We start from the raw sequence: 144,179 nt of genomic DNA, 5'->3' as shown, positions 1-144,179 counted from the left end.
GTACGTTCAGATATACCACTGATAAAACTTCTCATATATATTCCTCTTGAGAGTAGATACGTACATTTGGTTTTGCATCATGCTGATGGACAGATGTAAGTTAAAACATACACTGTCCATCAATACCAACAGGATTTATGTTACTGACAAAAGACCAACAATTCACACAGTTCATGCTAATCCAAGTCCAGTAATATCAAACTATTTATTTTCCTCTGGATTTGTACATGGATGAGAGTGAAATCGATAAACCTTTCTTGAACTTCTTTGCCTTGACGTCACAGAGCAAGCTGGGCTCTTCTCCACTAAGCACTAGTTTATACTCTTGGCAAAGGTTATCTTCTCCTCTCTGCTCCCTAGAAGGCCAGTTTTTTAGTGGCTACTAATTTGTGACCAGTTTCTTCCAAAGAGGGAATTATCTTGATGCATGCAGAGACAGGGAAGCAGTGGAAGAACGTACTTCTCCCCAGGCTTTAAGACTGGAAAGAGAATTGGGAGATCTGATGTAAATTTCTTCCTTTTTCTACCCAGCGGGCCTGAAACTCTTCAGAGTTACTCAGAAACATTGTCTGTGAAAACTCTGGAAAGTAAACCCCCTTTATTCTATCAGACAAGGCTCCCATCTGTCTATGAAGAATAGAATCATAGAATAGTTAGGGTTGGAAAGGACCTTAAGATCATCAAGTTCCAAACCCCCTGCCATGGGCAGGGACACCTCCCACTAAACCATGTCACTCAAAGCTCTGTCCAACCTGGCCTTGAACACTGCCAGGGATGGAGCATTCACAACCCCTGGGCAACCCATTCCAGTGCCTCACCACCCTTACAGTAAAGAACTTCTTCCTCACATCTAACCTGATCTTCCCCTGTTTAAGTTTTAACCCGTTACCCCTTGTCCTATCACTACAGTCCCTAATGAAGAGTCCCTCCCCAGCATCCCTATAGGCCCCCTTCAGATACTGGAAGGCTGCTATGAGGTCTCCATGCAGCCTTCTCTTCTCCAGACTGAACAGCCCCAACTTCCTCAGCCTGTCTTCATACAGGAGGTGCTCCAGTCCCCTGATCATCCTCGTGGCCCTCCTCTGGACTTGTTCCAACAGTTCCATGTCCTTTTTATGTTGAGGACACCAGAACTGCACACAATACTCCAGGTGAGGTCTCACAAGAGCAGAGTAGAGGGGCAGGATCACCTACTTCGACCTGCTGGTCACGCTCCTTTTGATGCAGCCCAGGATACGGTTGGCTTTCTGGGCTGTGAGCGCACACTGAATCCGGCTCATGTTCATTTTCTCATCAACCAACACCCCCAAGTCCTTTTCTGCAGGGCTGCTCTGAATCTCTTCTCTGCCCAACCTGTAGCTGTGCCTGGGATTGCTCTGACCCAGGTGTTGGAGGACTAGGGATAGTCCTCTAAAATAACAATGTCATAGTATAGTATATAAATATGACATTTATTCTATTATGAACACTGTAACATTTCATTTTTTATTCTACAATTAATTCCACTGATGGAGTGGAAATTCTGTTTGCTGTCTTTTTCCTGTGCTTCTAACTAACACTGATTCAATGGTAAGTCCATTTAAGGTATGTACATAGGCTCAGGCAGAGTGGCAAGGGAAAAAAAATTATTTGCCTATAACAGTGATATATGTTTTGAGGTGGTGTTGGTGTCCTGGATCTTCTGTTTCAGGGAATGAAAGGGGAGACTCTAGTAATGTCTTTGGTGAGAAGCTGAAATGCTATGTTGTTGCAAAAATGACAAGGCAACCACTATATACCTCAGCTTTCCACCGGAGACTGCAGAGAGGGATGTGATGAGGACTGTTCTTTTGCACAGGACTTACATATGAAGTCACATGGGGTCACAGGACATGGGAGTTTCTTACTCATTTAAGATGCCAGAAGATCTGCAGGCAGACTTGCAGCACGAAGGATGTCATTCCTGAGGCCACACCTCACCTGTGACCTGCCTACTAGGAATCACTATAGGTTTTAAATATCTCAACATAATTGGGGCAGAAAACTGGAAAAGAAATAAGGGTTAAGGTGTGTAAATGGCCGAATGTGAAAGTCCAGGGCATTTTAAAGATAAGTAGGTTTGTAATGACCTTAAACTTTAATGAAATAGACTGAGCATTTAATGAAATGCAGACAGCACAACAGCCTGCATGAGAAATTCAGCCTTCTTTGTGAAAAGGAGAGGTTTTTTTCTTTATTAGTGATAAGTTCTTAATGATTTTTGAAAGAGTGATAATACTTCAACTGTATTCAGAAACTGTAAAAATCAGTGTTTTAACCAAGGACTGTATGACGTTGAAATGTGCCTGGATTTCTCATTAACCACTTGCAGATTTTGGTTCTAATCCTAATAGGGGCACAACAGTCCTTTGACTGCAACCTTACTGCCATATAGCTCTGTTTCTTGCACAGAAAAATAAAGATTCTTACAGTTCTGAAAAGCATGTGCCAAAAGCTCTAGAGACCTTTTTCTGTGTGAGAGGCTGCACTAGATAACCATATCCGAGCTAGCAGTTGTGGAACAGTGCAGCGACTCTCAGGTTGTAAGCTGACCAGATGAAGAATTGCCAGTTTATTCTAAGGAAATTTGAATCAACAAAACATAATCGTTTCTGTTGATTTTGGGTAGCGTGTCTTAGATTTGAAGAGCTGAGAGGGGAAAGAAGATAATACTTTATCATTTTACATGCACATGTGTAGATTTTAATGTTCTGTGCTTCCTTGAGAAGAATCCCATGGTGCCAATTAACCTAACTTATTCCAAAACAATTCTCTGTTTGGAAAGAATAATTTTCATTGTGGGTGTTCCATGAAATTGTATGCCTCATACCCTGTTATTACTGAGATGTGTGCAGTGCAGTTGAGAATGCCAGTTTCTTTTCCATGCACTGTATAGATTATAGCTGTATCCCACACACAGTGCTAGATAATCCCTACTTTAATTTTGTTATGTGTACAAATCCTTTCTGGACATTTAGCGGTTTTAAAAATGTAAAAATCTATCATCTTCTGAAACTGCATTTGTTAAAACCAAAAGCTGAATTTAGAAGTGATCAAAACCAATGAATAACATGGTAATTATCTAATTAAAAGGAAATTATTGCGTTTGCTGAAATATAACAGGCAGATCATGATATCCAACACAAAATGGCAAAGAAGGAATAAAGTTACACAGAAAATTCCATGGTTTTTAGCCAACACAGTTTCAACCACATATTTTTCTTTAATCGGAGGAGATTTAACAGTCCACTAAGGCTCCAGGATTCATCAGCCCTTTAAGCTTTTGGACACCTCAACATCTGTAATGAGGTCCTAGAATACTTCAGGGAAGCCATGAAGTACTAGAGCTCTCAAAAACAGTACCGCGTCCTTGACACTTCTATGCTCTTTCCTGTCCATCACAGCTATGTGATTTCCTTTGGTGTTATATCCCTTGTACTATGCCATACAGAAAATAGGTTGTGTCTTTGTCTTGAAAGAGATGAAAAATTTAATAATATACATACTTTCATAGTTAATACAGCCCAACTGCTATTCCTATATATACCTCCCCCAGATACCACAGAACAATTTTCCCCTATATCCTCTTACACACGTTTTCTCACAAGCTCTTAAGTCCTATTCCTTAGACAGGATCAGCAAGTTGGATTGAGGGAGGAACACTTCCTCCAACAGAGTACAGCTATACTATCATGTTTTCCACCCATTTTATTCCCTTTGCAGTTAAAATTGAACAAATGATCTGTCCCTAATTTAATGGTTTATATATAATTTTAGCTTTAAAAAGCAGTCAGAACTAATTTTTCCCATTACCAAAAAAAACCCAAACTCCAAAAAGATGAAACCACTTAGTAGCTGACACTTACTTTTGTTCACTGTCAGTGTCTGCCTGCATTCTCATATTGCTGGAATTTTTAAAGAAATTATTCCATAAATCTCAATAAAGTAATATTCCCTCTTAGATTTAATTTGGAAAATTGAATATACAATCTGTGGGAGAGAGGTCTGCAAAATACTTTCAGCCATTTGTTTTTAATTTACAGCAGATACTTTTTAAAACCTTGATCTATCTTCACTGGCATTGAATTGCAGTCCCTACAGCTGAATTGCAACAACTTAATTTATGTAATGATCATTATTTTTATGCTAACTGAATGCCTTGCAAAGAAATAAAAGAGGGAGTAAATCACCAAAAAATTTTATATTTTGGAGATCCCTAAATATTCTGTGAATTTCTATCAGTGAAATTCTCAATCACTGAAACAGCCTAGAGACAACGTACCAGAAGTGCTAGTAGATGACTGGATCTGAATGACACTGTAGCATGAAGAAGATATTTTTTTATATATATATCAAGATACATAAGAAAAATCCTTACTTAAACTTGAAGTATCTGTATCATTTTTTGGAAGTCTGATCAGTTTTCCTGGGGAACTACATTAGAAAGAAATTAGCTCTCTCCAAAAGCAGAGAACATTAGGGAACTGCACAGCAGAAACTAACTTCTGTGAGGTTTTAACCCCCTCTGTTAGGTTGCCCCTCTTGAGACAAATAAAAAACTATTCCACAGAAACTATCTGTGCTTCCCCAAAGGCCTGTGGGGCTGGGAAGGCCACAGATAAATTGGATCAAACTCTGTTTACATATGCTTGGTAAAAAAATGTGCAATTAATTACTTAATTTAAAAGTAATTTCAGTTCTTGAAGCAGCAGCATTCGAAACTATGTTTTTGCTATAGTTTAATTTTGCCACTTGCAACGTTTTTCCCTTCTTGTAGATACATTCTCCTTACAAATTATATGAGCCTTTTAATAAATTCACTTTTGAAACAGTATGTTAAATATGTGGCAAAAGTAAAAGATCAAAAGGAACATAGTTTAATACAATTCATGTAATCCTTTATTTTGTATAAAATTTATATACATTTTATCAAGTGTGTATTATAATATTTCACTATCTGCATATATATTTCAGCTTCCAGGAGTACATATTCTAAGGAAAAAACAGTGGCAAATTACTAAGGGAAATGAAATTAATTAGCTACTTACTAAGTAGTAACTTTTGAAATAACTTCATATGAATGGTCAAAAAAAAAGATCCCTGAAACAAAATGCATGAAAGAAACTAGTACTCTACTCTCGATCTGAGCACTGCTAAAATTAGCTTTTAATAAGGTCTGAGAATTCCTACCTGGGTTCAATAAAACAAAAATGTACCTTCAACAACCAGTGAGCAATTTAGAAGGTGAAATGAAATATAATGAACTAGACTCCTTAGTACTGATTTTGATTTCTTTGCTTATTTTAAGTGCTGTAATTCATCAAAACACCAATTACAGATGTTTTCATAGAAAGTGAAGCGAATATCTTACTTGTGTTTGATGTACTAGATATGCAGTGAAGGAGAGGATTTTGAAAAAGAACAGCTTCAAAAATGAAGCACTGGATTTCAGAACAGACTCTGCAGTGTGCCAGTTTGGTTAGAAATGTGTATTATCACTTAGCAGTAACCAGTGATAAAATACAAAGTGCAAAGGGTACTGCTCATACTACAGTATCACACTGTCTGGAGTGTGTAGAGAAGCTCCTGAGGCCGAACTGCCTAAAACTTACATTACTTCCACTATGTTTGCTTCTTTTCTGCTTTAATTCTGCCCATTTGCAAAAAGGTAGAATAGTGTTTTCTTAATGCTGTCCTCAACCACACAATACTTCATTTGACCAAAACCTAGTGGAATTAGGAGTGTGTAACTGACGAAAGGTCTGAGTCCATGCGACTCTGTGTTTCAGTTTTAGCAGTGTGAAACTTTATCATCTTACTTTTGAGACTAAGCATACACTGTGTTGTTCTAATTGCATGGGCTTTTTGCAAAGAACTTTGTACTGAATTCAGCCAAGTTACAGGGTTTCCAAGATCATGGTCTTGGCTCAGGATAAATGGAGCCAATGAGCTAAACAAATTCCTGCTTTCTTGGTTCTTATAGTACTAGAAAAATGGAAAGAGCAGAATACTTCCACTGCTTTATACAAGTGAAACAATCCTGGAAACTGCAAAAATATAAGTTAACTGTGTTTATGTCAACAAGAACTATTTCAGAAATTATTTCTAGTGTTCTTTCAAAACGTGAACCACAAATTGTAATATTACTGAAGCAAACATTTCCCATTTGACAAATTTAGACTTGAGAGTAGTCACTTTGGGATTTAAGAGAATAAAGAAATTTAGTCTAGTACAGACAAATATTAGTGTTCTTACAACATGTAATAGCAATAGCTGTCTTGCATTATGCTGAACGAGGATATGTGTATATTTGTTTCAACTTCTGTTACTGAGAATGCTTTTCTAATGAGCTAGATTTTAAAATTGGGATTGAAATAAATGAGTAATGGAAAAAAAAAAAAAGGAAAGGGACTTCTAATCAGGAAAACAGTGTAAATTCTTTCAAAGTCATGTTTATAAATTCAGAGAAGCAGTGGATCTAATTCAAAGACAGACCATATTTTAACCTGCTTTTCAAAACTAGTATATAGTTCTTTACTACAGTTTGTTTACACTTGAATCTTAGCCTAACAACAACTGCTTATTTGAGATACGTGCCTGTACATTATAAGGTGCTTTCATTTGTAAAATGTCACTGTTTCTATTTACTACAGGTCACAAAGTCATTAATTAACAGCTTGGTTTCAGTTTGGTTTTTTTTATATAACATAAGGAACCAGCTGCTGTTTCAATGGGCTTAGGCGCTCAAGCCATGGGAGAGCCAGTAATTTGCATTTGCTCATTTTAAATAACTGTAGGATATTTAACCTGCAGGAATTCATGGTGCACAAACATGAATTTCAACGCAGTCAAGAGTAAGATGTGTAACTGACCTCCCAAACATACAGTTTGATTCATGCACATAGAAGGAATATTTGAATTTAGAAAGCTCCATGTGGTTTCACTGACAATTAAGCTCTTTAGACTCTAGGCACTCTTAAAAGTGCATTGAATAAAAAGGTACTTCCTGGTAACTTTTTCATGTATGTCACAGGCACATATTTTTAAGCCCTCTCAGTATAACACTGGAATAGCGTGTGGTCACTAGAGACAATCATTTGTTTCAAGATTTCTGGACTACTGAAAGGGAGAATCTAGTCTTGACACAGGTCTTGAGTGAAATTTATGAGTTGATTCAGGAAGTTAACGTGGTTGAGCCACTAAATAAAAGTGACCATAATATAATGAAGTTCAACATCCTCCCATGGGATCCTACCATGAGGTAATAATATTACAGTACTTTTCAAAAAAGGAAGATTTTTATATTGAGGAAGTTCAAAATAGCCTGAAGGGGAAAGTTAGGAAATTAAAATACCTGTGGAAGCAGCATGGAGGTTCTTTAAAGGTACCTTATTAGACTCAGAGAAAGTATGTATAAACTGGAACAATTAGGAATCAAGAAGGTGAGAAATATAGCAAAGTACGAGGGAATGTTCAGGTCCCCAAAATTAATAATCCTATAATAAAATGGAAATCCAACTCAAGTGACACTAATAGAGCAGAATATAAATTCAGAACAGCAGAATAACGGTTATATCCTGCCATTGTTTCACAGGCAAAGTAAGTAGGAGTTTCCCATAAACATTTATGGTAGAACAACATTCTGAGGTTTGAGAGGAAATTTAAAGGACAAATAGGGAAAAATACAAAGAAAATTTTAATTCATTGTGATAAAAGATGTACTTCCTCAAGCTAGGTGATGGCCTTTGTCAGAGGCCAGTCAGCTAGACCAGTAGAGTATAAAAGGAAAAGATAACCGCTTGCTTTCTTTGCATAAGAGAGACTGGCGGGTGTTTAACATCTTCCATTTCTTCAGCTGTAGGCTGAGAAAAAAAGAGGAAGAATAAATAATGGAAAGCACCAGCATAAATTGCCCTAAAAATAAGTGCTCTAAAGGAATTGAAAATTGGAATAATTGAGAAAATGAAGTTGCACTATTTATTTTTACAAATTTGAACTATTATCTGTGAGCCTGCCTATAAAAGGGCTCTGAAGCTCATCTTGCAAATTACAGGCTACTTAGAAAAATTCTAGGTGAGAAAAATAGAGAATTGTAAAATTAGGTCAAAAAAGCATCTTGTGTTAAGTGTTAATTTGCTGCCACAAACAGAATTCTGACAAAGAATAAGTAGGATAAGGGAGAAAAAATAGCTCTATACCAGTGACTCTGGTACACTGCTAAATTAGGAGGTAAAAATTCAATAGATGAAATAAATAACTAGTATCTTGAAAATAATTTTAAAATCTGTAATCTAGTATCGCTTCCAGAATCAGCTGTTACTTTGAAGAGTTCGTGATAACTATTTGGCAGAATTTGCTGGCAATACAAAGTATTTGTATATTGGTAAGAAGTTTAGAGAAATTTTCCAAATCTAGGCAATGAAATGGCACACTAAATTCCAAATAATATACCACAGGAAGAATCTTTAAACACACCAAGAGCTCTCACCTTAGTCTAGTCTGTCCTGAAAAATACTTAAGAAGCATCAGCAACAACTCAGAGTAGCTATTCGACTATAAAAAAAGCAGGTATTATGCAGTATCCAAAAGAGGGTTTGGAGAACAAACACTGTCACTGTATAACCCAGCAGCATCCTCAGAAGTTCAGCCAGGTACAATTAGGTTAAATTATGTTGAAAAGGGTTTTTGTTTGGCATCTAAAAATATATTTAATTTGGAAAAAATAAGATCTAGCAGAAATAGGTGAAGTACGAAATTTCAGAGAAGGCAATATTGCCTTTTCAGTCTCCTGTTTCCTTTGCTGAAAAAGTTTAATAAATTGAATTGTCACACATAAAAGGAATGACATTTGGGCAACATAATCACTTGTGTGTTACATGCTGCTGTTTTGATAGTTTTGATTCAACACCAGTTAATGAAAGATTTGCCCGTAGCATTCCTACTATTATAATTTATTATACAATTGTTCACAAAAATCACAGCAGCCATGTAGTTTTCCTGATGGGGAATTGGATCATATGTCAATAAAACTGGGTGCAGGCAGGTCCTAGCTCTGCTGGTGGCGTAGTCTGTACAGCTATCTCCTTTAATCTTTCATTCAGATTCCTTGTCCAGAAATATCCTAATGTTAATGTTTGTTTCTTTATTTTCTGTGTGAAGCAGAATGAGACATCTCAAAATTGTGTTTTATCTGAAACTCTGAATATGATGCTGAGCTAGGTGACTTGGAACTTATTAGGTTGTCAGACTCACATGTAAAGTCTTCTTTATATCAGGGCTTGGATGCTACAGTAAGCATTTCCAACAGTGACTAAGGGTTGTCAAGATATACTTCTAGAGGCAGTTATAAAACTGCAAAATATTGGATAAATATACAATAAGACAGATGAAAATCAGAGAAGCAGCTCCAAAGGCACATATAAGGTCAATGATGCCTGCTCATGAACAGGCCTGCTGTGTTACTGTGTGTAATTAGATATTGTTTGGTAAAAGAGACTCACTGCTCTATATAAATGATTAGGCAAGTTATTCAGGGTATGAAAGTTACAGATTATAGTCCTTGCCATTAAACAAGTGCAGAATTCCCCTTTTGATTTGAAGGAAACTGATATTTGGAAACCTTCTCAGGTCAAGACGAGAAATTACAGTGAAAAAAAAAAAAAATCCCAAACAGAAAAAGAAAATGAGAGAAAGTCCACAACAACAAAACAAATAGCTTGATAGGTTAAGCCTTTGTATGGGATGTGTGAACTGATTTTTTACTGATCAGAATTTTCCAGCAATAACTGCCACAGAAATGTTTTGCCAAAAATCTTAGGCTTGCATTACTGATGCAGTTCTCAATATGTTGCGATGCCACTTGTTGAACAAGCTCTCAAAGCTTTCTCTTCTGGCTGGGCAACCCCTACTCTCTTGGGCTCTCCACACAGGGCAAATGCTCCAGCACCCAACCACCACTCACTGAACTCACTCTAGTGTATCACTATTATTCTGGGACTCAGGAGCCTGTAAAAATATGCAGTATTCTAGATGTAGCCCTGTGAGTGCAGAGTAAAGGGAGGATGATCACTTGCTTCACTGCCTGTGCTCTTGTTCATACAGCCCAGTATGGCGTTGGTCTTCCCTGCTGCCAGAGCATGCTGCTGGCTCATGTTCAGATTGCTGTCTACCAAAGTCCCTTTCAGCAGAGCTGTCCCCCAGCCAGTCAATCCCCTGTTTGTATTGTTGCAAATGTAGTAAGGTTTTAAAAAGAAAAGTGCAGTAATCTATGTCTGTAGTTCTGATCATTCCTGCAGGTATCCAGCCAGCGGAAGTTCTCCAACTCAATGAAGATCAAGTTTTCTTATTAAAACCTTAATCTAGAGAGCACCTTCCCCGAGATAGCTTTCTTACCCTTCTGTCCCTCTTCACACCATAAAACCCATCCAGTTGCTTTAATCACTGTACGGTACAGAGCTTCATACCAGGCTGGCTCCTCTCTCTCGTAAGCATTTTTAAAATTTCTCAAAAAACAATATTCAGATGAGATTTGCCGGTGTACAGACCTGCACAGCACCTCAGAAATAACAGATGCTGTCACTCTTGAATTCATGTCAGTGAACCGCACAAGTGCATAGAAGGGTGTGAAGGGTGCCTCACTACTAACAGCATTTCCACTGAAGAGCATCTTTTAAGGGGCTGATTTTCAGAACCCTTAATCATGGCTGTAACCAGATACTTAGACTTGAATATTTATTATATACATAAGGCATTAAATACTTATTGTGATATATAGCTTGGGTTAGGATGTTATTTTTAAGTAAGCCATATAAAATGCCTTCAATCCTGTCCATTCAGACACTTATAAGGCAGACTCCAAAACTGTGAAATTGGCTTAAAAGCCATGTGCTTTAAAAAGCCATTTAGAAATGGGACTGGAAATTCACTGCCTCCTTACTTTTTACCTTGATTTATGTTCTCAGACTTCTTCCTGCAATCATGAAGTCTAAAAATTTCAAATTAAAAAGCTGAAAACCTACTGCAATGTTTTATTCTACTAATTTCAGCCTTCAATACACCTCTTTACTTTGCAAGGCTTGTAATATAATTGCAAACATTGGCTACGCAATATAATAAGATGTGTACGCACAGCCATGTAGCTGAAAATCCCACAACATAATGAAATATTAGTTGTAATTAACAAGAGACTGGATTGCTAGGGTTCTGTGGCATGTCTTCAAATGTCTGAGTCCACATTCCTTCCATACAGTCAGCTCTGACGAAGTTTGTGAGTCCTTCGTGCAGTGAGACTGTGGGAAGAGCCCATATGAGCAGAGAATAGGGGAACCTGCTGGTTTTCTGGAGAGTATCTGCTTTGTTTTAATATTCATATGAGAAAGGGCAATCTTCGTATTACACTTAGTTCATTTCATGTGTCCCTGAGAGACATGAAATAGAGATTTTCCTCTATCAGTTCCAAGAATTGCAGGGAAACATTTGTGAGTTTATGAATTTTTAGAGGAAGTCAATTTACCACTTTTTAAATACGTCTAAGCAGTTATACTTGTATACTCAGATCTAACAAATTGTGTATAGCCTGTCACTTTTTTCAGTAGTTATTGTTCTTTTTCTCCTAAGGGGATATGGTTTTTGTGGCTCAGCGAGGCTCTGCTAATTATTACATACCTCATATTTCTAGAGAAATTATGTTTATGTTAGCCATTTTTCTTTCAGGAAATGTTCAATTCAGTACTTAAGTAGAGATTGTAAATGGGTGAATTCCTTATTCTTTTTTTTTTAGGGGAAGGAAGGTAATAGAAAATGTTGGCATTTATCAAGGAATAATGAATCACTGTATCACAAGATTCTGACAACTCTAGTCATTTTTTCCACTTCGAATTTGAGTAACTGTCACATCTAGCTATATCTAATCAAATTCAGAAGTTACCATGTGTAAATAAAAACACCGTTTAAAGCAGATGCCTAAGCCTTACAACAACAACAAAATCAGGAATAATGAATAATAATTACTTAAATTTCAAGCTTATATTAAGTAATACAATGTATTACCGAAAAGTTATCAGGGAGTTTAGGATTAAATTAGTCCAAATCATCTGTGTACTGCATATCCTTGAAATATTACTAGAAATTTAAAATGTAATTCCAGTTGATAATTTCATTAAAAATTAACTCAATCAGTACACATTTGCTTAGATCAAAAGTATGTTAAGATCAAAGATACTGAGAGGCCAGTCATGCTGTGGAACAGAACAGCACAGATGGCTTGGAGAAGGCAATGGGGATTATGTCTCCCCACGTTTTCTCCTGCTCCTTTACTCTTTTCTGGGAGTGGAGAGATGGCTCAGATATCATTGGCCTACATCTGGGAAAGGACAGGGTGGACAAGAGACAGAAAAAGCAAGACTGTGTATTCCACAAGGGGAACAAGACTTGTTTCATGTTAAATACAACTTTCTCATCTTCTACCTATGTTACTAGCATATGATACTGCATAATACTGTGATAACATTGTGGTACTGACTTACCTCCTGTCACTAAGAAACAGCAATAATGAAATTAAATTGCCATTTAAAAATTGCAGAAAACTTCAGAATGAAAAGAAGGAAGATGACAGGCAGTGGTTGGCCATTCTACATTCACAAATTATTACCTAATAGACAATAATCTAATTAATGTAAATATAAGACTAAGATTTTAAAATGTGAGCTAGTGCTTGTGGTCAGTCTGAGACTGGCTTTGAGGAAATACCGATTGCTCTTTCTGTGATTCCTATACACTTTTTAGCTGTTCTAAGTTAAACCTTAAAAACAAGGAATAATTTTTAGAATTGCCCTTTTTAGAAATGCCCTTTAATCTCAAAGCAGAAGCAACAAAAACTGAGTCCATGGCTACTCTGAAACATTTTTTTATAGTTTAAGTGATTCTAAGAAGCCTTTGCAGGTCAAACTATGATAAATGTGCATATGTGACATGGAAGGAAATAGTGTTTCCTGAATAAAAGAGTTATTATGATGCTTATTTCTTTTTAAAGAGAGCATCACTGAAATTCATGCTGCTTTTTTTTTTTTCGTATGTGCATTCCAACTGAGGACTGAAGCTTCGGTTCTTACAGATGATCATGTTTTGTCCAACTGCTACTGCTGTGCTATTATTCCTCACCTGTTTAGGGTGGTTTTGTTCTGTACTATTCTCTTTTGTTTTGTTTCAAACAAGTTACAAAGATAGATTAACTTCAGAGAGATTTTCTTGATGGCATCCATTCCACCCAGGAGGTGTTCTCTCTAACAAATGGGAAACATCACTAAGTTTAACCCAAAGTCTGAGCAATGGAAAGCTACATAGATGACGTCAGACATTACAAATATTATTTGTACTTGCTAGTTTACTTCAAGGGAAATTATGAGAATGACATCATAATGATGACTGACTAATTTTTATTAGTGTTTTCTCTCTGAAACTCTAGACTTAGAGTTACAAAGAAAAACAGCTTTTAAAATGCTGTACCTGTTATTCTTTTCTAACACTTTGTGATTTTCTTATTTGTAAAATATATTAATATTTTAAAAGACCATAGGTGCTCTCAGCTCTTGTTCTAGTCATTTGACATGTCTTTAATTTTTGTTCAAAAGAAAAGAAAGAAAAAAATGTATTATTTAATGCTCATAAAAGATAGGAAATGATCACATCTTTTAAATTAATTGCTGCTTGGGTTGGCCTATGAACCTATAAACTCTGCTGGAATAGTTGTAGCCAAATTTCTTTACAACAGTTTCGTACTATGGGAATGAATTATGCTGATGAAGGGGTGATGACCAGCCTAGGAATCGCAATACATTTCTTCAGTCAGCAAAAGCAAATCACAGGGTACCACAACTTTAGAAACACCTAAAATCCACAGAACCAGTATAACTCTAGTTTACAGCAAAAAAAAAAAACGCAGTAATCCAGGCAAGCACAAGTACTTTTTGCAAAGATCTGTTGGGTAATTTTGCTGAAGACATCTTACTAAGAAGTACTGTATCAGCTCTAGCTCTGAAGGGCCGCTCAGGCACTGTGTGTTGTCTTCAGAGCTGGAGAAAGCAGTAGCCAAGGAAACCAACAGCATCTCCCACAGCAAAGCAAGAAACATTTTTCAAGCCCAGACAAAGAGGATCCATACAGGAATACTGTGAGAGTCATCAAGGGTCTGGATATGATCACTGAAGTCAGTAGAGATTCTCTAACCAAAACCTGGTGGGTGACACAGCAATCCAGAGGTGGAATTCTTGTGGAGAATTTCCCTCCCACCAGACTGCATTCTTGGGTTCTTTACTGAGGACAAAATTAGGCCACAATACCAGGTAGAAACAAATTCCCATAATGATGTTAGTATCTTTCAACAAATGCTATTGTCCCATTGTTCCATTCAGCACTGTGTTTTGAGGGACTACCGACTGCTCTTTCTGTGTATACACTTTTTAGTGGTTCTAAGTTAAACCTTAAAACCAAGGAGTAACTTTTAGAAATGTCCTTTAATGCTTAACATCTCAAAGCAGAAGCAACAAAAAATGAGTCCATGCCTATTCTGAAACATTTTTAAATTGTCATAAGGTGTGCTCAAAAGCAATACAATTATCAAAGTTTTTATGGTTGAGCATGTTCATAGGTGTTTCCTGTACTAGGATCTTTGTTTATCCATGAAGACCTTTTCTAATGAGAAATTAATATTTATGGTGTCAAAGTGCTTACACTTATTAGGGTACTCAAATATTGTGCCTTAATGGAGCCTTGGTATTCATGCATTATTTTAATATGGAAAGTTCAGGGATGAATTTTAGCATCAATATTACTGCCAGACAGCATTACAGCCAGCTCTGACTCCTGGCATAAAATGATGCATTTGCGATCTCAACTCCCATGTAAATATACATAAGTATATGGATTAAGTGAGCAACAGCAAGGTTGCAACTCCTATGGCTGAGTTCAAACCCTACTGGTAAAGCAGTTCTAATGATTTGAGAAATTACCCCCTCTCTGTCTTTTTTTGTCAACCTCTTGCCTCAGCTAAGGCTGAATAACTGTGTAACTGCTGAACTTCATTTCAGTGCAGAGTAAATGAAGTTCAGCATAAAACTAAGAGGTGGTATCTTCATATAATGCTACAAACTTTTACTTCCAGAGAATCCAACAACATCTTGGGTAAATGACATATATTTGAGTTCAGAGATATCTGGAAACAAGAGGTCTAGATAGTATCAATGGCATCATTCATCTCAACACTTGAGAGAAAGTTAGTTCTGAGACTGATTTGCAGAGCTCTTCTGAAGAGAATTATACCACCATGGAATAGGCCTATGCAACAAAGAATGCTCTCCCCTAATCAACTCCATTTGCAAATGATTTTCAAGATAAAAATGAACAAATGATAGATAATGAACAGCTAGTCATTACATCACACATACCACATCAATTAATAGATTTATTAAACCTTGTTTATATATTAGTTATATTAGAACATACTATTTTATCAAGAATTCAAAGGGATCAGACTTTAATTTGTTGTTTTAGTATACTATACCTTTAAATAGTTGACATATAAGTTATATAAATAGAAACACTATAAATCTCTTAAAAAATGTACCATAAATTTTTTATGTATGACCTTTAAGTAACAGCAGTCTGTTGCATAACTCTGCAGGGGAAGTCACATGGTGGAAACCTCATATTTCCTTAAATTTATGGTTGTTTCTTGGTGGTCTAAAAGACTTGCTTTTTTTTTTTTTTTTTAATTCCCTTTCAAAGTTGTAATCTTAGTAAATTGTTTAATGTTTGGTCTAATGCAGGTCAATGTAAGTTCTTATTTAGATTTATAATAGGAAATATATAATGTCAGATACCAATGAAGCCTAGCTAATAAAGTCAAGGATACCAGTGTTATGTTTCATTATAATGATGTGAAGATAATGCCTTTAGCTGCATAACCACCACATTAGCTACAGACAGTAAAAAAATCTTTATGAAATCTCAGGGTCATATTCATTAAGAGAGAAGTCTCCATTCTTTTCAGTAATTTCCTCTCCCCCCCTCAATCAGAAGCATTTTTGATTGATAAATTCCCTTATCACCATTGTGTTAGATCTCATTAACTGACTCCAAAAGTCGTGTAAACTCTGAAGTGGAGAGAACTGGCTGCTTCATGGAATCCTGTTCTGCACTAGAAAAAAATAAAAAAATAAAAAAATCAGTGGATTTTGGGCAGGTGCCTAAATACTTGCTGAATTAGGGCCTTATGAAACAAAATTTTATAATAAAGTAATTATCATTGCCATTACTTAGAGGAAATTTTACTCTTTCCTACTCCAAAGGAGTTTGGTTTATACTCAGAATATTGTTATCAGCATCAACAGAGAAAGTCTGCTTCAAGTTAAAACATGCAAGTGAAGATAAGCTGCACAAACAAGAAGAAATTATTAGTGGTTTTCCACCTCCACCAAAATCCTCAGGATCCGAAACAGGAATTTACAACGCTTGGCAGAATAAAAATGAAACCCCACTCAGAAATGTCAATATTTAAAATACGTAGTACAACCATAATTTAATGAGTTCTTTAAAAAACACCAGCACATACATGAAATGCACATTTTTCAAACCCCTTTTTCCCCAACACTATAATTGAACGTTGTAGGCATAGCAATATTAACTTATTTTATACTATAAATTCATCTAGGTAGTTCAAACACCATTTATTTAAACCTTCAGATATGCAAATCAAGCATGTGTGCACTGTTTATATCTTCTCATGTTCCACTTTTGGGACTACAAAAAGAATTAAATTTGATGAGAATTTAAAGTCCAAGGACAAGGAAATCTGTGTTCACATAAATGCTGGATGCATGTGCATGTTTATATGTCTGTGTAGTGAGTACCTGCATAACACAAGTGTATAAACAGCTTGGAACATTTTAGCCTTTCACAGTCATAAATTCTCACCTGAAAAGCAGCTGTGCATGTTCCACAGTAGATGCAAATGAAAGCTGTGCTTTTTGTGTACAGCCTAGCAAAGGGTGGACTAATATAACACAGTTCCATAATGAAGCTGAAACAGGTACTAATAATTGATTTTCAAAGAGCAAGGAATGGATTTACCATCAAATCATATATTCATGGTCTATTAGCTATCAAGCACAGAACTCAACTTTGACGATCTGCTCAAACTTGCAGTTACAATGGGCTCTGCAATGGGCTGCTATTCATACCTCTAGCCTGTCTGCTTCCTCAGATAGCCCATGTCAACCTGAATGTAATCCATCAAAGATATGCAGCGGTGTGCCATCACTGCATTAATAATATTTGATTCAATAGACTTTGATCAAAAAATCTCAGGTGCTATGCAAATTCAATGCCTACTAAAAAAGAAAGGAAAATAAAAGAATCAAAATGGTCACTTTAATTTTCCATTTTTTTTTTTTGCATTGTGCCTTACAGGTAAGTACTAAAACAATTAATACATGTTAAATAAATGTCTCCAGCAGTGTTTAGCAGTGATAAAAACAATCCTGTTCAGGTATGTCAAAAATCTGCTGAAAAACAAATGAAGACCAAGATATAATAACAGATAGTTTATTGTCATTGTACGAGCATGGCTCAGTTAAGGAACAGTTAATTTGTATAATGAGTGTCTTTGAACATGGAAAAGGGTTAATCCATGATTTTGACAGGCATGAAAGACCAGCAAACCTTTTATCTTCTCAGTAATTTTCTTCAAAAAGAGCATTTCGAGCCTGAACTTAGAGAAGGGACGATAGTACTAAAAGCTCATCTTGAGAAGTCAAATGTGCACCAAAAAGAGAACCTCAAACTTTTTCCTGTCCATGCAAGGCATTCATTAGCCTCACAAATAACAGGAAAATCAGTACTGCTGGGGCTTTTACAAGTAGATGAGGGTGTCAAGGGAGAGGCAAAAATCCATCCCGCAGGCAGCGAGTCTCAGGAACCTCAGAATGCTGGCAATGGCTTCATTAGAAACCAGAGAGCCTTCCTATGCCAAGAACAGACACTAAAATCCCAGACAGTTAATGCAAGAACAGGATAGAGAGGAGTGAGAATATTCTGAGATTTTGAAAACATACTCTCACCAAGTGTGGACTGAGAGGTTCTCAGGAAGGGCCAAATGAAATATTCCATTTCAGTGTTGACATTCTTTTAACTAAAATTAATTCCTAAACTGAAAACAACTCAGTGAAATAATCAAAATTCCAAGTTTTACAAATATTGGAAATGGATGTTTCAACAATTTCAAAACCATTTCACTTTTTCCCAAAAATACAACATGGGTCCCAAGCAAACCTCCTGGGGAACGTGGTGGCTTAGACCAATCGTCATTTTCAAGTACTGTCTTTATTCAGAAAGCTCCTGGCTATTTATACAAATGAAGTTTTTCATAGTGATTTACTGGTTGTCTTAGGACAGCTGAATTCTGGAGTTCTCAGTCTGCATCAGCTATTGACGCACACAAACATATTCCTCTAATTATTCCATATGCATGCAATGCCTCACCCTATTTCATTTTTATAACTGTGCATGCTTAACACATTCCTTCTTTGCAATGTCCAAAACTATCTTTGCATTCTCAACAAGAAACATATTTCTCATTCACACATCTTGGGCCAAACGCAGATGGTATTAGTTTCCTACAAGGGTATTTCCTGTATGTCTGAATTGTCAACACGGCTGTGGATTGCCATCATTCTCCTCTTATATACAGATTCTAGTCATGAAGAGCAAACCGTATATCCTCCACCACCCTGGTTTTTCCACTTGGCACATTTCATAAAAATATTCATGCCTCTCTTCAAATTATTAATATTTTTTCACTATTTCAGTTGGGAGGTAAAAACAGGATCTATACGAGTGATCCACAAAAATGCTTGATTATTTTAGCTTCCTCTGGTGTTTGCAAAGTGTCTTGTGGAAAAAAATGTATTCCTCTGGATCTATTTTCCCCTTGTTTTCAGGTAGCTGGCAAGTTATGTATATTTTCAAAGACTTACTGAAAGAACTCAAATTATTTGATTACTTGAGTCCATATTTGAAATCAAAGCTGTTGCTTACCTGCAGCAGTGCAGGTAAACTGCACACCAGCCTTTCTGCCCTCAGGCTACACAGCTTGAGGTTAATGGAACTCGTAAAGTATCAGGGAGAAAAAAGCTTGGGCAGTATCAGAGAATTCAAACGCTTTTCCCGGCTCCCATTCAGTGCTTTTTCAGAAATGTGAGGGTGCAGTGCTTAAATGTATTTCTGACCCAGGTACACACATGACAGACATGCTCAGATTTTGTGGAAAAAAAAATGCCAATATAGAATTTTCTGTTGTTTTTTCTTGCTACCTTCGTATCAGGGCTCCAACAAGTACAATCCTTATATTTCAAACAGCTTGATTTTGGATAACAAATATGCTTCCAATGCTCATGCTGACATGTGGAAGCTTAAAACTCAGTAGTTGGACCTCTAAATTGATTTTCTGTTCGTATTTGTGTCAGTAAGACAAGACTCTACTTTTTGGAACAACTGAATGGACAAAGAGCATAGGTAGAAACAATTTCAATATTGGAGTAAATTGACGACATAGTTCTAGCCTTCATCGAGTAGACCTGTTGTATGTCTACTGGTAAAATGTTGAAGAATACTTACAGAGCTTCTAAGAACACAAATTCTGACTTTGCCTATTATTACATTTAGCATAGTCATCTACTGAAAAATCCAGCCCCATATGCAACCAGCATTTGCTTTAAAGATATGACACATCATTATAAAAATTATGCTGAATGCTTATGCTAAATATAGGCTGATATATGCCTCTCCAAGCATCCAGATTTTAGGGTCTGAAAGTTCTTCAGATATTAGGGAACAGAATAGCATTTACTTTATCTTTAAAATTTGCACACACATTCTTTGGCAACTGAAAAATGGTGACGTGGTCCCATCTTTTTGTGCCTGCTGGCAAGCCTCACACTCTACGTGGTGCCTCTGCCTTCAGGAAACAATCCCAGACAAGATGATAGGTGGAATATAAGCATCAATAACAGTTAACCTTTCATACACTTCCTGTCTCTGTCTTGTGTTTTTGTGTCATATGAACTTCTATCCTTTAAATTGTGTCCTACTCCCCTAACAAAAACTATTCACATAATATGATTTTCCTGTTTCTTAAAGTAAGAAGAAAAGACAATTTGAAATATCTTGCAGAAAAAACTTTAGAACCTTTGCTAAGTACTTTCAGAGCTTTCAGAGTACTTTTTAATGACTAAAGCTAGAAATCTGATAAAGAAATAACTTTCTGTGGACTGCCTTTATGTTTTACAGTGAAGATTAGCATCATTTTGATAAGCCACTAAACTCACTCAAAACAGTGACAGAGGCAGGCTCATAAAGCCCACAGTTTAATGTAGGTTATGTTGCAAATATGACTGATAACCCATTAGCACATAAACAACAGTAAAGACACGAGGACCAATCTAAGAGGAAATCTGTAGCTTTTTTCCTTCAAGCTGGTTAAGGTTTGCTGCTTTCTCCCCCCACCCCATAGTATTTAAATACATACATAGTTCATGTGAATGTTAACATTCCCCTTGCAACCAGAAAAAGCAAGTATCTGCTTTAATAGACAGCAGTTCACTAGTGAGAGCCAAAGGAGAAAGGCAGAATTGTTTGTAAGACAGAGTAATGTCATCAGGGCATCTTTCCATTTCCATCTCTCTTTTTTGAAACTAGTTATTTTTTAATGCCTACAATTAGACAGATCAACATTTCTGGTTTTAATTTAATGCAAAGAGTATGATAATTACTGCTATTCTGTTCTGAATTATATCCCTAAATTTCCATATAAAGTGGTCACGTTAAAACAGCATGAATTTGTTTTCGATTATTGGAGTACAGAATTTGTTGTAGGTTGGTTCATTTTACATAAGCACTGTCAAATTTGGTATGTGTCACCATACATGCTCTTTTATTTCCCTCTCACCACAAAAAAAAAAGCCCATCTTACAGCTCATTTTAAAGTGCTGTACACTCTTTTGTGGACATGTATGAGAAGTCTTAATTTAGCAGCCCAGGAAGATCTTTACACCATAGTAAAATTTTTATTTTTCCATAGCATATTTTTGTCTTTAGCAATGACAAAAGCAGCAGTGATTGGCTGAAAAGTCATGCCATAGAAAAGCAACTTATATATTGAGTTATAATTTGTAAACTATTTTGACAACTATCTTCCATTAGATCTGTATTTTAACAAAAAAAGAAAAAAATTATGAAACTTGCTACTGAAAAATCAAGATAAGTTTTATATACATAGTTAAGGAATGAGAGCATGAGAAAAACAGAGTAGATGTCTGAGAGGACCACAGTCAAGTTAGAACATTGGTAGAACAGTAAATCACTAGTAAGACTTATTTGTGGGTTTTAGTGTGTTTATGGAAAAATAATGTTAGATAGCATTAAATTAGAGTGAGTTTTAAAAAAATCATTCTTTATTGGAAGAGGTGAAGTCATGGTTTCGGTGAATGAAAAAGGTATTTTTAGTCTTTCGTCATCATGTCATGTATTTCTGAATGTTAATGTAATGTAGTCTGTTTTCTTTGGAGCATCATCTGAGCCAATTTTATTGGGCTGCCCACTGAAAGAGAGTTGTAAAATTTGCCTTTATCACAGAAGTGGCATGGAAAGGTGAGTAAAGCTTAAAAGCAACAGAAAGGAGAAGAAAAAATACAAGGGTCATCAGGTCTATTCTTCCTATTAATGAAAGGTTTCCACGGTCAGTAAATTTCTTAACACTTACTGCATTCTCATTCACTTGAAGGAAGCTTTCGTCCTTTCCTAGAAGGCAAAATTCTACCACACAACAGACCTCAAACCAACGCAGCTGAAAAGCTGTCAGGGGAAGGTAATCTATAGTGGAAGAATGCTGAGGAGAAAAAGTATAGGAGAGCAGATAAATAAATAAATACATACATAGTTACATACCAGAAAGTGGAGGCATGCCAGGGAAATAAGAAGGAGCATGCTTATTTTTTACCTTCCCTTAGTGGCCTCCGCTGGTGAACCACTCACTGAATTGCTGGTGGAATGTAAAGCTTCCTTGAAAATAAATCCAGCTGGGGACAGAGGTGGAATCACCACCTGTGTTCCCAGAGGATAAATGCTGCTTATAGCTCAAGAGGCCTCTGTGGTGCAGGAAAGTGTGTAATTCACACCTTCTTGAGCCAGTTTTACTGAATGCAATAATCATCTGGTCTTTATTTGAATCTCCCTCTTCCGGGACTGATTTCCACTGTCTTCTGTTATTCCAATTCTCCTAAAGTAGTGCAGTACATAAAGTTTCTCAGTCCAGATGCAGACCTCACATGGGCTCATGGCCACCTCCTTGCAAGCACACTCGCAGTCGTATGTCACACTGCCCAAAACCTCTCAATTATTGGCTGGCTCTTGGCAGTCTCAGGGCTTTTAGCCACTTTTAGCCAATAATTGGGAGAGTTGTGAAAGCAGGATTCATGTCTTACTAGGAGAGTGTGATGGAGGCAAGCTGTGGGTTTATGTTGGGTTGGTATCTGCATTTATAAGTTTCATATACTTTCTTTAGGAGGACGGGAAGAAAGAATTGTATTATCAGGGGACGAGGATTGTCATTTGGATTAAACTAAAGACTTGCCCAGCAGAACAGCAAAATCTGGAGTTGAGGAATTAAAAAATAAGTACAGAGGACTAGGACTAGAAGTGAAAGGTCCTGCATTTAGTGACTGGTATCTTCAAAGGACTATGAAGGTAAGGAAAAGAAAAAAAACTTATCAACGCCATGTCAAAATTTGTCTTTGCTGCAACAGTACTAAGAAGAAAGAAAGAACTAGGCTTTAAGTTCCAGTTCTGTCCTTAGATCTCAAAGCATTTTTATTTGTTTCGATTCAAATTATGACCACTTCAGAGTTCTTTTGCTAGAAAACTGTGCTGCATAAGAAATGTGTGTGTATGATTCCTGTGAATAGGTGCTCTGACTTTTCCCCAAGTGCAGAGAAGGCCCATTCGAAATCCATGCAGAACTGGTCTTATGACTTCTTACTACCCTTTTTTTACCACCTTCTTGCTACCTTTTGATAGGTCTGACTTTGGACCCACTGAGCACTAAAGGAGTGGGACATTATTACTTTATTGTGAGTTCAGTTCTGTTAAAAAAAAAAAAGAGGATTTAAATATCACTGCAAACATCAGAACAGGCAACTGGTGATGGCTGCTCTTTGTCCATCAATGGTTTTCAGCCAAATGCTGCCCTGCACCTAACAACAAAACCCACTTCTAACTTCAGTAGGATTTGTGCTTAAATTCCAAGAGTATGGCCCTCAAATATTTTTCCTGTATAAATTTAACTATAAAGCATTCCTGTATCTAAACTTATTTTTAAATCAAGTATTAAAATGGTGCATTTGTTAAAATACTGTAAGTAAAAAATATTGAAAAAGTAAAAAAAACCAACCAAAAAACCTCTTTAGATAACTGCAAAGCCCATTATAAATGAAGACAAAAAAAGGAAGTTTTGCAGCACACAGGAAAAAGGAAATGCTTTGGAGATATGGTCTCGTATGTATAATATGCTGAGCCATGACATCAGAGCAGTTATTTTTCCCTAAGGTAAATGTCTTATATTACAAATTCTTCCCTTTCCAGAGGCCTCAGGCCGCACAGATGTTCAGATAACAAAGCACTTGAGTTCTCAACACCTAAGAGGTCTCTAGGAGTTCTATTTCTATATTGTGCCTAGAGCCCAATCAATTTCTGGTTTTCTTTCTGTATTTGTTATCCTCTTTTACCTGTCAGAAGCATCTCCCTCTTGTGTTTCTCAAAACAGTTGACGCAGCTTTAAAAGCTGAGGTGTGCCCTTGCAGCAGACCTTTTGCTCGCTTCTACTTCTGCTGTAGTCAAGTTTCTATCCTGTGCTGGGGCCAAATTTCTAAAACATGTCCATTAAGCAATCAGTTCCTGCTGAGAAAAATACCTGACATTGATCTTCAGCCTGACAGTAAGATCCGATAAAGGAAGGTTCAAATAAGCACAGATTCTGTTGGGATCTCCTGATCAGAAATCCCTTTCTGAAGAGTTCATATGGTACTGGCTGATAAGAGATTTTAGATGTTCCATGACCTCTTCCCCCATGTTTTTTTACAAATAAAATTCCTTAAGATCAAATACAGGGTAATGCATATTAGTTACGGTATTTATTACATAGGAAATAAACTGAATTAAGGGGGATCATAACTACCTCAACAAGTTACCCAGCATTTGCTCTGTAATAATAGATGAAAACAAATTACACAAAGACATTACATTAGAGTTAATATTTTAAGTCACAAATGACCACTGAGCATACATAATTTAAGCACAGCCCCTTTTAATAAGGTTGCTACTAATTTCCAACATGAGAGTGGGGTAGTCCAGATGAAAAAGCTGTTAAGTATAAATACCACTCTTTTATATAAGTGAGTGAATTGTAAAATCAATTTTAAAGGAAAACTCAGAATCTGCTACCTATACTGTTTACTATTAAGCCACACAGTAATGGAAATAAACGGTCATGTCTGGTTTTGCTTACTAAATTTAATCGTTAAGTTTACGTAATTAAGGGTCATGCTTACAATATAATCGATTTTAAATGAAATAGTTAACAATACCAGTTAACACATTCCCGTGTATTTCTCTATACTTACCATAGGAAGTAATACATATATTGACATAATGAAATGGCATCATATCTTAAAAATAACTGCAGCAAATGTTTCTGTATTATAGAAAAAGTATCATACCTTGATAATATAATACTTGTGTATATATCAGAAAATTCAGACATCAGAGATATACCAGAGTGCATTTGGAAACATATAGCTAGAAAGTAAGCCCACTTCTAAGGAATGCTTATGTGAAAATAGCACCTTTCTATAAAAATCCAGTATTCACTTGCAACAATTATTCTTCTTAATGTTAGTCAAAATACAAAGGGGATCATGTGCAGTTATTTCACATTTTCACAGGTGTAAATATATTATGACAGAAATTACAATACAAAAAGAAATGTCAAAAACATACTTCAGTTGAAAACACTTACTGGTGTAATGTACTTTCAGAACTGACATAATGTACCTAACCAACCATTTAAAAGTAAAGTAACACTTTAATGCATACAATTAATCTTTACCTGGGTTTATACTTAAGATAATACAATTCTGATCAAATTATTTTCATGCTTGTGGTCCTAAACTAGACCAAACTGTTTTTTAAAGGAATGATTTTTACAGAACTCCATAGCTGAAGCTTATAATCTGGCCCAAGGAAAAGCAGTTTTGAAAAAAAGTGTAAAACTTGCAATTACTATGAGTAGAAGATGAGTGTTCACCTAAGGAGCTGCATAGGCAGACACAGAAAGTGTGAGCTTCCAGGTTTAGTTATGACAGAGACTTCATATTGGCCCTAGACCAGAGTATATTTAGATTATTAATTATCATTTCCACCAACTATCCCAATGGAATGCAAAGTTTTGTCTCATTCTTCTTGCCCATCTTTATTTAACTGACAAGCATTAATGGTTATTCCATTAAATAGTGAAGAATACAAGCTACTATGTCATCTATAGGCTGTTGGTGCTGGTCTCATCTTCTTAGTGCTAGTCTCATCTTCAGGGAAACTTAAGAAGAAAAGGATGCAATGGATGTCAAATTATTAAGCTGACAAGAAAAAGATGCAGATACGTGACACATAGTATCTACAAGACAATACTGTAAAGCGTGGGATGCTGGTTTCACAGTAGACATCAAAAGTCTGTTGATTAACAAAAAAGAAAGTGAGGGTCATTCTATATAGAAAATGGGAAATTTTGAGATTAGGCACATAATTATTCAGTTTGACAGTACCAAAATGAATGTTTGTAAGGGATTTTGTTGGATAGCTCTCAATTTACCCCACACCATATGAGAAAACAGTACAGAAAACTATATACTTTCTGGCACCATAGAGATAATTTCAAAAGCTATGGAAGTTATGGCAGTGATCTAGTTGGAAGCAAGAGGTTTGCCAGTTAGTGATAAAGCTGAAAGTACACATGAACAATTATTTTCCAAAACAAGAAAAATAACTGTGGAAAAATTCAGCTGGATTTCCAGTTGACTGTAAGCCAGCTAATGGCTGGATGCTGCACTGATTTCAATATGTTAGAGGGGTATTTCCAAAGTTTTTATTAAATGCATGAGTAAATAGACTTTTAGAACACAATGTGTCTGGCTTACTTTGAAAAACAGAAAGCAGCCTGACTTTTCAGGAAGCAATAGATATATTCCACAAACAAAGAAAGTAATATATCGCAGTCTAATGGAATCATGCAAGGCAGCAATTAGTAGAAATAATGGCCTGATCCTCTGAATACAACTTGCCATACTTACTACCTTGCAGGTCCCGTGTTTCATTCGTCAAATTCTTGCTTCATGTGTACTTCATTAAAAGCTCTTAATTTAATTTTCACCTGTTTATGCTTTCAACAACTTCAATTTCACACTGAGAGTGCTCCCATGACATCAAATGCTAAATAAAATCTTCAGCTTAGTAACAGAAAGATCTTTTCTCACTAATACTTTCAATAACTCACCTTGAATAGCAGGCCTAGTGTGACTCATAGACATTCCTGGGATCTTAAATGAGTTGAACTCATCTCTCAGGAGAAGCAATAGGACTGTCTTTGTCTGGGCACAACAGATAGAATCATTCATCAGGAATCTTTGTAATATGCCTTACTTTTCCCAAAGCAACTAATCTGCCTCCCTTTGCCTCAGACTTTATCAGAGCAACTTGGTCAAAACTCTTAGAAACTCATACAATAGTATCTACAATCAGTTCAGACTCAGCTGCAGAATTATTTTTGGCTCGTAAAGGAGAAAGAGCTAGATTACCAGTCCCTTCATCCATGATGACTGCAACTGATTTGGCAGCTCTAACTAGACTTTCAAAACTAACCTCTCTGATAACCTCCTGAAACTAAATTTTTCTAGCAAACAAACTAGCAAATTTGGCTGCCTCTAAATGAGCAGGATCCAGATTTCATTGTACAAATATCTTTGTATGGAAATCTCTTGACCTATTTACATCTCCATTTCTGACTCAGATTTCTGTTTGGTGGTTGTGATTAAAAAGGAAATATGGCAATCGTTTTGTATTAAGATAAATTAAACTGTGCACTTTCCCAAGTAGGCCTTTTGTGGGATATCTTTCAACAGGAAGACGGGCCCATCCATCACTTGGAATTGCAAATGCATTTTAAAAGCTTCATTCTCTCTTATAATTTAAAATTTCGTAAATGGTTATCATGGGTGTGGTTAGAGTGGCAAAATGCTGTCTCCTTATGAGAGCTGAGCTGAAGCACTTGAATCTACAAGAGTTGCTAGTTCTGAAAGACTGGCAAACCCTGAGTTAAACTCCAAAACAACTATCAGCTTGTGAATAATCACATATATCACTGAATTGCTAACTATGTATTCTGTTTATTTCTGTGCCTCAGCTTCTCTCCCCTGTATTACCTCAAAAGCATCAAATGAATCGAAGTTTTATTCTTCATTTATACAAATACAATTTTAGGCATAGTAATATTACATACATTTTTAGATGCCAAAGAGAAAATTGCCTTCTATTTCAGTACATGGGGTATTTGCATTGTCACAGTACATTACATGGATTTGATGCTTAACATATAACTGTACTAATCTTTGTGGCAAACATAATAACAAAAGAAAGTTGTTTGGAGATTTTTCTATTTTTGTTTTAAAAAATAACAAAAACCTTTCCATTGAAAGACCACATGTAAAACTTCGGTTTCTCTGCACAGAGACCAAGGCTGCTTATTACCTACAGTATACTAGCTATGATGAACAGACCACCATAGTTGTGACAACTGATGTTGCTGCCTCCAGGGTAAAACAAAGGTTTACATATTACACAAGCAATTTAACTGTTTTCTAAACATATTGCCAAGACAGTGGGAGTTGGCAGCCAGCACTGTGTTTTAGGTTTTGGATACTTGGATTAGAAGTGACTGCTGATTATAGACCTTTTTATTTGTCTTCTACGAATTACAAGCAACCTAGTAACCCAGTAAAGAATCCTTTGCAGCACTTAAACTTGTCTTCATGGCTTCCCAAAGATTACATACACAAATCACCTCACAAAAGTGGCGTAAGAGACTTGTGCATAGATAACTACATAAGACAATTGTCTTGTTCTAACTCTTAAAGACTTCCCCAAAGTGAAATGTTTTATAATCCTTTTTGTGCAGTAGTCAGGAAAGAAATGAAAGAGTTTGGGCAAAGATTATCCACAAGAAAGAAACTTTTTTTTTTGGGTTCCAGCTGAAACACAATAAAGAACATAATTAACTTCACAATTCTTTGTGTTTTTCATTTGACTGCAGGGAGGAGATGAAAGAGGACTGTTAAGCCTTGCATTCCATCCCAATTACAAGAAAAATGGAAAGCTGTATGTGTCTTATACCACCAACCAAGAACGGTGGGCTATTGGACCTCATGACCACATCCTTAGGGTCGTAGAATACACAGTATCCAGGTATCATTAGAAGTCTAAAATTCGGTAGTTTTGTATTTTTTAGCAACCTTTTCATTTTAGTATTTCCCATTGTTACAATAAATTATCAGCTTTACAATGTGTATTTACTTGTACACTCACAGAAAAATTATTGCTGCTTTTATTTCAAACAGTAGCTTTGGAATGCCAGTATGTACACAAGTTTATTCTTTTTAAGATCTTGTTGTTATTCTGTCATTTTTAAATTATAGTTATTCCTACTTATTGTGAATAGGCAGCAAAATATTTTTCTGTGAATGCTGGAAAGATGAAAATTCTCAGAAAGAACTGTTTGACATTTTTTCACCAAGTTACAACATCCACATCTTAAAGTATAACTTGAATGACTTGAGCTTATTTTTAGGAAGAACAATGATGATAGTAAACTATGATAACTTTGATAATCTTTCTATTGCAGGAAAAATCCACACCAAGTTGATATGAGAACAGCAAGAGTGTTTTTAGAAGTAGCAGAACTACATCGAAAACACCTAGGAGGACAGCTTCTGTTTGGCCCAGATGGTTTCCTATATATTTTTCTTGGAGATGGCATGATCACTCTAGATGATATGGAAGAGATGGATGGTTTAAGGTACAAAAACTACCAATGGACAGACTTCTATATTGTCTTTAGGTTTTGCACATTATTTGGGGTAGGAAGCAAAAGTGATCAGCAGTTGTCAGGGCAAATCCTACTCCCGCTTCCTTCACTACACAATCATACTATTTTCAGTGCCTGAGTTAGTAAACTGCTGATTTTCAGAACAGTCTTACTGCTTAAATACATTTCCTTGTAGTTGTGTGCTATCAACCCATCTAATTGCATCTATAGTATTTAGATGCAATTGCATTTAAGCACAGATTAGTCTTCTTTTTTCCAAATTCTTATTCTATGAACAAGACACCTTTATTGAGAAAACATTCTAAAAACATGCCTACAGACATACCAGTCAATAACAACATACCACTCACAAAAATGGCTAGAAAACATATGAAGAAATCCTACTTTGATTCTACCTCTACAATTTGCTCAACCTGCTTTTTCCCTCTGTTTTATTGTGCTCTGTTAGAGTTGGAACATTTGCCTTAATTTAGAGAAAGTGCAGTACTAGGCCTTTACAGACTTAAAAGGAGTTGCTATGCTCAAAGGCCTTTTTGGCTCAGCAGAATAGCAGGTACTCCGGCCCTTTGCAGTGAGAATGACCAGAGAGCAATTCTAATATTTGACTTTCAATTAATGTACAGCAAGGGTAGACTGAAACATATTCATAATGAAGAAAGAGAACAAAATCAATTTAAGTACAACATCTTTTGATGCTTGTAAATAGAGTTTTGACACTCTTCTTCTATGTTTCTGTCCTTTTCCCTCCATTACAATCATGAATGTAAGGCAAATCATATTAACTCTGTCCTGTTTCATGTAACAGTAAATACCAACATCTCCATTTAACCAGTACCATTAGTTTCTTGTTGTTTGTTGGGGCTTTTTTGTTTGTGTTTTTTTCTGTTTAGTTGTTTTTTTTTAATTCATGCATAATTAATCTTTGTATTGTACTGTGACTACAAATCATTGAATTCAAGAGTAGTATTCAAAGTGTTAGCAAAAAGCATTATGTAACTTTACAGTTATTATGCCCATAATCACTCCAGAGGATAAACAATGTAGAAGAGTTAACAGCCTTATATTTGAAGCCATAAAACAACAATAATGTATGGAAATTTGCTCTTGTTATCAACATTGCTTCCCAACAGCATGGTCAGAGGCATTCTAGTATGCACTTAACAGTGCAACATACTGGCCGCACTGAATCTTTGACAGGTTCTGCTACTACTTTTTGGACTTGCATGTACCATAAAACCAATCTATATGTGATTATTCAGCAAAGTGAGTGGTTTATTTTGCTGGTGCGCTGTAGTATTACATGGATTACATCTATTAGTAAAATACTTTTTAAGAAAACAATTACTTTATCCTTTTCTCAGTGATTTTACAGGTTCTGTATTGCGCCTCGATGTAAATACTGATCTGTGCAATGTCCCTTACTCCATACCACGGAGCAACCCACATTTTAATAGCACAAACCAACCTCCTGAGATTTTTGCACATGGACTTCACAATCCAGGCAGGTAAGTAAGTCAAAGTTAAACCAAATTACTCTGGAGCAGATACTGTTTTCAACCAGGAATCTTTTATAGAGTAGGTAACAAAATTTTAATACTAAATGCTCTTGTGAACTTTTTAAAACTTCCACTCCTTCACCTTCACACATACATCACAGTCAGAAACAAATGTACATTGGGAAAGGAGAAGGAGAGGAGTGTGCACAACTATTACAAGTCAAGACTGAAGTGACAGAAACAAAGCACAGGATTTTTGTTTTAAACATATAATAAAATTATTACCTTTATGAAAGAAGAAAACTTAGAGCAGAGAGTTGGTAAAGCACAGCTGAGATGGGAATCCTGATTGAGAAAAGAAGACATGCAGAAAATAAATGAGAACATCTGGTGATATCTAAACAATAACAAGGAGGAGAACAATGCTTTAACTAAACAACACATAATTCAGCAAATTAGGTGGGTGGTAGTACTGAAGTGACATTTAAAGTCATAGTCTGAAAAAATTCAGAAAGTCAAGTTGTTCAGATAAGAAGTTTTATTGTCAGACTTCTTTAACAGTCCAATGTAAATCAGCTCATTTAGCTTAGTTAAAGCACTATCCATTTCAGGTGCTCTTCAGCAGAGTATGTTTTATCACTAGGAAAAAACAGTTTTACTTCACATTACATAAAAAATGGTGCAGGGATGGGAAAGGTATGTTACCTCTTGTATACAAATCTGATGCAGTTCTCAGATATTTTGGCTCAGTATGAATTAGGTCCCTCAAGTGAGAAAGCACCACAAAGAAACAATAATCTTTCAAAATGTGATGTCATACTATTGATACAGAATTATACATTATAAACTCACCTATCTCATAAATTTTCTTATATTTTTTGTTTTACAGATGTGCTGTGGACCGCCACCCAACAGATGTAAACATCAATTTAACAATACTTTGCTCAGATTCAAATGGAAAGAACAGATCTTCAGCAAGAATCTTACAAATAATAAAGGGTAAAGACTATGGTAAGTTCCGTCCAGGGTAAAGCTGGGAAGAGACAGTCTCTGTGCCCATGGAATCATAAATAAAAAGCAGAAGGAAACTGATAAAGGACTGTATATCCAGGATAGGTAGCTTCCAGCATAGACAGGATAGGTAATGTAAAAAAAACTTATGAAAAGTATGGTACAAGCAGATAACAATGCAAGACAAAACAAAATCTAAATGACTCAAATTTTCCTTGTTGGGGTAGAATATAATGTAAATAAGACTTAAGAAATATGTCAGCTGCTAGTCTGTCAAAGATCTCACTGTTGCTTCCTATGATGGCTCATAAAGAAGATTTTGGAATATCGGGAATTGGTGAAAATGTGTTCTCAGCCATTCACAAATAACCTTTTAAGATACAGAATGGAAACCTCATGTAGTGCACTTCCTATAATGGAAAAAGTGAGCTAGACAACAACAGATCATAACCAAACAGGGCAATGATTGAGCTCTGTTTAAAAATGACAACCTTAGAAAAATGTACGATGCTGCTACTTCATAATGAATGACTCATTTAGATTACATTGCAAAAAGATAAACATACTCAATTAGGGACTTAAAATTTTAAAGTGTTACATGTTCTCTCTGACTCGATATCATTGTCAGTCACAATTTTAGTTTAATGTTTAACTCTTGATACTCGTTAAGATTGCTTGCTCAGGCAATCCAGGTGACAGTTACTCTGAGCTATTTACATCCCTAGTCCTCCCACCTGTACTTTACTTAAAAGCAGTTGTGCTGGCTAGTACAATAGTACACAATAGTGTAATGCAATTGTTCTACTTTACTTGTTGAATGTATTTTCTGTTCATTTTATAAAAGCCAAACCAAACAGTAATATTTGGTAAACCACTGCTCCAGTGGAATTTTGACGGCATCTTTATTGCAGAGTAAACTAAGCAATAGTCTGTCTATCCAAAACAGCTTGCCAGTATTAATACTAGGCTCTGGGTCAATTGCTTCAATAGAAAGAACTCATTATCCTTTTCTCCCACATAAAATTTCAGCACTTACTCTTGTAGAATAATCAGAGAAATTCATCTATCAAAGACTTGCAGATAGCCCTCCAACTAAAAGAAGTTCCTATAAAACAAAAAGGTCTATTGGCTATGACTTTAACTTAAAATTATGCAGTTAGCAAGTCAAGTTGAGCCTACTTTTGCCCTAAGCAGTATTTGATTGCATGAATAGGAACATTCCCAGTGAAACTTCCTTAGAGACATTATTTGGTATGACTAAACTTTGAAGTTTTGTAAGAAAAAAGAAAAGGAAAAGAAAAAGAAAATGTGTAGGAACTAGCAACTACAACAGCAGCATAAAATAGAATCATAGAATAGTTAGGGTTGGAAAGGACCTTAAGATCATCTAGTTCCAGCCCCCCTGCCATAGGCAGGGACACCTCACACTAAACCATGTCACTCAAAGCTCTGTCCAACCTGGCCTTGAACACTGCCAGGGATGGAGCATACGCAACTTCCCTGGGCAACCCATTCCAGTGCCTCACCACCCTTACAGTAAAGAACTTCTTCCTTACATCCAATCTAAACTTCCCCTGTTTAAGTTTTAACCCGTTACTCCTTGTCCTATCACTACAATCCCTAAGGAATACTCCATCCCCAGTATCCCTATAGCCCCCCTTCAGATACTGGAAGGCTGCCATGAGGTCTCCACGCAGCCTTCTCTTGATGGTCATAGATTACCATGAGAAGCTATGGCCAGCAATACTAGTGTTTTATGGAATGTAACACGCATACCGTGTTTGAAACTGATTTTGAAAGAGTTTTTCAAACCACTGAAAGGCTTTGAAAACAAATTGTGCTGAAAGTCACTGGAATTTCTGCTCTCAGATACTATAAGGACTTTACAGTGAAGGGGGTTTAACTGTATTCCTGAAGTTCCAAAGATCCATTATGCTGACTGTATTGACATATAAAGTTAACAGTTAAAACTTAAAGTTAACAGTAGTAATTACATCAGCTTCAATGAAAGTCCGACCTAATCCTTATATAGTTTTATTCCCCCAGCCTGTGCACACGGAAGAAAGCAATTACAGCCTCTACTATCTATATCCCTAACCGCTCGTTTCACAAACAGCCTTTGTTGTAATTTTCTGATTTTTTTTTCATGTTTCATTTGCAGCAAAACACACTGAATTTTGAAGAACATTTAAATGGAATTAATCGGGTTTTTTTAAGTAATAACATGTTCATAAATGTGAATCAAAATATGATTCTGCATATGATCTAATGCTACGGTAGTTCCTTTTTAGAAAGTGAGCCTTCACTTTTAGAATTCAAACCATTCAGCAGTGGATCCTTGGTTGGTGGATTTGTCTATCGAGGCTGCCAGTCTGAAAGACTCTATGGAAGTTATGTATTTGGAGACCGCAATGGGTAGGTTTCTTATAACGCACTTTTAAACAAAAATACGTATAAAGTATATTTAGTTATTGAGCTTCCTGTATAAAGGAACACCAACGGTATTGTATACTGTGTCACTTTGCCAGTTTAGTGATATGACAGTGCAGATTAAAGTCTAGATTTGGAAATAAAATAGTACAGTAACCTAATGAATGGTGACATAGGTAACATATCTGATCCTTGGAAAAAAGCACAAACACACATCACAGCACTCTTAAGATTTCAGTTCTAGAAACACTTAGATGCATCATTTACATTGTGATGGGAATAAATGTTAACTGTGGAATAGTTTCCCAAACAGGTCTAACTGTTAAGACATTGAAAACTTTTGGGTGTTATGGAAACATCACAGATGGAGCAAAGCAAACAGGTGTAGTTTTCCCATGCCAAATAGCTCAGTACTCACAAATAGCTATATAGGGTTGCTTGAACCCAATTTTGTAATGTTTGAATGACAGGAAGGGAAATGCTGTGCTTTTTAAGCATCTGAAAAACAACAGGCAGGAAATCATAAGGTGATGAACCACACAGATGTATCTATGGAGCTACTTGCAGCAAGTGTTTACTTTTTTATCTGGACCTTGAAAACTCTCTATTCAAAATGTAATATAACAGTATGCTTTATGTGTTTTTGAATATAGAAATTTTTTAACACTGCAACAGAGTCCGGCAACCAAACAGTGGCAAGAGAAACCCCTCTGTCTTGGCAACACTGGTTCATGTAGAGGTTTCTTTTCAGGCCCTGTCTTGGGATTTGGTGAAGATGAATCAGGTAAATAAAATAAATAATAAAAAAGTGTTGTTAAATCATGAGCTTTATTGGTAATGCCTGCTAAACCATTCAAAAACTTACTCAAAAGCATAGTCAGTGTCTGAAATGAAGGAATCTAAAGGCTATTTTTCCTTTGACAAAAATGTCTATGCTGCTTTCAGCTACACCTTAGCAGCCTTGTAAGAAGAACCAAGAAGAGAATGGGTTGTTGGAAGGGGCAAAGGTCCTTACTGTCTCTCACATCCTGTGAAATGTGTTCCTCACTATGACACAATGTGTCACATACTGGCTTTTATTCTCAACATTACAGATTTAAGAGGCAAAGATACTGCATAAGCAGACCGATCCCCCTCTTGTCCCTTCCTAATTTTATTTTTTTAACCAATTCTATAAGTATGAAACAAAACACATTCATGATAAAATGTTTCTCACATTTTAGTATCAATTTGGGAAAGTGCTATTTTGAATTTCCAAATAGCAAGATTCTGTTGTATATTTCAGTGATGAGTGTTTCTTCTGAAGTTGTTTTTAATCTCATCTTGCAAATACAGCTGGAGCACAAAAGTCTTGTATTTGACATCTTAGGAAAGAGCTAATTTATTGCACTGATTTCTTTAACAGGTGAGATTTACATATTATCAAGCAGTAAAAGTATGACACAGCCTCACAGCGGGAAACTCTACAAGATCATCGACCCAAAAAGGTGAGCATCACTAAAATTAGTCTTTCCTTCAACAGGTTAGAAAACAAAATGTAAATGTAGTTCTTTACATGTAGCTGAATTATGCAACACTATGCAATTCAGTAAGAAAGGAAATTCTCAATGCAGGAGGCTTCCTAAAAGCAAATGCACCATCATCAGCAAGCAGAACTGATTCACTAAAAGTAATCACTGTCTCATAGAAAGTGAATGTCAGAAGAACAGAGGTGTAACCAACACTAACTTCTGGAAATTTTCACTCTTCATCAATATCCTAAATGCTGCCCACTTTTCCACCTAGATTCCCATTTTTTGCATGCTTTCATAGAAAAGTAGACATATTTAATGTGGAACCATGTGGACCTGCACAGGTAAAACATGCTCCTGGTAGTTCTGAAGCAATTGACTTGTAGGTACCACAGAGGCTAAGCAGCATCAATGAAAAGCAGATGCTAGAATTCTCCCCAGCACTACTACTTCCTTACCTGCCATTGTGGTAGGACAGCGCACAATGGGAGCTGGCTCAAAAGGTTAGTACTGGCTGACAATACCTACTCTGTGTACTGAAAAGCTACTACAGAAAATAATTTCACAGTACTAGACAGCAGAGAAGCCATCCCCAGGCAGTGCTAGTCTCACTTCCTCAGTTTCAGTCTTGCCACAGGGACATTGCTAAGGGACAAATCCCAAACATCTCTTCAGTTGTATAGGAGATACCACCGGTGGAGAATAATACAGAGAACTGAATCCTCAGTTGGTGTGAACTGTCACTGCTTACAAGTTTTCAGCATCTTTCCATATCCCTGCATTTGCCTGTCTTTCCCTGGGAAGGTTTGGAGCACCAAGGAACGAAACCTTCTTCTCTTGGACTGTGTGCCAAAAATATATTAAATTCTTTAACAGTTCTTAAAGCACCATTTCCAAAAGGCTTATAAATCCCACTCAAGTAACTTATGAGACATGGAGTTAATATGATCAGCTTAACTATTTAGACTAATTTATTAGCTGTAAAATGAAGATAAATGAAAATTATCAAACCAGACTTTCTGAGATATGATCTTTGCAGAGCAGTTGGAGCTACTAAAATATTAGGGGATCTGGAAAGACTGCAAAAAGCCAGTTTCCAACATGACCCAGGGGCCCCAGCACCAATAAGAGCAGATGACTAGTAGATACTCACTTTCACTGGAGAAATACCATTTTCTTCCTGGTGGATCTTGCTGTTCTATCAGACCAATTCTGTAGCATGTAAAGGTACCACATCCATCCTGCAAAAGCATCAGAAATTAACACAAAATGAAGTGGCCAACAGAAATGAAGTTTGTCATATTAGTTACTTTGACCTTATCATACCCTGAAAAAGCAATTGCCTGTTTGTGCAGCATCTATGTCAGCACGTTCTCCCATTAGCATCAGATAGAGTTAGACTCACATTTTTGGGTTTGCTATTGACTGCTTCAGAGAGGAATCTATTTTCCTGTAAGAATTTAAATTCTAAAAATTGTTATTGGGACAAGTAAATAATAAATATGTGAAACAGGATGCACACTGTATTATAAGTTACAGTAGAGTTTCAGTGTTCTATAATTATACTATCCCAAACCTACAGCAAGTCATTTGGAAGCAGATGTTACTTGCAGGTTAGTGCAGTCTGTCAGTCAAGGTCAGTACGTGTGTTTTACTTATGCTTTCTGGTATTAAAAACATTTTTTTCGAACAAAACTTGCCATTCTGTCTGGGATTGTTTATTCTGTTGGTGTATGGTTTTAAGTGAATTTTACACCCTAAATCCACTATTAGTATCTAATTACATGGGGCTGCCTTGTTTGACCTCGGCTTTTTGTTCTTGTTACCTCTTCCAGTAGGGTGGTCTTCAGCTGACATACCTGAAAGGCGAGACCTCCCATTGCTGAGCTCACGGTTGGCTCTTTTCATGCATGAAAAAGGGTCGAGACTCTGTTCGGCTACTGGTGAAAGTAACCAGAAAACTATAAAATACTTCGGTAAATTGGCACACAGTTGAAATTAAACAGACTGTGGCAAAGGGACATAGGTTTTGGTAACACTTTTTAGAAACATGAGATAATTATCATTCAGGCAAAGTTTTGAGTTTTGTTGTTTTTCAATCTCACACCAGTGCAGGCTTTTAAAAGACAGATAGCTACTTCCACAAAAGAGCATTGCAGCTCTATTAACCATTTAATGCTAATTTCACATTGCACATGTAAACAATTTTAAAATTCCATGGCATTGGCAAATGTTCATGTAATGCTTTGTTAACAAAATATTGTTAATCATGCACTGATATTTTTTGCATACTAATATTGTTGCTCCTTCATGTCTTCCTCATGGTATGTGCCATACAAATATATCAAATTCAGGTATAAACCCTAGTAAGCTCTCTAGAACACAAAATAAAGATGATAGAAGTGGGATCTGAGTATCAGGTATAAATAAAGTCATCAAGATACTGATTTGTCACATCTTAGAAATTCATTGCTTGCTAAGAAAACCCTTCACATGTAACAAAAATGAAGTGTTAAGCTGAAGTGATATATAACAAATTGATAAATATGATCAACACAGAGGTTCTGAATCCTTCCATCATCAAGGCAGTTTGAAACATAGAATTAAAGTTACCACAGGAAACTTTTGTTCAGGTCTTCCAAATACTTAATGTCAATAACTGAATAGCTTCCCCTCAAAAGCACAGAATTAAATAATCCTTCTCATTTTAACAAGGTTCTTAAAATAATACATTAGTACTTTGGAGTTTTTAGACAATGAATCGATGGATCAGAAACATGAAAGTTAAATTGTATGTTAAAACCAAATATGTGAGGTGCTGCAAAATACACATTTACTGTTACCAAAATCAGGTAGAGTGAAGAGGATAGGTAATAGTATAGTTGGCTTTGAGATTGGAGAAGATGCGAGAAACCCTAAGAATTACAAACACTTAAGACCAGGTTTAGGTAAATTAGTTAAACTAGCAGACAAAAGAAGAATTTCTTAAGTTAAAACTGTGTCTCTGAAAAATATATCTATTCTTTGATGATTATAAAAAAAGTTATCACAAGTAAACTGCTTTCCAGGGTTAGGAACTCATGAAAAAACACAGGGAGAAAGACTTATGTACTTCTCACCTAAAAGACACGGCTGCTCATGTCCTGAAGATCAGTGAAAATCCTAGCACTTTAGAAATTGTCTTTGTGACCAAAAAAGAAAACCTTTTTATTTTCTATATTTCTACTTTCTGGTTTATGATTTTTCTATCTGGCTTTCTGTTTCTACAAATACATAATAGTATAAATCAAAAACACATTGGTGAATGCATAGGAAAAATAGCTAGGTAAACAGTGGTGTAGAAAATGTGTATAGGTCCAAATATTACAGTTAGTCAATAACGGAGAAAACAGAAGATGAACTCATTAGAAAACAAAACCTTGACGAGAGGAGAAAATCAGCTGTCGACAGTATTAAAAATGAGTATTTAAATAAGAAAGATCTGTTGATAGGTTCATATCAGCTGTACGTCAACCATTATTACCAGCTGTTCTTTAAAAACCATAGATGAGGACAGACCAAGAAGTAAGAAAATAAACTTTGGAAGGTGGCAGAACAGCCATAATATGGCTTTGTGAGCCTTCTTTTAGAATACTTATACTATGATCACTTTTATCTCCAGGCAAATTCTAGAAAAAATTAAAGAATCAGAGAAGAGTATTCAAACTGATGGACAATACAAAAGATTTCCATTTAACACCTGAAACTTAGAAAAGTTTATAGTGCTGTATAGTTTTGTGAAGTTTTAAGTGTTTGCCACTGTTGATACAGTGATTCCAAAGGGAATAATACTTTTGCTTGGGATGGCTCACCGGAGGAAGCAGGTGATTTTTATGAAAGAGGGCAGATCTTAAGTGTCCTTGCACACTTAAGATTTCCTCTTCCTCTCCTTCTAACACCTTACAGGTCTGGATTTCAGTATTTTTCATATCATCAGCCAGAATAGCTGCTTTCCGTTGGATTGAAACTTGAACTTGATCCAAACCACCTCACTCCTCTTTCATGCCCCCCCCCCCACCCAAGAGTATGTAATTCCACTTATCATCCTTTCCATCATCACCTTCTGGGATTTCCCCTATCACAGAGTATTTCCAGAGAGACTGATTTCAGACACTAAGGGACAGTATCTAGGTCATACCTCATTTTGATATTGTTTGGGCTCTTTACAAAAACACTGGTGGCTTTATTTTTTAGTATGAATCTAGAGTGTTTGATGGTATGATAAGAAGAATAGCATTTATGAAAGCGTAGCCCTCTTCAAGGCTTTCATTACTATGGAAATGGAAACACAGAAACATACAGTATTAGACTAATCTGCATCAAGATACTCAGGTCTGATGGGTTATGGATACACTCTGAAGCTACTACTGGAAACTCTCTGTAGAGTGAGCCAATTTTGTTGGTGAATGCTCTCACCAACCCAGGTGGGCCATATGATTTCTTTCTGTTCAGAAAGTTACTATCCCTTAAGTCATTTGAGGGAATGGAAAGCCAGAATTAATGTCTAATGATGTTTACTTTAGCCGGAGCATGCAAAATTCTTATCTCATTTACCTACCCACATGCAGTTACTATTCCCATAAGAGACACTAAAGAGAAATTAGAGCTTTTTGCGAATACCAGTCTAGAGAGTTTCACTTTACAGAAGTACTTCACAAAAACTCCTTTGTAACCACAATGGAAAAACCTAAGGATTTTTTTCAATCACATCCCAGCTCACTGACTGTAAAAGTTTTTGTTTTGGTTTGGGATTTTTTTTTCCTCCCTTTTTTTTTTCAGTCTTTCTATCATTGGCTATTAAGGAGTTCTCACTTTTTATCACTTTATAAGGAAAAAACAGCTCAGTTTATCTTTTGCTTATTTTCTGGAGCCTGCAGGAAGCCTCTGCCATCCTAAAGAAAGTCACACATAATAGAGCAGCTTTAGCCCAGTAAGCCAGTCTTTCCCAATTCATCAGTCAAAGTGTTATGCAAGTGGCCCCCTAAATTGATAAATTCCCACAGTGCCTGTTGACCCAGCTGCCAAGTGTTCATGCAGCAGGTGTTGTTTTCATGACCACCCTGACAGTAATACAAACTGTTTAGCAGTTGCATTGACCTCTTAGCTATTAACATTGATACAGGCTTCACTAGGGACTAGTTTTCAAACATGACAGAATTTCTTAAGACTAGAGGTCATGAACAAGTATACCATATAAGAATAAATTTGATATGCTGCTGAGTTTAAATCTTAAAAGCCATGAGTTTTTTCCACATTATTCCCATGAACTAAATCTGGAGACAAGTAACGAGCTTTTGGCATCTCTCCCAGGACTAAAGGTATACTTTTTAATTTTAGAAGCTGTACCTGAAGAGATGCTATATTTATTCTATGACAAGTAGTAAATTTAGTCTGTGACAAGTAGTGAAACAAAATTATTTTTTCTTGACATTTTCCCTTATAAAGGAAAAACCCAAACAATTAGTGCACAAATTTTGGTGGTATACTTAAGCATCATTCTTACACCTAATATCCTGTGAGCAGTTAATGGAAGCATAACATTCTTTCCTTATATTTTTATCACAATCAGGATTTCTATGGCCATGTCCCTTCTTTGATTGTGAACATCCAGGAGTTTTGTTTGGGTTTTTCTCACTTTACTGGAAGAAAAGGAGATTTTTGATATTGTGTCAAAGGCACGAAGGAGGAATTGTTTTCAGTACCATTGTATTACAGCTGAATTTGACCCTCCATTTGCATTGATTTATGTATGTCTGAGTTACAGGCAAGCACATATAGCAACTGAATCACTGTGTGCATTTAGTGGAACTGTGAAGAGATGCACTAAGGAAAAGCATGAAATCCTAAGCAGTTCCAGCGTGAGTTTCAATCTATTAAAGCATGTTCGACTTTTATGTGCTTCTAAACTAGCCTTAGAAGCTACTTTCTTACACTAGCTACAGTAATGCAGCAAAAAATATTTTACACATCCTACAGCCAAGAATTCCCAGCTCACTGCACTCATCAGCAAAGGGACCCAGCGAGGGCCCCAGCCCCCAGTACAACTTCTCCTCCGTGTTCCATACATTTAGAGTTGTTATACAGTTTCATGAAAGCATGTTTTAACAAGCAAGATATACTGTACTGTACTGTATATATGAACAGCTCTTTAAGATAACTAGAATTGTACAGACCGTATAAATAGTCATTATCAGCTACATTTTTGGCTGACTTTCTGCGGACCAAGTAGTGCTTACTGTAAGAGTAATCAAGCTGTACCCTTTTGAGTTTTATAGATTGAGGGAGACAAGAAAAAAAATTCTCTCCAGCCCACAACGTGGCTCCATCTATTCCCCTCCATTTTCCACAAGTGAAGCAGTAGTTATATAAACAAAACCATAGGTTTGTCTAAGTGCTGGAAAGATCAGATCCCAACAGTCAGTTTGAAGACTTATATTATCTTTGTGAGATTCAGTTCAACTTATGCCAAGCTTGAAAATTTCCACCCCTTTAAAACCTTAGGAATGCAAAGTGCAAGTATTGTGGGGCAAAGACTTTCTCTTGATACATATTGGTACCATAACAACATTCAAATCCTGAAAGAGAAGTGTGGCTTTTCCCATAGTACAACCAAGGAAAGCCAGTAATTCTTCTCACACACAAGGACTCTGCTGCAGCTGCATTTGTATTCCTCTTTTCCTAAGGCACTCTGCCAACCAGAATTTTTTCCATCTTTGTATCTACTCCACCCCCACCATTAACAAATATTGTCTGAGGATGATTAGAGCAGATTATTGATTGATGGTAGAATAAAAAGGGCAAAGTTATATTCACAAGTACCAAGAGCACTAGAAAACTTCAAATCATGAAAATGACCAGCCATGCTTGGCTGGATACAAAAAGTATTATTTCTACCTCCTTACTTAAATACAAATAATAAAAGAACCATATATTCCAACACTGTCATAGATAAATACTATACCACTATTCATAAAATAAATTATTATCTTCACAAATAAAATATCTGTGTGACTTATGAGGTCATTCTTTGCTAAAGATATGCCACTGGAGCTCTCTTCCAAGAGATGTTTCAGGAGCCTGAGGTTATGCTTCTTGCTAAACACAGTACTGTACTTGTTTTTGAGCAAGAAAAAGGCCCCTATTTAAAATAACTTGAAAGAAATGGGCTTTAACAGAGACAGATGAAGAAAGAATGTTGTCTCCTATGCAGTTGGCTATAAAGAAATCACTTCAAATTTAAATTTTTCTTTTTTTTTCCAGAGGTAGGAATGACAAGAATCTGAAAAAGGCTCCACTGAAAATCATATCATTTTATAGAACTGTTTCCCAAAGAGTACTGCCTGTGAATCTCACAATTTTTAAGTGTAGGAACTTTCTTAACCATTACTATAGAAATGGAATTTCTTACAGGTTAAAAACCTAATGCATTATATTTAAGACAGCTATGGAAATATGTAAACATGAAACCTGAAAGGGTTTCAAATATTGCTGCATGAAAGGTGTCAAAATGTTTCAAGGCCCTTAAATAATACAGGACCAGAAGTCTGATTTTCAGAAATGCTTTTGAAATTTTGCTACACTAAAGATGCATCTACACATTATTTCTGTCCTTAACATCTTTGGGGAACCAGATATTCTGTATGGATGTTTAAATAGTCATGGTAGCAATTAAGACTGAGCAGAGAAAGTGCTACAGTGAAGCAAACTAGTGAACCTGTACTCTACTACTGTGTTTCAGAGACAAATGCAAGAAACCGTGTAATGTACCATTAACAAGCTGCATGCCAAAATGGGTGGGTGGGGGAGAATATAAACCCAGTCAGCTAGTTAGGGACTTCTATATCATTAGGTATGAGCACTTATTTTTCTTTAAAATTTTTTTTATTCTATCTAATATTACTTTGAATGTCCCCATTGTGCATAGAAAAATCTTTGTAAAACCCTACTAGAACATGGGCTTCATTGGTATCTTAGAAGCCATGAGTTCAACTAGTCATTTTTTTCCCCTCAATTTCTTATGATGTTGAAACGTCAAGAATGCCCAATTTCCCTTGTCTTTTTCTGTCGCTGTTTTCCGCACCTCCATCATACCCCGTCTTCAGATTTCAAAGACTATGCTTTTCTCCCCATAGGATTATCAGTCTAGGATTTTAATATTTGACAGGATAATCAGTGCATCAGCTGCTGTATCACCTATTTGCATATAATTGGGGGTTTAATACTGATGTCAGCATAATGAACAATGTTATTTTCTATTCTATTTCTATCTCATACAATTTTGCTTTGGTTTGTTCAGATTCTAGCTGGACACTTAGCCATGGCTTCTCTGAACTCTCCACAAAACTTGTAAAATCTTCATCCTGCAAATTTCAAGCTTAGGAATGTATGGCAGTAGTTCAGATTATCTGCTTGAGAATAAAAAAATTTTTTATTTGTCACTAATTAACTTCATTTACAATGATGCTTCCATTCACTTACTTGTTTAGATCTCTGAGGAGATCCTGATGTTCTTTTCAAAACTTACTCCTGTGCAATCAAACCTACAGCAGAGACAAAACATGGTACCTCTACCATAAGCCTATAGCCTTGTGATGATCCTATCAGTCTCTAGCTGCTGAACTCAGACAGCAAATAAGTGGCCAATATGGTGATATACAGCTAAATTAAAAACAAAAAAAACCCAAACAATTAACATCTAAAATGCATTGGAAGTCTTATCAACAGTTAGAGCATGCTTAGGTTAAAACACTTAAGTGTTTTACACACTTAACACTACAGAAGGAACACTACAGTTGCTTCTTTGTTAAGGAAGATAATGTTGTGCTTTTGCAAATAAAAAAGGCTAGATATCCAAAATATTTTGTAGACATTGACAGAAAAAATTTGCATTATGTACGACTTGATACCAAGAAGCCCAGGAAAAAACAGTATCAGAAATATTTTGTCAACTGAACTACAATTTCCTTCATACATGCATTTCACAGAAGCACTCGCAGAATGGTTGAGGCTGGAAGGGACCTCTGGGGGGGTACCTCGCCCAACACCCTGTGCTCAAGCAGGACCACCTAGAGCCAGTTGTTCAGGACCATGTCCAGACAGTTTCTGAATATCTCCAAGGATGGAGACTCCACAACCTCTCTGGGCAACTTGTGCCAGTAGTGAAAGAGTCTTCCCTGATGTTCAGATGCTTCAGTAAGCATCCAGAATGCATAATACAAATATGATTTCATGACAATATGGAAATTAAATATCTGCTGTGTCAAACTGAATTCATAGAGGCAATACGTTTGCAAAATTATTATGCATGCCATAATGTGTGACATAAAACTTGCTGTTCAGATTACTCTTCCCAGGATACAAACAGAAACATAAATCAGCAAGAAAAGCAAAAAGACACCATCAGATTCTGGACTGAATTATATGACTATTTGTGCTCGCTGAAGAAATCGCACACAATCAGTAGAATTTAGCATGTCTAATAATGATATTATCCAGAGATATATGCTGCCTGTGATTAGGTCTTCAGGAAGTTTGTTTGCCAGGTTTATGCTTTTAAGAATTCTCAAGGACTATTATCTCATCTTGTAGACCTTGAAGGCAGTTATACGAAAGAACAGAAAATCACACTGTATTGTTCTTTAATGTAACATGTTATGCCTACATTTCCTGGTGTTTCTGAGAAAAAAAGCAATCCTCTTAGAACTGATTTCTCCCACTGATAGTACAATAAAAGAGACTCAGGCCTGTAATAACAACCCCAAAGCCTTTCTTATTGACCCCAACTTTTAACTGTTTGGTTCATTTTATTTTTTTTTCAGGCCTTTAGTCCCTGAAGAATGCAAAAGAACAGCTCAGCCTGCACAGATACTGACATCTGAATGCTCAAGGCATTGTCGGAACGGGCACTGCACTCCCACAGGAAAATGCTGCTGCAATCAAGGCTGGGAAGGAGAATTCTGCAGAACTGGTGCGTATACAGATTCACAGCAATAAGTGAAAAAAAACCATGATATGTTATAAATTGCTTTTAATTATTTGCTGAGAGAAATTTTCAATGTATGTCACTGACCATCAGTTCTAAGGCAATGACAAAGACGTACTGATCTCATGAGTTGTAGGAGAACTGTAAGTTTGGATGAGTGCAACTGTTAAAACATTTAATGCAGCGTGAACCATTACAGAATGCAATTAATAGCATAAATATGACAGACAAAAGTATTATTTTTTTCACAAGAATGTACAATGAAAGGAAATGCAATCAATACATGTTTCCTATTTGGACACTAAGCTTTCACCTGCAATATTATCATTGTCAGTGGCATATAGGAGTCCCTTGTCAGGAAAGATGACAAATCAGACCTTCAGGTCACTATTGTATATTTTGCACTTTGCTAAGGTAATGTAAATACTTTAGTTTTGGTACATCCTTACTTCTGATACTACAGAATAAAATTGCTCTAGTTTGTTAACTAGAATTATGTGTAGAAGTTATCACAAAGCAGCTAATAACCAGAACATTACTGTAATCTATTATTAATCACAGTGCTTTTATTAAGTCCTATCTTGTTGCCATAGTGTAACTTTTAAAAGTCACTTACTTGAAAAAGTGACTGTAATCAAACTAGGTGTTGGATATGACACCGAAGGGGTGAGATGAATGAACATGCGGTGCCAAAGCTGTCATATCACTGTCTCACAGAGGCTGTGGTTATGTCTGAGCTGTATAATTCTGGCCTATGCAGGTCTTCCAGAGCAAGCCTGGGTACCAGAAGTTGCTATTAGTGCACTAGTGCAGTCTTCTGACTGAACATGTTTGCCTAGTGAGTTTATGCCGATGCCTATACAAATAGATAAGGTTAACATACTGGCAGTAGAACTCAAGTGTAAAAGAATCACAGAGTAAGACAAAGCAAGGTTCATATGATGGACCAGGAATAATTCAGGTTGGAAGGGCACTCAGGAGAACGCTGCTGAAGCAGGATCAGCTACGTGGTCCTTATAGCCTGGAGTGTAAATTTCAGCAGTCTCCTGGTTTCTAGTGATGATCAGGAGTGACTTTGGAATTAAATTAAATGAAATTAATTAAATCACTCATGATATATCATACTGGCAAGATTCATGAGTTGACCATCATGCAACCATGCAACAAAAGCAATGGATGAGTTAATCTGATCAAATAGTGCAACTTCGGTTGTCCTCACTTGTCAGTCAGAGGTTTCCTCCATTTAGAGAATGAGGCTCATTCTACAGCCCTGGTTCAAGTGGAACTTAAAAGTAAAAAAGATCTCCAGTGTGACCATAAATGGGTCTTGAATAATCTAGCTTGTTTAAAAAATTACAGCTCTGTGATAGATGATTTAATAAACGCAATGTACAAGAAAGCTACAGAAAATACATAGACTGTATCCCACACAACACTTACAGGGATGGGGCAGCCACATCTTCTCTGAGCAACTTGTCCCAGTGTTTCACCACCCTCACAGTAAAGAATTTCTTCCTAATGTCTAATCTCAAAAAAAACCTCTAAAATCTAAAATCTCTAAAAAAATCTCTAAAAATACTCTGGTTCTTTTCTTCCTAAAAGAAATTCAGTTCTGTTCCACACATAAGTGATTCAAGAGCCAAAGGAATGTACCTCTGTGGTCAGTTGTAGTCTGCTCTGCAAAGGACAGCATGTAGTGCAGAACTCTCTGTGTGTACAAAGGAGCTGACCTGAGATTTAGTACTTGTTAGACTGGAGATGGTCAGGTACTAAAGCGTCTCAGAAACTTCAGGGCTTTTTGTGCTGCTAGCATAAGAAATGGTATAAGTTATACAACCACTGTTTAAAGATCTAGATGTGCTGCATGTCCTTTTTTTAAATAACATCTGGAGCCCAAAGTCTTTTGAGTTGGATCTTCCATACACTCCAAAATGAAGCATGAATAGAGGAATTGGACTTTTTCAAAAATCTATTTGAGCTTCACAGTCTGTCCTGGGTGACGTCCTCTCAGACATACAAAATTACTTCCTCCCCCTAATATTCTAAGCTTAAAAAAATAATGTTTTCAAAGATGGTAATATTTCATCCTTTTCAGCCTGTTTTTAATTTATGTGCTTTATCACTTTAAATTTAGAAAGGCATTAATGAATGTGTACTGTATACTTTTGGTTTGTGATGCTCTAAACAAACTAGAAAATCACTGTTTTTTACCCACAGCAAAATGTGACCCAGCCTGTCGACATGGAGGTGTCTGTGTAAGGCCTAATAAATGCTTATGTAAAAAAGGCTATCTCGGCCCCCAGTGTGAACAAGTGGATAGAAACATCCGAAGAGTGACAAGGGCAGGTATTCTTGATCAGATCCTAGACATGACATCCTATTTGCTGGATCTAACCAGCTATATTGTATAGTTTCTGGGACTATTTGGAAACTACACTTTCAACGGGCATTTGTTTTGAATCCTGTCATTTTTAAAAGACTCTTGTCCTGCAACAAAAACCAGTGATTTGATTTACTTTATTAATTTAAGTATAATATCCACAAATGTGCAGGTAAATTCTTTGTGTGTGTGTCAGTATTTCTGTACGTCTCCCCAGACGTACCGACTGCCAATATGCACACACATACACAGGCACGCACTATCACAAATGCGGTTTTATGGCTAGTGGAATTTTTTTTAATATTTATTTCTTCATGAGAAATAGTTTACGAAGTAATTCCACTGTAAATCACATTTCTGTCAAGGGACTTTTCGTGGTGTCTTAATGGATTCTTTGACATCCCAGAAATCTCATGTCTGTACCTATGTGATTATGGCGGTGAGAGAGCAGTTTTCAAACATCGGTGTATAAGCTGCTGCTTAATAAAATCCAGTTGTAATGGTTTCTAAGGTGAACTGAACTCCATCATGAGACAATATTTGAGAACTCCTTAATGCATTCCTATCGAGGCAATTCATTGTAAGACTGTAACCTTCACCTTCATCAATGTAACTCTATTACAGAATGTTATGCATTTCTTTATCTAGCATAGATGCAAAAATCTGGTTATCGCAGCTTAATATCAAGATTGTTTCAAGTGTTTAATAATTAAATTATATTCGCATATTTCAAAACCAGTCATCCTAGAAGGTCTGCTTTTTATCACATATTTTATTTAACAATGGGCACTGGGTTCATGTTACATATTTATATTATTTTATTTTATTTTTATAATATAGACATCACCTAGATGAGACAGCTTTACCATATCCTGTAAAATACTAAAGTTACATTTTTCACCAACTTAATTGGAAAGACGGGGAAAGAAAGAGCAATCACACTCTTTAATGTGTTGCGGATCTAATCTAGAAATGTATCCTTGTGTCAACTTGTACTCATTTACGACGGATGGAAAAAAACAACTGCCAACCAATCATAATAAAATTCCAGCTTATGTTAAAAGTGCTCATAAAGCGATTCCCACCATAACTGGACAGGCCAGACTATACATGAGTAGACTGCTGCCGATTTCACGTTGAATGAAACATCCCTGGATGAGAGCTCACATAAGCACGTGTTGGCTGTGTAAGATGTCACTTGTACAAAACGTATAATGATTCTCACCAAATGCAATTTTAAATGTAAATGTTACTTGAAGAGCTAGTGTGAAATTGAGTCTTTGTAAATGTATCAATAATTACAGGCACATGCTATAGTCAGGTTTTCTAAATTATTCCCAGACTAAGTAGATGTATCTTCAGAACTGATGCCCTCTTTATCTACAGCTGTAGGGCATTACTGGCAGTCTCTTTGCTCACTACTTACCTACTGACAGATTTTCTTTGCACTACCTGGCTGTTACAAAATCTTGCCTACGAAAAGAAAGCAGAGTAGCCCCAGTGTGCACATCCTATGGTTCTTATAAGCAGCTGCTCATTTGTCAATGATTTACAACACTTTAGGCAATAAGATCTAAAAGGCTTTAGCCATATTACTCTCCACTAGTAAAGTTACCTCTCTAGAACAGTGACATGCCATGCATTTTCCTTTCTAGTTGTCAGTCTTCATTTAGCACATTTTAAATCTTAAAGTACAGCATAACAGAAAGTTACATTTCCCTGTCTTAGGCATTCCAGCTCAGAGGAACAGAAAATTACATTTGCCTTCCATATATGTTTGCCTGGGTTTTGAGTGACCTCATGCCAAGTGGAAATTGGTTGAGAAATCTTGGTTAAGGGCTCAGTGAACAATGGCCTGCATTAAAAAGTGCATGCATAATTTTGCACAATGTAGATTCAACTGACAGTCCATTGAAAGACATCTTGGGATTAAATGAGCATGAAGACCAAATTGCCCTCTCACCCCAGAAAAGGGTGGTCCCTTATAGTCACACGAACACTTCATTGGCTAAGCAGTGTGACCAATCTTAAAATGAACCCCGCAGTAGCATCTGTAGGTTAATAGCAGCTCTTTGTCTCCGCTGCTTTCTGCCTTCAGTCTTTTCCCTGAATTCCATCACAAAAAGTTTTACAATTAAAAAATGTCCTGACAACCATTTTTGTAAATTGACCTTAGCATCTAATCTTTCCTTATTCAATGTGGGTGACAAAAATGTGAACTTCTCATGAATGAGCCAGCTGTCTAAATCTGTCACATGGCACAGTTTTATTACACTCTTCATAACCGGCAAAGCAAGAAAGTCACTGAAGTATTTTAGCAACATTTAAATATCTGACAGAGATAATATCTTTAACACTTTCTTTAATGAAATACATTTTAAAATAAATCCAACTTTACCTCCACTGTGACGCATTATTTTCAAAAGCTGGGGAGATGTGGATGTGATAGTTCTTTTCTCACTGGTTAGCTCCTAGAGACTTGAAAAGATCCCCAGGAATATATATGCCATAGTCATGTAGAGAAGGGATACCCATGATGTTATAGCTTTGACCTTAATAATAAAGACAATTTAGTTTACTAGTGAAATCAGAAAATAGAACTCCAGTAAAAGCTAAGAATTAAAACCATGTGTCATTTAAATCAATGGGAAAACACTTGTATCAGCTGCACTCAGAAAATAGCTTTTAAGCAAAATACTTCCATTTATTAAAAAAAAAAAAAAAAAAAGAGTTTATGTTTGAGTCATTCCACCAAAGCTTCAAACCTAAGAAGTAATCTAAGTGAAGATTAGAGGGAGAGGGGAGACAGATAGTTTGTGGAAAGTGTTTTGCTTCATTTTTAAATCATCTTTTATATCATGTGAAAGCAAGCCTCTGCAGTAAGCCCACATGAGTACATAGGAAGTCCCAGTGGAAAAGAAGTATTCTCAAAAAAAAAGACACAAAAACTCCTAGCTGCTTATTTATCAAAAGAAATTACACTATTAAAAAGAGCGAGCAAACCCCAGGCCCAGCCACCCAAGATGCTGATATAAAAAGGGCAACTGCAGTAATTGCCCTGAGAATTGGCATACAAAACAAAAAAAAAAAGGGTCTGTAGAAAGCCTGTTGCCAGTTAGGTCATTCTGCAGCCATTCTCACACAACCTCCGAGAGCGTCCCAGAATAAAATTGAGCTTATAAATGAAACTAGATAAATGAGGCAATTAGATAAGGGCCTCCAGAAGGGACTTTATGTATGTGTTCGAGTTGTCTCTGTCTCTGTCTCTCTCTCCCCTAATCTTTTATTCCATTCATTTCTTCCTTTATTCAGAAATACTGCCTCTCTGTTCCCAACACATTGTACATTTCAAGCATTCTTTGAGGCTTTTTACTGTTAAAAGAGAACAAACATACCTGTTGCAAGAAACATAACTCTATTCCTGATGCCTGCTAGTTTTCAACTCTCATTTTATTATTCTGGGACATAAAACCTTCATCTTTCTAAGTGCCACTGATCAGAAAGAAGGCATACTATTCAAATATAAGAAATGTTTTTACTAAATAAATAAGTAGGGAAACAAAAAGATGTTATGTAAAATCAGCTCCAAATTGTTTCACTCCATTTCAGAAAAACAGTAAACTCATTTTTCTGATGCGTCCAGTAAGAAATATTAACTCAAACTGCTCCCCTCGAGGAAATAAGTCCCTTCCGTTAACAGTCAGGGACACAGACACAAGCCCTTTGTACCTTTAAATCCTCACAGGTTATTACATTTCATGCAAACAAAGTCCAAGTTAGGTATAAATAACTGTATTGCCAACATGACACCTCTGTTTATCGCCTTCTTTCATTCACTTCCCCACATTTTGGTTTTGCAGCTCCTTCCTTTCTAAAACCATAGCAAATGTCTATAATCCCTGGTTGCTGCAGGTGATGCTTATTAATTTTGAAACTGCCTAATAGACTTGGGCATCAAATAGGCTTCCCAGCAGGCTGAGGTTTTTCTCTCTTGATCATTCCACAGAGCTTTGTTATTTTATAGTGACTTCTAAGACTGTATCTTAGTGTGGACATTTACAGATCAGGAGTTTACAGCCTCAAGCAGCTCTGCCTCAGGATGTTAAGCTCAGACTAAAGCTGAAGGAAGAGAGAAAGCACTTGGTCACTATACAGTCACTATGCTCATCAGAAAGTTATCAATTTCCATCCAATAATCAGATGTCTGAAGCAAAAAGCAGAACAATATTCCTAGGATGATAAAATATTGCTTTTCAGTATATACTTTCTCTAATTTAGGGTTAGAAACAAGGACATTTCAGGTATATATATATGCAAAATGGAAATTCTGAAAACACTTATGAACAAGCAATTTTCCACAGGTGTAAAGTCCCATTAAGGTAAAAATAAACATTCATACATGTAATTTTACTTGCATCCATGAAACAGACAGTTATAAGATTCAAGCCATAAGGAAAAAACAAATCCAAGGACATCCTGCTCTGCTTGTTTTTCCTTAATTATGCAAATCCTTTAAAAGACATTAATGCATTTTAATTTACTATCCTGATACACAGATATACTAAATTTAACTGTGTATCAGCTTAATTAGGAATTATACCATTTGATCTTCTGTCCAATTTAAAAAAGTGAACTTTGTCTCAGAAAAAACAAAATGAAGTCATGAAGTAAATAAAAACTAAGTTTTCCCATTTACAGTATTAAAATTGACCAACATCTTATTTTTGTCATTAAAAAAACAAAAAAAACAAACAAAAAAAACCCCCACAAATATAAGAATCTCACCAAAAGAGTAACCAAAGCTTTATATTTATTCTAACCCAAACTTGCAGAAAGTATGTACTAAATAATCTGGATTCTGGCTACAAAAAAAACTGATAAACATTTCCATAAGTAGTTTCAGGGCAGATGTTGTAGAAACATTGAGAAAAGTTAAGCCTGTTTCGCTAGAATGTTCATTGTTTTCAACAGCAGAGTAATTCAGTGGAATAAGACACGCGTACTTTTTAGGGTATAGGTGTGAGACAGCAGAAGCCACCTGAAAGCTTAGTACAGGATTACTTTAATCTTTGAGGGCCTGACTCCAAGTCCATTGATGTCAACTGAAATCTCCTCTTGACTTCATTAGTTATAGGATTAAGTCCTTAAAAGATATCCACTTAGTTGGCAGAAGACCTCAGCTTCAGACATCAGTGCACACATGACCTCTCTGTGTCTGCATCTGTGTTCATTAGACATGCCAAGGGTTTCTGGAATAAGAGTGCAGATTCAGCCCTGCATAAAGCCTTACTGAGTATATCCTACTTAAAGATGTACAGAGCATATCCAATCCTCTTGGGTTGCCTTATAATACTGCCAGCAGTTATACAAGGGGTGTATTAACTCAGCCAGGCTTCTTGATACTTGTTCAATATTGAGGAATTAGCTTACATTTTTCTCTTTTGCACATCTATATGCTTATTTCAAATATGTAAGCATATGCCACTAAGCAGTAATTACAATACCAAGTCAGTTGTCCCATTTTCTGAAATAGCCATAGTAAGATGGCACCCAAAGTTGCCCCCAGAAATGCTCACAAGCATTCACAGAAGGGTTCCCTCAACTGTTCTGAGTCCAGTATCACAAAGGCTGATTTCAGCAGCTAGGCACATTTTCAAAACATTTCTTCCTGTATTTAATAAGGATTGTGTAACATTTCAATCAAGACTATCCTAATCCAAAAACGTTGTTGTCACCCTTCCTAACAAGACTAGTAAGACTGAAAGCGACAAGACTCCTCAGTAATAAAATGACAGGCAAAAGTAATTATGGTGTGGGACATGAGCAAGCATTCTATAGACCCATATTAGGCAAAGGGGTATCTGCTTGCCTTTGCACTCATTGATTTCAGTTATGACTCTGCACACAGAATTTGTTGTGCTATAAAATGCACAACATCGAATCTTAGGACAGCAATTAATTCTGCATAGACTTCAACTGGGCAGACTGATTAATCAGATGCTATGACTAATGCCTTATCTGGGAAAAGACAAACATTACTATTTTATAGCACTGCACAAGCAGTTCAACTGACCGACGCATCAACCTTTTTCCTTCAGTTCACTCATGAGTTTATTAATAATTACTAATTTGGTCTATGCATTAGCAAAGGACTATCATGCTGTGCCATAACCCAAAGAAAACTCCCATGGGCTTTCATAAAAAAATTTTTCTTGACATTACACTGATTTAAAAGCCAAGTGACACACCTGCCTACCAGAGCTCTCAGTACTGAAAACACATCACTCAAGTGATCATTTGACACTATAGGAATTCACCAGAAAATAATATTCTGTGTTATACACATTTAATGTATGTCATTACCTGTTGCCTACTGTACCCACACAATCCAAAATGTCAGAAAGAATGTGCACAAACAGCAAGCTGCATTCTTGGAGGAGAGTTTTAGTTCCACTGATAAACAACTTTCCATCTGTTATAAGTAATCAATAGGGTCCCATGTATCCTGTATAGTTAAGTTCCTTTTACACTCTGTGAGATTTTCCCATTTATTTTCATTTTGCAACAAAAGCAAAAGCAAAAAGGGAAAAAAAATACTGAAATTCCCAGGAAATTCAAGAAAGAAGGCACCAGCTAAAGCATGTGAATATGTAGTGGCTGTGCTCACAATATTCTTGGGTGAAAAAAAGGCAAAGAGCTGGCTGTTTTGGAAGAGGGTTTTTTGTGGTTTTGTTGGGTTTTTTTAATGTAGGATGTATTTTGCTGTAGGACAAAAAGGTGGTTTGCATCACAAGGCAGTAACAAAGATGTCTTACTTTCTGAATGTTCCTAGGAGGAGCAGCTAAAAGGAAAATGTTCTAGGCAGAGTCACAACTGGTGAACAGAATTAACTTAATTCCTATCAAGATATACTGAGATCAGAAACCATCTGGTATTAAGTCACCAGATGTATCTTGTTGTGATCTTCATTAATACCAGAAGCAGTAACCCTACTCTGTGAATTATCCAGAAATGCTATTAGCTGTTGCCCACAAAATATACTGCAGAATTAAAACTTTTTCCCTTTTGAGAAATTTGAGAATTCCCCTTTGAGAACAATTAGATTGTAATGGGAGCCAAGCAGAAAAGGAAAAGGAAACAACGGAATTCTCTCACTTAAGAACATTACTGTTGTGATATTCCTCTGATCAATAATTTTATGTTATAGTAGCTGTCACGTACTGTATGTACATTTGAAATGTCAGGAAATAGCTTAGAAAATATTATTCAAACTATGTTTAAGTATCTTCTATAACCTGTATTATACTACTAAGCATATACAGACACCAATCTAGCAGAGCACTGGAGCACACAAGTAATTTTAAGCATATGAGCCTCACTGAAATCATGTGCTTAATGTTATTAATATAAGTGCTTTCCTAGTTTGAGACCTTACAAGTCTTCGCAAGTCTACCTACGTAGACTACACATGCTACATGTGTATTTCTTTCTAGGGAGACATGGCTGAAGTTCACAATGAGAGAATTCAGTTAAGGCCTGTCACAAATTCTATATAACCTGAAGTAATTGCATCTTTGTGCCTCCACTTTCCATCTGAAAATTAGTGAAGTCAATCCTTGTAAAACGCTTTGAGATCTTCAAATGAAAAGTGCTATAAAAACTACAAATTATTATTATATTATTGAAGACCATGTATGTATACACACTATTATGTAATATATAATATATGTATAATGCATATAAATTCTAACAAATGTATTTGTGTAATATCTGAACATGGAACAGTTGTACCTGGAAGTGATAAATGCATAGAGTTGGATTTATTGTTAATCTGTGGATTTAATGATTTTTTTAGACAAAAGGATGTTTAAGTGTATAATTGCTTTTCTTAATTTAATATATTTATGTAAATGCATGCCTGAAGTTCTGGATAGATAGCTATTCTGTGTCCCTTAAGCTAATAAAATATATTAAACTTTATCTTGCTATAGAAGGTTCACCTGCTGCTTTAATTTTTTTTAAATGTTTTTGTTATGACTAAATTCATAATTTAAAAATCATGACATTTTAATCGGCTCTTTGATCTTTGCAGTCAAAGCAAAAAGCCAACATTTCGTATGTTCTTTAAAATGTACACTAGTTTTATTTATATAAATTCTAAGATGCTTTCATAAAATGTGACTGAACACTGCTATTATTTTTGGAACGGGAAGTTCGGAATGGGGTTTCCTGTTTGCTTCTGGATAAGTGAGAGTGAAAATTAAGATCTCCATATTGAAAAGATACCTGGTTCATAGCAAGCAATACAGGACTGCACTACAGCTTGAACAAGGGAATTTCATATACAGGCATTTCAAGTATAAATATCTAAATATCTATCTAGTGAGTCACCCAGGGCTTGTCACTCACCCCCATGCCTTAGAACTTCCTCAACCAAGAAGAGTAATTGTGGTGGGTGACACCCTTCTGAGGGGAACAGAAGGGCCCATTTGTTGACCAGATCCATCCCACAGGGAAGTCTGCTGCCTACCTGGGGCTCAGATTAGAGATGTTAAAAGGAAACTCTCTGATCTGGTGCAGCCCTCTGACTACTACCCGCTGCTGGTTTTTCAGGTTGGCAGTGATGAAATTATTACAAGGAGGGCAAGGGCAGTGAAGAGAGACTTCAGGGCCCTGGGACGGCTGGTTAGAGGGTCTGGAGCGCAAGTGGTGTTTGCCTCCATACCTGTTACAAGCAAGGGTGAAGAGATAAATAGGAAGAGTCTGCAGATTAATGTATGGCTATGTGACTGGTGCCAAGGGGAGGGTTTTGGGTTTTTCAATCATGGGCTGCTATATGAGACACCTGGTTTGCTGGTGGCAGGTGGGATACACCAGTCCCAGAGGGGGAAAAGGTTTTTGGGGCAGGAGTTAGCAGGGCTCATTGATAGGGCTTTAAACTAGATATGAAGGGGGAAGGGGAGAGAACTGGGCCTGTTAGGGACAAGCCCAAGAGAAACATGCTAGGGCTTGAAGAATGGCAGACTAGGGAGGACTCTCAATCTATTGTTTCATTTGAGGGAAAGGATAGTTGTTTAGACCCTGTCCCGCAGGGGAAAAAGGGTACCAGCGCAAGAGTTAGCAGAGCTCACTCACAGAGCTTTAGGTTAGGTTCAAAGCGCGATGGGGTTGTAGCAGGGTTTGAACTAGTGGGGCATTGTTCTAGTATTAATGAAGACCAGAAGGCCTCCCGCCTCCCAGGGGTGTCACTAGCATGCTCTGCTCGCTCCCTGAAATGCCTGTACACCAATGCACGCAGCATGGGGAATAAACAGGAGTTAGAAGTCTGTGCGCGGTCTAAAGGTTATGATCTGGTGGCAATTACAGCTCACATGACTGGAATGTGGTCATGGATGGCTATGTCCTTTTTAGGAAAGATAGGTCAGCAAAGTGAGGTGGTGGAGTTGCTCTTTATGTGAGAGAGAGACTAGAATGTATTGAGTTCTGTCCAGGGGCAGATGAGGAGCAAGTGGAAAGTCTGTGGGTGTGAATTAAGGGACAGGCTGGTATGGGTGATACAGTTGTGGGGGTCTATTATAGGCCTCCTGATCAGGACGAAGGAGTTGATGAGGCTTTCTACAAGCAACTGAAAGCAGCCTCATGACTACATGCCTTGGTCCTCATGGGGGATTTTAACTACCCTGATATTTGCTGGGAGACTTACATAGCCACAGTCTATGAGGTTCCTCCAGTGCATTGATGATAACTTCTTAATACAAATGGTGGACAAACCAACTAGGAGAGGAGCACTGCTGGATCTGGTACTCACCAACAAGGAGGGTCTGGTTGAAGTGGTGATGGTCAATGGCAGCCTTGGCTGCAGTGAGCATGAGATGGTGGAGTTTAGGATCCTGTGTGGGAGGAACAGAATACCTAGCAAGGCCACAGTTCTGGATTTCCGAAGGGCCAACTTTGGCCTCTTCAATTGCTAGGGGAAGTCTCATGGGAAAGGGTACTAGGTGGTAAAGGGGCTCAAGATAGTTGGTCAGCATTCAAGGACCACCTCTTCCAAGATCAGGACCAGAGTGTCCCAATGGGTAGGAAGTCAAGTAGGGGAGCCAGGAGACCAGCATAGTTAAACAAGGAACTGCTGGGCAAACTCATGTGGAAAAAGAGAATCTATGGATTATGGAAGGAGGGGCTGGCCATTTGGGAGGAATATAGGACAGTTGTTAGAGGATGTAGGGAGGCAATTAGGACAGCTAAGGCCTCCTTGGAACGTAATCTTGCAAGTCGGGTTAAGGACAATAGAAAGGGCTTCTTCAAATACATAGCGGATAAAACTAACACAAGAGACAATACAGGCCCACTGCTGAATGAGGTGGGTGCCCTGGAGACAGAGGATATAAAGAAGGCAGAGGTGTTGAATGCCTTCTTTGCCTCTGTCTTTACTCCTGCAGACTCTCCCTGGGGGACCCAGATTCCTATAGGCCCGGAAGGAGTCAGAATAAAGGAGGAGTTTGCTTTGGTAGATGAGGATTGGGTTAGGGATCAGTTAAGTAATCTGGACATCTATAAATTGATGGGTCCGGATAGAATACACCCACGGGTGCTGAGGGAGCTGGTGGAGGTCATTGCTGAGCTACTCTCCATCATCTTTGGTAAGTCGTGGGAAACAGGTGAGGTGCCTGAGGATTGGAGGATGGCAAATGTCATGCCGGTCTATAAGAAGGGCAAGAAGGAGGACCCGGGTAAGTATAGACCGGTCAGCCTTACCTCCATCCCTGGAAAGGTGATGGAACAACTTATTCTTGACACCATCTCTAGACATATCAAGGATGAGGGGGTCATTAAGAGCAGCAACAAGGTTTTACCAAGGGGAAGTCATGTTTCACCAACCTGATAGCCTTCTATGAGGAAGTAACTAGGTGGATGGATGATGGTAGAGCGGTAGATGTGGTTTTTCTTGATTTCAGTAAGGCATTTAATACTGTCTCCCACAGCATCCTCATAGATAAGGAAGTGTGGGCTTGATGATCAGGTAGTGAGGTGGATCAAGAATTGGATGAAAGGAAGGCAGAGAGTTGTGGTCAATGGGGCAGAATCTAGCTGGAGGTCTGTGACCAGTGGAGTCCCTCAGGGGTCGGTGCTGGGACCAGTGCTGTTTAATATTTTCATCAACGACCTGGATGAGGGAACCGAGTGTACCCTCAGCAAGTTCACTGATGATACTAAACTGGGAGCAGTGGCTGACACACCAGAGGGCTGCGTTGCCATTCAGTGAGACCTGGACAGGCTGGAGAGTTGGGCGGAGAGGAACTTGATGAAATTCAACAAGGGCAAGTGGAGAGTCCTGCATCTGGGGAAGAACAACCCCATGTACCAGTACAGGCTGGGGGCTGACCTGCTGGACAGTAGTGATGGGGGAAGGGACCTGGGGTTCCTGGTGGATAGGAGGATGACCATGAGCCAGCAACGTGCCGTTGTGGCCAAGAAGGCCAATGGAATCCTAGGGTGCATTAGAAAGGGTGTGGTTAGTAGGTCAAGAGAGGCTCTCCTCCCCCTCTACTCTGCCTTGGTGAGGCCACACCTGGATTATTGTGTCCAGTTCTGGGCCCCTCAGTTCAAGAAGGACAGGGAATTGCTTGAAAGAGTCCAACGCAGAGCTACAAAGATGATTAAGGGAGTGGAACATCTCCCTTATGAGGAGAGGCTGAGGGAGCTGCGTCTCTTTAGCTTGGAGGAGACTGAGGAGTGACCTCATCAATGTTTACAAATATGTAAAGGGTGAGTGTCATGACGATGGCGCTAGGTTTTTTTCAGTGATGTCCAGTGATAGGACAAGGGGCAATGGGTGTAAACTGGAGCACAGGAGGTTCCATGTGAACATCAGGAAAAATTTCTTTACTGTGAGAGTGACAGAGCACTGGAACGGGTTGCCCAGGGGGGTTGTGGAATCTCCTATGTTGGAGATATTCAAGGTCCGCCTGGACAAGTTTCTGTGTGATGTACTCTACGTTACCCTGCTCTTGCAGGGGGGTTGGACTAGATGATCTTTTGAGGTCCCTTCCAACCCTTGGGATTCTGTGATTCCGTGAAACTGCTTGAGGAATCAGTTTGATAGCAATGGGAAAAACATTGGGGGTCATTTCTTTGGTTTATTTAATATCTTCAGAGAAGCATGTCATCAAATCAACATATGTTAAATTCAGATGTACATTTGCCAGTGATTTAAATAAGGGCCATTAAAAAAGGATGTAGCATGGAATTCTTTCCATTTCTCCCCATCTTAAGTAACAAGGTTCTGTTCCATGGAAATCAACACCTAGCCATATACATGGGAGCAGGGCCAACTCAATATATCAACTCACTATGGATTTTAATACAAAAGAGCATTTAATCATGATACATAAATGCAAATGACACTTGCAGCTTCCATCTGTGAGAGTAAAAACGAGTTTGGACAGGGAGCCCTAAAGAGCCAAGGGCTTCTTCACACACTAAGTTTACCTTAGTGGTTTTGAAATGCTGTTGAATTAGTCTTACACATTTAACTAAAGTGTTTAGCCTGTCCTGTGTTTATTTTTTAGACTAAAGAATGAAGAATCACTGATGCTACAATATTAATGCTATCTCTACGTTTCAGATCTAAGCCAAAATAATCTTGAAATTTTCGTGAAATTGTTTTTCCATTTTTCAGCTAGTTATACCATTAGTGATATGGGCTGGTGGCCAGACAGATAACTAGGATCCAAGGAAAATTTGAACTTCACCCAAATTGAACATATGTAGAAAGTGTATTTTACTTTGCTTTTCAATAAATACAGCAATCACAGGAATGTTCTTTTAAATACATTTCCTTTAAAATTCTCATTTGAGGAAGGGCTCAGAAAACAACTTGAAGGGCAAGAAAACAACTTGAACAGCAAATAAAATGAAGACATCAATGAGGACTGTTTTAATTTTTTAGTGAGACCTATATATTCACGAAAGTAGAAGCTCTGTGAGGTATAGTACATAATTACAATAAATACAGTGCAGCATGTGGCTCTGATGACACTATGAGTCATTGAGTATGTTCTTGTAATTTATTAAATTATGAAAACCCACTGACATATTTATAAGCCTTGGAATTAACAGCTACCTTTCATTTATTTTACAACACGTAAGACATGAATTTCACTTAAAGTATTATATATGCTCAGCTGTGTACAGCAAGACTGTAATTCTACCTAAAGCATCTAATGGCATCCTAAACCTGAGGAGCCAAATTCTGCACTGTCTTTAGTTTAATCAGAGGAGGTACCCTTGGCCTCTTGAATGAGGCTTGTGTGGTTTGTCCGAGCCATCATAACTTTCAAAAGGAATTCAAAGATTAAATGCACAATTCTGGAGCATTTTATTTTAGTATTATACTTACTTAGCTTCAGCATCTAACCACCTTTTCTGGAATATATACTTCAAATAAGCTTCTGTCCTTTTATTGCTTTTTCTATTTCCATGTATAGCTATTGTTTAAGTCTTTTGTTCTTTATTTGTATAGAGATGCTGTGTCTCCATTCTATTGCACTGAATTTACTACATATTTACAAGTTTTAAACAAGATTGACTATGGCATAAGTGTTTTTCTATTTTATCAAAAACACTAAGAAAGGGATCAGCCTCTGGTTTAACTCTAAATTAAAAATGCACCACAAGTTAAGTAGAGTAGAATCTTTTAAACGCCAAAGAATCATTTTGGTCTGTATGGCTGTATTTATTTATTTTGAGGGAAAGGATTGGTTTGAGTCATATTCAATGACATGTCTACGGATGACATACATCTCTGGCAGAATTGGACAAAGTGGGACATAGCTTTGGTTTTGAAAAACCTCACTGAACAGTGGCTTTTTTGTTTGCTTGGTCTGAGGTGGCTTCTGGGTTTTTTTAGTTTGCTGGGGTTTTTTAGCGTTTGGGTTGTTGCTTTTTTTTTCTCCTTCAAAGCTAGGATTCCTGGATTTTGCCTGAATTCCAAGCTTTTGGCCTGAAACAGTTGAATGAATGGTTATTATACTGGTTCAGCATTCAATATTTAAAATCTATCATTTATTCCTTAGGCTATTGCCTCATTCCTCTCCAACTGTTGCTTACCTTACATTAGTACAAATTCACTGATATCAGTGCTGTTGGGAGGTGAATTAGGTTGTGTTAAGCAAATGCTTTTCCTTCTCACTTATTTTGTATCACTTTAAATAAATTACACTCAGAAGTGTTTGTCAAATTCTACAATGAAACCAGTGTCATACTAGCAGAGTTTACTCCAGTCACATGCACAGTATTTACATGCTTCACCTTTCATTATGTACATTTGATTACTCAGAGATGGACTGACTGAGGGTGGGAATGGAGGAGTAATGTGCTGGTCCTCCATTAGACCAAGGGGGATATTCTCCCTTCAGTATTAGAAAATTGAAGTTCAGTAATACATATGCGAGCTATTTTCACTTCATGGAAGAGGAACATATGTGTGAATCAAAAGGCTGCATTTGGTACAGGAGTTTTATAAAGAAGAGATCCAAACCCTCATGCAGTGTAATTAGTGCTTTCCTGGTCAGATGAATAGAACAGGTGCAGATAAAGCTTTCAGGTCTTTAAACTACACCAGCCCAAATAAATTACAGCTATGGAGCATGTTTAGCAATTTCAAGCGAACATTAGAAATGCAATGCCCATGGTGCAGATAAAGTGCTTATGAAAAAGGTATATGCAACATCTGTACTGGCACAGAACGCCTGTTCTAAAGTAATAGCTGCAAAATGCCTCCTATAAAGCATAAGACTGTTAGTACAGCTGCAGCTTTTAATAGCTATTGAATTTCTTGATCAGGGGGGCAGATCCCAAGCAAGGGAAATGGGCAAGTGAAACTATAAACTGCTATTTTACACCTATGAATGTAATATCAAATAAACATGGTTGAACCCACTTTTATTTTTTCAAGAAATTTATCCCTAGAGAGCTTCATGCTAGATCTTACCTAGCAAGCCATCAAAAGGCACTTATGTCAGCCTAACCCTGAGCTCTCCAAGATGTCTAACTGTACAGACTACATATACCTGTTGCTTATTATAACTGTAACAGAATCCTGCAGTTACACACATGCGCGTAATACCTCATGCATCATTTGTGTGCTTATTCAAAGCTATTTGGTTCTAGATCAATGCAAACAAGGAATGAAAAGGTACACAATGGATCAGGCAGTTTTTAAGATGGTTATGCAAGAGAAAAATTATAGTGAACTGACTGAATTGCAGAGACTTGAGTATGGGTAACTGGATCCAACCAGTGAACTAATTACCATGTTAGCTCATTAAAATTATTCCAAAGAATACAGCTTTCTGATTTTCTGAGTTTTCTTCTTTAAATACCTTAGTAGTAAGATGAATGCGTGTCTAAGAGGCCCCCTGTGAATTACTAGAGTCATATTTACTTTGCATTTCCAATTACAGCTTTTTGTCTATGCCAGAACTTCTATGGTATTATCAGATATTCAGTATGCAGATAAACTGCTGCTTAAATATTTTCTAAACTTATTATTGTCTTGCAAATTCTTCACTTCCTTCATTAGCCTGGAAATGAAAATACATCACATAATACTCAGGTAGCAGTGACTGCCGAGACTGCAGTTCGACCTGCTACGGAATACACCTGAAATTACCCCAGACAGAACACTCTGAACATCCTTCCTTTAATGTCTGTCATACACAGATTGGACTGGAATTTTTTGTTTTCTTCAAGAACACTTTTTCTTCCAAGAACGTAGCAGGTTCAAAATACACGGTGTTGATGTCTACCCAAAGTACATCCTAGCTATGTAAAACTTTTCCAAGTCACAAACAACAATCCCACCTATCCAGTACTTTCCAGTACTACTTAAATTTCCTGCCACCTTAACTCACTACGTACCTTTTAATCTGGCTAGAATTTTTTCTGGCTGGCATACATCCTCAGAATTATCTGAAGAATATGGAGATAGATATTTATCTCCTAAAAGCAATCCAGGATAAGACATAGGACTGCCAAAGCTTACTTGAGAGCTTGGAGAATCCTGAAAAGTTAGTCATAGTCAGATCCTCAATTAACTTCGTGGGTGGTGGTGCCAGTGTAATGGTAAGAACACTATTACGATTCAGAAAAAGGTGGATCTAACTCTTCTGGTTACTTCCCAAGGAAATGCTTTGACTGCAGTCCTCCTAGTTAAATCCAAGCTATGATACAACCAGAAATGATAAAAATCAGTGGGTCCAAAGAAGAGAAAAAAGAACAGAGTCACAATCTTCTGGCCTAGAAAGACCACTTCAAAGTGGGAAGACCCACTAAATTAGCTCTGCCTAGCAATTTAGTAATACACACTCCAGGAATCAGGACCCAGTGCTCCAGTTTTCCTCCTTCCGTGTGAGTCAGACTACCTTGTCTGCCTCTATGCCATGCTTTTCCGACTGCTCCATTTTCATCAGGCAGCACTGAGAATGCCTCCTGCACTTCTTCACTTACCCCTCACTGTGGCAGAGCACCTCTGAAATCTCCAGGAAGTTTTATAAAATAATTTAGGAACAAGATTCAAAGTATTTCTTCAGATGGAATAATCACAGATTTTTTTAATTGGTTCTATTCTACAAATGATAGAATCCTCAGTTCATGTCACAGGCATTGATTTTACAAGGAAGAGAAGACTAAACAGAAGAAGCACAAAGCTATCACACAAATTGCTAAGAAAACAGCCCCAACATGAAAATTACCACCCGAGAACTTTTTTCTTTTAGGTTTTGGGTTGGTTTTTTTTAACAAAATCCACCTGCCAAAAAAGATCACAGAGTAAATCCAGATCTGTTGATGTCCACAGGAGCTCTGCCTGTGATTTCAGTGGTGCCAGCCGATCAACCCCCAGAGAGATTAAAGTCTGATGAAGTTTAAGACAGTCTTTTGGAAGGCAAGTTCAGGCAGCAGTGGGCTTCAGTGAAACATGTACCTACCATTGTGAGTGTCAAGCTTCACCTCCCTGACAAATGAATAACCCTATGAAAAGCTCAAAACAAAACATTCGTCAGATTATGACATTGAGACATTAAAACCCACAAGATTCAGTGAATCCTTTCATAAAATCATAGAATGGTTTGGGTTGGAAGGAATCTTAAAGATCATCTAGCGCCAATCCCCCTGCCATGGGCAGGGGCACCTAGACCAGGTTGCTCAACACCACATCCAACCTGGCATGCATCTTCTGAAAAAGTAACAGGAAGTGATGAAGTGTTTGTGCCTTACAAAAGTAAATTAATGAGAAGACATGTCTTTGCTGAAGTTTTTGGTGATTACTAAGCTGTACAGAAATCTGGAAGATAGCTTTTAGTCAGCTTGAGTGTGAGCAGCAATCTAGTAGCGGCATCAGGAAGTCTAGGGAAGCAAAGAAACATCTCGGTTTTCTTTGAAACAGGCTTTTCAGAGCCTGTGAAGCTCTGCATGACCATTTTTAACTGCAACCAGTTTCCTCAAGTGCTTACTGACATTTCACTCAGAAATCTGTTCTATGTGCTGCAGTCACTATTAACTGCAGTACAGTCACAGCCGAAGACTCATCTTCACTATCAGTACTGGCTCAAGTAAAACCTTCCACAGGTCAGAAAATGATTACTCAAATTAACAGGGATTAACAAAGAATTAACATTAAACCTTTTATAAAGAGTGAACCCACACAAATCAGATTCCTTCCTCTGCCTATTTTGAAGCTAGATGTTCAGAAAGAGCTTTCTAGTAATTATCTGTAATGGTATTATTAGCACATTTATTAAATACACTACAGCAATACCTCACTTGAATCCTGCTGGATCAACATATTAAGTCTAAGAATGTATCTGCAGAAGGTACTCAAATCTATCAAAAATTCTTCAAATCAATAGAGATGGAAACCTGTGGGAGGTGCTTTCCAAATCAAAAGGTGACATCACACGTTGCAGAAGATGACACCTACAACATCCCTTTCAAGTGGCCATTATTACATCACAGGTATGAAATGGAAGAGTATATGACAGGAACTTTTTGTATCATAAAAAAATAAGTATCAGACTGATTTTTTCCATTTGGTTTATTAAGGAATGACCATAAGAATTTCCAAGCAATATTCAGGAGAATATTTTAACAACAGGAATGGAATAAAACTCCGAGAAAAGAAAATAGAACATGATTTTTAAAATCATTTGCACACAAAACTGATGTTTCAACAACCTTGAAAGTCTGGCTTTTATTTCCTGATCCTGCAAAATGCTCTAATTGCCAGCTTTAGAAGTATAAGCAGTTGGAATGTACACATAGCATCTGCTTATGGATTTAAAAGTTTCACATACATATAATTTTCAGAATCACATCTTAGCAACAGAAAGCTTCTTTTCACTCATGATTTCCTAGTGTGATATGGTAATCCCTCCAGTGTTCAAGATAAGAGATGGAACTTTAAAAGTTAGTACAAAGTGTGTTTACATTTTTTTAGACTTACTGGTTGCTTACAGTAATTTTTTCTTCCTCTTTCTTGATTAGTATGCATCCGAATGCCTCAGCAGCCCAAACATAAATGTTAATAAATAAGCTAAAATCTGAGAATCTCAGGAGTAGTGAAGTGCATGCTTTCACCTCTCCTCCTTTTAAAAGTGTCAAATACTTCCTGACATGCTTAGGTCCATGGAAACGGAACATATTTTCTCATTACGTTAATTAATGGGTCTGCTTGGGTGGTATAATTCAGTATAAATTTCCTTTAGTATTCTGTCATACCTAAAAAGGATCTTATTTTTGTGATGTCTTTAAGTTTTTATGACTACTACTCTGTTTAGTCTGTGTGTAATGCTTCTTCTGAAACCTAATGTCCTAGAAAATCTGCAGGTTTTTCTCAAAACTGGCACACTCTCTAGTTCATAGTCATTTCTTTTTCTTGCCTTCTTAGAACTCCATGCAAGTCCTTAAGGTGTAGCTCATGGCTCAGGGAATTTATGATTACATTGTCAATGTAAACTAAAGCACTGCGATATATTAAAACTGACACGACGCTGTTCATTAATCTCTGAAATATGGCCAGGTGTGATGTAATGAAGAGAGGTTTCCATCTCTGAGAAGCCGAACACAGCTCCTAGCTCAGCTTGATGGTGGCTTTCTATACCTCATCTGCGAGAAGGACTGCCTGGGTGGGGACTCTCACAGGGAGCGTAATTCCAGAAAAATGTGGTTTGGGGAAAATGAGACAGGGTAATCCCTTGCCATGCCAAGGTTTCTCAAACAGCTCAGCTTCTGCTTTCCTTTCATTTCCAGGTTAGAACACTAACTTGGTCATGCTGCTGTGAACCACAACTTCCCAAGGAAATAGTTTGATGGGCTGAAGGTACATTTTTATGTATGAAAGAGAGGAGCACTTTAAGTACTGGAGTCTCAACACGTGGAGAAAGCAACAGCAGGCTCAGAATACAGAAAAGCAAGTACTGCAATTTACACGTGTTACATCTTGATGGAAACAAAGCTTTAATTTTGTTGTGACAGTTTTGTTGTTAGTTTTTTAAATAGCTGTACTGTTTCAACACAAAAAAAAAGGTCAAAATCAGAAGAGATCAAATATAAAGAAAAGCTCAACATTTCCACATCATTAACTCAAACTTCAAAATAAACTAATAAATGTTATTGCTAATTTTACTTCATTAACAGTGTGTGGGGGATACTGGATGCAAATATTCTGGTATTTTGCTTGCAGAAGTGATTTAGAGAAAACAATAATTAAGCAGATACTGATGAACAGACCCAGAAAGTGAATTGTGCTTTTAACAAGAAACCAGATTCTCAGAATTCTATTCATCCATTAGATTAGAAATTTCTCTTATTGGCTATATTATCTGCCAGAACTAAGTTTGAATATGATGCCAAATAGGTATTGCACTGATCTGTTGGTTGATTATCTTTAACTATGTATCCCTTATTTAACTACATTAATTGAATTAAATGTATAAAAATTATTAAATTACTTCAAATACTAAGCTTGAGGATATCTTGAGTATTACTTTGAACTCATCCATAAATAGACCAAAAAAATGGTGATGTACATCAAATAAAACATCCCTTAAATAAAAATTCACTCAGCAATAGTCAAGGTAGTGTTGAGACTTCCTGACTTAATGTTACATTCTTCCCCTAAGTTAACATTACATCCATTCTGGAACAGTTCCTCAACAGTATGGCCATTAAGACTACCCTGTCTCTCTTCTATTGCTCCCTTGTACTTGGCTATCAAAAAAGCTCTGGGCCAACTTTGATATTCTGAAATCAAATATTCACACTCATAATTTGTACCTTTATATTACCCTCCACCCACCATTGCAGATAACTTTGAGAGGGGTAATTAATTCTCTGCATATATAATACATATTAGTTATATCTTAGAGAAAAGGAACTGAAAAGAAAGCTGGCACAGCAAATTTGAACCTGATTTTCAGTGCTGAGTGTTCTAGCCTCTGAAAACATGCCATTTCTGTTACTGGAAGATTATGAATACAGATTCTGAATCACAACCTCTAAGCCTGAAAAATATACACTAAAATGGTACTCAACAGATAGAGAAAAAAACCATGATTGGCATTATCCAGTAACATTTTCTTTCTCTGTGTTATTTTAATAATTACTCTATGTTCAAGTATATATACTCACAGATAGATTTTGTGGTACAACCCCTCTTTATCTGAAAATAACCCATTTTCTCTGCAGAAACTTGTCCCACTCCACTCTGCAGGTTCCCCAGAGCACAGCTGCATGACTTACGGAAAAAAGGTCTGAGGTATTTTTTAATTTGTGCTTGTACACCTCAGTAATCTTCACAATAAGTTTAATATGAAACCTCAGGTGAACCAGAAGGCTTTTCTAAACATCTGTGGAAGTTTGTGATATCTATGTCCACAAACTATTTGCCTGTTAAAATATCCAAAACCTGTCATAGTCTTAAAAAAAACTAGCTTCTACTGAAACAGAATCCTTCTCTAAACAGTGGGACGTTAACCTGTTTCATTCTATCTGCTTCTATTCTTTGATTTTTATCTTTTAATATTAATATTGTGAAGACCACCCAACAGTTAACCTGTTTAACAAAACTTACTCCCAGTTATCTGATTAACAATTGCAGTGAGGTATAACTTCCTTAAAAAATGCATGCATTTTAAGGCAATTATTTAATTACATTCTTATATCATGGATCATGATATTTGACTTTTTAAGATAAATACAACAAAACAGTGGATATCAGCTCATGCTTAAGATGGTGTGACACTTTGGCACTGAGATTGAGTTCAAAAAGATACTTAATACCCAGAAGTTCCATTCAGATTAATTTGTAAATAGTAATCCACAAATTTCTTGCCTTTAGAAGTAGTTAAAAAAAATCATCCTCATTTCTAAAATCTGAAAACTTCACTTGATGTGATGAAAACAATAATTCCTATGCCATATACAAGATTTACTGAATTATCTAAACCTGAAGGAGTACAAGAGGACTATTCGTGGTAGACTTGGTAGTGTTACGTTAATGGTTGAACCTAAGCGCCTTTTTCAACCTAAACGATTCTATGATTCTGTTTTTAGAAGTTCTGAGGGGAAAAAAAAAAAACAAGAACAAGCATTGTACCTCTTTACCCTAGATTGCGCATGCTACCCATTCAACAAATTCCAAATGAAGAAAAGCTAAAATGGAGCACTGCTAAAATTCTGTGGAGCCGCAGAAGTTTGTAAAGAAAAGGGGGTTCACACTGAAGATCAGCTATTAAAATAGCTGGCATTTTAATTTGGATAGTGCCCTACAGTCTAAAGAGTACAAGAACATTCTAAATGTATTACTGCTCTGAAAATGAAGCCTCCATTGCACAGGAGGAAAGAAAAGATTATAACATTTGCTCCCAGAACAAAATTTACGACTTGTAAAAGCATGCAACACATGCTATACATCGATTAAAGAAAAGATTTTTCCATACAATTTTATAGATGTATTGACACCACCATGTCACCAAGTCTCCTAACACGTGCCACCTAGTGGAGCGTATCAGTAAGTTCTATAATGTAGAAGGAATCAGCTCGGTACCAGTGTAGGCTTTGTCACCTAGTAAAGTCTTCTACTAACCTTCCAGCTCTCATCTGGAAGAATAGCTTTACATTTACCATTTCTCACACTGCATATCACCCATTCTCCTTAGCCCACCCTGAAAACTTGGCTTTGCTTAAGATTTAGACTTCTAAAATACCTAATACTCATGACTAAAAACATGACCCTAAACCAAAACCAAAAGTAATTGAGCACAGAAAATGTGTAAACATGTAAAATTAAATGCAGCATTTTCTCTGCTCTCTAGCTAAGAATGGAATCTTATGAGATGTTATTCCAATATAGATATCATTGATTTCTGCCACCACCCCCAACCAACAGCAGTGTACAATTGAAAAAAAAGTTATCCACTGCTAAGCAACAAGACAGACACACACATAACTCACACGCCTTTGGAAACAGCCAGGAAAACTAATCTGGCGAGTGAAAAAGAGAGACAAGACCAAATAACATCCAATTTCAGCTCTCTAAAAAGAGTAACTTCCGAGTATAAAGTCTACTTCAATATGCAATTTACCAATGGACTACTCTATTTTTCACAAAACAAAACCCCCAGCATTTCAGATAGTACTAGCTAATCACCCCTATAAATCTATATCGCAAACCAAATCAAATTCACCTTTCATCAAAAATAACTGTTTTTTTTTCCCTTGAATTTTAATATCATATCACATGGATTCTTTTAATCTCATAATTTCAAAGTGGGATTTTTTTATAAAGTGTAATTGTATTAAATTATAGGAATAGACCAGTATAGAGGGCATATAGGAATAAACAAAAATTACGTGACCCCAAAATATGCAAATTATGAGCTGTATACAATACATGTAAGATGTTCATAGATCCTAAAAGACTCTGAAAGTTGTTGTGAGTCCTTACCTCTTTAATACTTGCAGCAGAACAAAAGGGTACTAAAATTAACTGATGGTGAGGTGTAATTTCACCACACATTCTTCTTTGCATAAAATTTTCTTAGCTTAAGTATCTATATTTGGTGTAGTAGAAGGTACAGTACACAATAAATCTAAGAAATTTCAATAGAAGTAACAAAAAAAGTCCAGAGAAATATAAAATAGTTACATACTGAGATTCTCACAGCTGTACCACCGTGCTTTTTTAACAGGATCCACATAGATCTTAGAATAGCCACTTATAGATCATTTTTTCCCCTCCTATTCAAAATAAGCTGTAAGTAAAAATAAGATAAGTGCAAAGGAAGTGAAGAAAGCAAAGGAAGAAGCAATGAAGAAGCAAAGGAACATAATCTACCCTCTACAAAGCACTGCATGAAACCACTTGGGGCTCTAGTCCAACACATTATTGTTGTGACTTTTCAGAAGATGTGTAAGTATGTACACATGTATGTGGACATGCATTCTCACGTGCATCTATACACTTACATAAGTATAGATATTTCCTTTACCAGTCAGAAATTTACTGCAGTGCACAAGTTTTTAACACAGATCCAAGCCCTGTCAGTGCTCTGTTAAATTCTTCTTGTTTGCGCTTTGACAAGGAGTCCAGAGCAAACAGACTAGGCTTGATGATAACAGCAAAAAACAGGCATTTGAGAAAACATCCATGTGTTCAGATCACAGGAATGGATATTAAGCACTTGCTGAGGAAAATTAACATAAGTGAGATTTTTACCATCATGCTATCTATACTAAGGAAGAGCCCAAACACTCCATTTGATTTGCAGCCACATTATTACAAACAAACAGAAAAAAAAACCTACCCTTGCCATGCAGGCAGATAGCCTAAAAGACTCCACTGAGTGAAAAGAGAGGGAGTGCTTTCACACTCCAAAGTAAAAAGAAAACCCCTGCGAAAGGAGGTCGGTTTTGATTGGTAAGACACCCTCCCCCCACAAGATACAGCAAGTTCTAGGGAACAAAACCAGCCTATCTTTGCCATTTCTTGTAAAAAAAGTAAATTCAGATTGTTATTTTTTCTCCTGTCTTCAAAGGCCTATTCCCTTTTGTTGCCAGGACCATAACTTGTAGATGAAAAACGTAAAATGGTTTCATCTTAGGCAAATGAAAATATGAATATAATACCATGACAGCTGCAAAAGCACCCAACTAGTCTCATGAAGATTGACTTCCTTTGCTTTCAGGTTGTCAAATGGTCGTTTTCTAAGAATATTCAGTGGTTTGATAAGTATAAGCAGATCCCCAGTATTTTGGAACTTAGGGCATCTCAATTTTCTCCCACAAGAAGTGACACATTCCTCAAACTTGTAAGAGCTGAAAAAAACTCATAATCAAAAACAAAGAGCCAATTTTATTGAGAAAGAATCATCAATCATCACATCAGATATGTGTGGATTGATTTGAGATGTTTCCCCATATACATTTGTCCTGAATTGCCCAGTACTGTCAGTCCCCGCAGTCAGCATGTGTTTTGAGAGACACATGCACACACATGGACCAGCACATCCATTAGTAAAGAACAAGAGATGAGCAAGGCAACTGGTAAGAGTTAAAGCAAGTGCTCATGGGTTGCTCTGCATTCTTTTGCAATGATCAGGGAAAGCTCTGATTGGCTCCATATGACTGGTAAGGGTGACGATAATATGACTTACAAGCAACCTGCCAAAAAAACTATTTATCTGGCAATATATTATGTGCACACAACCAGAGATGCTCCTCCAGAGGCACATCACACGGTAGTTAAACACATAGTTTAGTAAGGCGATTATAAAATCACCTCAAGGAAAGAACTTTTACAGCCACAAGGCAATTGCAGATAGCAGAACTGTGAGGAAAGCAGTGAAGTTTACTCACTTGCCACCTTTGAAAACAAATCTTTATTCACCTCATACCTTGTAACCAGTGCAACACGCCAAACTAATTACACAGGAGTCATACTTAAAAGAAAGCAAGAGAGCTTTCCAAGTCAAAAAAAACAATCATGTTTTCGTCCTGCTCTGTGACCCAGTACCACATAGCTCTCCTCTCAGCTACTTCTGATCTTTTCCAATCTACTATAGTCTGGATTCTCACTGACTAGTTTCACAAGTTTCCAGACGCTGTTGCTTACCTATTTTTTCCCTGCCACATTGCATCCCTTGCCTGAACTGCTACACCATTCCCTTCTGTGTTTTCCCCACTATTCAACTCGCAACCTAAGTCAAGACTTTGAAACCTGTTGTAAATTACATTAATTGGCAGTCCTTTCCTGCAAATGTGTGCATTTCTTAACCACATACTTACAGGGTCTGGGAGGTGTGTGTCTTTTTTACCTTCTGTGGACAAATTTTATATAGAACCAAACTACATCTAGTTCCAACACCAGCTCAAAAGTCATGCTGGTACGTTTCAGGGGTCCTACTAGGGTCAGGTTTATAATTATGTAGTACAGTATTCAAGTGGAAAAGAGATGCCCTGGAAACTTAAAAGGAAAACTAGTTTATGAAAAACATGATCGAGTATTTCATGCTATCATGGGTAGCTCACCAATTATTTCCTACTTGCTAAATGTAAAAATACACAAATAAAAAGCTTCTAAAAATGTGAATCATGAGGTTTTCTGGGAAAAAAAAATGAGGTTGCCCATGTCCATGCAGAGTTTTATTAGCCCTAGGGGAAAGTTTCTCTTTATTTAGAGTCAACTCAACTTGCATAGTTAATAAAATAATTATTTAGAGAATCATTTGGATTACATTAAAATTACAGTATTAATTGCCACAGTTCCCTTTTTAATATGGCCTCAATTAAAAACAAAATCCTGAAAATAGTCGAAGAAAATATGATTAAAACCTCGAAGTCAAACCACAGCATTATAGCACGTCAAAATCAGATCCTAAATCTGCCTGATACCTTGGAGTTTTAACAAAAACATTCAAGATGATATATTCTGATTCTCTATATTTGCCCTACAAAATCAGTAAGAAAGCAACTTGGAAGAGAAAATTAGAGGATAATGCTTTTTGGCTTAAGTATTATGGTGATCTTTCCATTTAAAACTAGAAAAAATTATAGCTTTGTTGGGAAATTATAAAGTGCCATCAAAAATAATATTTTAATTTACACAAATATCTGAACCAGAAAGCTCAAAACCACTGTGGCAGAATAGTAAGGTTGACTGTAGAAGGCACATTTACTCTGACCTCTAATTCATATTCCCCAGTAAAGTTGACCAGTCTAAAATCTAGACTGAAAGTCCAAGGGACACCTATAGTCATGCAGGGAAACTAAAATTGCCTCCACCTACTTTTTATGCGCAACATATTTTTTCAAGAATGTCTTCTCAGAGTAAAAACGGTTGCAGCCTTCTCCTGTATTACATCCCCAAATCTGAAATAGCTGAAGACAAGTGAAAGATATTGAGAAGCTAAGGGCCATACAGATATTTGGTGGGTTGACTCTGGCGGAGGCCAGGTACCCACCAAAGCTTCTCTGTCACTCCCCTCCTCAGCTGGACAGGGGAGAGAGAATATATGTGGATCAAGACAAGGGCAGGGAGAAATCACTCAGCAGTTACAGGTTACAGGCAAACCAGACTCAACTTGGGGAAATTAGTTTATTACCAATTAAATCAGAGTGGGGTAATGAGAAAATAATAACTAAATCTTCAAACATTTTCCCCTCACCCCTCCCATCTTCAACTTCATTCCCAAATTCTCAACCTCCTTCCCAGCAGTAACACAGGAGGAGAGGGAAATGGGGGTTGCAGTCAGTTGGTCACACATTTTCTCTGCTGCTCCTTTTTCCTCAGGGGAGGACTCCTCACACTCTCCCCCTGCTCTCGCATGGGCTCTCTCCCACAAGAGACAGCTCTCCATGAACTTCTCCAATGTGGGTCTTTCCCACAGGCTGCAGTTCTTCATAAACTGCTCCAGAGTGGGTCCCTTCAGTGGGCTGCAGTCCTTCAGGAATAGACTGCATGATGTAACCTTAATTCTTACAGCTCCTTGAACTGTGAGACTATTGGCAACCTTTTCACAACTTTCAAATGACAGTATACTAACCAATATATAGTGAACACTAAAACACAACCAAAATAAAAATAACCTCAATTGTTTTCCTCTGTTTTAACAGCAGATTTTCACATTTTGTCCAAGAATGCATATTCTAAAATTAGGCCAACCACTATCAAAATTACTACATATGCTATTGATTTAAATTTTCCTACACACTTTTTCTTTCACTTGCTGTGTTAGCTGGTTTCTAAGTTAAGGTTCTTGAAAACAAGGAGTTTAGGCAGGGTCTTCAGCTTAAACCAATGAATGCTTGAATGCAATGACTCACAGAAACATAGAATGGTTTGGAATGGAAAGGACCTTAAAGTCCTAGTTCCAGCTGCCCTGCCATGGGCAGGAACACCTTCCACTAGACCAGGTTGCTTAAAGCCCCATTCAACCTGTCCTTCCAGTGAGACTCCACTGTATTGTATCAGCAGATCTGAGATATATTGTGCACAAAATACCGTGCTTTAAGAAGTAATGTTATTACAAGTAAATTAACATATGATAATATGGAAATTATATACATTTTTAAAGATTACATACAAAATCCTGACAAGCGTGACTTATCTGAGGCTTGCCACTGCCCCAACACATGGCTGTACAGTAATTCACCAGCCTGCTAGCTGATCTATAATAAATTAGAGAGCTTCAGTTGCATCCAGTGTTCAAAAACACTTGGGTTCAATTGTGAGCAAGTCAACTAATAAAAAAAGATAAATATTTTTATTTTTAAAAAGAACTTGCATTATCGATTAGACTGTGTGGTTTAAATCAGCTTTGGAATTTGGACAAACGAATAAGCAGCATTTTACACAGCCAGCTGCACATCAAAAGTAATTTTGCAACACAAAAATTTTCTGGCCAGACCTGCCTTTTAGACAGTTACAGATCCCAGTGGAGGCATGGGAAGACCAGAGTTCAAATTCAGTTTACTATGGCAGTTCTCCCAGCTCTGAATCTTAGCCATGTGACTGGCAATGCTTACTGTCACCACAGGGGAGTCTTAAAAGGGAAAAGTGGTAGCTCTGACATTCAAAGAAAAAGCAAATACTACCATACATAACTCATATAAGAGCAGAATGTTTCTCAGTAGAATTTCAGGCTATTTCTTAGCATTGTGCAGGTATCTAATCATTGCTGAGAATGATGGCAGATAGAATAAAATACTACTACACAGGAAAGTGCTGTTGTCAGTTTATCTACCTCACTGAGAATATGATGAATAAACTAGATACTACAACTCTGAGTTAGCAAGCTATGCGGTACAATACAAGTGGATCTAACACTGAAGTATCCCTTGAAGTAGCAGTTACTATACTGACAGCACCAAGGACCTGACATTCCTGCGTATATATACCCTTTGAGGGCTTCTGTTTCAGGATTGTTCTAGTTTGAGGTTGTGGATAGACCACCAGTACAGTTTGAAGTGTACTAGGTACACTCCTGGAGTACAAGTTTTGCTTGAAAGGAATCCAGTTTTTGGCCTCTGGGTCTTCACTGTGATACATACTAAAAATGAAGCAAGTTGAGATCATTGTGAGATTTGTTTCAAAATCACACTCATGATCTGAACTGTAATATACATGTACCTGATGCTGAAAAGCCTGAAAGTGCTCCAGTGTAAACAAATCAGGACTTCTTATGATAATCCTAAAATCATGGACGTACATCATCACAGCAACGTATCCATACAAAGGCTTTAATACTTCTGTGCCTATCTTACACCAAAGCAAAAATTTGGCATCTACTTGAATAAGTGGCTTTTTTTTTGTGAACTCTTCAAGTCCTTTTTCCCAAATTCAACATTATTCAACCAGTTCAACTAGTTGTTGTTATTTCATATGTTTTACATTAATTATAATTTAGGGAGACTTCTTCTTTTAGCTTCTTTCAGTGAATGATTTATACTGTGTTCAGCATCATGAAATTAAATACACAGACTACATGTTTATATGAATATAACTTGAATATTGTGAAGCGACCTGGAATCAAATATGAAAAGGGAGCTCTAGCATTGCAAACTTCTATTGGTCAGATTTACTCCTATAACACATTTCTTACGTGCCTATCAACCAATATCAAAGGTTAGCTATAGAGAATTTTAAGGGAGCAGGCAAAGAAGTAGCATAACACGTTCTCCATAACAGCGGAGTACCACAGATGAGGAGTGACAATAAATCTAAATTACGGATACCGCCATTATACTGTGCTAGTTGTTTCTGAGATCAGCCAGCCTATATTCAGTAAAGCAAGAGTGTCTAATAAATCTGGCCAGTGCACAATAAAAGCCAACATGAGTATAAATGCTACTGTTATAGAAGCTTGTTGAGAAAACAAAATACAGTGTAATACTGCAAATGGAGTAGTCTGATTTGTGAGGAAAAACTGTATAATTCCCTATTTGATTTCTATTTAAATTTTTGAGGGAATCAAGTATACAGCTTTCTATGCCAAAACCACACCAAATATAAGCAGATTGACAAGATACTTATTTTGTAGCAGGTTTTGGGAGCAGTCACCAGTACTGACCCAGTATTGACCCAAACAACCTCCATTTAGATTCTTCAGTTTTACTCATTCATATAACTGGAAGTAATGACTCTTCTCAGCTTTAGTATAATGGTGATTGAGTATTTAATCCGAACCTCTGGCAAGCTAGTAAGCATCACTAATAACAAACTGATGTATTTACAGACTGACCTGCAATAAGAAACATCATGTACCACCTCTTCTGTCACTTCTGAAAGCAACCCTACAAGCTCATAAATGCAAAATCATAAACAAAAATAGAAGATTACTGTTAATGAACAAGACAGGCACTTTCCATCCAAAAAATTATTGAGATTTTGCACAGGCCTTTTTATAGCCAAATTTATCCTGATATTTAAAAAACAAATGGAAATAATGTTGTGATACGGCAGCCAATTTGTACAGCATATGAATAGCTCTGGAAAACTTGCCCTGCAACAATATTCAGCTTTGCAATTTTTTAATAATTCAACATCTTCTCAACAATACAAATGCTACTGACTCATCTTGTAAAAACTTGTCTCCAACTCTGAACTGCAGTGTCAGTAACAGCTATCACAATATGGCTTTGTATTTAAAGGTGGTTTTACTATCACAGGAAACGCACTATCAAGAGAAAAAAGTGTTAAGAAGAACAGAATGTTCTAAGAGTTTCAGAGAATACAGGAATTTTTCATCTCTAGGTTACTCTTCATCTCCAGTCAGGCCATCACTAGCTGGTGCGATAGTGACTCCTGTAGAACAGATCGGTGTTTTAACTGTAACTAGCAGATAATCAACCATATCAGTAAAGTTATTGCTCTAGTTGCCAGCATTTGTGAAAAGTCAGCCAAGAGTTCAAAGACTCCATGGGCATAAAAAAACCCCAGAGATTATATTTCTTTAAATGACTTTCATAATATATTTGAAACCTACACTGCTGACAGCACTACAGTTGATGTATAAGAACATTTAACTTGTTTCAACAAGCTAACTCCAGGACAAGAAGAAATTCTGCTGAGGTATCAGCGAGCATGGTATTTGGTTAATTATCCTGCCAAAAAGCAGTGATTAACCTTGCTAAGTGCCAAATATGGGAGCATTGTACAAACACTGCTATGTGTATTGAACCTGTTCTGTATAATCCCCAGATTACAGGGCTGTCAGACAGCTAAACACAGAGCCTAAATTCATATACAAAATGATGGAAAAGCTGGTCTACACAAGATACATACACAGAATAAAACCATAAAGTTTGGCAGGAGATAATTGTAATTGCTGAATCAAAACTGCAGGCATTTTCCTTAAAACAATTTAAGAGATATTTCTGAAATAAAACTTATACTTAAAATCATAATTAGGTTAGTAGTCCCTATGCCCTACTGTCACTTATCTTTAAAGCTGTTGCAAAACTTCTTTTCAAAGAGAAAAGCAATGTGCCATTTTTACCCCACAAATCAAGAAAGTTCACAAATCCTGAAGTTCTGGAAAAAAAAAAAAAAAAGTATTACAAACACTTCAAATGGTTTCTTTGCATGTTTTTCATCTAAGTGAAATTTTCAACATTCCCAAGTTGCAAGAGTTAGAAAGTAGGAGGTTCATAAGCAAGGCTTCTTCAAGTGCTTCACAGCTCTTGCTATTTGCATTCCATGTAGTACAAATTATCTATGGTGAGATTATATTTCAATTATACTTGGCAACCGCACTAAAAAAAGCTATAAAGATGCATCTTGTATGTCACAAGATCATAGAAAGGACAGGACTATTACTCGACCACAAGTAGTCACCTACCAAGCATTTCTATTGTTTTTAACACATCAAAAATGTCTCATGAAGAAAAACGCAACTGAATTTTTTTTCCTCTTTCTGTTAAGGTGTTTTTATAAAGAAAATATTACTGATAGAACAACCAGTTTTTTCATTCAGAAGACATAAAGAGTAGATAATCCTCCCCACACTTTAAATTTTATTTCCAGTGGACAAAATAAAACCTACACATAGTGTAATTAATATTTTTTCAGATTAGGAAAATCCCTACTTGGAATCAGCTCTTCATGGTTTAATGGCAACAGTCAAACTGGGCCTCCATGTGAACAAACAGGGTCACCAAGTTATTCATAAAGGAAGGAAAGACAAACTTGTTAAAATGTTAACATCGTTAAAAGAAGAACATATTTTGATTCATTCCCCTGGTTGCACCACAGCCAAAGGGACTGCTGTCCTCATGGGGAGAATGAAAAGACACCAGTTTTATAAAAGTCCAGAGGGCTAGAAGAGGATAACCACCAGAAGTGATGGCTTGAAGCCATCAGTACATTTTCTTCATTTACAAAAAGAACTTCAATATGTACTTGAAATGCTTTGTTTTAATTTGTTAGCTGTTCTGCAAAGATCTCTTGATAATACAGAATGTTTCCACAATAAATGTTGGCCAGAACAAGTTTACTCTAGAGTTTTACTCTATCATTGAGCATTTACAAAGTAAACTAAATTTAAATAAGTAAGGTTGGCCAAATTCAAACCACAAATCAGAAAACCACCAAGTAGGACCATCCTCCCTGCCAAAGCTTAATGTGACCTAATGGGAGAGCTGTAAGAGGTTAGAGTTGGGTTTTTTGTAGCTTCATGTAATATTTGGCAAACCGAAGGGGCTGGTACAGGACTCCTGATCCTTAAACAAACATTTGATGTAATTTTTTTTTTTTTCACTTTTTCATCATAATAGTACTCTGCATTCTGCCCTCCTATGACCTCAGCCCCTTTTCCCCAGGGTGGGTCAGATTTAGAACCTCCTTCTTCACTTATGAATGCCATTAGAATCAGCCCCTTCCAGCTGTGTTTCACCTCCACCCACAACAGGCCCTGTATGTCCAGCAAAGTGCAGAGAGGGAAAGGACTGCAGGGAGAAAGAGCTGTGCCCTGGCAGCACATCAGTTGGCTTTCAACTTCTCACTGAGTTTATTATTCATAGCACTGGTGGGAGGGCAGGGGGCAGGTGACTCACACAACATCTTGTCTAAATTGAAAACCAATACTAATCCACACTCCTGCAACCAAGAAGCAGAGCTGCGGTGGGTCACTGTGGTCAGTTTTGCTTACAGTGGATGTCTATGCCCCAGGGACTTCTTGCTCCAGGCTAAGCAGGTCATTCACTACCATTAAAACAATAGAGAATGGCAACTTTATCTTTCCCTCTAACCCCTTCAAAGAAGTGATCTCCACTGCTTGTTCTCTCTGAAAGAAGCTACATTTATATTGGTGTTAAAAGTGAGAGTCAATGTAGCCTCTTGAGTTACTTTTTAATTTGTATGAAACATACAGAGAAATGTATAAAAAAAACAGCATTCCAATTTAGTACTGCTCTAACTATATAAAACAAGATAATGACCTTACCAGCACTGATCCAACCAGAAAAAGGAATGTTATTTAGCCTCAACTCCACATTATTCCGAATACAAGTGCACAAGAAAATTATGGTCCTAATTACAGATTGAAAGACTAATGCAGTAAAACAGAAATAAAGTACTTTCTTTCAGGTACTACTATAGAAAAAGAAGTTTAACTATATTGAATTTAATAGTAAAGCATTTGCCTAAGAGAGTTAATACACTGTTCCAATCACATTTTAAACTAAAATCTGAAGTGTTTTTGCCAGCATCGTAGAGGTTCACTACCTCAAGATACATGTGCATTTTCAACAGCGATTACATGACTTTTTCAACTTGTCCTGCTGTCCTGGCTTTCTCTCACTGTTTAACAATGCTGCATAATCTTGTCTTCAGTTTGCCCCCAGTGCTATTTTTGATGCCTGAATACCTAATCCTGTTGTCAGCACACTCTACCCTGAAGAAGGGTAAAGAACTACACAGTCCTGGCACCTGGAGTAGATGCTCCCAGACGGATGGAGAACTAGGATGGGATCACTCAGCACTAGACCAGGGCTGTCAGGGAACCTGCTTAGTTGAGGAGTGATAGGACATTCCCGGGATGCTCAAGGTTGTTTCAGTCACCTGAAGCAAAGCAAAGGTAATAAGGGCAACAGGAAATGGTCCTGCCCATATGCTGCTGCAACTTCTACCTCCCAAGAGCTCCTCCCTGCCTGGGATCCAACAGGGAGGAGATGCTCCACATTTCCTGCTCAAGAGTGCCACAGTGGCCCCAAGCGGTAAATAAGTAAAACTTCAAGACGAGACCTGCAAGTCTTCCTTGTGGCAGAGCCAAATCCTAAATTGAAGGAATGTGTGACAAAGCTGCCAAAAGTGTGACACTTGGCAGCTCTCCCAGCTGCCTTCTACTACTTCCCTTCTAGCCCCCAAAGTACCAGTGATGTGAGTAAGGGGCACTTTTAAGTAGCTGCTGGTCCTTTCCCACTGCAACTGCCTGAAAGAGGACTCTTGGCTTCTTCAGGCGCCACTGGGTTAAGGTAGAGAATGTGCCTGCTGGGCCCTTTGCCCGATTCCTATTCAGATGGTGGAAAACAGTATAGGAGATGACTGGCTCTTTCTGAATTGAGGAAAGCTTTTAACAAAATTAGTCTCTGTTCTTCACAAAGCCTCACAAAAGAAAACAAAGCATCAGCCAAAAAAACTTCATTTGCTTTCTCCCAGCCCTTAAGCCAATTGGAGTTAACTCCCATTGAACTATATACCAGCTAGGGACAGGCATATCTCACTGCCTTCACATCTTCTTCAGAAACCAGCACACACCCCGAGGTATGGACTGTGCCTTCACACCCTTCTTTCAGTACTTTCAATCCTCACACCTTGGAAGTAAGATATGTAGGCGTTAGCTGCTTTCCCTGTAGGGAGCACACTCGCTCTTCACCCAAGTCACAAAAGCCTTAAGTAGAGAAAAATCTCTCCCACCTCACCCTTGCTTATAAACTGTTTCCATCTGGCTAAAATTAAGTTAAAATTCTTTCTTCTCAGCTTAGATTGATATTTCTAATATTTCATTTCCAGAGGGGGGAAAAAATAGCAAATGACCAAAGTGTTTCATATCATGTTACACTCTCCATTGAACTGAACATCTCACTGACTCCTTTCCACGTAAGGATCATTGTATTTTATCCACTAACGTTAGAAAAGTGTAAGTATATGCCGTCTTTTACCCCAAAAGTAGAGCACTGTACAAATATGCAGGTATTCAATCAACACAGCCAGATACAAACCAATGGAAAATTACTATTTACACACACACAAAGACACCTCACAGGAAAGCAGAACAAAAATGGAAATATAGCGCACGTAAGTTATCAGAAGGGTAATTATTCATAATATACCTTTAGTTGGCACATGCATACACAAAATAGTCATAAAATGTTCCAAATGTGTGGGCAATACTTTCATATCTTACTGACACCACGAGGAGCACAGGCATGCAATCACTGATCCAGAGGAAAAAGCAGCTTTATTTCAGTTTAACTCTTGCAGTTGTTTGAAACATCCCATCCTGCTACCAATCTGACATTGCTGGTGTAGTTTGAGATACCTGACACACAAAATAGCATACAGTAACAAAGATTGGCTCTTTATTTTGCAATTTTTTTACAGATCAGAAGATACAGAATCTCTAGACCTAAGTCTAAAGTCACTGGCTCATTGTGTGAAGTCAGCACAGTCTATTAATCCCTCTAGTAGTCCCTACTAGGAAAAAAACTACCTTTTGTGATGTCTAAATTAAATGTTAGCTATTATTATTCCTGAGGTGACCTAAGGAATTTACAAATCACTTTAAAACTGACAGAGCTATGTTAAGGAAACAACTTTTATATTTCTGAACTCTAGACAGATTGGCAGATATTTATATAGAAGATACAGCTTAGCTATATTGAGACACAGCTGAATTCTTTGAGTAGCCTATTCTTACAAAGACCAGAAAGCTGTAGGCCAAAGTAAGACCATTTGTTTTACATGACAGATGCCTCTGACGATTGGATACTTCACAGACATAATTTCACTATGGAATTTTGAATTGTATCTTCTCAATGTATTTTTAATAGCAGTTGTCTTAAAAGGAAATGTACAGAACTTAGTTTAGTATGGAAGACAGTCATATATCTGCTGAAAAGTCCATTGAAGAATAACTATGGAAAAACATGTATTTTTTTTATCTAGAATGTTGAGACTGCATTTGGGTCTGAATGCCAGAAACCAAAGGTTTCTATTTCTACCTGTCATTCTTAAAAAAGTAATCATTCAAAGAAACAGCACAGAATTTTCATATTCCTCACAGTTCTGTAAACGCAGTCACCTTCCTGAATTCAGAGGCTTCACACATGGTAAGGCTGTTGTTTTCCAGCAGTCTCTCTCCCACTTAGTGACACAAGTTCCTCAGGAGCAAAATTCTGCTGAAATACTCTATCTCTCTTTGCCTGCTTCTACATCTCAGGAGCCAACCCTTTTTGAGAGGGATTTCAAAATGGAAAACTGTCCTTCTGAATCAAGATCTGACCATCGGCCCTCCATATAATGTTCAGAGCCCAGCAGAAAGCTGCCTCAGTGGAAGCAGAAACTGGAAACAGAGAACCACTTTCCTTACGCATATATCTCTTCCCTTCGTATTCTTTGAAATACTTAGTTAAAAATTACCATCTGCTTATAAATTAAGCATATTTTTAAAGCGTAAGGTTGTGGTTTTTTTTTCTTTCAGAAACTGAATTTCCTCCCTTCTGTAAAAATTCATAAAATTTTTGAGGGAATGGGATACTGAGAAGCAATGTTCCAATGTAAAGTGAAGACTGCTCTGGCCTGTTCTCAGCTCTCTCATGAATTGGTGTTTAATGTTCAGTGGCCTCCAATGTAAACTTTATCATACGGGTGCAAAGCAGCATATCAGCACACAGTACAGATGCTTTCCATGAATTCAGTTTGTTTCAGAATCTTGAAAAAATTCCATAGCTGAGACTGCTACTTACACCACAAATCAGCTAGGCATGGCAACCCCAAAGGAGTGTGAAAGCACTGGTTACTGTTGCACAGCCTGCTATTGTATCACAGCACATGAAAAATGGAGACAGAGAACAGTAATTTTTTTCAAGTGTACAGAACTCAAATCTGCTTGAACACAGAGATTTTGTAGAACAGGATCAGAGAACTAAAGCTGCTATTCTACACATCCCAAACAAAAGTAGCTCAGCAACACAGAGGTACCATAATTGCACTGGGGGCCCTGTCATAAAATTATTGAATAGCTAAAGCATTAGGTATTTGAAAATTTATTATATTTTGTGACCAAACTGGCAACTGCAGAGGGGTTGGGACTATATTACAGTGTAATAAAAACCTCATAAAACATTTAAACAAACTCACACATCTGCAGTGAGATGGGAGGTATTATGTAATGTAAGTCATTGCTAAAGTCACCTCTCACCCTACTAGCTGTTGCAGGAGCAATGTTAGGTATAAAGTGCCTCTGTGGTTTCTCACTGTCTCACCCCCACCCCTAATACACACATGTATTCTCATGCATGGATGTTATTTACAAAAGTGACACATGGATTTGGGGGCGGTTTGATGCTTTTTTCCAAAAAAAAAAAAAAGTCAAAAATAAAAATAATAATAATAAAAAAGAACATACCTGGAATGCTTTCAATTTCAAACAAACAAGTGCAGAGGAAAAAAAGATCCGATTCTCATTTTATCTTACTCCCCACAGTAAAGAAATTTTGGATACAGGTCTTTTCTTTAACTCATATCTAACGTCCTCTGGAGGATTTCACTGGATTTAATAAAGAATATTTGTGGACAAATTCTTGACCTACATCTTAGGCTGGCATCCCTGTTGTGTTTGTTCTTAGAAAATTTAACAACAGATCTACAGCATTACTTTTGCAGTTTGCCAGAAAGCTTATGTCTCAATTATATGCAAATGTAGATGATAATGTGTGAGGTAGGATCCACAATTGCACTCAAGGGACTACCTCAAAACCAGTCCAACAATCAACGATCCTTCGTCCAAACCACAAAAGACAATGAGAGATGAGTGCTTGGAATGCTTTAAAAAATTATGGCTGCCAAACTGTTTGAAGGCAGTCACGAATGTATACTGAGAATTCATTAGAGTTCCTCCCTGGCTGCTCTCTTCACTGCAGCATATTCAGATTAGTTCCCAGATGGCCCTTGATGAAATATTAAGTTACTGAGCTGGAAAAAACAAATACCTTCAAAGTTTCGTTTCTTTCACTCTTGATTTCATACTGACCTACTCTGAGACATGATACAACATGGGATATGGAACACTCTGCAATGCAAAGCAGCATAACCACCACCTTTCATACTACTGAAAATATGGTTATTTTTGCCAGCTGGAAGCTGAGCAGAAGCTTTGTAAAACCCTGAAATCCTTTGTAGCCTGGTGGTTTATATGAACAGATATTATCTTAGAATACTGAAAACTTCCACAAACTTTATTGTTAATTCACTTCTTTTCTCTCCAGCTTTCATCTTGTAACTTGAAAAATCACTTTTTCACTTACAAAGATGCAGACCACCAGCAGCAATAGCCCAAACTCTGCAAGCAGTAAAACTACTCTGTAAGGGGCATTTTATGCTTATTCCTTCTCTCTTAGCAACATCTTGTTAGTAAGCGTATTCCAGCACAGGATAGAGAGAAGGGGAAGAATGCCTGAAAAATGCTACACATAGTGGTGATGTCTAGGCTGTTCCTGAGGAACAATTCAAACACACCAATCTCTTCCCAACTCTGAAAACATTTTTCAGAGCTATCATGAGATAAAACAAGCCAGGTATTAAAAGCACTACTGAAGACATCTAAACTCTAAATAACTTATCTATGTCTCTCCCAGCTACCAGATCAATTTGAATAATATATGAAAGGATAAACTTACACAGTATTTTTGTTTAAACACCTAACTGTGGGCTACAGGAAGAAGCATTCCTTGAGAGGGACCCTGTCCTGGTGTTTGACCGGACAGTGGAATTCCCTCTTCTTTCATCTTCACCCACTACCAATGCACAAGACCAGAGCTCACTAACCTTTCTGATCCAGAGCGATTTGAATCCACATCTATTACTTGTGTGGCAGGTCAGAGAGAATGCAAGAATGAGGAAAGCAAAGGAAGGAAAATAACTTACTAATTTTTCATGTTAAACTGACCCACTTGAAGGAAACATTAATTTAAGCCAGCACAGGTAAGAGAACACAATTCTTCCCCATACCCAGAAAGAGGCGCAAACAACAATTTGCCTCTTCTCTTTTTCATATGCACACACCTGTGACTTATAATTGCTAATTAAAATCAGATGTGGGCAATTCAATAGATAACCCGAGGAAATGAACCAGTGAAAACATAGGTCCTATGGGTTTTTGATAATCTAGATAACAGACTGGGCATTCTGGAGATCAAAAAAGTCTATTAGGAAACAGGATGGCTTTTAAATAACATTTAAGCCTCTAAATTGACTTTGTGATCTAGGCCAGATCTTTCACATAGATATGGGAATAACTTAAGTTCCTGGGGCTTCACAGGTCTTAGATGAGCCCAGCGAAAAACTGTTGCAGCTTTTCTGGTACATATATCTCTTGGAATTCTGCTCACCAGAACTATTCCAAACGATGGAGAAATTGATCCACTGTTGTTATGCCTACTTTGTAAAGTATTTCTGCCAAGTTCTAAGTTATCACAGATGAAGAAATAGCTTTAACTAAAATATCTGAAGGGCCATCAGAAATCTAGCAAAACAGCTTTTTTCTGGTATTCTTAGGTTCACCTCCCATGCACAATAAGCACACTGAGACAAGCTCATCAACTGAAAGAAACTGATATGCCATTAAGAGAAACTTGATCTTTTCCGATCTTATGGAGCCAAAAGAGCATTGCCTCTTCTCCTCAGAAAAGACTGTCATAAACTACACTGGTAATAGCCTGGCCTTCAGAGTATCTTACATGAAATACGTTAATATCACTTTTCATACTACTTTTTTAATTAATTATATTTTTGTATTGCAGAAATTATTCCAGTTTTCTCTTGGCTTATTTCCCATTTGTAACTTTCAGTGATACAGAACTTCATATGTGCTGTGCACACTCAAGTAATACTGACCCACTTGTTGGATTAAAACTGATCAGGCATTTCATGTGAGGAAAGTAACTGATAGGGTTCAACTTACCAGCACCAATCCCTTGTCTTACTCAAAAGTTTCTCACCATAGTCCCTTCCTCAATTTATAACAGGATCAGGGAGACAGCAGGTATTGAGAAGACAGACTTTTTAAGTTTTCTGCCATGTGGAGAATATTTTTCCCATGAAAACTGCTCCTAAGTGCTCTTACTATTGTATGCCTCCTAGAAAGGATGGAAAATAGTATTTGGTTTTGGTACAGAACAGTTTCTGCACATTTTGACAAGATTGTTCACAAATGTCAAAGCTAAACACCTGCAATGTTCTGCACATTTTATACTTTCTGAATATTTTGACTTCAGAAAATCTGACGCCATTCTATGATCTGTACTCCTATTTCCAGAGCAATAAAACCAACTTTCTACTCGATAGCCATCTTTGCCACATGAAGTTAGTGTTGAGTGAAGGCTAGAAATTAGGTCTCTCATATTATGTCAATATAATATATTAAATACAGACCGATGAAATTGACCTTAATCTGTAAATAATCGATGCATTTGTAACAGTCCTTTAATAGAGCTGTGACAAATACTGGATGCATTATTTAATGTTAATTTCAGTTGTACTACTGACTTTCATGGGACAGATTCTGCTCAACACGTATAAGCAACAAAAAAATGCAACGCTGTTGTTATTTAGATTAGTATGCCAAGATTAAGCAACTTTAAGCATAATCTGAAGCATTCAGTATCCCAATGCCTTCTGCATGGTCCTGCAAAGTTCTTCAAAAGAATTAGACACAAAATAATCACACAAATCCTGAAGTTTGTGTCCTGAAGCTTACAAATTTTGAATTTGTACTTAGGAATTAAGTTCTACAGAAAAAGGAGCCTGCTTGATTTCCCCTCACTATAATAACAAGAGGAAATGGTAAATGTGTGTTTAAGGAAGAGTAAAAAAAAACAAAAGTTTCTCAGGTTAACAGTTACAGATACACTTCCACAACTATTTTACTTTCTATTATTTTATATTACAATGTAAATAACCTGAAAAATTCAATGTTTGGAAACAATGAAGAAAACACTGTAGAAAGTGCAGTTCATCAAAGATAATTATCACATAAATCTCTTGCGTATCAGCTAGCACATCCCTTTACCATTATTTGCATAGAATTCTTTGAGAATGATACAATACAATGATATATTGTTGTCTCATCTACTCTTAGAATTACTAAAAATGTTTACATTACAGCAGTTTAAAAATACCCCATATTTTGGTCCTAACTCTTTGAGTGGAAGTGTCCTCAAGGACACTATCACTGACAAACCCCCTGATTTTGAAAGCTAGTTTTTCTGCATTAATGAAGTACAGCCTAACAGTGCCTTCAGTGTAGTCTTGCATGAAAGTAATCACTTCTCTGTACTTTTCCTATGACAAATTTATTTTTCCTATATGCTTTTACTGGCTGGTGCAGTTGGCATAGCTTGACTGACAATGAGCCAGAAAGATGTGAGTGTAGGGAAAACTCACAGCTCTCTCAGCTGTTGGCACAGTGGAGGGGGTAAGAGCATAACAGAAGTGATGCATTCAAGCACAACCTTGTGAGTTAGTATTACCTACCTGCCAGCTTGTGAACACTACTGGCAGTGCATGTAAATGCAGACTATTCACACCCTTGTAAACGAGGAGGTTTTGGAAACTAACTGCACAAAAAAATGTAACAAAACATTGTAAGTATTCATCAACTGCAGGAGCAAGTGAGCACTGCTCTTTGATCCCAGGAATTTAAAAAGGTGAAGTAAGTCAATTTGCAAACTAAAATGCATGCTGAATCGTGCTTAAACCAAAAACATTTCTTAAGGATGCTAACAGCACTTCTAATGTTTTACTGTGTATTAATACCAGAATAGAATTGTAGCCTTATCATGACACCAATCTCATGCATTCTTATCATTTGGGAGACCATCTCTGAATCACAACACTACAGTTGTGCCTTGCGGAGAGCATCCTGATTCCATCTACCTACACTGAAGGTTATATAATGCCAAAGGAAATACCAAAGCTGGTGGTACTGAATAATATACCCAGTATGACAACAACTCACCCTAAACCTCCAGTTCACTACTTGATGGGCATTTTACTATTTTAAGGCATTTGACGGTATCATTACCTACATTTTTAAGACAATATTTAAAGAAATTTTGTGAATTTTCATGCGTGCATATGAAGCAGAAATCATAAAATACTTCTCTACTAAACCAGTTCCTCTGCTTTCTAAACAAATCTTACTTATGCACTTGCCTCTAGGAAAGTAACAGAAAAACCTCAGGAGTACTGAAAACACTCATAAAAGAATTATTCTCATACTTTGTACAAAAGTGGGGGAAACCCCATTGTCAGATAAAACAAAAGTAGTTTTGAATCAAGGAAGCTAAATAAGAATAAACCCATGACTTTTATGATTTAAGAAAGCCCAACAGACATGATAATGACACAGGGCCATGTTATAAGAGATTGCACAAACATACAAACGAGATGAGCTAATTATCCAGCTCAACAAATTTACATAAAGTTAAAGACTTCCTTTTTGCTTCAGTGGAGCTCAGTAAGCAATAAAATTCAAGAGACAGAAAAAGCATGCTGTAAGCAGAAGATACAAGTCAAGAATTTATCTCAGTAAATGCTGAAGTAGACATGGACACTGGAATACATGCATTAAGACCAAACGCACTTTCCTTCTGGAATCACTGATGACAAACCAAGATGAGTATGACACTGACTAGCCTCAGTTTAGTTGTGAGCAGCACTGGCCGAAACCTGCATTTAATACAGTGTATTTAAGATCCAGCACTGTATGTGGTTGAAAAGAAAAGGCAAGAAGGAACGTAAAGAATCTTCTGCAAATATAGTCAAGTAGATACCAAAGCTAGAAGTGGAATACTTTAGTAACTACACTACTTACAATATTTTTGAGAAGCGGGAAATGACAAGTAGTTCTATGGCAAAGAGTTTATTTTAATGGAACAGCAGTAAAAGAAATGACACAGTGGAAGCATTTTGTGTGGTCCTGTTCATATTTTTCCTGGTTGGAGAGAGCGCTTGATTCCACCATAAGCTTTTATTAACAGCCAAATCCACCAAAATGTGATTTTAAGCTGAAATATACACATATATAAATTGTTTATTATTTAAATTTCAAAACAAGCATAGCATTCAGACTACAAACTAGGCTCTTGGCAATTTTGTACAACATAACACTATGAAGGTTATATATCAGTCTAAATATTTACTCAGTGTACTGTGACGAGAAAACTGTTAGGATCTTCCCTCCCCACCCCTTTCTTAAACATACTCCTCCCTCAAAAGTTTGCTTTTTGGGGTTCAAGAAATGCAGTGCTTAATTCTCAAATCACAATGTTTCTACTCTCGGCTGGCATCACATTCTAAACAAATTTTGCCAACAGCCAAGCATTCAAGACCTTAACCTGCTGAAGAATGTACAAATGGCAGCGTCAAGTAAAAACACAAGGTTCATTTAGTTCAACAGCCTGTCCTCAACAGGAGCCCTTGGGAAGTAACCATCAGGTCCTTTGATATTTTCAAGTACTTTCTAGTGCTTTGGATGGTGCTCTGAACAGCATCCCCCCTCCACTTCCTTGTTTTTCCATCTTTGATACTTTGAAGCAGACACCCCTTCCTTTGATCACATTTATCGTCCCCTGTAGTGAGTTTGTTTCTCCAAGCTTCCTCCTTTTCCAAGTAAAAGTTCTTTGGTCTTCCTAGGGGCTTGACACCATCCTGTTCCTAAAAAGGAACTGACATAGAACAATGTCAGCATGAAAATGCCTAGGGAAGAGTGTAAGAAAGAGGACAAGCATGTAATGGTATTTCACCCAGTACTACAGAAATTTCCAACAACTTAAGGCCTTTATCTTCTGTATTTCATGATCTTCAATGGATTTTTCTCCCATTAATTTGTTCAGTTATGCAAGCTCTAGATGTCTACAGCACGCTGCAGTCAGAAGCTATACAGCTTAAATACAGCTTTGAGAACAATATTCTTTCATTTATTTTCAACTTCTCATCTGCTGATATAACTCAATATCCTCTTATTCTTGTAGTGAAAGAGACCCTGGGCCAGAATATAAATTAATCCCTACTTACTCCATGGTATTCATCATTTTAATCAGTTATTTGACAGCGCTCACTTTTCAGCAGACTTTTTTTAACAGGCATGTGAAACAAGAAATTGCATTCAATGGAGAGATCGGGATAGACGAGCGTTACCTCAAAACAACTCACCCCTCCACATGGTAATAGGCACTAACATGAAATAGATGGGAAAAGACTTTTCATGCCTTAATTATCTTCCAGGGTGAAGTGACTGTTTTATTTTTTTCTTGGGTTGCTTTCATTTTGGTTTGAGTGCTTCAGGACCACCAGAGCACAAAAAGGCTCCATGTGATCAGATTTGTCTTTGTCAAGTAATTCCTTGCCTTTCAGAAGTGCTTTCAGGTTTAGGAGGTTCAGACTTCAGGAACTCCTGATAGTTCTGATGTGTGGCATTAATTCTGGCATTCAAAGGCCAGATAAAGTACATGAGGTTTGTACTCTGAGACAATAAAGATGGTTGGTACATCTCTCTAGCAAAGATAACCTTGCATGACTGAAGATACTGGCTTGTAAACAGTTTAATAGATTGGGCAAATAACAGCCATACATCAGGCTGTAAGAATTATCAATTAGCCCAAAAAGGCCTGCTGTAATGAAGGTAAGCCTGCGTTGAAACCCAGTGAAAAGCTAGGAGGGAAGAAAGAAGAAGTCTAGTAATGACAGAGCTTGAAAAACAAGAGTATAAGTCTGGTTCACATAAGCACTTAAGGAGAACTGTGCAGCAGGAGTGTACTTTGCTGCTTTTATTACCACACAGACTGCACGCTAGGGAAGCGGATCCACAGCACTGTGATACAGACAGTGGTAGGTTAAAACTAAGAGAGCTAGCTCTGTGACAACGCTACTCTAGCACAAATCCCTGGTGTAAGCTATAAACAAGTGTAAAAGAACTGAGGTATTTCCAATAAAATGCCTCTGACAGACAATACTTTTATAGAAAGCTACTTCAACTAGCCCAGGGAACAAGATCAATTATCTTTAAAACTCTTTGACTCTATAAACCCCAAATAAAAACAGCTCTTCTACTCTACTGAAGCTTAGCTAGTTGCTGCAGAGAACAAATTTTAAACCAGATGGGAAGGTCCACACAAAGTGACAAAGCAAGTTGCCCAGAAGACAGTATTTAGTGAAATGTGAAACATTACCCGGGGTTAATTCCCTCACAAATCTCTTCCGAGTTTCTCAAAGCTTAGCCAAATTGCAACACTTTTAGCTGAAACTTCCCACACCAGCCATCTGCTTTAGGCTGAATTTATGGCTGAAATGGGAAGATTAGGGAATTCAGGGGGGAAACTGAGGAAACAGGTATTGGGTGAGGAAAGTTATGACTAAACAGGATACAAAATGCTGTAACAGTGAATCTGGGAAAGGGACAGAGACAGATGAGAGCTCTGGGGAAGAATAGGAGTGAGGGGATAACTAAAGGCTAGGGTGGGAAAGCATACACACTTGGAGATGAGTTTGGGCCTGATGTAAAGATTGTGGAGGAAACAAGCACTGCAAATGGATGAAGCAGGGTCCATAGATGACAACTTCCAGAACAAGACATTTAGGGCTGCCACCAGAAGCCAGAGAAATGGACTAAGTGAACTAAACTTGGTTTCAATTCAAAGATGTTTTTATTTAAAAGGGCGAACTCTTCAGTGGAATAGAAGGGATGATGCAAGCAAACCTCTGCCTTCAGCAATAGTAAGTACTTCAGAAAATGTGAACCAGGGATTTCATACTAAATCCTCCTTATCTTCATCAAGGACTGTAGAGATAAAACAAGGGGCAATGGGTTCAAGCTTAAACAAGGGAGATTTAGGTTAAATTAGGGAGATTTAGGTTAGACACAATGAAGAAATTCTTTACTGTGAGAATGGTGAGGCACTGGAACAGGTTGTCCAAGAAAGCAATTCCTAACTCATTCAAAAGCCAATTATAGTTTATATAAATTGTGTTTGTAAGTCAGCCTGTCTTGCTTGGTGAGAGGATGTGGAATCACACCATTAGCTTAGCTGCCTTATCTAAGTCACCACTGGGCTTCCCTGAGGATGGGGCAAGATAACCAGTAAACAGTGTGATGATGGTAGACATCTTCAGCACTACAACTGAATTTATAGCCATAAACTGTTGCAGAGCTCTGATGCTCTTATCTTGCACAAGTAATTTTTACCTTCCAATTTTAAAAGATTTCAACAAATGATACACTCTGCTATACTGCATGTGTCTGGAATGCACTCCTAAAAGAGTTTTGTATACTGAAAGCAGCATTTGAGAAAAATGTTCAAAACTGCTTCAGGTCAGCCTTTTTTTTTTTATCTACATAACTGGGAAGTCACTGATCCCATTTAATTTATTTGAATTAAAGTATTAAATATTGGCTTAACTGTACTATAATTAACAGTGGTAATTCACTTCAGTGAGATCAGAGTTCAGGTATTTAATGCTTTCAGTGATCCCAAACTTACTCTCATTTCATATGTAATTATGTCTGGATTACATCCTCTAGCAGCATCTAGTATTAGCATCATTTTCATTACTTGGGTTTCCCCCCCCCTTCCATTAAACCAAACCACATTAATACTGTTGACTGGCTGCAACAAATACTTATTCTTTTGTGCAAACGGAGAAACTGTCACAGGTAATTGTTAGGCTGACATAAAACACCGTGCTGAAATGTCAGCCTGGAACTACAGCAAATATGTCACATGAAGGATTACTTAAAATTTACTTCAATGAACAGTGTTTAATGATGGCTTATGGAGTTTTATAAAAGCACCTTAACACCTTTCTGATCTAAAACAGAGCACTTAAGTATTCCAAACCAGCAGCAGACCACCCAATACCTTTGCCTGGAAGCCTCAGCAATCCTGTCTTTGGAGGGCAGTGTACATACTCTTAATTCTAGGAATGTTTTAATTGCATTTAGATTATTATCTCCTGCTCCAGCAAAAACCTACTGCATTTAATTAAAGAAGTAAAATAACATCGTAGTTAAATAATAAACAGCTATTTTTGTGTAAACATGCAAAGGAATGCAAAACATTCCTGTAATCCATACATCAGTGCTTAATAACTACTTGCATATAATGACAAAATTTGGGACTCTATTAGCATTCTACTGCATGCCATAACCAGAGCCCCAAACCTGAATTTCCCCCATGTAGGAAGCATGTGCTGATGTCAGTCTGGGGTCACTCCCATGATCTCAAAGAATTCTGATGCATTCCATTTAAGCTGCAGAGCTGGATGGTAAATTCAAGAAAAATATCCACCAAAATTATCTCCATAATTCATTCACATACCAAAACACTGTAACAGCAATGACAAGCAATTGTTCTTTCAGGTAGACCTGACAATAGCAATGAACTCTCACTTTTTGCGTTACTAATCCTGATCCATCCTGAAAACAGAAGTTACAGAAAATCCACTGGACAGTTTGAAACAAAGACACATTTATGGTTGAAAATTTCTGAACTGTTTAGGATTTCCTGAGAAGTTTACTACACTAGCTTCTAACTCTCCCTTCTCCATAGAACATAACGTGATTCAGCTGTCATTACTAGGTCCAGCCTTATCACTGTGGCACTGACTGTAGCTAGCCCGACCTCACAAGGTGGTGGTATAAACTGCCTGAGCACCTGTTTCACTTGCAACTCTTGGCTCAAGACAATTACAATTATTGCTGGCTATGGCTTTGTGAGAAGTGTGGATTTTCCAGGCAATGGCCTCCTGCCTGGAGATGTGCCTCACTGTATTAGGTGAAGCAATGATTTGTCTTCCCGACACCCTGTAGCTCTCCATGGTCCTTCAGCCTTGTGTGTAACACTTGTTACACACAATTTTGTGTAATTTTGCTTATCAGTACTGGCGATCTGGACATCTGGTGCTCTCTCTAGCGCATAAACAGATCTCATCCCTAAATCATGTTTCAATTACTTCCCTTATTAACAGAGATGAAACAAAACAAGTCTCAGAAGTAAGGCTCACTTCAGTTCTTCATCTCTCATACTTTGCTCATGCCAGATTAAGCTTACATCCTCAGGAAACTACCTACATGATAACAGTTCAGTGAACACCTAGTCTCATAGTCATGTTGGGTTACCAGCAATTAGAGCTTGAATTAGAACCCCAAGCACCCCAGTCTAGTAGTATGCCTATTTGTGAAGATGAGGGCAACCACAGAATTAGGCAGCAAGCAGTGCTTTAAGCAGGTCACTCATGTCTAAGTAACTGAACGTCTAGGCAAGAATGACCTGAATTCTAATGTACAGAGTAGCTATTAAAAAAAAAAAAAAAAAAGATCAGTAGAAGTCCAATATTCTACATTTACACGAAAAGAAGCACAGAAAATGGCATATACACAGATCCTGGAGATATACCACAAGTTAGTATTAATCACATCAGGTATCCCATGTAAAATGTAAGGTAAGGTTATCCCTCTTTTCACTAAACAGTCAGCTATGCCTTTTTGGTAAGGTAAGAGCAAGCACCAAGGCAGCAACTGAAGAGCTTCAGGTGTGCAACACAGTGTTGGCAAAAGTATTTCCCCCCCAGACTGAACTAGAATGGCAAAACCCAAAATACAGTTAAAACTTTAAAATGGAATTGCACACAGAAATTACACTGCTGCAAAATTCATCTTTAAAACAATATTGTTACCTAAAAATCTGCTTCACAGTGAAAGAGAAAACAAAAGAGAGACAGCTTCAACTTTTGGCTCTGTCAGAAATGTTTTGCTGTTCTCCATTTTAGAAACCAGGAACAGCAAATATATCTTTTGTCCCTCTCCCATCTTCTGCCTTTGTTTACACTGTGGTACTAAGAAGACAGACAAACATGACTTAATCAAAACACAGTTACTCTCATTCATTTCAACAGGAGTTACTGAATATCCTGGTCACTCAGTAACTTTCCTCTTCTTAGTGTCTATAGAAAAAATTAACCCCAGGTTAAATTTAAGAAAGGCTTTTTCACCTACACTTTGAATCAAATTTCTGTTCCATAAGGCAGAAAGTCCTAGTATGAGATCTTCCAAAAGAAGTTTTAAGCTCCCTAAATTACTACTATTTGAAGTGATTAATCAAATCACTGCAAAGTCATTACTCCTTAGAACAAATAAATCTTCCATTTTATCCCATTTATTTAAATCTTACCCTTAATCTTATACAACTCAATATTTATCAGATGTTTTATTATACAGGAGAAAAAGAGAAAGACTATTTGGCAATGACATCTTAGATGACAAATGATATAGAAAATACAGAGCAGTAATCAAGGAGTTCTATCTGCTACATAATACAGCTAATCACAGCATTTCACTCAATATATTACTAGTCTGTTATTTATCTCTTTTTATGGTACTCTAGTTTTCCAGTGAGTTCACTTAGGATTATTAACTCCTGCCTGCTTCAACAGTGAGGGACAATGCTCTAGCTACAGTGGGAATCCGTATCACACACGTTAAAACAAGATGATTCCTACCTTTCATTTCTCATCTAACCTGTAATTCTGCTTTTGATACTGCAATTAAACATATAAATTCAGGATGCACTTTTATACCTTGCCTGAAGTTAGAAAACTGCCAACTTTTCAGCCATGTTGCAACTTCCAGTTCTTTTTCTTTAATATTAGCAAGGGAAGAAAATGTAAAAAGAAAAAAAAATTGCAACATTTAAAAGGTTAAGGTGAAGTCATAATGAGGTAACACTACTAGCCAGACTACAGCACAAATTTGAAAGCCTTAAAGTATCTATAATTCAGTATGAAAAAAGACCTAACCCCATACTCTAACGAAATTAATGAGCACTAGTCCACCACCTTTAACGGAATACAAGTAAATTAAGTGCTCATCCACTTACCAGTGTGTCTTTCCAAAAAAGGAAAGCAGACTTTAGAGATAATATTCTGAGACTTAACTTGGAATTTTTATGTATTTCATTGTTGAACAAGAGAAAGTTTATGCCTTACTTGTTTTTATATCGCTGTAGTTCCTTCCATCTTCCACATTAGTCACAAGGAACTACAAATTATCAGTATTTTAAGGTATGGCCCCACTAGGCCACCAAAGATTAAAGGTGACCTCCTGACTACTTCTCTCGCTGACAGCACTATTCTCAGCATATAGCTCTTAAGAGTTTTATATTGCTTGAGAAACAAAAAACTCTGAACCCACTTGGTTCAGTTTGTCAGATAGTTGCTACTTGGTATTTGATACCGCTACAGTAATAACACAGAACTGTCCACTCTGATCTTAGTCTCCAGCTGGAGAAGCACACCAGTGCAAAGAAGGTATGTTATAGACATGGTTTGTAAAAACAAACCAGGAAATTACTTATGGGTCTGCTGGCAAAGTCCTGTGATTTGGGGCAGGGGAAAACAACCAAACCCTCCGAAACATCTTTCACATAGGTACATACCTATAGTATACTGCTCAGATCATCATTTTAGTAAAAACAGTTACTCACGAAGTGTTTAAGCTTTATTAGCCTAAAGTATTGGACATTATGGAATACAAATATACACCTTCTTACCCTCTCTAAAAACCTTTAGACTAAACAAATCACTGATTTTAATTCAATTCTAAACTTTGAATATCTTTAGTTAGTAGTCAGCTTGCTAAATGCAATGCTAAGATTGTATGTTTCTAATTGACAAGCAAAGAAGTCTTTTCAGATCATATACCTTTAAAACTTTAAAAGTTTTACAAAAGCTCTCTTTTCTATGATCAGAATTATTTAAGACCAGTTGTTCTTGCAACCAGTACACCTTACTGTTTCATATTTGGAGAAGCAAGCCAAAATACACACATAACTGCTCTTAGGTTTAGACACAGTTATAATTCTTAGCAAGCCACATTTGCGAATATCTCATTATTTTTTCTTCATCACTTTGAAGAAGCAGTCTTATTTGCTCACCATGAAGAAAAAGTATGCTTTAAGCTGGCAACAAGTTGACAACCTGTCTCTTCTTCGCATCCCCTGAAGTTAACATTTGTAAAACCACCCTGTAGGGCAAATAGGTCCATTGCCAACTTTATGTTTTTCAGAGATACAGCTCTGTATTCATTTTTACTGAGAAGCTGACAACTTGGACATACTAAAGACTAGAGATTCCTAGGGCTTGTCTCCTTCCAAAGAGCAGTCAAAGTGTGCATGTGGGGAAAAATAAAACATGATAGTTATGAATGCAAGATATTATTTAAAGGATGCAGAAGAAATTTCTTTTTCAGACTTGGCAGGAAGTGAATATGGGAGACAAGTATATGGAGCTAAAATGTTATTCCCATTTTCACTAAACCCCTGAAAATTCATGATCAGTATGAAAACAGTTCTAGTATTCCATTAGCACTATTTATATATCAGTAAGAATGTTTATTTTGTGAATTTTCACTGCAAAGGTTACTCATTCTGGCTTTTCTTTATGTTTGTAATTTTGGATCTCTAGTACACATTAGCAGTTAACTGTAATTTACAGCACTTGTTGACACCTTCCAAAGAAGCATGTGGCTAAGCAACATATAAGTTTTAACTAAATTAACATTGCAAGAAATTTCTGTTCTTGAACTTTGTCTCTGAAAAAATTGTATGCTCCATAATTTTGGTGCTTAGTCACATAGAACTGCTCTTTCAAGTTATAAGTTCACAATTCTGTGTCTGAAAAATATGAACAAGAAAAAAAAAAAGTAGCAGCTAGACACAATGCATGTGTAGTAACTTCCTGCAATAGTCTGGCAGATCAGTTTGTTTATCCCAATTCAAATACTAAGTACTATATTAAATCAGGCTACTGCCTTTGTGTATTATTTTCAGATAATCCCCTTATGATCTCATCACTTAAAAATCAGCAGGCTTCTCTAAGCACCAAAAATGTTAAAACACAAATGTACTTGCACAGATGCTAAATACCAATGCAATGTATCTACAAGTGCTATGAAACAACATAGAAAAGATTTAGAATGGCCATTGCACTTGTTTTCAAGTAGTACTAAGTATCAAAGAGCAAGACACAAACTGTAGTAATGAATTTGCATTTTGATACTGCCTTTCAGGTATGGTCATAGATCACTGTCAGCAGCAGCTGAAGGACTTAGTAGTTGTACTCTCCCTTTTAATCTGCTCCTGCTCTCATCATGATCATAACTCACCGTTCGCTCCCACAGTTCCACCACAGATTACTTGCTTCCAGCCAGTACTAAGAATATACTGATTTTAAAAGGCCAAGGATCAAACTGTTTCACAGATGCAGCTCAGTGAACAGCCATGGAAGCATCTGAAGAAGGCCAACCATGGAGATGGTCATTTCTGGCAATAAAGTAGAAACAAAATGTTGGAATGTGCAGCTTCAGACTGGATCTGCTATCGATAGAAGTACAACATCTAACTACAGCCTTAACCTCTAAAGAGCTATTTGCATCTTAACATATACTAAAAGATTGCATTAAATTCAATTTGTAAATACAGTTTCCCTTAATAACAGTAAAGCTTAACATCATCCAATTTAACACAGGTTCTTAAAACCCCCATCTATGATTTCAGAATAGCAGGATAAGTAGTCAAGCTAGATTTCAGCTTGTTCAACTACGCTATCAGGAGTAATAGAATACTTCAAAGTTTCTTTGAGTCAACTAAATCTTTGACAACTTTCCCACTTTCCTCTGTTTCAGCTCCTTTGTGCGCTGGAGGATGCTGTATCATTGTTTGATGAGCCTCCACTATTATCAGCCTCTCTTTGCTCACAGTTAACAAAAGTATTATTTTTTCTTCCTTGACTTTAGCCTGATTTATCATCAACTTTTATGGTGCTAGAGAAAGAATGGGGTTGGATCAGTAGTGAACCTTTTAAAAGTAACCCTTGTAAATCAACAGCCTCTTTCTAAAACATTTTTTTTTTAAGATAGAGACATTAGAAGAGATGTTAAATATTACTGCTCATAGCAGATGAAGCATACTTTTTCCTTGCAATGTTTGTTTGGGTTTTTTGGTTGGTTGGTTGGTTTGGTTGTGAGGTTTTTTTGGTTGTCTTTTGGTTTGGGTTTGTTTTTTTACTTTAAAATGCATTACAGAAACTCCATGCTATGAGTCTAAGATTACCTTGTATTACACATTTGAGTTCTCAGTACTTTAGAAGGTGCATTAGACCTTTACATTCATTCCCATGTTATTGTAAGATGTTGGAATATTCCTAATTTTCCCTCTGTTTTGAACAGCTACCACATTTGGATGACCTATACTCAGCATATCTATATTAATGTATATAATGTATTGAGTACTTTGGAATGGTTTGGTTTTCTTCCTGTCATTGTCACCTTTATTGCATTATTGGTCACTGGAACAGGCTCCCCAGGGAAGTGGTCATGGTACCAAGCCCATCAGACTTCAAGGAGCATCTGCACAATGCTCTTATTCATATGGTTTAGTTTTAGATAGTCCTGCAAGAAGCAGTGACTTGGACATGATGATCCTTAGGGGTCCCTTCCAATTTGAGACAGTCTATAATTGTATGATCTACTTCGCAGTTACAAAGAAGGCTAAATATATACAGTCAGTCATTAACCAGAAAAAAAAACCTGTACAACACATTATCATAAGCAATGATGGGAAAACACTACTGGTAATGTCTTTAAACCAGATAATACAAGAGCACTCAAAGACTCCAACCAAAAGTAATGCAATATTACAGACTACAATATACTGTAGCACTGATTATCTTTATTTCAAAATTGTACAAAGTATAAACATAAAGATATAATTACACAGAAGTAAAACCTGCTCTCTAAGTACCTGAATACTTAAGCAATGATGATGCCCACCAAAAAATGCCTTTATTATTTCTCATAAAGAAATCTTATCTTATGGAGCGATACATCATGAAATCAATTGTTGTACATCGAGGAAATTTACCAATAGAGCTCTCTTCCACTGGCGTGTACACTTTGATTTGTCTCATGTGAGTGTCTCTTCCATTTTGGTGATTAGCTAGAACAGCAATCTGAATCATAAACGTGCGAATAGGCTTCTTATGAGTATCTGTTAAAGGAACATGAATCCAGCCGCTTGGTTCCACTAATTCAAGTTGCTGCCAAAAAACAAGACAGAGAAGCAAAACATTCAGAAACATTTAATGTACTTAAACATGTATTAAACCCATTTAACAGTCTTACAAATCAGATTTTAGTTACTTTTTCAAATGAATTTGAAATACTACAAATTACTCATAGCTAATTTACTGATGGTATATAATTGGATACAAATAATTCAGCTGACTATAGTTGTGTTTGCTTTTACTTTCTGAATCGACTCTTCATTTTGTGCCTTAACCTCAAAATAAAAATCAATATAAAAAAATATGGACTTGCATATACATTCAAGGAAGTCAAAGCAGTACTATTTGGATCTGGTTCCATTTGGTACTTTGGTACTCTGAAGAACCCTGATCAAAGGTGACAGAAAACATGCATCTTAAATTATTTTATCTAGGCACTCTGAACTACAATATTCTAGAATGACTTACATTGGAAACTGAATCCACACAAAGTCTGGGTTTTCAGAAATTCCTAAGATTATTAGGGGACATGGGGAAGAGAAAAAGGAAGGTGACAGAGGAGAAAATACAGGATACCTCATGGGCTTTGTCTCATCTATCTGTCAAGGCAGATGCCCGACCAACTAATAATTGCTAAACAGCCATTTAATCACATTCTATGGTCTGTTTTGACTTGGCTTTTACACAAAGAGTGTAATATGATTATTTTTTTGTTTTAATTTTAATCCCACAGAAACCAATGTCAAAGCAAGCAAAGAATTGCATTTTGTTAACTCTAAACCACATCACTGACACATCAGCATGCTGAAATCAAGCTAGATGCTATGCAGAAGTGTGGTAACAACTTTTGTTTAAAGCTAGTTGCCCAACTTCAAAGCACAGTTTAAAACACATATGGAAGAGCACACAAGTAGGCGGAAGTCTTGGGGCACAGGGGAACCAACAAAAAAAAAAACAAACCAAAAACAAAAACGCCAACACAGTTGTCCACAGGGCAAGTGGATTTCACACAGCTAAGCAAATAAGTCTGCTGTTCTTCGCAGCCTAGCTCCTCTAAGATCTGTGCTTCTGAGCAGCTCAAAATTCCCATCTTTCTCCAGAAAATACTGCATGACAAACATTCTGTCAAATGCTTTGCGTTTGCTGGAGCTTTCAAAAGACCCATCTGAGATCTGCTGCTTCAGAGGCAGCAAGCACCCTGAGGGGATGGCCCAAGAAACAAGTAAAAAAAGTTTGATGACTACTTTCAAGAGGAAAAAAAAACAACCCTCCTCTCACACCTTCACCTTAAGAGAAACTAAAAACCTAAAACTCTCCACTGCTACCAGCTCTCCATTTCCAAAGCATTAAATTCACTACATGTTAGCAGCAAATCTTTTCCTTCCAGGAGCTAGACACTTCCACAAACACACAATCACTTATTTGTTGTAACTCTGTCTCTTTCAAAAAACCTATAAAATCTTTTTTTTGCATAGGAAACTTCAGGTAACAGTTGGGTTTACAAAGTGGCAGAAATGATGTACTGGTGAAGCAGCTTTACAAAGTGGAAATTTATCCCAGTGAGGTGGTAGTCATCATTTTGAACAAGTATGTTTGTTTGTGTCGTGGTTTAAGCCCAGTTGGTAACCCAGAACCAAGCAGCTGCTCACTCACTCCCCCTTAAACTACAACAGTTTGCCATCACCACAGTGAACAGAAAGGATGAGGATCCCAGTAATGTTTTATTCAACTACTACTAAGGTAAGGTGGCTATAATTTCAGAAAGAATTATAGGGTTATTGCTAATTAAACTTGTATTTCAATGTTATTCTCACAGTTTACAAACTCCAAGTTTCAGTGCTCTGATACTGGGTTTTTATGCTTGGATCAGTACCAAATGGATTAGTTAATACACTAAAATAAAGCATTGCTTTCTTAAGAGTTGACATCACTGGTTTCAGCCATATCAATTATAGTCCAGGTTTGTATGCCTCACTGGAAAAATTTTGGAGTGAAATAACGACTCCAACTCCAGAACCAAGAGAGCTACCAAAGAATCAGCAAAACTGGACTATTTGTACAAAAGGAAGTTGGATGCTTATTAACTTCACAGAGAAAATAATACTTTCTATTTTAAGGGAATTATTAGGGAATTTAAAAGTTACAAAGGCTAGTTTACTAGTAATAATAATAATGGGGGTTTTACTAGTAATAATATACTTGTACCTTTTTACATAAATTTTTGACTATGTATTTATCAGTGCTTTGCTTCATCCCTGATCAGTGGGAGGTGGTCATATGCTTTATTTACAGCAGCCCATTTCTACATGTGCCTTTCTATAGAGATGGGACAAGTAATTTCTACATCTTTAAAACACGTGACTGAGGCATTAGGTTAATTAAATTAAAACATTCCCTAGTTCCAGATGTCAAATTTGATACACTTTGAACCTGATTTTTACTATCCTTAATAACACGCAATATTTTACTGAGGGTTAGCTCCCAGAATTCACTTGCAGTTTTAAGTGTCTGCATTTCTGCAAATTGAAAAGTTCTCAAACCAGCCACTAGAACACCCAGTATGGAATAGTTATTTCAGTGCGTCACGTAAAAACACATAGTGACTAAGCACAAACTGCACACAATTCATCAAGAAGCATTCAACTCTCCTAACCATAAAGCCCCTTTTTTATTCCTGAAATCTCTGCTTCACTTGGAGTTTGTTGACTAACTTCTGTAACAGCTGAATATGAATTCTTTACTGTACAAATCCTGGACTCATCCTCAGAATAGACCCCTTTCCCCATTCCAAGCAAATAGTTGCCTCTTGAACAAAGCATGTGACGCTTGTGAAGTTGAGGCTATACTGCAACGTATTAAGCACAAGGGGTCCAAGTTAAACTTAAATGTTTGAAAAGGACCTCTTGATTTTTGCCCTAAGTAACATTAATGTACGGTGATATTTTTTTGAGGTTTTTTTTTTTTTCAATTGATGCCTATGTAGTTTAGCAAAATGATTAAAACCCACTCAACTACTGAAGTTTAAATGCAACAAAACCTAATTACTATTATCTGAACATCCACTAGAAAAGGAAGTAATATTTTGCCAGTAAACCTACACATTTTCTGTAACCAAAGGAATGGTACAAACCAGATACATACACTCCTAAATTATTCTCCTCCACATGTCATGCTCTTTCAGATGAGTGAGAAAGTTTCTTTTCCAGAGGGCCCAGGTTCTTCACCAGCGGGAAAGAATAAGACATGGGAATAGGCGGTGGTGGTACAAGACAAAATGTTGCCCACTCTTGGTTCAATGTCAGCACCCACATCCAACCATTACAATTCCTAGCAGAAGTGGGATGAAATATGCAGCTCTACTCTGCCTGAAGCATTCCCAGTGTGAACAGAATCTAAAGGAAGCTTATTGTGAAGTTTTAAGAAATTCCTATGAAGCCCATGCAAATGGCAATCTTTCAAAGCCTTGTAAACCGGTCTGGAAACTTGGGTGGATTTTTACAGGGAGGCAAAAGGCACATCCTCAACACAAAGACTGAACTATTGCCAAATTTCAAATCCTTGCTTCAGAGCTTGGGGGCACTGGAGCATCAAAGAAGGACACCAGAATATTCTCACACAAGCAAAATAGCATACTTGTCACTAGCCTTATTCTTGAAACAGAACTGCTTTGGCTGAAACTTTCAAAAAATTCAACCCAAAGCAGACATCTGGCATGGAAAAATCTGTCTGAACTGAACTTGGGCAAAAGTTACAAAGTAATTAAGAGTTAAGCCTTAAAATGGAAAGGGTCACATAACCTTAAATACAGGTGGTAGCTCTACCTATAGTAATCACTGGTTTTCAACTCCACTTCAGTTGACTTTGCTGTCGACCCTGTTCTTCAGAAGCACTAGCCACTGTATACACATATATGTATATAGATATACACACACACGTATTTCACTCCAACCCTACAGCATAAGCCCGCTATGAAAAAATATCAGATTAACTTTCCTCCTATATTTTTAACTCCTACATAGGTCATTAGGAATCAGTCACAATTAAATGGCTTCCAGGAAAGTTTTACAATCCAGCTGTGTTATTAATTACCTGAGTGAAATGAAAAATTACAAGTTTGTGTGTTTTACCAGAAAAGGTTAAAAAAAGGGGAGTAAGGGGGGAAAGAACAAAAGAAAGAGTCAATGCAAGTTCAGTATTAGTAACTCAGGACAGTTTCTGCAGCCTTAGAGTAATCTTACAATATACTAAAAGCCTAGGGTTTGTTTGCTTGGTTTGCCTTTTTTTTATATTTGCTTCTAATACTATAAATTTTGTGACAACTAGTGAACAAGAGTATAAAAGTCAAAACAAAGGAACAGAAATTAAAATGGAAAAAAATCACTCACTTGTCCTTTGCTGCTGTTACACACTCTCATCTATCTCCTCTCCTGCTTTCTTCTCTCCACTGCTTTCTTATTTTTCCTCTCCTCTGCATGCTACAGCTTTACCTATGGACATATACTCCCAACTCCAGTGATGCATGTTATTTTGAAAGCCAAAGCAGAAATAATGTTCTCAAAGAAAAATCTCCTCCCCAGCCAATTTAATAGCGCTGTTTTTTCACTTTATCTTGTAGAGTCCAGAGGTTCTACAGAATTCTGCACACATTTGGCAAGGCTGTTATTGCAACTATCGTATGTTCTACCACAGAAGATGCAAATCACACGAAGTAAAAATAATTTAACAAAAAATTATTTATCCAAAGAAGGCTTTTGTATTATACTAAATCCTACTTAAGCTGAATATTGACTTATTTTTCATACTTTGTGATATACTCTGGTGCCTTCAAAGTGGCATATAACTCAAAATGCTAATATACCATGCTTGTAAACCCAAGCCAAATTCTTTCCTACATTTACAACAGGCTAACATCTTTGAAACAATACATGATTTCTACTGCACTATGAAGATAGCTTTTGTGAAGGTACAGAAAGGAAAAAAAAAACATTAACAAAGTTTCATATTCAAGGTCATTACAAATGTATCTGAGAATGTACCTGGATCATAGAATCATAGAATAGATAGGGTTGGAAAGGACCTTAAGATCATCTAGTTCCAACCCCCCTGCCGTGGGCAGGGACACCTTACGCGAAATCGTATCACCCAAGGCCTCATCCAACCTGGTCTTGAACACCACCAGGGATGGAGCATTCACAACCTCCCTCGGCAACCCATTCCAGTGCCTCAGCACCCTAACAGGAAAGAATTTCCTCCTTATATCCAATCTAAACTTCCCCTGTTTAAGTTTTAACCCATTACCCCTTGTCCTGTCACTACAGTCTCTAACAAAGAGTCCCTGCCCCAGCATCCCTATAGGCCCCCTTCAGATACTGGAAGGCTGCTACGAGGTCTCCACGCAGCCTTCTTTTCTCCAGGCTGAACAGTCCCAACTTCCTCAGCCTGTCTTCATATGGGAGGTGCTCCAGTCCCCTGATCATCCTCGTGGCCCTTCTCTGGACTTGTTCCAACAGTTCCATGTCCTTTTTATGTTGAGGACATCAGAACCGCACACAATACTCCAGATGAGGTCTCACAAGAGCAGAGGAGAGGGGCAGGATCACCTCCTTCGACCTGCTGGTCATGCTCCTTTTGATGCAGCCCACGATACGGTTGGCTTTCTGGGCTGCAAGCGCACACTGAAGACGGCTCATGCTCATTTTCTCATCAACCAACACCCACAAGTCCTTCTCTGCAGGGCTGCTCTGAATCTCTTCTCTGCCCAACCTGTAGCTGTGCCTGGGATTGCTCCGACCCAGGTGTAGGACCTTGCACTTGGCATGGTTAAACTTCATGAGGTTGGCATCAGCCCACCTCACAAGTGTGTCAAGGTCCCTCTGGATGGCATTCCTTCCCTCCAGCCTATCAACCAAACCACACAGCTTGGTGTCATCGGCAAACTTGCTGAGGGCGCACTCCATCCCACTGTCCTTGTCAGCGACAAAGTTGTTAAACAAGAAAGGTCCCAACACCGATCCCTGAGGGACACCACTTGTTACTGGTCTCCAGCCGGACATTGAGCCATTGACGACAACTCTTTGTATGCTAGACAGGTCTCTCAGAATTCAGAAGTGTAAGTTTTTCTGTGCATATATAGGAAGAAAAAGCAGCCTGGATTCTTCTCCTGGAAAAAAAATTCCTCTTCTGCACACATGTACCAACAGAAAGCTGAGAACTACGGCTGCCATCACAGTTTCAGCATGACAGAACGTGATCCTGAGATCCTGGTACCTCAATCATCTGCACCATTAGATCAAAATGGCAACACTTATTTCCAGTGGCTGCCTCCAAAACAGGCTGTGAAACTGAACAGCATTTATTTTACTCCTACTTCTGTCACAAAGCTGCTTCTTTTTACTTTAGTGACTTTGCCATCTCTGAAATTAAAAGGCGTTACTATACTCTTCTTTACAAATATAACTTTGCTTTTCTATATGCTCTTACCATACAGTAATACAAAACCCTTAAGATTTTCAAAGCAGGTGTTCTCAATAAATAATGCATTCTTCCAAGAAGATTATAAAATTAAGTTCTAGAGGAAATAAATGTTATTTCCAGAAATGAAGTATTTATCAATACATAAACTTTCTCCAAGTTGAGTGATCAAATACGGGAAAGGCTTTTCCCTGTTTATGCATCTTTTTTTACAGCTATCCAAATATGCTTTCACAACAACTGGCAAGGAGAAAGAAGGCTGGCTAAACTTCCAGAATTCTCTTTCCATAATTGCCATGTCGTACCAGACAGCTACTAGGATTCAGAATCAGTAGACCTCTGCATAATTCCAAGTGTTGGAACTGTCAACACATGAAGTAGCAGACCTTGGGCTTCAGCCATCACTTCACTTAGGAAGGAAGAGAATCAGTTAATAGCAGTGATGCACCAGTTCCAGCAGAAAAATGAAGCACATCCAAAAGAAACTTCGCAAGTTCCAAGTGAGTCAAAGGAGGGACAGCACATTACAGCTTAAAAAGAAACACAGGAACATGCTCAAAGGACCCACTGTGAAAAGCACACTTCTTTGCTCTAACGAAGCAACGACCACCTAAGGAGGTGGCTCTGTGGTCATAATCAGCCACCTCCTTAAACAGTCAAGAAATCTAACTTCAGTCCATTAGGTAAGAGAAGGTTTCCATTCTTTCAAATAGCAGTTCCTGAAGCGCACAGCTCATCTCTCAGGAAGATTCAACTATGGATTTAGGCAGACAGAAGACTAGTTGCAGAATAAGCTATCATAGACAGTGAAATCAGCAAATACTAAAAATTCCTATCATATATAAGCTTCTTGTTTAAATGCACTGAAAGAAATAACTTCTGGGAAGACTGGGAAGGTTGAAAAATAGAAAGATCAAGGAGATTCTTACAAAAAGTTTTATGGAACCTCCTTCTTCAGCCTGTTCTGCTCCAAATTAAACCAATAAAAAATAGCCAATGCCCACGTGTTAGAAAAAGTTGCACCTGATTAAAGACAACTGAAGAAGTCAAGCTAGAAAGAGTAAAGTTTACTGTTATAGATTACCAAAATGAGTATTTGTCACAGAATATGTATCCAAGCCTGGGAAAAAAAACAGAACTCAAGTAGATCACAGAGACCCTGAAAACATACTACAAAAGTGCTCAATCAGCTAGATATACCAGGGAAACACTAAGAAAAATGACAAACTATATTTGGCAAAAAAAAATTCATGAATGTACTAAATTTGATTTGATTTTTCACAAATTAGTTTTCAACACATTTGCCAAGTTCATCTCAGAACCATTTGTACCCATAAAAATAATCAAATGCATCAAGCGTGCCAATTCAGTGCACGCAATTAAGCTGTGACTCTGTGTGTGTGTGTGTGTGTGTGTGTGTGTCCAGAATCACTAACAGTTTGTCTTTATTTCACTCATTTCTGAACTGTTGGATGAAGTGGTAAGAAGTCTTGCAAAAATTAATATTCTTTAGAAAATATTCTCTAAGGTGACAATTCTACTTTCTTAGGTTAAGCAAAAGAAACCATCATCTTGAGGCTCTTTCACTGTCAACTCCTGGTAAAAGGCAGACATCTAAACTAGAGTTATTGTTGATTCCTCCCCTATTGTAGGCTAAGACAATGTTAACCCACTCTGAGGATCACATCCTTTAAAATACATTTGGCCAAGTTTTAAATAGGCTTGACAAGTTGTTAAAGAGCAATAGACTGAGGTGCAAAATTGTTTCAACCACAGAATATCACTTAAAAAAAAACCAAACCCATGCTTAGTAAATAGCATGGAAGCATTAAAATGTAGGCTACTGTAATGCTTGGAACTAAAAATATAATGCTTCTACACAGGTATCACTGAAAACTTGCAAGTAGTTGTTACATTAGACATTCAACTGGATGGATGGAGATCTGCAGACAGATCATTAATACACTGCAAAAAAAGGTATTGAAAAACCTGTCTGAAGTCTGATCTGAAATCTGTTCAAAACATACATACCCCACCCCATCTTGACATCATTACCAACCTGAGCATCAGCACGAGTTTGTCACAGCTATCCAACAGGAACTGTAATACAAACCTGTCATTGGACATCCCCTTTAAGAATCCTCTTAGGGACACAAAAATACATTCAAAGAACTGGAATGCCTCAAAATAGTGTCATATTTAAGTCCTATATTCCTAGTGGTCCCCTACATAAGAAACAATCTTGACCTCTTCCAATTACCTTATGATTTAAAACCTAAATTCCTATGGTCACTTAAAATAATACAGGTTCCATCATAGCAAAATTACAACACCTCCAAGAATCACAGTTACAGGAAGTAAATAGGTACTCTACAAACACGCATCGGTAGGTTCCCAATATGACCAAGCAGCAAGACGTATCCTCCTTGCATGGTGGACCAAGTATTAGCATCTATGATGCTTAAATAGAGAGATTCTTACACTGCCTACCCAATGTCATGTTTGTACAGAAACAGAACATATGCTGGCCAATGTCAGCAGGTTATACCATAATGCCACCTTGTAGATCACAGAAACAGGCATGTTCCCAAAGTAAGCAGATGATGTCAATTGAACTATGATATAACCTAAATTTCACAGAATCATAGAATAGTTAGGGTTGGAAAGGACCTTAAGATCATCTAGTTCCAACCCGCCTGCCATGGGCGGGGACACCTCACACTAAACCATATCACCCAAGGCTCTGTCCAACCCGACCCTGAATACCACCAGGGACGGAGCATTCACAGCTTCTCCGGGAAAACCATTCCAGTGCCTCAGCACCCTTGCAGTTAAGAATTTCTTCCTTATATCGAATCTATACTTCCCCTGTTTAAGTTTTAACCCATTACCCCTTGACCTATCACTACAGTCCCTAACGAAAAGTCCATCTTCAGCAACCCTATAGGCCCCCTTCAGATACTGGAAGGCTGCTCCACGCAGCCTTCTTTTCTCCAGGCTGAACAGTCCCAACTTCCTCAGCCTGTCTTCATACAGGAGGTGCTCCAGTCCCCTGATCATCCTCGTGGCCCTTCTCTGGACTTGTTCCAACAGTTCCATGTCCTTTTTATGTTGAGGACATCAAAACCGCACACAATACTCCAGGTGAGGTCTCACAAGAGCAGAGGAGAGGGGCAGGATCACCTCCTTCGACCTGCTGGTCATGCTCCTTTTGACGCAGCCCACGATACGGTTGGCTTTCTGGGCTGCAAGCGCACACTGAAGACGGCTCATGCTCATTTTCCCATCAACCAACACCCCCAAGTCCTTCTCTGCAGGGCTGCTCTGAATCTCTTCTCTGCCCAACCTGTAGCTGTGCCTGGGATTGCTCCGACCCAGGTGTAGGACCTTGCACTTGGCATGGTTAAACTTCATGAGGTTGGCATCAGCCCACCTCACAAGTGTGTCAAGGTCCCTCTGGATGACATTCCTTCCCTCCAGCGTATCAACCAAACCACACAGCTTGGTGTCATCAGCAAACTTGCTGAGGGCGCGCTCCATCCCGCTGTCCATGTCAGCGAGAAAGATGTTAAACAAGACCGGTCCCAACACTGATCCCTGAGGGACACCACTCGTTACTGGTCTCCAGCCGGACATTGAGCCATTGACCACAATTCTTTGTGCGTAGCCATCCAGCCAGTTCTTTATCCACTGAGTGGTCCACCTATCAAATTGATGTCGCTCCAATTTAGAGACAAGGATGTCATGTGGGACAGTGTCGAACGCTTTGCACAAGTCCAGGTAGATGACGTCAACTGCTCTACCCCTGTCCATCAGTTCTGTAGCCCCATCACAGAAGGCCACCAAATTGGTCAGGCAGGATTTCCCCTTAGTGAAGCCATGCTGGCTGTCACCAAGCACCTTGTTGTTTTTCATATGCCTCAGAATACCTTCCAGGAGAATCTGCTCCAAGACTCTGCCAGGCACAGAGGTGAGACTGACTGGTCTGTAATTCCCTGGGTCATCCATTTTCCCTTTCTTGAATATGGGGGTTATATTTCCCTTTTTCCAGTCATCAGGATCTTCACCTGACTGCCATGATTTTTTAAATGTGATGGAGAGTGGCTTAGCAACTTCATTTGCCAGCTCCTTCAGAACCCACTGACAGATTTCATCAGGTCCCATGGACTTGTGTACATTCAGGTTCTTAAGATGGTCTCCAACCAGATCCTCTCCTACAGTGGGCACAAGGTCTTCATTCAAACAGTCCCTGCATATGCCTTCCAAGACTTGGGTGGTGTGGTCAGAGCATTTGCCAGTGAAGATAGAGGCAAAGAAGTCAGTAAGAACCTCAGCCTTCTCCAAATCCAGGGTAGCCAGTTCTCCTGATAGCTTCCGGGGGGGGGGCCTACATTGTCCCTAGTCTATCTTTTTCACTACATACCTACAGAATCCCTTCCTGTTACCTTTCACATCCCTAGCCAAGTTTAATTCTAACTGGGCCTTAGCTTTCCTAACCTGGTCCCTAGATTCATGGACAGCATCCCTCTTTTCTTCCCAGGCCGCCTGTCCTTGAATCCACCTTTTATAAGCCTCTTTTTTCCTTTGAATTTTCCTCAGCAGCTCCTTACCCATCCAAGGAGGTCTCCTGGCCCTCCTGCTGCACTTCCTTCTAGTTGGGATGCAACACTCCTGAGCTTGTAACAGGTGATCCCTGAATATCAACTGACAAGTCTTGGACCACCCTGCCCTCCAGGGCTATATCCCATTGAACCTTACTAAGCAGGCTCCTGAAGAGGCCAAAGTCTGCTCTCTTGAAGCCCAGGGCAGTGAGCTTCCACAAAATCAAGGAAGCTCCTGGATTGCTTGTGCTGGGCCGTATCATCGCCCCAACAGATATCAGGGTGGTTGAAAGTCCCCCATGGGGACAAGGGCCTGCAAGCGTGAGGCTGTTCCTATCTATCTGTAGAGTGCTCCATCCACAGAGTCCTCTTGATCAGGCAATCTGTAACAGATCCCCACAATAATGTTTCCCATCACTGTTCTCCCTTTAACCCTGACCCTCAAACTCTCTCTTGACTGCTCACTTGTCCCCAGACAGAGGTCCATACTCTCCAGCCTATCCCTAACATAAATAGCAACTCTCCCCCCCTTCGCCTGACAGGCCTGTCTTTTCTAAAGAGCCTGTAACCTTCCATTCCAACACTCCAGTTATAGGAGCCATCCCACCATGTTTCTGTAATGCCTATTATATCATAGCCCCGCAGACGTGCACACATCTCTAATTCCTCTTGTTTGTTCCCCATGCTACAGGCATTTGTATAGAGGCATCTGAGCCGAGCTCCAAATGAAGCCAGCTCATTGGCTGGAGCAGCTGGGATATCTCTACATTGCTCCAAGCATTTATTATAGGTGCTGGCAACTAACTGGGTGTGTTGGGATGGAATGATGCTCCCCCTCCCCCAACACATCTAGTTTAATGCATCCTTGACCAGTCTGGCAAGCCTCCTACCAAAACCGCTCTTCCTCTTGTCAGACCAGCTCCACCAGACCCCACTAGACCTGGCCTACTTACTTGGGTCCCGTGTCCAAGATACCCAAACCCCTGACTATGGTACCACCCTTCTAACCATTTATTAACCTGGCCAATCCTCCTAGCCTTTTTGGGGTCCTCCCCTGTATCCTGAAGAATTGATGAGAAGACTGTCTGTGCTCCAGAGCCCCAACCACCTCTCCTAGGGCTCTGTAGTCCTTCTTCATGTTCTCCAGGCTACTGCTATCTATATCATTAGTACTCACATGGATCACTAGAAGTGGGTAATAGACAGTGGGACTTACTAGAGCAGGTAGCCTCTCTGCAACTTCCCTGATCCATGCCCCTGGTAGGCAACACACCTCCCTTGAGACTGGGTCAGGCAGACAGATGAGCGCTTCTGTTCCTTTCAAAGTAGAGTCCAATACTACTACGACCCAATGCTTTTTCCTGGCAGCACCAGTAGTGATCTTCTTTAGCAGTGCCCCAGCCAGTTTGTTTCTGGTGCGAGTATGTTTCCTCATCAGCTCCTCGCAGGACAGCAAAGCAGTTCTGGGTGGGGACAACAGATTTACGAGGAAGCCCCTTGGTTTTAATGGTCTTCTGCCTCCTTTTTTTGTTGTTTTTTTTTTTTTGTTGCTGTTCCCCAGATTCCTGGGTTAACGGCCTCCTTCTTTCCTCCGTGAACTACAGGGGACGCTTGAGGCTCCTGCACAGTTTGGGCCTGCAGTAAGCAGTCCTGCTTCCTCTCAGCTTCCCTGACATCTCGCAGTCTATTGACAGCATCCAGCACCTCAGCCCCTGCTGCAGGAGGACCTCCACCAGCACCGGGTGCAGCCCTGCCCATTGTGCACCCTCCCCTCACAAGCCCAGTGCAGGCACCCTCTACACTCCAAGCTCTGCACTGCAGCCTCCCCTCTCATCGGCTCTGTCTGGGTGCCTATGCTGGTCACCATGGGGGCAGCCAGAACAGAACCTCCAGACCAGGCCCTGGTCATGAGGCAAGTGCTCACCACCCCGCTCACCTGCCCACGCTAACTGCCTCGACCCGCCCTGGTTGCCACGCTCCCTGGGACAGGTTTATACCCAGCCAGAGCTGGTGTGGCTCCTCCTGGCACCGCCCCCTGCTCGCGTCAGCTGAGCTGCCGGCTCCTGGGGCTCCTGGGCAAGTCCTGTCGAGGACGTGAGGCTCCCTCGGTGGCTGCTGCTGCTCTGAGTTGAAACTCCTGGATGCTGAGCTTCCCCCACTAAGGTGTTGAAGGCGTCCTCTATCCAGCTACTCACCTCAGCAATTGCAATTGCTAAATTTCATTTAGCAGAAGTGATTCACCAACTATCTCATGAAACTGCTTCTTTGACTGGTGTGTTTTCATATTCTTTAGAGTGAGGTGTCCTGATTAGAATTTCCCCATATGTAAAAAAGTAAGGAACCATTTGATTTGATTCTGCTGATAAAACAATGCCATCTCTTCCCAGATGTACTTCATTGATTCAGACAGGATTTCAATACAACTACAGGAATAAACTTAAGAATACAGCATTGAAATTTAATCCATGAAATGTTAAACAGGGAAAGTCAGATTTTGCATTTTTACTGCCCTCATTGAAATCTTCTGAAATCAGATAAGGAAAACCTAAGAGGACAATAAGAAAGTCTAGACATGAGTCTCTGGTAAACAGGCACGTAAGAGACTACTGTCAAAAAAATGGGGTACAATTGCACATGCTATGAAACACCAGGAGTCTCAAAGGAAAAAATGTTGTTTCAAAAGTATCAAGTCAAAGAAGCATAAGTACGATGCCTACAAAAGGGTCAAAGCTCTGCTGAACTGCCCATGTACAAAACCCGTTACAGATGAAGTCACTTCAAGTGGAATGCCCACAGATTAAAACGCAGATGGTCTGGATGCAGATGGAGGGACCTCTGTCCATGGTACTTAAGAAACCAGCACAATGCCCATCACACTTCACACTACCACATCTGCTCACAGGGCTTACCAGTAACACTTGTACAATCAGGTACATGCGGCCTGAGACATAAACAGCATACCAAATGGTCAGCTACTGTGGATTTGTCAGCCAAAATTGACTCAATTGTAATTTCAGAAAATATTGTCTGCTTAACTCTGGGTGGCCAAAAGAGCAAGCAAAAGGAAAGGAAAGGAGAGACGACAATCTTTGAATACTTCATCCCTTAGAATATGACTGAAAACAACTTTTCATTCTAGAAAACCTATCTGCAGAAGCCATCACGAATTTGTCACAGATTGCTTGCTAGGTAAGTCTCTCTTGAAAAAAAGGAACACTTCTTACGTTGTTATGCTGTGAACATTGTAAGATGTTCTGTGCGGGACAATGCCGAGGCAGCAAAACATTAATTAAAAAAAAAAAACAACCAAAAAAAAAAAACCACAAAAAAACCACAAAAGTCTCATGATGTATATAGCATTCAGAGAAGGCCAGAAATGTTGTGTAATCTTGGACAGTTTGCTCTGAGTCCCACATCTTTAAAATCCTATTCTTTTTTTGAGTGAGGTCACTTGAACTTTCACATAAGAGTTTACGCTTGAAACATCCATAAATTAAATCTCATTATATTACATCTGTGAAGGTATTGAGTGGCAGGCGCCCTATCTACTGGAACTTAAAAAAAAAAATACAAAAGCCTTCTCTCTGTCTGTTTAAAAAAAAAATACGGATCTATCAAAATCAACAAATGTGTTGATTTATCAAATCAACAGAGTGACAACACAGTCTAGCATAGAGTTTCATATCTGCACATATGAAAATAAGGCCTAAAACTCCAAAGCAAGCCTTCAATCCACAGCAGGAAGTCATCTAAGTTTAGTTTGGTCTCAGCTAAAACAGATCCCATTTTAACAGGAACCTGTCACTCCAGAAGAAATACTGTCTCCACCTGCAATTAGTCATAACGGCTTTGAAATTCTGGATCTCTGATTTAATGAGAAATGATTTTTATAATTAATTTAAGGATCAGTCAAGAGTGGAGGAAGGGAAGGCAAACATTTCCTAAGCTTATCAACATTCTCCTGCTGGGAGAATGCCTCATTAACCAGCTGTCACAACAGACAGGAATGCCATACCTTTGCAGGTGCACTGCTATTAGACTTTCAGAAGACTCCCGGTATCAGGGGAAATCCTTCAGACCTACAGGGATTTGGCTCCAATGTGAATCTCAGTTACTTCCCTTGAGCTTGGCGGATAGTATATGCTGAAGCTGAAAAAGCAATGAAAAAAAAATTCTTGTGCTCATGCTCTAGTGGTGGCCTGGCCAACAGTGTCAAAAATAGGTAATGCTGCCCAAAACAAACTTTCTGCTTCTGTTTGCCTACTTCTGGTACCTGAGTTGTTTAAAGTCTAAGTTGTAGACGTACGGGAACAGACTGCATCTGGACAGTCTGGCCCTAAAAATGAATGGTAGAAAGGCTATGGTTTGCTGCAAGTCTTTAAACTTTCCAAAATTTCAGCATTCTGGAAGAGGGATGAAAGGGGGTTTTATTTATTGATTTTTTATTATTTAAAGACTAGGGTACTATCTGACTAAAATTATTAGTAGCTGCAAAGGTTATAGATACAGATGGGCGAAGGGAAGCAGTACATTAAAAAAAATTAGAAAATATATGGCAAACAGTGTACATTTAGAAACAAGTGCAAATCTCAGGTAGGGAAATCAAACATTTTGTACCTTTTGGGAAGCATTCAAATCATAAAAGCTTACCTCACTACAATGTTTTTCACAGAGACAGGTAATTAAGGAGGAAGCCCCATATACACAAAATAAGTATCCTGTTAAGTAGGAGTCTGGCAGATGATAACCAGCTGATATAAGTCAATTTTTATATGCTGTGTGATGATACAGATTAGAACCACAGTATTCTCTAACAATTATAGGTTTACAGGATCAACAGTTGTAAAACTGGAGCAAATGATGGAGCATAAACATGGAAATGTGATTCATAGAACTGGTTCTTTGAAAACCTTTCCAGTAAATTATACTTGATCAGAAGACCGGGGGGGGGGAACCACCACACACACACACAAAAAAAACAAAACAAAACAAAACCCCAACAAAACAAACAAAAAAAAACAACAAACCAGGGAACCTGCTTTACAAAAAAGTGGTAAGCACAACAAAAGCCCTTATAATTTCCCGAGTTCATTCCAACAAATGGCACTATATGCATTCAAACTTTCTAGTCACAACTGAATACAAATCAGCAACAGAGCTATCAAAACCCCATCTGGTTAAGTATGCAAACTGGGGTTTTCATAACAAAGGAAACTGGGCACAAAGTTCTTAAAAATTACATTAGACAACATACATTACTAGCCCTTTTATTTAAATCCTTCTTTTAGTCATGAATTTGAGCTCCTTCCCCCTTCCCCACCCCCCAAAACTGCTGAAAAGCTCTAAGATTTGCCAATTCCTGTAATAAGGTCTAAAAAACTTAGTCCCTCTTCAAAGTTTCCTTCATCCAAAATAAGGACATCACCTCCTGCGATTTCCAGGTGAGTCAGGCTGCTCTCAGGGAAGACAACACCACTTCAACCATGTATTGCAAAGAGGCAAGGGAAACCAGAAAGTAAGGTGGTAGAAAGTAGAAGACTAAACAGCTATACAGAGAGAACAGAAAATGGATTGAACAAGAGCTTTGGAACATGCTACAGCAATGAAGTCTGAAAATATATTAAAAAAACTTCCATAATTCAGGTGAATTTACACGACAAATGGGACTGTTGACCAAAGAACATGACAAGGTGTTAATACTGGCAGCTGCCTTCTATGAAAGGTAACAGAACGCAACAGAATCCACCAAGAAAGGAGAGATTAAGCAGAATTTCCTCTAAGCAAAGAAACAAGTGCTTTCAAAGAAAATCCTACAACTGCTACTTGTTAAGTGATGCCCTTATACAAGATGACTTTAAGGCAAATAGAATTAAGACATCAGAAACCAGGAGATAGAAGAGCATACAAGAAGAGGTCCTATCACTTTTTCCAAGCCAGAACTGCTGGGCACAAGCAGAAATAATATAAATGGACTCTATGGATGCACTGCACAAATTTATTGTAAGTGGAAATTCAATGACTGAAAACACTGCTGAGAAATAACTAATTTTACAAAGGTGCAGAAGTTTGCAAAATGGATGAAAGCTGTACTTCCAGTGTCTGCAGTTCCCATTTGTTCTAACATATATAATGGAAAAATACTATGTTTTTGTGAAAGCACATTAAAAAAAAAAAATCGGCTCATAATTTACCTTCAAAATTGTTTAGCCATATCCAGGAAATATGTCTAGACATAGCTACAGTTAAATTATACCAAAAAAAAAGTATTTGGAAAAAAAACAGATTATGCAAAGAATATTAAAGATTTAAGTGTCTGAAAACTAGCCATACACAGTCAATGTCATACAAGCCATATCAAATCATCTTGATAAACTTGCAGCAATAGCCTAGAGATCACATTTCATGCTTTGCACTTTGCATCCTAGAGAATGCTTCAGAACATGCTTTGCACTTTGCATCCTAGAGAATGCTTCAGAAAATCAAAATGGGAACTTAATAAATACATTAGAAATTAATTAGAACTTAATAAATACATAGAAACAAGCACATCTAAACCAACAGAAAAACATTCCCTTTGCTGAAAATGGCTCTTCCTACACACTGAAGAGAACCAGATTTCTGATGTTCTCCCAGAAGTTGGACACACAAAACTGCATGACTAAAATTTTATCTGTTACCAAAAAAGTAGTTCCTGAGTGACTTGAACTGTTAGAAAAATATTGCAATAAATTATACCTGAATGCTACAAAATTTAAATAAAGAAAAAAAATCCTACTTATTCTTTACCAGAAAGAGGATAAATTGTTGCTTTGTAAGACAAATACTGGGGTTAAGTGAAAATTTTGATGTTGGTTCCACAGGAATGACTTCTGAGGAAGCAGAGAATGAAAGAGGGTTGCCTCTTCCAAAAATCAAGGAAAGACCCTAAACCTATGTAAATAATCCCCAAACCCTGCAGTAGTATACAAACAAGAAAAACATCTTTGCATCTGGATAAGGACTCTGTGGATGCAGATACTTAGTAAAGGCAAGTGGTATAAAACCTGATAAACTGTAACGTTACTCAAGTTCATTACAGCATGCCAGATTTCAATAAGCAAATGCGGAGTAACATTTCACAGGATCCACAGCAGACGTAATACTCAACTCAAGGAATATTTACTCATTGGAAACAAATGCAAGAGACTGTTGTGAAAACTATCTGCGTAAACTTAAAATGCAATGCAATGTCTCATCTGAGAAAGATCCCAAATTCATAAACATGTCTCACTGGAGATATATTCTCATACAAATGAACTTTAAAAAAGAAGAAATATATCTGTCAGAGGTTCAGCTGGGTAGTTTTATATGAGCCAGAATACACTTTCATAAATTTGCAGAGCTGGAATTAGGACTGTTGCCCAATGGAAGCATTTAATTTTACATCTACACACAGTTTCTTTTTCTTTAACATGCTGGAAGAAGTGTAGAGGAGTTCTACCTTTTACTTGGGCTTTCTCACAAATCCATATGCAAGCATGTCCAGAAAAATGCAAGTGCAGTTTTCATCCACTTTGCAAACTTCTGTACCTTTGTAAAATTAGTTATTTCCAAGTAGTGTTTTCAGTCATTGAACTCCCACTTACAATAATTTTGTGCAGTGCATCCATATAGTCCATTTATACTGTTTCATGTGGAGGTCAAACTCTGGACTCTGCTTCTCTCAATGTTGATGAATTCTATATTTTTAGAATCATAGAATCGTTAGGGTTAGAAAGGACCTTAAGATCATCTAGTTCCAACCCCCCTGCCGTGGGCAGGGACACCTTACGCTAAATAATATCACCCAAGGCCTCGTCCAACCTGGTCTTGAACACCGCCAGGGATGGAGCATTCACAACCTCCCTCGGCAACCCATTCCAGTGCCTCAGCACCCTAACAGGAAAGAATTTCCTCCTTATATCCAACCTAAACTTCCCCTATTTAAGTTTTAACCCATTACCCCTTGTCCTGTCACTACAGTCTCTAATGAAAAGTCCCTCCCCCAGCATCCCTATAGCCCCCTTCAGATACTGGAAGGCTGCTATGAGGTCTCCACGCAGCCTTCTTTTCTCCAGGCTGAACAGTCCCAACTTCCTCAGCCTGTCTTCATACAGGAGGTGCTCCAGTCCCCTGACCATCCTCGTGGCCCTTCTCTGGACTTGTTCCAACAGTTCCGCGTCCTTTTCACGCTGAGGACACCAGAACCGCACACAATACTCCAGGTGAGGTCTCACAAGAGCAGAGGAGAGGGGCAGGATCACCTCCTTCGACCTGCTGGTCATGCTCCTTTTGATGCAGCCCACGATACGGTTGGCTTTCTGGGCTGCAAGCGCACACTGAAGACGGCTCATGCTCATTTTCTCATCAACCAACACCCACAAGTCCTTCTCTGCAGGGCTGCTCTGAATCTCTTCTCTGCCCAACCTGTAGCTCTGCCTGGGACTGCTCCAACCCAGGTGTAGGACCTTGCACTTGTCATGGTTAAACTTCAATGAGTTTGGCATCAGCCCACCTCACAAGTGTGTCAAGGTCCCTCTGGATGGCATTCCTTCCCTCCAGGGTATCAACTGAACCACACAGCTTGGTGTCATCGGCAAACTTCCCGAGGGCACACTCCATCCCACTGTCTATGTCAGCGACAAAGATGTTAAACAAGACCGGTCCCAACACCGATTCCTGAGGGACACCACTCGTTACTGGTCTCCAGCTGGACATTGAGCCATTGACCACAACTCTTTGCATGTGACCATCCAGCCAGATCTTTATCCACCGAGTGGTCCATCCATCAAATTGATGTCTCTCCAATTTAGAGACAAGGATGCCGTGTGGGACAGTGTCGAACGCTTTACACAAGTCCAGGTAGATGACATCAACGGCTCTACCCCTGTCCATCAGTTCTGTAGCCCCATCACAGAAGGCCACCAAATTGGTCAGGCAGGATTTCCCCTTAGTGAAGCCATGCTGGCTGTCACCAAGCACCTTGTTGATTTTCATGTGCCTTAGCATGCCTTCCAGGAGAATCTGGAACTTCCTTCTAGGAGTTACTGTTCACTCAAGGAAGGTATAGTGCAAAAAAAGATATTCAGATGGAGCCATACATTACTGGGCTTACTGCAACAGTACATCTACTGTAAACAGCAGTCTGGAATAGTCTTAATTGTGCATTCGACAGATGTAAGAATATCAGCTCTTCAGCACAAACTGTATGGGAACAAAAATAACTACATGATGTACGCTCCTGAAGAATGAGGGGGCAGTAGGGAGGGGAAAAATGCCAAAACTGAAAATTTGCTTACCAAGCACAACTGCTAAGTCTTAAAACTAGAGCTACTGTTGGATATCATCTTACTGCTTAGAGACATGAAGTCAGTAACAACCTGATGGAATTGGATTACACACGTATGTGACTTACTGTGTATCTTAGAGTCCTGTAGGTACGTATGCTCCTCTGCTTAATTTATTTCTTCTATGCGAGTAAATCTTTACTTCCTCATGACAGACAGTATGAACAGTAAGAAAGCCTAATAATTCCACAATAGGTCTTACCCCAGCAGTGCTGGATTTACCCAAAGATGATTATTGAAAACCTCTCCGTTAAACACGGTGATCGTTATAATCACAACAGAGATCTGTTCAACCTGAGGGAAGCCTACTTGAAAAGTTTATTGAACTATTTCTCCTGATGTAGAACTGCAACTCTACACAACAATGAAAAACCAAAATATGATTTTATTTAGCCTTACTAAATATCCTCAGTAACATCATCTTGCAAAGAAGTAATAGATTAGGATTTTCTGCATTTGCTAGGAGAAATTATCCAAATTACCTCCGAAAAAAATAATTTCTTCATATACAGAGTTGAATTTGACTTGAAAGACGTGAAAGAGGGAAAGACAAAAAAAAAAAAAAGGAGCATAATAATAAGTACTAGGGGCTAGACTCTCATGGATCACTCAAAGACTGTTAAAAGCATTCATGAGAAATATCTCAATCAAAACATGTATTTGTTAACATTCCTTTAACTTGAGCCAAAACACTCCGGAATTCATTCTGAAGCAAAATAGAACTATGAGATAAACCTAGTTTAGAAATTGGATGAAGAAGGCTAGAAAGCAGAGGCTCTCAAGCCAAACACACATTACATTACTCTCATTCTACCCTCATGTGTGTTCCTGCAAAAAAATGGGAAAATCCTGGGAAAGGTATTTCCTATTCAAATGCATGATCTTGCTTATGACAGAAAAAGAAAGAACAGACCTCAGAAACAAATTATATGTCAGATCTACAGACACATTTCCATGCTCTACTTGAGATAAGGAATATGATAAAACCACATTTGATTCCTACCCCCCCCCCCCAAAAAATGCTAACTTAAGAAAGAATATAATGTACACACTGTCTAGCAGCATTCCCAAAGCTCCTAGCAGACACCTGATCCCCAAACAAAACAACGTTTCAAAGGAGCCAAGACCTAAGTCTAGAAAGGACTCTCATGATGACAGGTCTGAATTTACTGAATCTCTTGCTCAAGAAGTCTGTATTTGTTCTAGGTATTTATCATTTACCAGGTAGCATTTTCATCTGAATGTCAAAGATTACTTTAACTTGTCATGTGAACACCATTCCTTCCCATAACTACTTTCTTAATGACATTGTGAATAATCTCAATTTTCCACTACTATTTTAAGCTTCAGGAATAAATTTATTTTTTTTTTTAAAAGAATGATTGTAATGATATACCCCCTCATATACCTACATGAAATACATCTGGTCATCTACTTGTACCTGAAGAAAAAGTCTGTACAATTTTGGAGATACAGAACAATATATTCTTACTACTGGCTATGCATGCTAACACTACTTGTGAATTTAGGAAATTTTTCATTGCTTTCGTGCCAGCCTGACAAAGCATGGCACATCCAGTCCATTTGATGCATTTATCTGGGGGTGTTTTTTTTTTTAAATCTTATTCAGTAGCATAGCAGCACTGGGTAACTTTGTCACAAGGCATATTTGCTACGAAGAGTTCAATCTGATTGAATCTGTACTACTGATGCAAATAACAATACTTACAACATGGAACTCACATATAGGCCAGAAAGTAACAAGTGGTGAACCAATTGGCTCCTTATTTCTACTACATTGAAGCCACTTCTTCCCTAAACCCCACTGCTAACTGCTGAAGAAGAGTGGTTAAGACAGTCACATCATGTTTCCAGCTGCAGTCACCTACAAGTTAAGTGAAACAAAAAAAATAAGGTGCGGTGTGCCAGTTTGATCAGCACCTGTTGAGATACCAGCACCAGCTGAGATGACAGCACAGGAGATTCTTAGCTCTTAGATAACCTAGGAAGTCCCCATTCCTTTTATACCTTTGTTTCTTATGCTTAACCCAAATTATATGTCAACTACTGGATTTCTTCTTTGAAGGATTTTAATACTGTGTTAGTAGTAGGATACAGAGGGATCAAAATCAATCATTGCTTTGACCTTCCTGCACATATTTAGCACTTCTCACTGTTTGAGATCATCTAGTACTCCCTCTAAGGACTACATTTTGCAATCAGGTCTGTGAAGACAATCAGGTAAATCAAAGCTGAGTATTTATAATTCACTGACTTTATCCTCCCAATCCTTATCCACAGTTTGCGGAAAAAAATAGCTCAAATGCCACTGCAAGATATTTCCAACTGGTTAGCAACCTCTCCAGAAAGAGAAAAGCAGGAATAAGTGAGCAATGTCTGATTATCATCTTTGACACAAAGGAACTCAGTTTTAAATCTTTCAAGAAAGATGCTGGCATTCAGTACTGGACTCCCACAATGTTTTTACATATGGGATCCAAACCCAGACAGTTAACTTCAGATTTCTCAGGTCTGGAGGACTTCAAGGATGAGAAAGCATATGGTTATAGAATGAGAGAAAAAAGGGAGGTAGGTCAACAGCCCTCTATGTAACAATTTCCATGCAGTATGCAGGGTCCTTCAGAAAAACATTTCCCTTTCAAATACAGGTCTGCTGATACCAGAAACTACTTCTCCAAGACCTCTTCCCTGAAAATTAAAGACACTTGCTCCAGTTCCTTCCATGGTACCTACCTTCTTGCCCTGATAACTAACTAGTAGAATCATGTATCTGGATTCCTCCTATCACCCTTCTTCCCCACAAACCAATAATGATACAGCAAACAAAAAAAGCAAAGATTTTCAGCTTCCCTTTAGCTCAAGCCCTTTCAGCTTTCCTTAGCCTGGCCTTATAGAATCAGAGTAGTTATGTGACCAGAAGGCTCTTCAAACATCCATGAGAAAACCCTAACAGACAATCCACACAACAATTTCCTCTTGTGGACACACACAATTAAAACTGTTACCAGAAGCTTTCGTTCAATCTTTACAAGCAAGCAAAACTAAAAGGTATGCATTTCCATACATTAACATTGTATGGAAATCCAAAGTGCAGGCATTCCCCTTTCAATGATTAAAAAAAAAAAAATCTAACATTGTGCCTCAACCACCTGTCGATTTAATTTCTGCAATGGATTGCCACAGATTTTCACAAGAAGTAATAAAAACAATAATATAAACTCATAAGTAATTTGCTGTTTAACATGGAAGACCACTCCCAGGTAGAGAAGCATAGTTTTATTTTGAAAAAGAAATTAAGATAATCTATACTTAACACCTAGCCTGTTACTATATTGATAACAGTAAAAAGACATATACTTTTTGTAATTACTTCACTGAAGGAAAAAGACACACATGTATAAACAAAACCAAAAAACCCACAAGTGAAGTCAATCTAATATTTTTTAGATAGGTAACCAAAAGTGTAATTTTTATACCGGCAAGCACACACTGACATCATTTGCCACTGGCAGTTAGACTAGTAGAAGGACTTCAGCAGTGTTTATTCATCAGATAAAGAGATAATTATCTTGAGTAACTATCAAGGTAAACTATCACACTTTACCTAGCTTGAACCTTATAATCTGGTTTAAAATCATTTCCTTTTCTCTTCATCTTTACAAATCTAGAAAAAGACTAGAAACTGTAATCATTTGTCCTTGCATTAAACACTTTACCTACCAGGGTCTCCAAAAGTATGCCCAAGCACAGAGAGATTAAAAACAAATGAGAAATAAGATGTTGCTACACGCTACAGTTTGCAAGTGAATAGTATTACACTTTTTGTAAACTACTGTTAAAGTTAATTCTGAACAGAAATAATCTGAGCACTACAACAACACTAGATATGTCTGCATGCTGAAACCCAGTACAAGCTGTGTAATGCTGGATGTACTCATACTGCTTTAAAACGTCAACTAGAAAACACAGGAAGGGGAAGAAAGAGATGGGGCTAAAATACTGAAGTAGAGAAACTAAGTATGAGTCTCTTCTATTGTGCTATCATCTTCCCCTCTACCCACCCATCTTATTCCTCACTCCCATGTTCAGTCTTCAAGCAGAATGCTTAAACAAGGGGAACAGCATCGAGTTCATTCTTGATATGGTTTTTATGTTGCCAGAACCAAATCTCTATTTGCTTCTCTTACTTCTGAAGCATTAATGATTATCTGCAAGAATTACCTAGTGAGCCTACATTGGTAAACTGTAATTAGAAATCCCTGCAAACTTTAAAAACCAATGACCAACAAATATCTCAGTGCACTCTCCAAACATAGAACCTTTATTCCAACAGGAACTTTCAGTAAAAAATGATGTGTGAAGAGCAGACACTGATGTTCACACAAGCATACTGCGTACAACCCAGCAGGCGATTTTTCTGGTTTTTTTTGGATTATGTCCTGGAGGTGCTGGCACAATGGAATTTCAATACCATAATTGCTTATTTCTCTGTGTGCCAGCCTCTGAAATAACAGGTAGAAAGAAATAAATACACATAAACCAAGCATTCTCTTTTTTAAATTACAGGAATCACAAAATAAAATTGTTTTAATTCTCCAGTTCAAACGATGTAATTTATAACCATGACACAAATAGAGAAGAAGCACAAAAGAAGGGAAAATACAGAAATAACATAACGTTCCCAAGGTTCAGTTTACAAGGACCTCACACACAGTTTCGGGTTTTTTTGTGGGTTTTTTTTTTTTTTTGCAACTCTTACTAGAAACAGTATTATTTGCTAAAAATGCAGTAGCTGCCAAAAGCTATGATCCATCTAAAGCAAACATGTTTAAGATGGAAATAGTGTTAATGCTGAAGAAAGAATTGAGTATACAAGTTTTCTTTTAAAAGTGTTGAAGCAACTGCAGTACAGTATTTAAGTTTGTTTTTCATCTTTCTGAGCAAGATTTGATTACATTTACAGATAAGCACCTAAATTAGAGAGAAGTGCATTAAGACAATAAGAGAAGTAATCAAATCTCAAACTTCCTAATTAAGCCTCTTTTTCCTGCAGAAGGTTATTGGGAATTCAACACTAGCCTTGGTTCACATGATAGAACAATGGGAAAATTTTCCGAATGGTTGAACGCTAACCCTGACAAGTGTGGAGAGCCAACTACAATACATTATATGGTAGCATAACCTGCCACCCACGTTGCTGAGAGAACAGCTTTCAAACACATGCACCGAGCTGTAAAACCACAAAATCCCTTATTACACATTGTCCCTTACTTAAGGTGAAACACACTATTTCCCCCCCTTTTAAAAAGTTTGGTGCTTTTTTAAACCTTCATCTCTGAAGTTTATTTAGCAGCTAACTAGACCGTTTTTCAGACTTTTTTCCCAAATGTCATTTTTCCTGTTTTGTTTTCTAACCAAAGTAAACTCATGTTTTTACAGTACACAGTGAAGCCTGTTATGTCTTTCACTGTTGCTTTTTTTTTTAATATTACTTCCACCTGTGTGACATTATCCAACTTTTTAAAAGAAAATGCCTGATACATGACTAATTCATCTATGAAGATTTATTTCTGGAGTGAAATATTTTCCTTTTTTTAATAAGATACATGACTCATCACTGGTAAAGTAAAAAATGGTTCCATCGTGCTTTTGATTGGAAGAGCAGATATTCTGTTATTTACTGTGATTCTTTCCCATTGTTACGTAATCTGAATATATTCAAAAAGATACACAGTCACAGTACGTGTAGTTATAGACACTGGCATTCACGTAAGTCAACCGTTGCTGCAGAATGGCAAACATACCCCACCCTCATGACAACATACTGTAGTTACTAGCCAAACATCTTTGCCTTTGCTGAAAATGGTACATAATAATAAAAGCAGACCAGCAAAACAAGTAATACGAGGGGACTTGTGATATGGAAAAGTAGTAATAATTGTTAGAAAATATAACTCTGAATATGGGAAGTTAACTACTTGATGATTTTTTTAGGAACTCATAACCTCATGCTACAAAAAGATCACTGAAAAATGCCAGCATACAAAACTTTCTTAGTTAATGAGTCCTCCCCTCCTACCCCACCACTGCACATGTCTGGTGACTGAATCACTGCATCCCAAGATAGTTAGAGGATATACACAGTTTCTTCAGGGGTTTTCAGTTGCAACTGTGCTGGCAATGGGAATTTTATTTGCAAGTGTTTCTATTCTACTGACAAGGTCAATTAGTCCAACAAACTATTGGTTGTTCTGTCTGATAGCTCAGTGTATTTATTCAAGCAAGCACTTTTATAACCCACAACTGAATGCAGACAGTTACCCTTGTAAGCACAACTGTCCACAGGGATTTTCACTACATTTTGGGCATGTAAAAGAAAAACATGCTTTTCTTTCTTCAGCCTGATAGCACATAAGTTTCATTACAACTTGTATTTCAGAGAGTGAAGGGTGGGGAGGGGCTACTGTTTTAAATACATATATGATCTCTTGTACCTAAGTATATACATATTTGGACCAATTCCTAGGAGCTAAAGAACACAGACATTTGATAGATCTCTCTTTAGATCAAGAAAAACTTGGTAATGCTAACAGCGACATATGAGCGTTGCTGCTCTATCCAGGCACTAAAAAAAAACCCTCATGGTTTAAAATGAAACAAAGAGATACTATACTTCGCACTAAGGGTTAAAGGCTACATAAAATGCTTTCACAAAAGCCAGAAGCACAGGGGTGAGGGGTTTGGAAATCAGCTGCAAAATTTGGTAGAAGTAAAATTAAAGAGGACTATTCCACAGCTTTAGCTAGAATTTTTGCAAGTCAGCAGCACTGCTATGCCACTGACAAAATGTGCAAAGAGGAAAAACAACAGACCCTAGTCTCACAGACCCTTTTATACACATACATGTACTTTCTGCACCCTTCACACAAAATCTTCTTACAACAAAGAGATTCTTCATCTTTACTAATTATAGATTGTATAATGACTAGCCTGTTAGTACATTGCTCATCATTATTCAAGTCTTCCCTGAAGAAATCTTTCAAGGTTATAAGGAAGGTAAGAAACTATCATGGAAAACCAGCACACTTTCACGGATGTATTCTACCACTTTGGGTATTATGCAGCTGCTACAAAAACTGAAAAGCCTATTGAAGTTATCTAGGAAGTCCTGTAGTATGGGAGAAAACCACAGAGATAATTAGGAAATATGGATTCCATTATGCAATAAATTTTAACACCACAGAAGAATACACACTACACTAAATCTCAAATAGCTATTCAATCAGTATTAAAGTACCACTGAAAATAAACATCTTTTCTGAAAAATACTACCAAAAGAAGTTGAGTCAGTGTAACAAATTGATGAACAAATGGGAACAGGTTTTAAGGACTGAAAGGGGAAGTGCTCTATTTTGATCTCACTGAAGAGACCATATACACTTTATAAAAGTGTATATGGTGCTTTACCTTGGTTTTGTGAGGTATTTTAGGTAGATGTAAATTATACCAGTGCAAACTAAGCAATTTTAGACAGAACTAATCCATTTGAACAAAAACATCAGGCATTCACAACCTAGTAGCAGCAAACATCATAATTCAGTCAGATATAAACTGGACAGAACCTGATGGGGACTTTGACTTCAGACACTGGTCCAATAGCATAGGCAATCTGCACAGACTACAAACAAATCACTTAACCTTCTTGCAAGATAATATTATAACCACTCTACCATAGTATTATCAACCTACAGACTTCAAAAAAGTGTCAGAATATGCTCAACTAAATTTGCAGCTGAGATTTCCTATACTATTCTATACTTGCTATAAGGCCACAATTCCACACTAATTCAAGAAGGTCAAGCATTTGGCTTTTCCACCTCTCACACACAAAGCACTATCTGCAACCTGCTCACGTCTGCCAGAGAAAGGACTAGAATTTGTTTATAGTATTGTAACTAGAATACACTACTGCAGGCTTGCATTAAAGCCTATGAAAAAATCCCCATCATATAGAACCGTTCCCCTGCACTGATAACATACTTGTTTATTATCTGAGTTGTAAGCCAAAAAGATTCTTAAGAAAGTAAAAGATATACTTAATAAGATTCAAGAAATCTCTTCAAATTCTCCAACTAGAGCTTCATGAACATAAGATGAAACCATGCAACCAAAAACTTGCTACAAAACAGGTATTACACAGCATAACATAACTTACAAATCAACTGACACCAATAATTTATCTTGCCTTTTCACATTGGCAATGGAGAAAGAAGCTCTTTCACTTTTACATGAAAAAAAATACACATGTTCTAATTTCTTTTCCATAGTGGACCTTAGATCAAATCATCATGAAAAAGGCTGTAATTCCAGGCAAGGGTTTTACATGTACGAAAAATTTTCTGCTTCGATCAGTTTCTAGCCTCTATATACTTGAGTTCCCTTGAGAAAAGCTCTGTACTTCATCAAGTTCCTGCCTTACATGAAAGCTGTTACCACTTTCTTTCACATGGCTTTTCCTCTGCTTGAGAAGGTAAAGTCAGACTGACAGTATTAAAAATACAGGGCCTCTTTAATGTACCCTTGCTTAATTGAGTCCCTCTGTGGCAAGAAAAGGTTCCTTCATGGACTTGTTCTTGAATGCTGGCGTATAAAGCAAGAAAAAATATCTTTCCACAAACAACACAGGCACCACAGCATGAAAACAATGTTATATTTTCTTCTTTTTTCTTTAAAATCAAACAGAAGAGATAGTTATTTCTCTAAAGATACCATTTCAGAGCAAGGTAAGATAAAAATACTTAACATTTATGGTGTGTGAACCAAAATAATCTTCCATTCTTCAGAATTCTTCTAGATCTAATGTGGCTCTTGCTATCTGTACACGCATACCTCATATGCAGAAAAGTCTATTTCAATAATTGCATTTCTCATTATTGTGTATGATGGAACATCATGCTCTGTTCCATCATATTACCATAGCAGGGTATGAAAAGCAGGAAAAATGCAATCCTGTTCCTAGTTTCCAGTTTGAAGTACATAATAGTTGATTTAAATAAGCACAGGAACAATGAGCAGGTGATATCATCTACAAGGATTATGACATTAGCAGTGAATACTGATGCTATGTCATCATATTAACCTTTCTTTTGTAAAAAGGGGTTCATGTGAACATCCCCTCAAATATCCTCTTCTGCTGGAAGGTGGAAATATGGAGTACCAACAGTATCAAACTGAAATAACACTGATTCCTGAACTTGACTCCTACCCTTGTCATCAACCACAAGACTTTATAACTAACACCAGTGGATCATTCTACTCCCCTGCTTCGCAGATTTCCAGTAATGAACAATTTTAGATGTAAGGAACAGGTACTGACAGCATCCATACCCAGCTGGCATAACAGCAAGGTAACAATTGAAATGAACAAGTTGATGTGATGACCTCATCTACGGGGCATCCCAGAGACAGACAAGAAAGACTCCAGTTTGAAATTCTATAAAACTAAAGCACATTCAGTCTTCTCTTAGCATTGAGTGTAGTTTCCAGAAAGCAGACTGAATATTTTTAATTGACATTCTGAACCCAAGGAATAATTAGGGGACAGAAATGCATCTTTTCTTACATGGAAAAAGGAGCACAGGGGACTGCTTTCTAATCAAAGTACCTGAAACCTAGTCAGAAATCTAAATAAAGCAGTAATAACTCAGTATTCCACCTTCACAGGAAAGTAGTTTAAAATGCACCTTAGAAATTTTTGTTCAGAGACTCAGAAGCAGTGCATTTTCTTGATTCATTAGTTTGCAATAGTCCTATGACAAGTTAGCATCTCCTTGTTCATCAGTAAGTTTACTGCATGTACAGAAAACAGGTTGAGATTACTAGCTGTTGAATTTCAGAAAATTCTAGAGAAGTCCAGCCTCTTCACTACAATCACTGACACTGCGGGCATAGAGATTACAGTAGGGTCAGAATTCCTTAACTACCTCTTTGAAAAGCTCCCTAGTGTGGCCACTCCTCTGTCTGATACCTCCCTGCTCTAGCACAGAAACTTCCAACAGCGAGGAAGCGGCCCTGTCCGTGGTGCTTGGTCACAACACCACACCACCAGGAAGGCTTCTCTGCTTGCAACAGCTCTGGAGCACCTGGCTGCAAAACACCAAGATGAAAAGGGCTAGAAACCAAACTGCAAACCAAATAGAGAGCAACTCAACAGAAAAAAAAAAAAAAAAGCTGAAACCAAGGACTCTCACTGTTGCCAGCAAAGACATATTAAGATAACAGTGCTTTCACCTGAGTCTTCAGAGTCATCTTCAGCATGTGTATATACATATATATATATATATGTAAAAAAATTAGTCTTGTTGAAAAGATTAAGGAGGTTTTTGTTCCAGGAGGAAAGAGTACACCCAGCGAGTTAAAGCAGGCCTCTTCCAAAGCAATGTTTAATACTTGGTATCACTCTTTGATACAGTCCACTACACAGGACCTCCAGTGACAAAGATTCTTTTTCCAGTGCACAGTGCTACACCAGGCAGCATTGCACACGTATGCAATGCTGCCCAGTGGTGGTGCACTGCATACATGTAAAGGTTGTAGCCAGGGGAGTTACTCTGTTCTAGGAGCCCTGCTTCAGACTGAAAGGCTTCCGAAAGAAGCAAACACCTTGCTTACCTAGGTTACGCAAAGCCAGGATGCCATCTGTTTGCATATTTGCCCTATTGCATACAGAAAGCACATTCACAAGCCAGAGGCTTCCTGTCCCCTCTTCAATGGGGCAATTCTGATAATTTCCTTTTAGGCCTGCACAGTAATACATCTTATCTGCCATGTGAATTATTACTACCCTTATACAATCTGAAAAGCAAATTACACATAGTAATGCCACACACTAGGAATGATTTTGGAACTATCACAAAGCTTGCCATTTTCTCTGAACTACACAAGCAACTAAATTAAACACATGTGCTACTCAAAAAAATCACAGGAAAGTCCAAACTGTGATGGAAGAACTAATGCCTACTGGAAGGAAATTACATCTGTCTAGTTGCATCTCATTTAGTTACAGCCAAGACATGTACACCACATTCTGTTGCTGAGTGCTCTACAAGCACAGCAGAGTAGAAGACTTCATCTCTTTTAGAGGTTCTGCCTGTAAAAGCAACTTTAATTTTGTGATTAAACACCAGTGGCTTCTCATATTTGAACTCATCTGAAAAGCGAGTAACTATATTCAGGAAGTCTGACCCATACCTTCCCAAAGTGTCTTTTATACCCAAAGACATAGAACTGGCTAATGCAAGACTTTACTGGTGTCTTCCTTTTCTGTGTAAAGTCCCTACATTACAAGCTGACAGCAGAAGCCATTGTAACTACTAGGCAAATATTACTTGAAATCCTACCTGCACTTAGCATCACTGTCTTTTTATGTCACAATACAATCCTTTTATGCAAAGGTTAACTGCTGATGACCTAAATGTCTTGGAGAGGTAGAAAGGCAACAAGCAGGTGAGCATTATTTGAAGATACCAGAGATATTTTGCAGCCAACACTTCATTCACATCCTTTGCAGAGGATTATTTTCATATCAAGAGAAAGTGAAGTGCAATAACTTAAATCACATACTGGCTTTAAGTTATTAAATCTGGATGGTGTCTGGATACTGTTCCAAAAATGCCTCTATAGACTATCTTGTCCATGCAGGCTGTTTACACCATTATGTGAGAGAACTCAGACTGGAAATGAGAAAACATTTGCTCTCCAAGCTTGACAGCTGTGATAAAAACACACTAAGTCAAAGGAGAAGGCTTACTGCATGCATTTTAGCCCTAGTTCTTCCAGCTGAGCAAGGGAATAATACTACCAGATTATTATGGCTGTTCTCATCTATACGATGGGGTACAAATGACTTGTTTCTCAAAGGGGACTAAAATTTTTATTTAGAAAGTAATTCCATCTTAGGTTCCAAAAAAGACATGCCTACACACTAGATCACAAACTAAAGCTAATCTTATATTAGCGATGAAACCTGACCTAACAGCACATTGCATTGTTTTGATAATTAGACCATCAGGAAGAACACATATGGAAGCATCACAGGGCTTTCATCAGAAACTATGAACTGGGCAAACATCCGTGGAAAAATATAAAATGATTCAGCTGGATTTTCCAGTCAGTTAATCAGTCCTGAAGCCAATGGAATCATTGTATAATTGAGCAGACTTCTTTAAAGAGCTCATAACTGTTTACACTGCTTTCATAACCTGCCTATGTGTCAAAAAAGCTGAAGAGAAAGTTTCAGAACTTAAGAAAAATTGTAGAAACATATTCTGAGTATCAAATAGTTTAGGAAATGTGAAAATTGATAGCAAAATTTAACATCACAGTGACAAAAAAGTCACTAGTATTTATCTTTACCACTTCAAAGTATTATAAGTCATTAGTAAGCAGCTTGACCATATTTTCATCTCAGCTTTGAAGACAGCATATGAGAATGTGGTATGCCTAAGCATTACTGCTCTCATGCAACATATTATTTATATACTATAAACGATAGTAGTAACTTCTTCATTTAGAAGTGCCTTTTGTAACTAAATACATTATGCATAGAAACCTGTTTTTGAAGAATAAAAAAGCTGAATATTGCCTGCAAAACCACAGAAGACCAATATGCTTATTATACATTTTACTGTTTCTATGATCTTTAATAACGCATATACTCTGAAAAGTGGAAGTTTACCACTGTATAAGAAGCTTAACTGGTTGCAGTAGTTATACATACTAAACATTACATGCACTAATTATTATAAAAGGATAATCCGGAAGACTACTGGAAGAGTAGGGTACAAGCACAAAAAAATGATCATTAAGGACAACAATGACATCTAGTGGACACTCGGAAAACAGACCCGTAACCCAGCACAAGGAAAGGATCCAGCTGCTGCAACTCCCAGATTGCTACAATACAATTACGATGACAAAAAAAAACCTCCAGAATTTGCAGCTGATGAAAGTCAAAGTAATGTGATTATTCATTGCTTTCAAGAGCATATTTAAGTGTAAAGGAAAAAAAAAAAGAAAGACCCTTCAAGATTTAGGATAAAAGTATAGGTCAAAACTATAGAGAACATCAGAAATCATTGAATGGATACAGATACACAGTCCCAACATAAGAGACATATAAATGCTTGCTACACTTCCTATTTATTCCCACTGCATTTACAACCTTGTGCTTATAAGTTGTTCCTGTTAGGACTTCAAACACTGAAAACCAAAGTGAAAATACAAATCCCAAGAGTAAAAACTCAAACCACCATTTAGCACCTCCCTTATCATTCCAATCCTCCCATTACAATAATGCCTTCCATATAAGAGAAGCAAATTAAACTTTCCCAATATATCAGCCAGTACCTGCTTCACTCCAGAGAAGAGAAATATGAAATATGAGGCTACTGTAACCAAAATAAGCAAAGATACCTGGGCATCTTCATGGGTAACCCGATTAGTTTACAAGGCAGACTTCTACAAAGACCATGGATTATTTGAAATCTGTTTTTACTATTTAGCAAAAGGCTAGCAAAACTAAGCAGTTAAAGTCTAATCTCATCTCAATTGCTCCATCAAAGAAACTTTTTCTGACTAGAAGTGTCACCATGAAAAAAAAATACTAGATCTGCCTATTACACTTTTATAAATAGGTTAATAAAACACTACAAATCTATGTCCCATTCAAAGTTATATGTATCAAATGTCTTATCTACATAAATGGAAATTACACTGTATTGTTAAAAACAAAAATACTGCATTTCTTTCCAAAATTTCTATGTCTTCAGTATAAAAAAAAGGCATTACAAAAAGATTAGAAACAATACTCAAAAGTAAAACAGCATTTATGAACATATCTGATTGCAGATTTCATTAGCCTTTAAATTGGTATCTTACTTGCTTCATATACGATTATGGAAAGTTAGCGTGGCAGTTCTACTAGTTCTCACCATCAGTAGTGGCTAGAGTCAGCTATTAGCAAACATATAACAGATTCTCACATGAAGATTCTCTAACCACCAGAATACAAAGAAACAGTCGTGTAATTGATGGTTAGGCCTTGTATCCCAGCTTCTTTTTGCCTGGGTCTCAAAAGTGAGCTTTGAATCAGATGCTACTTGTTAATACGAGTACATGCAGCCTCCCAAAACTTAAATCCAGACTACAAAGATACACCATTTACAATACAAATGTACCATACACATCCATAACTAAAGCCTGTAGGTTTAAATTCTGATTCCTAGTGAGACTCAATAGCTGAACAACCCATTCATAACTTTGATTCATGCCTTTTTTAATTCTAAAAAGGCAAGTATTTAAAACTAAGCCTCCCTTTTGATGTACGCAATGTATAGGGTTTGCAGATACTTAAATTGAGATCAAAGTTTAACCAATTCTAAACATCCCTGTTCTGGAAAATCACACTCTTCATTACAGTATCTATATATCAAGCCTGTTATAACCATGCTGGTAATGGAGTCTGATAGAAAACAGAAACCAGTCCAGTAAATTTACAAGGTAAAAAGCCCCTTATTAAAAAAAAAACTAAAAGCAAACATCAAAATAAACCCAGTCATTTTCACCCTCCAAGCACAATGTTGTATTTTACCTCCAAAACCAAGTTTACTACATCAGATATCCTAATATGAGGCTTATTTTAAGACAGAAAGCAAAGCATCATTGACCTACCCGGATTTCCTGGAGATTATGAAAATTATTTCCTACTCTGACAGAGATTTTGCTTGGAGTGTAACTTTCATCAGATTTGTAGTCTGCATAAATACATAAAGTCTTCACTGTTGTTTTTCTTCTGCAGGAAGCAATAGAAGCTATGTAAGCATCATTACAAAAAATATTCAAGATGAGTTTGTTGCTAGTTTGTAGTAACTAAGGACTTCTAAAACAAGTGTGTCTACTGATTTATAAGAACTCCGCTGTTAAAGCAACTACGTGTTTACCTACATTGTTATGCACCGACTGGATTCTCACTATTTTCCTTTGTCTGCCTTCAGAAGTGTTGGTATACCAAGAAATACAACAAAAGACCAAGATGCCAAATAAGCACTTGTATGCAACAATGCATAAGTTTAGCTTATCAAATATGGACTCTATTACTATATTAAAGAGTTCTCCAGAAAGCAAATAAAAAGGTGACAAATATCTAACATCATCTTCAAAGTTTGGTTAAAGAAAGACTGAAATTATCTTACAAAGAAAAGGATGGGAAAACAGTAAATTCTTAAGTAATATTAGACTATTTAAACTCAGTAATCTACCCTTGAAACTACACTCAAAGACAGAAAGCCGGGACAAAAGTGTCACCTTAGATAAGTAAAAGCGAAACCATTACAAATGACACACTATTATACATCCCTATTTGTTGCTTATTTAGGCATTTAGTAACCATTATGTTTGACAATCTAATTTTTATAAATGCTATCCATCTGGTTTCTTTAGCAGTTGGGAAACAGGTTTAACTTAGGAGTCCTTGCACGTCCAGAATTACTATCTCGGTGAACAGTAAGCAATACAGAATTATACACCCAAACCCATATAGAGTAATTTTCAATACCTAAATTGGATGTTCACCAAATGAGGCTGTGATCCATCTGATTGCCAGTAAGTTTCTAGATTATCATCTCGTAACTGATCCACTCCAAATCCTAAGAAAAAGAAAATTTAATAGTCTCCAATATCCCATTTCCACGATGCAGACATCACAGACATAATTTTTATTCACCTGTTACAAACTAAAGTATGTATTCCAAGTTGTAATGTATAAGAAACTATCTCTAGACATGAAAGTTGTGCCTATAATTTGTGACAGAAAACAGGGGAACCTGTCAATCAAAGCTCAGTCCTTGAGGGTCTTTACATTTTTATCTCCTATTGAAGTCTGCGGGGTTTGAAACTATTCAGCACACCCTGGAATTTCAAATGGTTAAGTGTTAATTCATACTAATTGCAAGAACAACATTTAATAGTTAGGCTTTTCCACCTATTCTATAATCTAACTCCTGAACTAAAGGAAACTCATAGCAGAGACCATCTACCTATTACAAAATTTTGGCCAAATATAACATTTCCTTTTCAAGTAGCCTCCTGAAATATTTTAACTTTTCAAGTTAGCAGCTAGAACAAACAATAGATGCCAAACACAGTATTTCTGAAAGTTAATGCCATCACATTTAAATAAGCTACTCCAAATCCGTACTCTTCCATTCCCTCATTATCTGTCCTTTTACTAATCACATCCTTTTATTGATTGCCCACACTTGCTGCAGTTTTAATTCAGCAGTTGGAAGTTTAATCTGCAATAAAAAAAAAATATTTTCACTCTGTAGTGGCTAAACCATATGATGTTTTTCTCCAAGTAAGATACCAGCATATCAGACTAGACATTCAGCCTGAGCGCAACATTGTGACATAAAGGCCACCACTGACTCCAGGCTGCAGAAAGATACCAGATCAATTCCCAGCAGATACTTCTAAAACAGCAACTCAACTATCTCAAATCAAAACAATACAGACTTTCAGATATTTTGAGCAGGTATAAACTCTCACTAACTGTACCTCAGGAAAATTTGCAATAGTTTGATTTCAGTTGAAGGATTTTAGGGAGCTACACTATAATGGCCAAGTCAACACAAAGTCTGGACAGAACATTTAGGTTGCCCAGCTGCATGGTTTTTCTAAGTTAAAAATACAAGATACCCAGGCAAAATGTCAACACACAGGAACAATTACATGCTGCTGATTTTCTGCTCACATGGTTTAGTCTGTTCACTTATGTGAGTAAAAATTAAAAAAAAAAAACACAAAACAATTTAGTATAATGCGGGTTAAAGATCTTTTGTTAATATGAGATTTCTTAATCATAAGATTTCTGAGAGAGTTTAAACTTTCATATTGCATCAAACATAGACTAGGTCAAAATTATTTGTAGTGACTACCCATACAGCTTATACAACAGCAGTTTTACTGCTACACTGCCTATACATGTCTTATCAAAACATAAACCTCTATGTATTCTAAGAAAAATGTACATTCAGCTTTTTACACCATTTGTTGTGGTTTTACCTGGCTTACAGGATGAGAGAGACCAAACTGCTTGTGAGCCTATTTCTCTAACAGTACCAGTCCTCTCTAACTGCTTTGGATCAGCACCAGGTGGCGTCTTGTTTGGGGTAGTCATTTCTAGTGGGGAGAGAAAAAAAAGTTGATAAATTTTTAGCTTGACAGGAAAATTATACAGTTGTTTGTTTACATAGACACTTTAACTCTTTAGCCTTGCACTTATATAGTAGTCTATGGAATATGTAGTTTATACACATACATGGAAACATTTTTGGATGCCTGTAAAACCTTTTATTTATATATATAAAATATATTATTTTTATAAATATAATCTTTAAGTAACAGGTTCCACATATATGTAAATTGTGTCCTTCAAAATTCAATACATAACTGAAAACTCATAGAACATATACTACTTGTTTCACTCTAATTCACACATACAGAGTTAGTCAGAGTTTCAGGATTTGGTTTTAAGAAATTAAAAACGACCCTTCTGATTTCAAGGCTGGCAATACAGCTTCATTTTCCCTCCACATACAAGTAAGGGTTTTCTTAATCTGCAAGTTCAGAAGCCTATTCAGAAGCTAGAGCAAGCTTGCCCTCCTGGAAATCTCCTTAAAAAATAGGAAATGAGAGCTTAAACTTATCTCATGGGTTCAAATTCTGTAGGGATTTATTATTGCCATATTTATCCATGGTGCATTTCCTTAACCTCACAACTTCATCTGGAATCATTAACCTGAGACTTGCACTGCTCAAGTAATCACATTCAGTCTCAACACCTAGACTACTGCTGTACAGTACTGCTATACAACAACATAATCATGTTGGGTTTTATATAGTACAGAACACCTTATTACTTCCTAGAAAGTAGCTTAAAAACTTTTTTCAAGAAAAAAAGTTCACATTAAAGCTTAAAATTAAACATAAAGTGCTCAAGAGTCAGGGAATTGGATATTATTTTAATCCTTTGTTTACATGCATGACATCATACTATGCCCTGCTAACCTCATCAGAAGCCTCCAGTGCCTCGCCTAGATAGCAAATGAGGGGCAGGAATTCACAGGGCCCAGACCTCATCCACAACAAAAGTGATACAAGGCAGAGACAAGGTTTTGGATGCAAGAATAACTCTGCAGCTTAAACCTTTTTGTTGTATGCAGGAAATCCAAATTCTGTAGCGTATATCACTGTCCATACCAAACACTTTCTATTGGTTCACCATCCTCCCAGAAGAGTGGGTTAACACTACACAGCTAATCCTACAGATATCACATATATATTCATATAATTCACATATATACTAATCCTAATGCCCTCCAATTAAAAAAAAAAAAAGGGGTAACGCCAATCAAGTTTCTTACTGTCTTAAACTGAGCTTGTTTCCTTCAATCTAGCAGGCAAAGCTACTCAAGATCCAAATTTCAACTCCAAACGACCACTCGCAAATAAGTCAGCCACAAAGTGTGTGTCAGTGATGTGGTAGACTGAAAATCTCAAATTTAGTTTTAACTAATGAGTTGAAGTAATCAAGTCTTGGGTGACATGGTTTAGTGCAAGGTGTCCCGGCCCATGGCAGGGGGGATGGAACTAGATGATCTTAAGGTCCATTTTAATCCTAACTATTCTATGATTCTATGAAGTCCATTTTTCACAACAGAACTTCTGTTTAACCATAATACATTCTGGATAGTTTTCTGAAGCTTCCTAAAACTCTAAGGAACAGAAAGCAGGTAGAATTACTAAGGAAAAATACTACAAGAGACCAGCTCATTCAAATAACACTTCTGAGCATTTTACTAGCAGAAGTACAAGTACTTCATTTTGGACAAGACAAATACATAACATTAAAAATAATTTAAGTCACCAAATAAAATAAAATCACAAACCAAAACATTTTCTCAGCCCAAGATGATAAAAGAATGAGTTTTTTTTATTTTCTTTTCAAGATGCGCAAAAACAAGTAATCTGTCTAGAAGCCTTCTCCTTTACATGTGCTGAAAAATGGAATGACACACTGCATCTATAGAATCATTGGCTGGAAACATCTCCAAATTCCCAATTCAATTATTCCAAAAGATCATTAATAGGCTACTGTTTCCTTATTAACAACATTTAGTATATTGATGTCTTAATGACATGACTGATGTCACACTTTTGCCACTTTCAACTATAGGGCATGTACATCCTCTGGTGAAGACAAGGCAGCAGCTAAGCTTTTCCCCCACCCTGAACTCTTCATTCCTCAGCATCTTCCTAGAGAAGTTTGTTCCTTTCCTGAGAACATCCCCGTGAAGTAGCAGCCATTAGATGTTTTAGCAAACATACAGTTTATAAACAGAGAGAACTGGATTTAAATGGTTCAATAATCTACTTTCACAATAAAAACAGGTTATTCTCAGTATACCAGTAGAAGACATTCGAGACGCATACCTGAAATCAAATCCTTCACTAAACACACACGTGCTCCTCCACAACATATTGCAAAGAAGAAGGATACATCATGATTCTTTCCTACTAAAGCTCCATAAAAATACCAGTTCAAGGGAACTGCTGCAGATTCCAAAGCAGCTTTCTCCAATTAAAATTTCTAATTCCACCATGTTAGCACACGCAGAACTTTTAAATGCACATCTGCAAGGACCTTTGAGATTGTCTTCAACAGACACCTGTCCAACCATTTTACTTCAACAAAAGAAACTGCACAATCTTTGCGGACAGACAGCTTCAGTGCTTCCTCAATTTAAATGCCAAATGTTTTTCTTTACCATCCAACCCAAGTAATACCTTCTAAAAACCAAGCACTATTTCTTCTTCTGCTCTACATTGAGCCTTAAGGCTACATAATCACTAGCTTTTACACAGTAACCCTTTTGCAGATGTGAGGGCCTTCATCAAATTTGCTCCTAGCTTCTTTTCTAGTGTGCCTATGCCTCAAGTCTCCCTCACAAACTAAGTGTTGTTAACTCCTGTGGAGTCTAGGGATCTACATACTACGGTTAACAAAAATTAGCCATACTAAGGCTCAGCAAGACAGAGTAATCACTTTCTTTTCTATTCATATTTAATCTCATCTGCTAACATGCCAAAATAACATATGTCTGATTGCAAGGACATCATACTGTTTAATATTTCATTTACCATACATTACAGTGCTAAAATACTTTTTCAGGATACTACTTGCTGTTCAGTACTACCCTTTCCACTAATTATGTCTTTTATTTCTCCTTCCTGTGTTCTCTTCCTCCCACAGTTCTTGTTAACTGAGTTTAATTACATTGATTTCAAATCTGCTGTCAATCTTCACAATCATTTTGAATTCTGACCCTGAGCTGTACAGTGCTCTCAATCCTTCCAACTACCCAGCGTATCTCTTCCATGCTAACCATTAGAGAAAAAAAAAATGAATGCACATCCATAACAGAACTTGACAGGAGGACACTTCCTGGCATCCTTGTTTAAAGTGAATTATTTACAAGTCAGCTTCAAAAAGCAATTTTTCAACCAGCTGTACAAAATCTCACAAAAATTGTTTTAGATCCCATTTTAGTAGTCTGTTTTTAACATAAGCCCAGACAATGGCAGAAACCCTGCAAAAAATCAAGACAAACCCCTTGTATTCCTTCCTCATTAACTGCATTGGCTACTGGAAAAAAATAGATTGATCCAGAGCACTCTTAACAAATCAAACTAGCCCATTTTCTGTTTGCACATGAACTTTAATTGTTTTCTACTTACTGACAAGTTCTCCCCTAAACCACCTGCACAGAATCCTTGAGGGGATCAAAGCTTGGTAAGCTTTGCCCCTTTTTTTTTTCTGAAATTATTATTCCGATTGCATTCCCATCATGATAATTTCATTCAGTTTTAGCAAGTATCTGTCTACAACTTCTCCATCAAACCCAAACAAAGGCTACACTGACTACTCCAGCACTTTTGCAACATCCATGATTTATAAGACTGTTTTTCTTGTTCTTCTTTTGAATGGAAGAGGATTTCATACCTTAGATTTCCCTACGATTTTCATACTTGCTCTACTCATTTTACCTCACAAGCTCTTTCGCCTGCTCTCATTTCCTTTGAATGCACCTTTGTTGGTGTAAGACCTTTAAAGATCTCAAGATAAATACAGAAACTACTATCTTACTATGCTTCCTATTTTTACATTCAGATTGAAGATTAAACAATAACACTGAACATGCAAATTACTACCATTAATATTTAATAATGGCTGCAAGCATTCAGCAACAATGTATTTCAATAACTACCTCACCTGTACATTTGATCTCCCAGATAATTCTCAATACAGTTTCAAACACCTATTACTTTTACTCTGCTCTGCCTTCAGCATACTGCTTTAAGCCTATTAATAAAAAATACTTGTCTTCCATCATCACAAAACAAATATATTTAAAAAATAAGGTTATTAAACTGCACAAGGCAATTACATTAGCAACTTTTATACCTATATTCCTAATCAACTGAAATTAAAAATGTGGCTTTGCACAAGCTTAGACTTCCAAAGGTATCCAGTTGCTCCGTGAAGGATACAAGCACTTCTTTGCAAGTGCCTATATCAAGTTTTTAAAACT

The 144,179-nt window shown here is 37.6% G+C and overlaps 2 protein-coding genes across 6 annotated transcripts in view; one reads left to right on the top strand and one right to left on the bottom strand.

Annotated features, from left to right (window-relative positions):
* The window catches only part of HHIP (hedgehog interacting protein), a 71,367-nt gene extending 22,508 nt beyond the window's left edge, over positions 1-48,859 (top strand). Inside the window, exons 5-13 of the mRNA XM_061441522.1 lie at positions 28,481-28,632; positions 29,069-29,242; positions 30,634-30,777; positions 31,658-31,779; positions 34,071-34,194; positions 34,863-34,993; positions 35,615-35,696; positions 45,578-45,726; positions 47,959-48,859. Of these exons, the coding sequence (XP_061297506.1) occupies positions 28,481-28,632; positions 29,069-29,242; positions 30,634-30,777; positions 31,658-31,779; positions 34,071-34,194; positions 34,863-34,993; positions 35,615-35,696; positions 45,578-45,726; positions 47,959-48,152 (1,272 nt within the window). The 3' untranslated portion in view covers positions 48,153-48,859. The remainder of the gene's footprint in view (positions 1-28,480; positions 28,633-29,068; positions 29,243-30,633; positions 30,778-31,657; positions 31,780-34,070; positions 34,195-34,862; positions 34,994-35,614; positions 35,697-45,577; positions 45,727-47,958) is intronic.
* Positions 48,860-81,525: 32,666 nt separating this feature from the next.
* Positions 81,526-139,707, bottom strand: ANAPC10 (anaphase promoting complex subunit 10). 5 transcript variants are annotated; one of them, XR_009741306.1, is made up of 6 exons: positions 139,591-139,707; positions 138,083-138,173; positions 137,200-137,320; positions 117,099-117,232; positions 110,048-110,135; positions 101,960-102,044 (listed from the first exon to the last, which is right to left on the bottom strand). XR_009741306.1 is itself a non-coding variant. In XM_061441603.1 (5 exons), the coding sequence occupies exons 1-5, from the start codon at positions 139,703-139,705 to the stop codon at positions 81,730-81,732; spliced, it is 510 nt and encodes a 169-aa protein (XP_061297587.1). In that variant the 5' UTR covers positions 139,706-139,707; the 3' UTR covers positions 81,526-81,729. The 5 variants fall into 5 exon arrangements, 3 of the variants coding, with proteins under 3 accessions (XP_061297587.1, XP_061297607.1, XP_061297580.1); XM_061441603.1 differs by lacking the exons at positions 110,048-110,135; positions 117,099-117,232 and adding an exon at positions 81,526-81,737 and having other exon boundaries at positions 101,870-102,044; XM_061441623.1 differs by lacking the exons at positions 110,048-110,135; positions 117,099-117,232 and adding an exon at positions 88,920-89,512 and having other exon boundaries at positions 101,870-102,044.
* Positions 139,708-144,179: the final 4,472 nt, after the last annotated feature.

Source organism: Pezoporus flaviventris, unplaced genomic scaffold, assembly GCF_033815535.1.
Source record: "Pezoporus flaviventris isolate CSIRO_AGI_PZ_B2104156 unplaced genomic scaffold, CSIRO_AGI_Pfla_v1 ptg000002l, whole genome shotgun sequence".
Lineage (NCBI taxonomy): Eukaryota > Metazoa > Chordata > Aves > Psittaciformes > Psittacidae > Pezoporus > Pezoporus flaviventris.
The sequence above is the reverse complement of the archived record's forward strand: the minus strand, read 5'-3'. Positions and strand labels throughout refer to the sequence as shown.

Excerpts from the sequence above, each read along its gene's own strand:
- ANAPC10 (XM_061441623.1), bottom strand. The coding sequence starts at position 139,705 with ATGACTACCCCAAACAAGACGCCACCTGGTGCTGATCCAAAGCAGTTA. Across the intron at positions 138,174-139,590 it reads TCTCTCATCCTGTAAGCCAG|GATTTGGAGTGGATCAGTTA; the intron begins GTAAAACCACAA and ends TCTTTTTCTTAG. Across the intron at positions 89,513-101,869 it reads AGTGGAAGAGAGCTCTATTG|TTAGTTTCCAAAACCTCCTC; the intron begins GTAAATTTCCTC and ends TTTTTTGTGCAG.